The sequence below is a fragment of the Protopterus annectens genome, chromosome 7.part0 (assembly GCF_019279795.1).
Source record: "Protopterus annectens isolate FY-2018-M chromosome 7.part0, PAN1.0, whole genome shotgun sequence".
Lineage (NCBI taxonomy): Eukaryota > Metazoa > Chordata > Ceratodontiformes > Protopteridae > Protopterus > Protopterus annectens.
Window position 1 is genome coordinate 1928010446 of NC_056739.1, and position 144179 is coordinate 1928154624.

Here is a 144179-nt window from a genome sequence, read left to right on the forward strand (position 1 = left end):
TGTATGCCTTTTTCCCACAAACAAAATAACAGTTTTCTACTTTAGTACTGATGCGGGTTAATTCTGAATGAAACATTTTCTTGTCTATAATAGACAGTTGTTTATGTAAAACAGGATTTCTCTGCACATCACTTAATGTTGTTTTCATTAAACTCAAATATGAATCATAATTCGTATTACAAACAGTGCCTCTATCTTTAACTTTAATGTAGCATTTATAAGATATGGTTATATTACAGTTACTCCAACCCACTTGAAGTGTATCATTCTTATAAAACATACAATTCCTCTGTGTAATAGGCAAATACAATGCAATTTTGTCTTGTGATCTTACAGATCCTGTATCAAAAAGTAAATTCTCCCAAGTCTCATTTATCCCCAAGGGGACAGCGGACATTAACAGTCCTCCATATGCTGTTGGTATAGCAGTACAAACCCAGCAATTTGAAATGTTCATAGTCTCTACATATACACGCTTCATAGCTAGGTATGTGTTAAAGTTCGCATGCCAGTCTATAGACAGTTCATCACGTCTCTCCACTTTCACTTGTGTGGTTACATGTAGGAAAAACCACAACAAAAGGAAGGTCATCACAATCATAGTCAATAAATGCACAGTCAACAAAATGATTAAACAACATCTTTGGGGTTGATCTGTATTTTTACTCGTTTTGCTCTTGGCCATCCTGCCTTTGTTGTGTATCAGTCACAAAATGTTTATCAAGTTGAAAATTCTTTACCGGTTTACAGTGTGTCAGATGGACCCAGGACGTCCTCTCAGCAACTTTGACTGCAGTAGGCGTTGCCAACAGTACCTGGTACGGTCCTTCCCACTTTGGACTCGCCCAATTCTTCCTCTTCGTAACCTTCAGCCACACCCAGGTCCCTGGAGTCAGCACTGCTTCTAGCGGTCTGGTCTGTCTTTTATCTGAAAAAGAGTTCAACTGCAAAACAGTTTTATTTGTTAACAGTTTTCTCATGTAGCTAGCTAATGAGCTGTCAGCCTCTAGTTCTGCAGGCATGAGAGCTTTCCACTGTGGCACATAATATGCCCTTCCAAATATCATTTCAAAGGGAGTCAAACCCTTTACATTTGGAACTGTTCTCATGTTCAGCAGTGCCAAAGACAGACAGCAAATCCAGTTTTTATGTATCTCACTCACTAGCTTCCTTAATTTGTTTTTTAGAGTTCCATTGTACCTTTCCACCAGTCCTGCAGACTGTGGGTGGTAAGCACAATGATTCTTTAAGGAGATTCCAAAGAATCTCCCAAGCTGGTGAATCGTCTGATTAACAAAATGTGTCCCATTGTCACTATAAATCCTTTCCGGTATGCCAAATCTGGGAATTATTTCTTTTACTAGGGCTTTTGCCACGGTTGCTGCATCTGGATTTTTAGTTGGAAAAGCTTCTACCCATTTGGAAAACATATCTATAATTACTAAACAGTATTTTTTCCCTTCACATTTATTCAACTCTATGAAATCCATACAAATAGTGTGGAACGGATATGGTGGTGTATTAAAACTCCCTTGCTTGGGTTTGAATGCCCCTTGTGCATGATGTTTGTTACAAGTATGGCATGCTGCACAAAATTTTTTTGTATAATTTATGAATCCGTATGTTTGGAATACTCGATTTACTAACTGTACCATCCCCCCTGTTGAGACATGGCACTGCCCATGGCTCAACAAAGCTGCATATCTAAATAAATTAGATGGTAATATTGTTTTTCTTCTCTTTGGAGACATACAGTCCATTTTCGAGGATTGCACCTCGTCTCTCCCATTTTTGTTTTTCTGCTTTTGTAGTTAGTGTCTGCATTGTTTTTAGCATTTCTAGATCTAAAATCTCAGAGGGTTGTAATTCCTCGGTTAAAAGAAGAGTTTCTGAGTCTGAGGCTGCTTGCTTTGCAGCTGCATCAGCTTTTGCATTTCCTTTTGAAATTCTATCCTGTTGTTTTGTATGAGCTAAACATTTACAAATAGCTACTTTAGTAGGTAACTGAATAGAATCTAATAGGTTCAAAATAAGTTGTGCATGATTAATCGGTTTGCCATTAGATGTTATCATTCCCCTATTTTTCCATTGTTGCGCAAAAACATGCACTGTAGAGAAAGCATACTGACTGTCAGTATATATGTTCACACATTTATCTTTCGCTAGAGTGCAAGCCCGTGTTAAGGCTATCAATTCTGCTGCTTGAGCAGATAGGTTATGCTGTAAGGGTTGGGCTTCTAAGATCTCTGTATCTGTAACCACTGCATACCCCACTAGATTTTTCCCTGTAGGACCCCTTCTGCACGAGCCATCCACGTAAAATGTCACCTCGGCATCATCCAAGGGCATATCAGTGAGATCTTGTCTGGGCAAAGTTGTTTGCTCAATTTCCTGCAGGCAGCTGTGCGGCGTGCCATCCACAGGGGTTGGAAGTAACGTTGACGGGTTTAATGTTGTACAACGTTCAATTACCATATGAGGTTGGCTCAGCAGTATGGTCATACATGAAAGATGTCTAGCAGGAGATAGATATGCTATTTTTTCTTGCAGTAAAATTATCGCGACTGCATGAGGCACTCTCAATGTGAGAGGGTGGAATAACACCACTGAGGCCGAAGCCTGTACTGCCATTGCAGCTGCGACCACTGCTTGTACACAGTGAGGCAACGACCGTGCCACTGGGTCTAACTGTGATGAATAGTAAGCTATGGGGCGTTGCTTATCCCCATGCTGTTGCGTCAGAACTGACGTCATATATCCCTGTTTACAATCTACGATCTGAAAGAATCTTTTGTGGTAATTCGGAAGTCCTAAAACTAATGAAGAAGCTATCAATTGTTTTAGTCTGCAGAAAGCTGTTTCTGCTTCGGCTGTCCATTGTAATATATCTTGTGCTGCCATTGGTGTTTTATATATTAAATCAGCCAGTGGAGCAGATTCTAAAGCATAGTTTGATATCCAGCTTCGACAAAAATTAGTTGTTCCCAAGAAGGACATAATTTCCTTCTTGGTTGCTGGTTTAGGTGCTTGTAAAATTGCTGTTTTTCTGTCTTCGTCTAATATTCTACCTTCATTGGATATTACATATCCTAGGTATCTGACCTGTTTTTTCCAAAGTTGTAACTTACTTTTGTTTACTTTATGTCCCTGTGCTGCTAAAAATTTCAGTAACACTATCGTATCCTCCCTGCATTGATGCTGGGTGGGGGCTGCTAGCAAGATGTCATCTACATAGAATCTGACTACCTCCTGGTGGGGTAAACCCTGCCAGGTTGCTTGCCATTTCTTGTGCAAATATCGTTGGACTTTCACAATATCCCTGTGGTAGCCGAGTATAGGTATATCTTTTACCCTGAAATGTAAATGCAAACCAATACTGGCTATCAGGATGTATAGGTATTGAAAAGAAAGCATTGCTTATGTCTACTACAGTAAAATATTTTTGTTGCGGTTTTAAATCGTTCAACAAGGTGTGTGGGTCTGGCACCGTAGGTGCTCTAGGTGTTATTGCATTGTTTACAGCTTGTAAATCCTGTACCATCCGCCATTCCCCGTTTGCTTTTTTAACAGGAAATAGAGGGGTATTACATGGTGAATCAAGAGATTCTACCAGTACTCCTTCCTTGAGTAATGCCGCTATTATAGGCTTGATTCCTTGCTCTGCATCTTTCCTCAAGGGGTATTGTCTTTTTTGTGGTCTAAATGCTGATTTTGGTGTAATAGTAACTGGTCCTGCTGTTCGAATAAGTCCTACATCTGATTTGCCTGTTGACCAAAGAATCTCTGGTATATCACACAAGGCTTTTTCTTCTTCTAATAAGAACGCTAATCAGCTGTCTTCACTAGTTTGTAAGTGTACAGCTGGATGTGTCTGTGTTAGCCAATTCAATTTCTGTTTTTGTATTCCCTGTTCTGATAATTCAAAATCAGTTTGTTTTTCCCATCTTGTTACTTTTTCTCCTAAGTCTGCCCATTTTATATTCTTATTTTTCGTTAAGCTGACATGCGGTAGTCGATTAGATTTGTACAGTGTCATGAATTCCTGAGGTAATGAACAGCTTACCATACTGTTTCCCTCAGTATCCCAATACAAGGTTCGTAATACTAATCTGTTAGCAGGATTTTTGAATAATTCTTGCTCATATTCTTTATCAGGTCCTGGCATGCTACAGTAGTATAGAGTACAGTGTAACAAATGCTGTCGGTCAGTGTCAAGGGAGGGGGCCTTACTGATGGCTACGTTCATCAGTTCCTCGGTTACTGCCCCTGGACCAGTCGTAACTAGGTCCTGGCTGTACCAGTAAAAAGTCTCACCCTCTGGTCGCACCACGAAAGTATCCATTTGTCTTTGTGCCTCCATACCCTGCATAGTGGGAACTACTGCTATGCCAAATATCTGCATAAGATCTCTTCCCAGTAGGTTTACTGGACATTTTGCAGAAACTACAATTTTACTTTTCTGAGTCATACCTGAAACAGGGTCATTTATTGCTATATCATGGGAGAGTGGCTCCCTATATAGCTGTCCGTTTGCTGCTTTTACTAATATATAATCAGGTGATTCAGAATATTCTGGTAACTTGGAGGGGTGTATCAAAGTCCGTGATGCTCCTGAGTCACACAGGAATTTTACTTCCCTCCCCTCCACCAGAAGTGTGACTTCCGGTTTTGTGTCTGCCAGATAGAGCTCCAAGCTCAGTAATGCCAAATCTAAAATTTCACTTTCTTCATCCTCTATATCTACTTGCACTTCCTCTATTCCTTCTACTACGTTTACATTTGTTCTTTGTTTGTTAGCCTTTCCTGATGATTTCTGACTTTCATCACTATCATATAGTCAGTCCTCATCATCCTTGCTTTCTGTAGTTACCTTTTTATTTAGCCTGCAATCTCTCGCTAAATGTCCTTTCTTTCTGCACTTAAAGCATTCTCCTTTCTTTTTTCTTTCTTCAAAATCTTCTGACCGTTTGTCAGATTGTCTGTTTCCCTGGGCATTTTTCTTACCCTTTTTACCGGACTGTACTACAAAAACCTCAGCTCCGTCTTCAACAATGAAGACTTGTGTCTTCTTTTTCTTTTTACTATTAACGTGTCTTTCAGCATGTCTAGCATATTCAAGTAAGGCTTGTAGCCTACTTGTTCGATGATCTATCATATGCTTCGTAATGAAGCTACTGATAGGTGCAATGCAACCTTTCAAAAACGCATTTTTCAGTTGCTGTTCATACGAGGTATCATGTGTCTGATTTTCAGGAATAGCCATACCACTATGGTTATTGAAACATTCCAATAATCTACCATAATACCCATCTACAGTTTCATTCTCTTGTTGTATGCATTGGTTAATGCAAGTCCAATCTGCTCTAGGTTTCCATTTTTCGGAATTCGGTCTGTAAGACCTTTTACTCTGTTGTCTAGTTCTGCATCACTATGTGGGAGTGGTTTAAGCTCTGCATTACGAGGATTCCAGGTGCCACAAATCATGTGCCAGTCTGGACCCACAATTTGTCTAACTACCTTTTCTACTTCTTCCCCATTCAAGTGGTAACTTAGTCTCATACCTTGTAAATCTTGTAAAAACTTTGTGTAATTAACTTTTGGATGGGGAATTCCCTCTGTAGCTTTCCGAATATCTTCCGTCCATGGTCTGTACACTAGAAGAGTTGGGTCCTGCCCTTCCTGTCCTGCCTGAGGATTTGGTACCTCGATTAGTGGACAGATTTCTTCTTCATCTTCCTCTAGTGTGCTTTTCTCTACTTGATACAAGTCTGTGTCCCCAAGTGTTTTACGTGTCCGGGACCTAGTTTCAATAGGATCTCTAACAAATGGTTTTAGTGTTCTTGTGACATCAGGATAACGTGGAGGTGGACCAGCTTGTCCACCTGCTTCATATCCTGAAAAAGGCATCGGAGGGGGCGGGGGAGGAGGAGCCGTCGCTATTACTATATTATTATCCTCTTTATCTAAAAATAACGTCTTAGCATTTTTAGTTTTCTGTTCCCTTTGGTTTACTTCCTCAATCCACCTGTGTGCCTGAGGAATGCCTAATCGTTGTTGTTTTTTTGCCTGACCTTCTGCATCAGATTTAAGTTGTTTTAAGAGTTTAACTAATGAAATTTTATCCAATTTACCATCGAATCTGTATTTATTAACCCATTTTGTATAATACCTAACATTATCAGCCCATTGTAATTGCATATATTTTGCGTCTTCAGTTAGGGCCGGATCTCGCGATGTTTTAGTGCACTGATTTCCCATATTAAAAGAAAATGTTACGTAACCCTTTTCACCACGTGGTATTTCAGTTCCTTACACAGTTTATCTAGAATGACTGCCTACCTTATTCTGTTTCCCTGATCTCTGACAAAATATACAGTAATTTCCTTTTGTCCCTGATCTGTATAACAAATCTTCTGACAAAAATATTTACTGCAACCTAGTCCCTGATCTAAAACAGAAAAAAGTCAAATATCTTCCTACCTGAGCCTCCTGAGTCGACCAGTTTGAGACCGCTCTTCGGCCGCAGATCAGAAAGTGGCCAGCCTCTCAAAATGACAATTCATTCGGAGGTCTTTTATATTTCAAGAAGAACCGTTTGGTAGCTTCTCCTGCGCAGTGTTCACCACCGGTACACTCTGATCTGTAGCTGTCCGAGGGTTTCCGATTCAAGAAGGACCAAACTGTTAAATAAAAATAAAGATAACAACACAGGAGGCTCAGATGCAAAAGTTTACTAGTGTACACCAGGAGGCAAAAAACGTACAAGTACAGAATTTTGTCTGACATGATGCAGGAAGTACAGAATATTTTATAGTGTTTACATTCAGGTTATGCCCACCTTACTGACATGGTTAGTCACAGGGCATCTACATCACTTTTACTAACAGTATTCTATTCATAAAGATTGCTGATATTACATTTTTTAAAAAAGCTTTCCCTTGGGAATAATATAGCCTTGCAAAGCACCTGGTCAGTTATAATGTCTTTCTGTAAATGTTACTCCTTCAAGATTTCAAGCCTGCTCGAATACAATAGTTGGTTCAGTCTTGTAATACACTTCTTTGTTCTTCTTGCAACATTCTTCCAACAGCTGCATCTTATCTTGATAACATTTACAAGGCCAATTGTCCCAGAGGAAGGAGAAGAAGATTTTCAATGCTTTATACATTTAATTTCCTGACCCAGCAGATAATCATTAGTGAAAAACATAAGCTTGCTGAGCTGGCTACTGCCAGGGTCAGAGTTCAAATACACTGCAGTTCCAAAGCTTTAAGCAGTTACATGTAAAATCATTCTTATTGCCATATTAATAATAGAATAAAATGTATTATACACTATTTGCTTTTTAACTAGCACTTTATATATGCTCAAATACATATTTTTCTAACAAAATCTATCTCAGCATTAGATGTCCTTGTTTGAGAAAATCATGCATGTCCTATCAGCTTTGCTCCCTTACTTACAAAAACACACCAAAAGATCAGTAAATGGATTTAAGTGGATTAACAAACCCGATGGTAACTAAACACATGGAGTGTGACAATGTAGCTATAGCTACAGTATACACAGAAGCATAAAGTCACATTTGACCTTTTCAAAAAAATCCACCAGGCCGAGTATGCATGACCTGCCCTTAATAAATCCAAACTGAGTCACGTCTAATGTTTGAGGGTTCCCAATGTCCTGATTGATTAATTCCATGATAAGTTTTTCCATGTCTTTGCATATGAGCCTGGTCAGACTTATGGTTATGTAATTGCTTGGGTTTGTGGAAGGTCCACCCTTATGCAGGGGACTGACAGTAGCTGTTCTCCATTTGCTTGATACAAAACCTATATGAAGACTGAGACTGGGCAGTGCTGTTAGGGGTGTGGCTAAATCATATTTCAGGACCCATTGATGCGGTATTTTTAAATTTAGAGCTAACTATCAATCAGTAGGTTAGCTACATCTTCAGTCTCAGTGTAGGTAACATCATTCACAATCAGTTTAATTCACAAACATTGCTGTGTTGTGCTTTTGAGATTATGAAAATACGTAAGAAATGCTTTGTGACTGACTTTGGCTCAGCCTCAGACTTGGCTTTGGTGGATTTTATTAAACTCCTAAGTTGTTTGTTTATTTCAAGAAAACAGGGGCTCTCATATTCTGGGAGTTACTCTTCTTACTTTTGGTCAAAATTCTTTTCCTTTTATTATAACACTTGTTGATTTTATGGTTCCACCATGTGGGTTTGTTTCTTGGGTTTGCCCTTCACTTGTTACTATGAGGTACAGCTTCATCTATGCAGCTGTTTACATGCTGGTATAGTGTGGTGATGAACATTTCTGTGTATTCACCAGAGTTAACTGGGTTTGGTGGGGATCTGAAGCTTACCAATGTGTCACATGGGAGTAGGTAGTTTGTCTTAAACAAATTTCTAAAGGTATCTTCGGTGAAAAGGAACTCTGGTTTCAGTTTTATTTTGAAGGAGACTACTTTATGATCAGACCTAGCACCTGATGAAGATAGACAAGGGATGGTGCAAGATACTACCATATTAGCAAAGAGGACAAGATCCAAGATGCTATTCCTCCCTAGTTGGTACTCTGACTAGTTGTTCCAACACATTTGTATTGACAAAGTCCAGTAAGCAATGTGATTGTGCAAAAGCGGTGATGTAGATTTCCCAGTCTATTGATGGATAGTTTAGATCACCTAGGAAAATAGTATTAGGATTAATACGGAGTAATTCTAGTTCCTGTACATAGGCATAGTTCCTATAGGCGTTCTTTATAGTTACTGTAGATATACTGGAAGAACAGAATCCACACTGCTCCTCTTGAATCTTGACTGCTGGACGTCTAGCACCCTAACCTGGGCTTTCCCAAGGAGTCTGAAGTGCATGACCACTCTGTCACTGGAACATATGCTGTTGTCCTCGTTTTAGAAAAAGGGACCACTACTCCAGTTTGCAAATACAGAGGTCCTGTTCAAGTCTTTCATTTTACATTAAAAATGTACTAATCATGACACTGCATTCATTGATCAGCACAATTTCTGGCCACATCTTATCTACTCTTGCAGCCTTTTCACATGGTAGGCATTTTATTATTCCAGTGACCTCATCAATAGAACTGAACCTATCCCACCATCTCTGAGATTGACACTGCCTTCTCAAAGGAAGGCATGCTGCCTGGATTCAGACCTTCCTCAAAATGTTCTTTATACTTTTCATCAATATCCTCAGTGGTGATTACCTTTTCTCCACCCTTGCTGATAATGGTCTACTGATTCTTATATCCCTGGTGAATGGACAGTGCCCCCTGTCCAACTGAATGACACACCATCTGCGATCTCCTGCTCAGTATGCACGTGCCTAGTATATTCTCAACTGTAATTCTGTTGCAAAAGGCCGTATTGTACAGCTTGCAGCAGTGCAGAAGGATACCACAGTTCTCATATTATATTGTAAGACTCTACAGTAATTTACAACAATATAAATAACATCTGAGTTCAGTCTAGATACTCCTTTAGAAGGGCATACAGTCCAAATGTGAAGGCTGTTCGGATTCTTCTTTTTTGAATTGTGCTTCTGACATTCAGTGATTAACTGTGTATTTGAAATATTCTAACCTGACATTCTTTCATCTTGCTTGTAATGTTTTTTTTTTCTCTTTTGGGTGATTACTAGTTTAAGTACCTTCCCCACAGCATTTCACATTACAATTTTTTGCATCCAATTAGGGAACAATTCTTTTTATAGATGTCGTATGAGTCATATATTTTCAATCCACAGTATCCATTATATTCTTTCACTTTTAAAATGCTAAGCATTTATTTAATGTAAGCCTTTCCTTCCCTGCTCTCATTCAGTTTAACAGTGTCTCTTCAATTATGAATGATGTACCACTCAGTTTGTTTATACTGAATAATAAGTTAATAATGGTTAAAATGCATCTCTAATTTTAAAGTTATTTCATCGTGAACATATTTGGTACTGACGACTGTTCATTTCTCTGCCGGAGAAGCTGACATCTTTGGGGTCCCAAAGCTCAGTTTGTATCAAAGCTGAATGGAATGCCAACAACCTGTAGTGTAAGGGGAGCAGATGCTTTGGAGTAAAATCAAACAGGATATGCCTCTGTGATACACTTATGGTGACTCATCTTTAAGCTGAGTGACTGACTGTCAGACAAGCTAAAGAAAAAATGTGGAAATGAAAATCTAGGGACAGGAACTTTATTTGCACTGTATGACCATGTGGCCATAAAGACACAAATGAGGAAGTTTATGGACACAAATATTGTAAATGTCTGTATCTTTCAACTTCTAAGCACAAGAATCAGAGCAAAGTGAAAAATAATGAGGATACAAAGGCTGAAAATAGGGAGAGAATTTAAAAGTTGCTTTTATAAACTTAGAAAGTTGCTAGAATAGCAGGTTTTGCATTAGCATGCATTTTCTGATGACTGTGAAGTCTAGAATGTCAGTGACTGTAGTTCTCAATTATTTGCTAAAAAAACACAGCACAAGGAACAGGCTAAAAATATGAGGCAAAAATCTGAACACTCTATGAAATTCTGGACAGTTAAGCAGAAAATAATTTAGATATAAAATCAGACAAAGAGGGGAAAAGAAGGACTGCATCAACATACCTTTTGTTCCAAAACTCAAACTACTGAGCAGTCCTGTGATACAGAGGGATAAAGCCTTTATTGTAGTCCAGATGACCCTTGTTTGATTAGTGGCACAGGCACTGGGGGCACCAGGTGGGGGAAGATGGAAGTGAGCAAATGACGTCAGTTTACCTATCCCGATCAGGGAAGGTTGCAGCCTAGGCTCACTGCAAAAATGTAATGTTATGAATCTGGCAAGCTTTGTGCTTCTTAAATGATATGCTACTGAGTCAGAAGGATGCACATGCACAAAAGTACTCATGCACCTCCCGAAGGTAGCAATTGTGGGGCACAGAAAACTGCCATCGGGTGTTGGGACTTACAGCACACTTCCTGGCAATGGTATGACATGGCACCAGTGTGCTCACTCTCTTCACTGGCTCTAGATGTGGTTCGGGTTGAGACTAATGGAGTCTGGTAGACCTAGTGAATGAGGAGATGAGCCAGTGGCAGCTAATGCTAAGCTGTGGGGAGGAAAAATAAACTCAGATAAACTATAATATCAATTAGAAGCCTTTGGAAGCAGGCCACTAAAGAATTGTGTACCTCAGCTGTGACTCAATCCCAGACCCTTTAGATCACAGCACTGGTTGTTTCACCATTAACTTATCAAAGCTAAGAACAGAACATTGTTTTCAAACTTAGATTTATAGGGTAATAGATAAGTATTTATTTTATTTATTTATTTTATTTTACATTTCTTGACCAGGCTAGTCTAGCTGGATATATGTCCATTTTCAGTAGAGGCCCGGGGAGAAAAGCTCCACACATACATAATAATGACAGACAGACATATTGTTAATAAAGACATACAATAAAAATAGAAATATAAATCCGTTTTGTTAATAAAATAACATACATTAAGGAACTCAAACAGTTTAATATCATACATAATGTTTGGTCAGTATCAAAGCATTTTACCTAGTACATAAAGGTTATGCAATAAGGCATTTGCCATATGGATAACAGTTGAAGCTCAGAAGGGTAGAGTAGTAGAAGGAGAATGTAAGATGAATAAAAGGGAAGAGGCAGGGGTTAGGAAGAGAGAGAGGAAAAGAAGGAAGACAGTCAGGAGGAGGTGGGAGAGATGGGAGAAGTAGGTCAGAGCATAGTGGGACAGCAAGGGAAAAGAAACAGGGTAGTTGCTAATTAATAAGCCAAAGAAGGGTAAAAGGAAAAGAGAGGGTGGAGAGATGGAAGTTAGCCTGCAGTACTACAAGAACAAAGCCAGTGGTTTTGGAAGTACAAGTCAATTAGTCTGAAGATCGTTAAAAGCCTAGCCAAAAACCCATATTCACAGATTTCCACCAATCTGGCAGAGGGCAAAACAAGAAAAGACAGATTGGGAGACAATATGAGGCCTCACATCCAATTAACTAGGCTTGCCTTGAAGGTGGCAAGTGTGCTACTCTGCTTGATATGTACTGAAAGTTTGTTCCAAAGGTGAGAAATATGTTGCGATATGAATCTATCATGCAAAACTTTTATTCATCTGTTGCTGTATTTTTAAGGAATTGTTCAGTGAAGGAATAAAAGATCCAAGAGGGTCAGATCCTTCTTAATATGCGTATGAAGTAGTCAGTGTCCCTGCTGAATGGTGCTGCACCAAAAAAACAAGACAGTGAAGTAACGTAGTGAAGTACCAAACACGGAGGAGCAGGCAGTATTCCAAATAAGTTACGAGTGGCTGAATGAAGAACTCTGGCAACTCTGAAAAGTACAAAACTTTTAATGAAAATCAGGAGATGAGCGCTTTCGCGTGGTCCACCCACGCTTCATCAGATAGCTTTACAAAATCAGCTGTTAGGTTAATATACATCCGCTTAGCGCGGGAAAAACTTTTTAATTGATTAAAGTAGAGTGAAGACATCACTTTAAAGAAACATTCATTGGCAAACACACTTAATATGTAGATATATGAATATATGCAATTGTAAATCAAACGTAAAAATAAATCACTAAATCTCGTATGAGACAGTGCATAGAGTGTAAATGACAGAATATAAAATAAATAGACATTAAATTTTAAATTCATGCTTGCCTATTAATTGTATTGTTATATGTCAGAGCTATTAATTATATAACAAAATCATCTTTGTAGCCAATGTTATCCTTAAATAGACCTTAACGTATGCTGTTGTATATGATACAATATGAAAAAAAAAAAATTTTTTACATATAAAACATAAATATTAAATGCTGAATACATCATAAATATTATTATGAAACGTCAAGACAATGATGACTTAAACTCTAAATGTGATCACTAAGCTAGATAAATTCATGCAAAACTTCTATATTAAGAAGTCTTTCTTGTGTTAAAAAACTTACATACATAATAGAAATAATAATAATAACATAAATCAATTTTGATAAATAAAAAACTACTATTAAAATGTTATGTTATAGCGCTAATTCTAAACTATAAGAACAAATTCAAATAAATACTAATCATACAATATCTATATAAATATATGTATGTTAGAAATATGTGATGATAATCACTAATTTTATATCACATTATATATTCTAGTATGTGATATACATGGAAATTGTTTATTTATTTCTTGGATATTAATGCTGGCTTGATAGATAAATAGTTATTGATTCCTGGCTCTATATGTGCACCTAGTCTTAATATCCAGTTAAGTTCCATGAGTGCTAAATAGTTCTCCGAATCCCCACCTCTATGATTTTGTTTTACTTCTTGTAAGACTCTAAAACAGAATGAATGAGTAGGAAACTCCATAATATGCTTTGCTAGAGCATTAGTTTCAACAGCTTTACGTATATCATACAAATGATTATAAATACGTTCCTGCAACCTTCTCTTGGTTAATCCTACATAAAAAGCCTTGCATAAGCATATTATGGAGTTTCCTACTCATTCATTCTGTTTTAGAGTCTTACAAGAAGTAAAACAAAATCATAGAGGTGGGGATTCGGAGAACTATTTAGCACTCATAGAACTTAACTGGATATTAAGACTAGGTGCACATATAGAGCCAGGAATCAATAACTATTTATCTATCAAGCCAGCATTAATATCCAAGAAATAAATAAACAATTTCCATGTATATCACATACTAGAATATATAATGTGATATAAAATTAGTGATTATCATCACATATTTCTAACATACATATATTTATATAGATATTGTGTGATTAGTATTTATTTGAATTTGTTCTTATAGTTTAGAATTAGCGCTATAACATAACATTTTAATAATAGTTTTTTATTTATCAAAATTGATTTATGTTATTATTATTGTTTCTATTATGTATGTAAGTTTTTTAACATAAGAAAGACTTTTTAACATAGAGTAGTCTTGCATGTATTCATTTAGCTTAGTGATCACATTTAGAGTTCAAGTCATTACTGTCTTGATGCTTCATAATAGCATTTATGATGTATTCAGCATTTAACATTTATGTTTTATACGTAAAAAAATTTTCATATCGTATCATATATAACAGTATATGTTATGGTCTATTTAAGGATAACATTGGCTGCAAAGATGATTTTGTTACATAATTAATAGCTCTGACATATAACAATACAATTAATAGGCAAGCATGAATTTAAAATTTAATGTCTATTTATTTTATATTCTGTCATTTACACTCTATGCACTGTCTCATACGAGATTTAGTGATTTATTTTTACGTTTGATTTACAATTGCATATATTCATATATTTACATATTAAGTGAGTTTGCCAATGTATGTTTCTTTAAAGTGATGTCTTCACTCTACTTTAATTAATTAAAAAGTTTTTCCCGCGCTAAGCGGATGTATATTAACCTAACAGCTGATTTTGTAAAACTATCTGATGAAGCGTGGGTGAACCACGCGAAAGCGCTCATCTCCTGATTTTCATTAAAAGTTTTGTACTTTTCAGAGTTGCCAGAGTTCTTCATTCTACCACTCGTAACTTATTTGGAATACTGCCTGCTCCTCCGTGTTTGGTACTTCACTGCGTTACTTCACATCCTTCTTAATATGAAAGGCTAGACATAGATCCATGTGGAGTAAGTGATAAGAAACTGACTTTAGAGAGGAAGCTGCCAACCTCTCTTGTTAACTACAATTTTTGACTCCACTAAACTTTTTAGTTAAGAACCTCTGAGATCTCTCAAGTTGAGTGATATGCATAGACTAATATTGCTTTCCCTTTCCTTCAAGTTCGTGCAATGTTAGAAGTAGTATATTTAGTGACTGGGATTGTGGGACCGCAAGTTAGGGGTATAGGGAGTGCATATCCTTGTAAAATATTTTTGACAGGTTTTGTGTAATGCCTCTCTCAACCTTCCCACTGCCTCAACGGCCTTCTGAAGTTTTTCTCTAATATTTTAGCATTTAGCTAATCATTTCATCTCCCACTACATCTATTCTTTTTTCTCTTTGATCCTAGCAGACAGCTGTGAAACGTAGTACGTTTAGGAACATAAAATGGTTATTGCTAGGAATTAAACCATATAGTGTGTGTGTGTGTGTGTGTGTGTGTGTGTGTGTGTGTGTGTGTGTGTGTGTGTGTGTGTGTGTGTGTGTGAATATTGCAATAAATGTATTGATAGGTTCACAGATATTTACAAGGCTGTTGATCTGTAAGGATCATTAGAAGCCTAGCTTTACATTCCCATGTTATTTTTTTAGTCTTGATATTTTGTGTATGAATAACTCAGAGCAGGTAGAACAAGGATATATTGGGACATTACTTGCTGCCCTTTTCCATAAAGGACATGGTTACTAAGCCAGGGGTGAATTTATGGTTGTCCATCCAGTCATCCAAATTTCATTTAAATAGAGTAAGATAAGTGGAAGAATGTTCCACAGGAATAGTATTCTCTGTGTACATATCTATCCCTCCAGCATATCCTGTTTGTCTTTCAAAAGAGATTGAGATCCCTTATTTGGGTGTTTATACCATAGCAGGCCTTAGCCATAGGCCAACTAGGCGGCTGCCTAGGGTGCCGCTCTGGTAGGGGTGCATTTCCAGCATTTATTTGGTGTAGGTAGACCAAGATGGGGGCACCGGGTGGTGTAGGAGGGTGCCATGGAGCCCTTTTGCCTAGGACACCAGATGACCTAAGGCCACTCCTGGTTTATACCACCACTGGACTTGCAAATGTGTAATAGGTCTGGCAGGATCAGTTTATTTAGGCTGTATATATGAAGCAGATGTTAACTCTGAATAGCGTCTATGATACCAAGAAACGGAACAAGACTTCAAAACAGTCTGCATAGTTTTTATGATTTAGACCATTGATGTTTTTAATGCGAAAGCTTTGTGGTCGTTCCAGTTGTGCCAAGTATTTGAACAGGTACATACCAAAAGGAGCATTATATTCAGTGATAGGGGAATTATTACATTCCTGGACCTGGAATCAATACCTTTATATATAAGCTGTGCAGTGAGAAAGGACTTCTTTACAATAGTGGATATGTAATGATCAATAGGTTCATAGATTCATAGAGTCAAAGGACAGTTTATTGTCAACTAAGATTCATAGATTCCTTACTATGGGCTCAGCTTTCTAGGGTGTGTTGTCAGTGTGTTAGTAGCAATTGTGGTCCTTCTTACCAAAATAAACTATTATACATTTCCTGGAATCTAATGTATGGTTTTGTCACCAGCTATTTGTATAGGAAAGGCCCAGCTGGAGGATCTTGGTGTCTCCTGGAGTTTATGATGGCACCAAGTTTACAGTCATCTGCATACTTAGTCAGCCATAGACCCTTAACATGTGCCTTGACCTCTGAGAAGTAAATGCCAAAGAGGAGCGGCCCAAAAACTGAACCTTGGGGTACACCACTAGTTTCTACAGAAACATAAGCACCACGAAATTCAAAGGAAGACACAGAAGTAGCTGACATCCATCTTTCCATCCTGGTACCTCGGCTTCAATGGGTTTCTGAAGATGTCTGTTTCAGTGGAAGCACAGAGTGGTGAGAATTTTTCTTTTGCTGATATGCTGAAAGAAAGAGAGAGAAAATATGCTGCCTCAGATTTGTGGACTGGGGGCAGCAATGAACTTTGTTCTGAAGAATTTGTGCATCTTGAACGTATTATGGCAAAAGAAATGACTGTTTTCTATGATTCTAAACTACTTGAGAAATATGTGATGCTGAATGTAACACCTAGAGGTCTGCGTATAGACAAATTGCCTGCAGGAGGTTTTAAGGAAGATGAAAATGATTTGCTGATTGAATGGAGACAAGCTGCACAAGACTGTTGTTTAAACTGGCTGAAAATTTTGATCAAAAAGAATCAAAGAACTATGGACAGCTTACATTGTAAAATTATTGAGTTACAACAAGAGATAAAAAGTAAAGTCTCTACAGTTGTGTTTCAATCTAAGTTCAAAGATATAAATGAAAAATTAAAGAAGGTGGAAAATGAAGTGATGGCCAGGAAGAAGTCCAAATTAAACAGAGATTTTAAAGACTATGAAAGAAATGAAATCTACAATTGGCCCAGAAGAGGGCGCCGTTTCCAAAGGAACTTTAAAAAATACAGAGGAGGAAAAGAAGAGATTTCTTCTTGTTCTTATGTAGAGACTGGGGGTAGCCGTAAAAGTGTGTCCTTTGAGGATATTGTAGTTGAAGATGTGGAAATGAGTGAAGACAACAGAAGAGGACAGAATTCTCGAAATAGGACATACAATGTGCAGACCAGATCGACCAGAAAACAACAGGGTAAGACAAGTCATTTGCAAGCTAGCAATCAGCCAAAAAACTGACTTTAAACATCCTGCATGGTCAGCGTGCTTCGTTAGCAAGCGCGCCATTTAATGTTAAATTTCAGGATGAAAATTTGTTTTTCTCCGTTAAAACTGATAAAAAAATGTTACAAAATAGGCAGTGAATATATTTATGAGCATTTTGATGAGTTTCCAGCTGTTAGTTCATCTAGAGATATTGGCGCATTTGAATTTAATGCACAAATACGTAAAAATGCTAGTATGTTATCTGATATTGTTTTGGAACATACTGTAGGTATGGGAGATTGTTCTACGCTGACTGGTAGTGTGTGTGGGAGTGCAGAGCGGTTGGCTAAATGCTCAGACAGTCGCGTTGATTTACGTGGTGTTGATGTCATGTTTTCCATTGAGTGTGGGATTGTTGAGCAGCCAGTTGAACTGGAAAATGATCGTTTAGGTAGCATTGTTAATTCACGACGCATTGATGTTTCTCCTGCCTCTCATATGACTGATTATTTTGGTTCTTTGGATTCAGTGGTGAAATCATGTTTTGAAGGTGCATTATTTGAGTCAGTTAATGTTACTGTAGAACAGACGTTGAATGTGGAGGATGCTAACCATTCAGATAGTGGCTATACTAGTAGGAGCTTAGGACAAGCAGTAAGCATGGAGAATGATGATTTTAAAAAAATCATGCAGCTTGATGCAAATAATGGGGGGGGGTGCCATTGTACGTGATGATGCCGACCAATTTGGAACCATTTATAGTAATGGGAGTGTTGAGCAACTTGCTGTTCCGGTAATTAACCGTTTAGATAATTTTGTTGATTTGCAATGTATTAATGCTTCTGTTGCCCCTGTATGTGGGAGCATTGAGCAGTTAGCAGTTGCGGAAACTGAATGTTACAATGGTTTGGTTAATACACGGTACAATAATGTTTCCTCTGTCTTTCAAACTGCTGCTAGCTCTAGTTTTTTGGATTCAGTGTTGAAACCATGTGATGAAGGTGTACTGTCTGAATTGATTGGTATCTCTATGGAGGAGATGTTGAATGTGGAAGATATTAATGTGTTTGTTAGTAATGGTTTAAGGAGGGGCCCAGGACAAACAGTCAATTTGAGAAATGATGGCTGTAGTGATAATATGCAACCTGATGCAAATAATATGGATGCTATTGTATGTGATTTTATTGGCAAATTTAAAGATGTTCATAGTAACATAACACATACCCAGTCCCTACCTCTTTGTGAATGTTATGGGGATAGCAGTATGAATGGGAAAGTTATGAGTGATATCATTAAGGGTAACAGTGAACTAGCTATGTCTCAGGATGGACATCAGGATGATTTTAATATATCCTGTGAGCTTACCAGCATTACTGATATTTGTAATGTTGAAAATGAAATGGTACTTAATGTTGGTACCACTGCCAGTAATGGTTTAAATGTGATTAACCTTTCTGATCTTCCCTTGTCTGAAGAAATGCTAAGTGTTTTTTCTAAAGGTACAAAATTTGTACCTACTAGAATACCGTCCATTTCAGACATTCTTTTTGATGTAAAAGCCTTTATTCGTAAATTAAATCTGAGGGTTTATTTTTATGAAAAGGATAAAAGTATAAATAAGGCAGATGTTGGTCTTTTGGATGAAACCCTTTTAAACTTAAGTACATATGAGTATGAAGGTTTGGAATTGGATGTAAATGGGAATGAAAATGAGAATATTCATGAGCTTTCTATGGAATCTAACATGGAAGGGGTTTTTGGAGGTGGATATGGTCACTTAGAAGTTCCCCATTTCCCAGGTGACAGTAATTTTATGCCTCCTAAGAAATCTTTGGCAATAAATGCCTTTGAACATGTCATTATGGCCAAGTTGGAATCGGCACATAAAGCTTTTTGTATGTGTAAAAAGATCTTTAATTTAAGCAAAAGTGAATGGCTGGCCCTTAAAAGATTTAGGATGGAATTGGATAAAGTTGTTGTCAAACCGGCGGATAAGGGGGGCAATTGGGTGATTATGAATAGTGAAAACTATGAGAATATAATTAATAATTTACTATTGGATGACACCTACCAAAAGTTAGATAGTAACCCTCTTAATTCTTATTCTAGTGCACTTAGTGAGCTACTGGAGCGAGGTGAAAGATTGGGATTTTTCACTGGGAAAGATGTAAAAAGTTTGATTATGAGGGAACCACGACACCCTTACATGTATATAATTCCTAAGATTCATAAAAATGTTACCAATCCTCCAGGTAGACCTATTATTTCAGGGATTGGGTCTTTTGTTGAGAGGGTTAATATTTTCTTGGACCATCATTTAAAGAAATTTCTGCCTAAGGTTCAATCTCATGTTAAGAATACTCAGGATGTTTGTTTGGCTTTAAAGGGACTCAAATGGGAAGAGAATTATTATTGGGTCAGTGTTGATGTTGTATCACTTTATACCAACATTAAGACCAGATGGGGCTTGGAAGCAGTGTACAAAATGATGGGAGAAGGGCCATACACTAGATTTATATTAAGTTTGCTTGAGTTTAGTTTAACACATAATTACTTCACGTGGAAAAAAGAATATTTTTTGCAGACAAAAGGAACAGCCATGGGTGCTGCTTTTGCTCCCAGTTATGCAGTGATCTATATGGGAGAGTTTGAAAAGGAATTCATGTTTCAGAACACATTTTTTGTTAATAATGTTGTTTTTAAATGTTATATTGATGATTTGATTTTTGTATGCAAAGGAGATATGAGTCTCTTTGATGAATTTATGGTGAGTTTAAACAATAACCACCATGGTTTAAAATTTGTGGCACACGATCTGAATTTCAATTCCTTTTCTTGATGTAGAATTTTATGTGGGAGTAAATGGTTTAGTTGAGCATAAAACATATAGAAAACCCACTTCAGTAAATAATTTTCTACATGCCAGCAGCATGCACCCAGTACATTTGATTAAGGCTATACCGGAAGGAGAATTTAAAAGGAATTTAAGGAATACTTCAAACAAAAATCTATGGGAGGAGGTGTGTGATGAAATTGTGGATAGACTATATTCACGTGGATACGAGCATGACAAGCTTCAATCTATAAAATATAGATTGTGTAAAAATAAAACATTTGGGAGAAGAGGGCATAAGCATGCATCTGAGTTTGAAAATGTGTCAGAGTTAAACAAGTTGTTCTTTGTATCTAAGTATTTGAACTTTTCAAACATTATGGAAAAAATTATTAGAGATTTGTGGCCTGTGGTGAGTGAAGATCCTGTAATAGGTCACCTTTTTCCCAAACACATTACCTTTTCCTATAAAAGGTATCCTAATTTAAAAGAGATTTTGAATAGGAAAGTTGAAGTTAAAATAGATGGTAAGATAGGGATGTATAGCTGTGGGAGATGTTCTGTCTGCAATAAAACTAAAAATATGCATGGGGTGAAAATAAATGGAAAGAGATACACTGCTTTTGAAAGGTTTGATTGTAGGTCAACAGGTGTTGTATACATATTAGGTTGTGATTGTGTTCCAGCAAAATGGTATATTGGGCAAACTACTAGACAAATTAAGATTCGTATTTTGGAATACCTGGGTGACATAAGGAGGGGTAATCTAGAGAGCCCTGTAGCTGCACATTTTTGTAGTATACATAATGGTGAGAATGATAGTTTTAGGTTTAGTGTTCTAGCCAGGCCCCATTTTAGTAAAGGAAATTATAAAGCAGCATTAAGTAAGTTAGAACAGAGGATGATCATTGAGTATCATACTTTATTCCCTAATGGAATGAATTTGGAAATTTAAAATGAAATTTAACTTATATTTGTGATGTAATACATGTTTAAAATGAAGTTTTGTAATATTGATAAGTTAAAATGAGTAATAGGTTGTTGCATTCACATACAATGTTTAAATGTTAAGAATTAATTGTATTAAGGAAATTTATCTAAGTTTGGAGTGTTTAGTTTATTTATATTTATATATTGTGTAACTAATATTTAGAAATTTTTGTAAGTGGAGAAAAAAAGAAAAAAATGAATTTTAAATTGTCAAATAATGGAAATGTTTCTTTCCTTGGAATAGGTTTCAGTGGTGAAAGAGTTAAATGTTTGACATTAAGTTGTTTAATTAATTTAATTATGCCTAATTAACCAATTAATGCATACATAAAAGAACTCTGAAAATGTTAAAGTATGTCCCATTGAAGGCGAATAGCCGAGGTACCAGGATGGAAAGAATAAAGATGGATGTCAGCTACTTCTGTGTCTTCCTTTGAATTTCGTGGTGCTTATGTTTCTGTAGAAATTTGAGGTTTGCTTTTTGGAGGTGTATTGTTTCTGAGGAGGTACACCACTAGTGACAGGTCTTTTGGAGAAGATGAAGCCACCACCAAGATTTCTTGGTTCTATTTGTTATCCAATTTGCTATCAAATGAGTTCCATAAGAGTTTACATTGTAACTATTACAGCATTATCCTCCATTCTGCTATTATATTTTATACAATGGATAATTTCTCACCTCTTTTACCTATACCATATACTACTATTATCACTATACAATTCTATAACTTTTCTTTCTCCCTTTTGCTTCTTTCTTATCCATATCCCACACTTTACTAATAAACACGTAAGTTTCTATCACCTACTTCCCCTCTCCTGTAATTTCCCTCCTCTCTCAACACTGTACTATACGATATGTGTACTAAGTACATAATAACAAACAAAAATTATTTAACTATCAAACAGAATCATACTGATCTAAATCAAATGACAAATTCACCACCCTAACAGGTACAGGCAAGAAGAATCTGAGGGTATTGCTACTCAATGCTAGAAGTCTAAACCTCAAAATGCACTCACTCGAGGCACTCCTTAAAATGGAGAACATCAACATCTGTGCAGTGACAGAGACCTGGTTCAAGGCTCCAGAGGGTACCCCTGCATTACCAGGCTATAATTCATACCACACCTTTCGGCCACCTAACCTGGACTGAAACACTAAAGGCAGAGGCGTGTCCATATTCATTAAGGATATCCACACCTCCAGGCTAGTTGCTCAGCATAATGCATCCGAGATTATCCAAGTGCAACTAACTCTGGGCAAGACCGCAATCCAAATTGTAGCTTGCTACAGATCCCCCACCATGCCCCAGGATTCCCACTCCTCATTTTTTAATACACTGGAAAATATTAGGGTACAACACAACACCCTAATAATGGGCGATTTCAACTACCCTACCATTAACTGGGAAAACTTCTCATGTACCAACTCTTGGGTTCAACGTTTTCTGGAATTCATAAATTCCAATGCCATGGATCAACTTATCCACACCCCCACCAGGGGCAGCAATATCCTAGACCTGGTTGTTACCAACATTGGCAACCAGTGCTCCACACCAGAGGTCAATTCCTTGTTGGTCAGATCCGACCACAAGCTAATCACCCTAGACATCCACATCCCTCCCTTACCCCCCATTAGGGAAACCACAGTAAAAAATTTCTCCAAAGCCAACTTCATGCTTCTTAAGACAGAAGTGGCAAACTTCACGACACCCATGCTGATGGACAATAGAGGTATGACTGCTGAATCCTACACAAATGCACTTTATAAGCATTTACACGAGTGCATGGATCATGCTATCCCTAGCAGAACCAAGATGCTATCCTCCAAAAAAAGGAAGCCAATCTGGTGGTCCCCTGCCATAAACAAACTCTACAACAGAAGAAAGAAACTGTTGCAAAAAAAGAGTAAAATCCCATGATTGTAGAACTGGTCAGCCTCAGTAAGAAGCTGAGATCCCTCATAAAATCCTCCAAAGCTAGTTATGAAAACAAAATCACCACTGACTCTAAAGACAACCACAAAGCATTCTATAACTATGTCAGGAATCTCAATGGCAACACTCAGATCTGCTCTGAGTTACAGCACAATGGCACTAAATATACAGAACCAACTGATATTGCCAACATCCTGGCAGATAGGTTCAGTGCTAACTTTACCACTCTGTCATCCCCTAAAGGGCCCATCTCTATACCAGAAGAATGCAAAGTTCCTATAATCACAGCTGCAGAGGTAAAAAACACACTATCCAAAGCCAAGAACACAGCATCCATGGGACCTGACGACATCCCAGGCTGTGTTCTACATGAACTACAGAACAAACTGGCACCCCACCTAAGTACCATGTTCAATCATAGCCTCACCTCAGGCTATGTGCCCACTGAATGGTGCACAGTGACAGTTATCCCACTCCATAAAGGGGGAGCCACCACAGACCCTGGAAACTACTGGCCCATTAGCCTAACGAGCCTGGTCTGCAAGGCTATGGAACGTATCAGCATGGAACTTATAAACAATGACATTGGTTATCTCCAAACTCAGGACCCCACCCAGTTCGGGTTTGTAAAAGGCAGATCATGTCTCCTAAACCTGATAGACTTCTTTGAAGCAGTCACCAAAGCCGTAGATGAGGGTAAGGTGGTTCACACACCCTACCTAGATCTCAAAAACAGAAAAACTGCACCAAGTTAACACGCAAAAAACAACGTTTATTCAAATCAAAAACAAAACAAAAAAGAAAAGGTAAGCGCTTTCACAACTGCTGTTGCTTCATCAGACACTACTATAAAATAACAATTGTAAGGAAACTAATGCTTTAGCTAATCATGTAATGCATACTGATAGTTCCCATACCTTTAGGTTTTTTGTTATTCAAAATATACCTGGTAGTATATGAGGTGGGGACATTGAGAATACTACAGAGAGCTATGAACAAAAATGGATCCTTAGACTTAATGTAGAGAAATACCCTGGTCTTAATGGTACTACTTCCATGAAACCTTTTCTAAAAGCTAGACGGCTTAAACATCAACATTAAGTTTGCTTTTAGTTTGTATTTTTTAGATATACATATATATATATATATATATATATATATATATATATATATATATATATTTATGTATTTATTGCTATATATTTTTTATAATATTGTCTTTTAACGTGCTTGTGGTTTTTTTATTAGGATTTAGTGATTATTTAGTGTAATGTATTTCTTTTCCCCATTTGCAGTTCACTATACCTTTTATCTGTCTTTGCATAGCATCATGTGACTGGTTTTTATCAGCTAATTGAATGCACCTATTTAAGCTACTTGTTATATATTTTCTGCACCTTGTTTTTACCTCTAGCCGTTTTTATTCTTCACACTATCTAGATCTCACCAAGGCTTTCAACACCATCCCACACTCTGGAATTATAGATAAACTCACTAAACTAGGTATAAATCCCTATGTCACAACATGGGTTGCCAACTGGCTCACTGACAGAACCCTCACTGTGAAAGTAGCAGACTCCAAATCCAACTTCAGACCAGTGACAAGTGGAGTACCACAGGGTTCAGTCCTGGGTCCTCTCCTGTTTGGTATCTACTTCTCTGAAGTACAGGCCAACACAGAAGGTCTTTGGCTAACGAAGTTTGCAGATGACTGCAAACTAGGAGCCATAATAAAAACTCCAAAAGATGTGGACATCCTACAAAAGGGCCTCGCTGAGACAGATGCCTGGTGTCAAAGCCATGGCCTCAAGCTCAATGCCAAAATGTGCATTGTCATCCCTTTTGGTAAAAACTCAGTACCCATGAACTACCACATAGGCGGTAGTCTACTTAACACTGAAAGTGTGATAAGAGACCTTGGGACACAGGTGGACGGTAGTCTCTTCTTTGATAATCACATCGCCACAGTAGTCAGGAAATCCGTCTACATGGCACACCTCATCACAAAAGGTTTCTCATCCAGGAAAAAAGAGGTCATTGTTCCCCTCTACTCGTCACTCATTAGACCCATTATAGAGTACAATGCCCCTTTTGGTATGTACCTCACAAGACATCTACAACAACTGGAAAGGGCACAGAAATACCTCACAAAGAGGATTACCGGCCTCAAACAGATGCCCTATGCAGACCGTCTCAAAAAACTGCAGCTTTATTCCATTGCATATCACCTACTCAGAGGCAATCTCTGCCTATCACACAAAGCTATGTCAAACCCAGAGCTTTTAGACATGCTCCACTTAAAGAAATCCCAGTCCCTATGAGCTACATGGTCTAGAGACCTAAACCTTGTCACCACAATAAACAGAACATGCTGGAGGGATAGATTCCTGTCCCAGAGACTTCCCATACTCTAGAACACACTACCTATCTATATCAAACAAAGCTCCTCATTAGTGCTCTTCAAGAAAAATCTTCATGATTGGATGGGAGATAGGAAATTCACCACGGGGATCACCTCTGTGGCTCTGCTCAACAGTGGCACAGGAAAATAATTTTCTTGGGTGGCAAAAGCCAGGGTACCTTTGGCTAGGCTTATATAGGCTCTAGGGCCAATAGCCTAGTACCTACCTATGAACCTATGAACCTATGAATCATATAATTGTAAAGACCACTTGTATCATGTATATTGTCTCCTTAGTAATATCTAATGTCTGTAATTAATGTGCAAGTATGCTTCATTTAATATGTGTAAAAATTATGTGCAATCCATTACTGTATATTCTTTCTTGCATGTGAAAACGCTCATTGCTGCTTTGTAATAAGCTAATGTAATATGCTAATTGTCTCTGGAGTTTTTCTCCCCATGTCTTCTCTGAAAATGGGCACCCACCTAGTTGGACTTTCCCGTTAAACAAATGTCAAATAAAAATAAATAAAATAAATATTTACAATGCCTAAATGTAGGATGGTGTCAAATGTCCTTATGAGGTCCAGATATGTAGTGTTCTGACCTGACCTCATCTATTGCTACAGTAACCTTCACAAAGAAAGTGATCAAGTTAAATATGTAGGCTCTTTCTTTGTTGAATCTGCACTGGCTTGGGTCACGAGCTTGTGGGTTGCCTATGTCCTTATTTATTAACTCCATAATGATCTTCTCCACAGCTTTGCAGCTGAAACTGGTCAAGCTTATTTGTCTAGAATTACCCAGGTCAGCTGACATCTCAGTCTTGTACAAGGGGGGGGGTGACTATTGCTGTCCTCCATTCATTTGACATAAAGCCTATTTGGAGGCTGATATAGAATAGCCTTGGGAGGGTGTCTGACAAGTCCTGTTTCAGGCTGAGCAGTAGACAGCCTGGTACATTATCCAGCCAAGGAAGTGGTGTTTTTGCCTTAGATAGTGCCTTTGATGAGGATGTGTAGACACAGATATGTGATCTGAGAATATAGAAAGGGAGAGAGTGTCAATGTTTGAGATAAATTTGTCTGCTATTAGACTGGCTATACCCTCTAGATCCAAGAAAGTAATATAATTTACTATCATAGGTTCATAGGTTCATGGGTTGGTACTAGGCTATCAGCCCTAGGGCCTATACAAGCCTAGCCATAACAATTCCCTGGCTATTTCTTCCCACACTATCAGCTATGTTCAGTGCTGTGCAGTGCTTCTGAGGTTTCTAACATAGTTAAAGGTTTTGCAGTCATCCTTATCCTTTGTGGCTATTTTTTAATGGGTCTATATTGAATGTTCGAACATTCAAAATTCCAAATCTTGTATGGTCGACACCATATGATCAGATTTTTGAATGCTCAAATTTTGTAACAGAGATCTCCGTAAGGGAAGATTTCCCTTTTCTGCACTTTGGTGCGATCTCGGAGTTGGTATATTTAAAGAGCGGGTGTGGGGGTGCAGGGGGGGGCTTGTCCCTGTGCTTAAAAGCTTCAGGTAGGTGTTTTGTGTACTTTATTTATTTTTATTAGACATTCGGACTTTTGAAAATTTGATCATATGGTGTCGACCATATGAGAGTCGAACTTTCAAAAGTTCAATTATCTAATATAGACCCATTTTTAACTCATATCCTCCTTTGGTTGATTTGATTAAGGGTCTGGAGATTTCTGTTTAGCTTAGCAAGAGTGTTTTTAACATCTTGAGAGTTTGATTTATTCTTATGTACAATGAGTCTTATTGTTTTGTTTATAGACCCTATTTATATTTGGGTTTTACTCCAGAGGTTTCTCCTTAAGTAAACACAATGCCAAATATGGCACTTTATTTACTTAAGAAAGGTATGGATTTATCTGTGCAGCTGTTTGCACATGCATTGAATTTAATGGTAAAAGATTCTCTGTAAGCAGTGGGATCATCATGTTGGAAGGGGATTTTTAGTTTAGTTTAGCCAAGTCAACATTCAGTTTTACCAGATTAGCCTTTGCATAATCTCTGAATGCTAAGGTATTAGATAATGCTTGTGTCTCCAGTCTTATGGTGAATGTGACTTGTTTGTCTTCTGATTTGAAAAGAGAAGAAGTGACAACTGATGGGAAGCAAAGCTACCCCATACTGGTAAGCATGAAGTCCAGTATTTTATCGCCCCTTGTCGGGGTGCAGACTACCTCATCCAGAGAGTTTGTAATGATGAAGTACAGACATTTCTAGACATACATGTATGAGGTTGTACAGGTCTCTCCATTAAAGATGGAGTAATTGAAGTTTCCTAGAAAAATGGCATTTGGCTTAATGCATAGGGATGCCATATTAATTATACAGGAGGTATGGGCTGAGGGGGGCATAGATGGGGTCATATAGTTAGCTATGATATGTTAAGGAGGTTCGCTAATAGTAAGTTGAAAGTGTAGGAGTTGCAAACCATTATCTTGTGTAACAAGTTTGAAGGTAAAATCCTTTCTTTATATTATGGATACATCTCAGTATTTAGTGCCTTCATCTAGTGCAGTAGGCCTGAATGTGTAGGATTCACTTCTTTAGTGCTGTGCTGTTGATTTTTGACTAGGAGAAGTACTTCAAAAAATCTACTGGCTAATAACCTTACTGAATTTACTTTACAACTGGATTGCCTTACTAATGGCTATACTGTTTTGCCCTGTACTGAGTGTATCTTTAGAACCATTTTTCCCTTAGATCTGCTAGTTATCTCCTTTTCTGCACTTTTACTAGCTTATTAGTCTAGCACTTTACCAGACTTCCTGTAGCAATTATTGTAGCACACAAAAGTGCTACCAGCACTAAACGTTCTACAAGAAAACAGCTCTAGTACTTATTATTATTGCCCACCCCTCCAGGCATGTCTAAAGGTCAGTTCCCTGTGCTTTCGCCTATTAACCTGGTGAACTTGTAGCAACTGCATCATGTACACTGACAACCCTCTCCTCTTACCTCCCAGCACTCATACTTGTGAGAGATGCACTTATATATCCAAACTGGAAGCAGGACTCTCTCCAGGCAAGACTGGAATAGCTGGTCAAGAGGAGAAGGTCAACACTTGCACCACACCACATGGAGCACATAGCCCTCCAGAACACACACCAGCACTGCCTTCACATAAAAACACAAACCACACACCCACCTTCACAGAGGCTCCAATAAAAATCTACCCAAACAGTAGAGACCTCCAAGGCAGAAACGCACTCGACCACCACAACACAACACTAATCACAAGACATATAACTCTCCTAAACAGTGTGCCACTCAACCAAAACCCCAAAGTAAAACAGCATGCCTAACACATGACTCAATAGTGAGGCACACTGATTTCCCACTCACTAGGTGTATAAGGAGAAAGTAACAGTCAGCTGCCTGTCAGGTGCCAGAATCCGCCACATAACACATGCACTCAGGTCTCTCAACAACAGGTACAAATATGACTCTGTCATTGTACATGTGGGTGTGAATGACCTGAGACATACCTCCCTGGACTATATGAAAAGAGACATGGAGGAGCTCTCGGATTATGTAACCTAGGCGGGTATGACCCTATCCCTGAGCAGCATCCAACCATCACCCAGAATTATACCACAGTACAAATAGAAAAATAATTGATTTCAACAATTGGCTAAGTTTCTGGTGTCATTCTAAGGGGATCTAGTATCTGTCTATGTGGGATGACATAATTGACAGACCTCGATGCTTTGCCAGAGATGGCCAAGGTTCTTGCCATCTCTATAGTGCCTTTTTTAGGTGATGTTCCAAAGACCAAATTACCACTGTAACAGCTACAAACAAATGCAATCTGGGGGTCATGCTGCTCAACTCTAGAAGTTTAAAATGCACTCACTCAAAGCACTCCTTAAAATGAAGAACATCGACATTTGTGCCATAACAGAAACCTGGCTTAAGACAGCAGAAAGCACCCCCGCACTACCAGGCTATAATTCATTCCACACCTTTCGACCCCAGAACTTGGACTGAAGCTCCAAAGGTGGTGGTGTTTCCATATTCATAAAGGATGTGCACACCTCCAGACTGGTAGCTCAACATAATGCATCTGAGATACTTCAGGTGCAGCTAACATTGGGTAAGGCAGCAATTCAGGTCGTAACTTGCTATAGGTCCCAACTATGTACTAAGACTCACACTCCACGTTCCTAAGCACCCTGGAGAATATTATGGTCCAACCTAACATTGTCATACTGGGCGAGTTCAACTACCCCTCCATTAACTGGGAAAGCTACTCATGTACCTATACACTTGCCCAGTGTTTCCTGGAATTCATTAATTCCAATGCCCTGGGCCAGTTCATTCTTACCCCCACTAGAGGTAGCAACATCCTTGACCTGGTCATTACTAATATGGGCAACCATTGCTCTACACCAGTAGTCAACTCTTCCCTGGTTAGATCCGACCACAAACGAATCGCCTTGGAAATCCAACCCCCCCCCCCCCCCCGCAAAGGTAACCACCATGAAAAACTTTTCCAAAGTTAACTTTGGGCTTCTAAAAACAGATGGCTAACTTCACGGCACCCATGCCAATGGAGAATAGTTGCATGACTGCCAAATCATACACCAATGCACTGTGCGAACACATACACAAATGCATGGATCTTGCCCTACCCATTAGAACCAAGACACTCACCTCTAAAAAAAGGATGCCACTCTGGTGATCCCCTGCCATAAAAAAACTCTACAACAGAAGGAGGAAACTGATGTGGAATAAAGTGAAGTCTCAAGACTGGAAAAACTCCCTTATCAGCCTCAAGAAAAAGTTGAGATCCCTCATCAAATCCTCTAAAGCTAGCTATGAAAACAGAATTGCATCAGATAGTAAAGACAACCACAAGGCCTTCTATAGTTATATAATGAATCTCCACGGCAATACCCAGATTTGATCTGAACTACTGCACAATGGTACCTTCTATACCGAGCCAACAGATATTGTCAATGTACTGGCCGACAGATTCAGTGTCAACTTTACCCCCCTCCCAAAGGACCAGTCATGATACCAGTTGATTGCCAGGCACCCAGTATTACTGCTGCACATGTTAAAACAGAACTGTCCAAGGCCAAGAATACAGCTTCTATGGGATCTGACATTATCCTTGGCCGTGTTCTACATGAACTACAGAGTGAACTGGCACCTCACCTGTATGCCCTGTTTAATCATAGCCTCACCTCAGGTTTTGTCCCTACTGAATGGTGCACTGCTACATTCATCCCTCTCCACAAAGAAGTAGTGACTCCAGACCCTGGGAACTATCACCCCATTAGCCTGACAAGTCTGATATGCAAAGCTATGGAATGCATCATCATAGATCTAATAAACAAGGATATATGGAATCTCCAAACTCTGGATCCCACACTTTGGTTTTGTGAAGGGTAGATCATGCCCACTCAACTTGGTCAACTTCTTTGAGTCAGTCACCAGAGCTGTGGATGAAGGCAAGGTGGTTTATACAGCCTAACTTGATCTGGTCAAGGCCTTTGATACCATTCCCCACTCAGGAATCATAGAAAAACTCACTAAGCTATATATACTCATGCACCGAGAAACAGCCTTAGTGCATACACAATTAAAACATAAAAATTAAGCAAAAATCAATGTTTTTTTGCAGGAGGTAAGCCCATGTGGGAATCTGCATCCCCACACCCCTTGCTAACTTTATGTACTAACAATAGATTGCACAATGTCAGGAAAGGGCATATTCCCCTACCACAAATATTGTGCAGTCTTGCATACCCAATGACCATCTGTTTAGCCAACCAATTTTTGTCAGCTAAACAGATATTAACCAATTATAGAGTAGGCAATATTAAGTTTCTCTAGATATAAAATATTCCATTCTGGGGGGGGGGGTGATAGCCCTACACACACACACACAGAGATATATATATATATATATATATATATATATATATATATATATATATATAGATCTATAGATATATATACTTCCACAATGTTACCTCAAGCAAAACATGGAATAGAATCAAATCAAATGTATCTTCAGTTGATATTCTGAAAAAAAAAAAGAACTCACAGAATGACACATTCCTCACCCTAAACAAAGGCATAGGCAGCACTAAAACACTCCTGTGTATTCACTGGATGTAGCCTCCCAGAAGTAATTTTTCTAATCACTTTAGCATGGAAGCTTGAAGTTTTGCAGCTGCGATAACAGGAGCTCAGGCAAGGAAATTCTTCATAGCTAAATAATATAGTTTTTAATTTCTCATTAAGTGAAAGAGGAAAAAGAGGACCAGTAATGAGAAATGGCATCAACAAAGTGAAACACAAATCAAACTAGTTGATCATTAGCTGTGGTTTTACTTCTGTGTAAATTAACATTTGTCTTCCACAGTGCTCTCAGATGAGGCTCACACTAGGCTTGCGATATGCCAAAACAATGCAGTGTGTGGTTAATGTATTATTCTTGTGTCAGACACCTGTGCATTAGCACCTAACTTAGTACGTTTTTTAATTCTAGTATTATATGATGCTCATGTGTTGTGAATATGTGAGAGCAAAAGTAGGATTTACAGTTTTTAGGCAGTCACACCTAAGACTCAACAGTTGTTGTTAGGTGCATACATGCATATTTACCATGATAGTTATTTATGTTCACAGAAGTAACCTAATCAGCAGAAAATATCTGTCTACTAAACTGCAAGCAAGCTTGAACACTGTTTATAGAGAAGCTAACATGTATCTATTTAGATAGCTTATGATACTTCGTATCACTGCTGACATATAAGATGATCTCCCCACAAGAAAGTAAGAAAGCAACAAAAACCACATACTATGTTTACCACAGACACATATTTGCAAGATGATGTAATTATACAGCCTTTTAATTAAAAATGAACTTAATGAGTGACACAAACTGCCTGCCTTCTACATTACAATACTTAAAATGCAGGTAGAGAGCTTAGTAAAGCAATGTCTTGAAAGGAATTGTTCTTCAGTTAGCTCAAAGTTAAGGGATAAATCTCTAGCTGACATTTTTAGGAAACCTCTGTTAATTGCTATCTGCCTCTTTCCTATATGCCACTGATGAGCCCTACTAGGTTATAATTGGACATGTCTGCCATCTGAATATGGTTAACATGTTTTGGATTTCTATGTCATGGTAAAGTTCAGCAGACAATACTCATCTCTTTTTGCTGGTTGTTGGTAAATGTATATGTTGTCGATGTGAGTTTCAACAGTTCTATTTCCATTTAGCAGGTCATGATATAACCTTTGTTGCAAGTGATATGAGTTTTATGTGACAAACTCTGCAGATTAGAGATATGTCATTATTTCCTGAAGTCTCATAGTAACCTGATTCACTAATTTGTTTTCTGCATGCCTTTTTCAAGCGTACCACAATATAAAAAATGTATTCAGTAGTGTACAATAATTGTATGTCATTGTGCTAGTATGCTGTCCTAACACTAGGACAATTCATAAATGAAATTGCAATAATGTCATGTAGCGTACAAATAGATTCAGTATGTAAATAACAGGAGTGAGTTTGATGAAAGGACAGGTGAGGATGCAAGGCTGTAAATAAGTGGAAGTGCTGAAGGTATTACTGAAAATATGTACGTGCACTACTGTGAATTAACTTTTCTTACTTTTAGTTAACATTTTCCTGGATATATCAAAACGTTAATGGTATTAGCACACTATTGATTCTAGTATTATTGTCAGGCATCACATTTTATGGACTCCTCAGCTACATCAGAGCTGTCTGCCTTTCTGAGACCAGACGACTTGTGAAATTATCCATACTAGATGACTACCAGGCCTTTAAGCCATTGCATTGTTTTGCTGAAATGCTACTTGTGTTGCTTACATGAGAGGGGAGGACTCTGGTTGTGGCATAATTTCGTGACAGAAGGTGTAGACTGCCATTCCAGTGATGGGATTGGAGGAGTGGTTACTGTAACAAGACTCAGTTTTGAGCTTTTGGATTGGTTAATTTGTTTCCAACCATTACTTCTTGCTTGTTATAAAAGCCTCACATTTGTTTCCTCTTGATTGTTATAAAAGCCCCGCATTTATACAGGTTTGCTCTTGTTTTAACACAGCTCCAGTGAGTTTTGTGACCTGCCTCTGCTCCACTGATCTTCCAAAGCAACTGTGTGATCAACAAATGCTAAGTGCCTTACAAACTATTTTCTGCATTTGTACTGTGTTCTAATTGTATTTGGTGCATTTAAACCATATCTGATGCATTTTCAACTGTTTTTTACTGTTTTTGCTGTGTATATACTGTGTTCTGATTCTTGGTTGCACTTCTAGTTACTGTAGCATAGGCTAGATTCAGACCTGCTGAATCTAGTTCTGGTTGTACAGACTGAACACTAAATCAGGAAATCTTTTGTTTGAGTGGCTCTGCCCTGTGCCCTCATGGGAGGATGATACAGTTTGGTCTGATCTTATTGAAGGTTACTGTAACAAACTTCAGGTTATTGTAACAAACTTCAGTTTTTGAGCTTTAGGATTGATTAATTTGTTCCCAACCATTTCTTCTTGCTTGTTATAAAACCTCGCATTTGTGCAGCTTTGCTCTTGTTTTAACACAGCTCCAGTGAGTTTTGTTACCTGCCTTTGCTCCAGTGATCGTCCAAAGCTACTGTGTGATCAAACAACACTAAGTGCCTTATTTAAACTGTTTTCTGCACTTGTACTGTGTTTTAATTTTATTTGCTGCATCTAAAACATATCTGCTGAAATTTCAACTGTTTTTACTGTATTTATTGTGTATTTACTGTTTTTTGATTCTTGGTTGCACTTCTAGTTACTGTAGCACATGCTAGATTCACACCTGTTGAATCTAGTTCTGGCTGTACAGATTGAGCACTAAATCAGGAACTCTTTTATTAGAGAGGCCCACCTGTGCCCTTGTGGGAGGAAGTACAGTTAGGACTGATTCAATTGAAGGTTACTGTAACAGGGCTCAGTTTTGAGCTTTAGTGTTGGTTTGTTTGTTTCCAACTGTTTCCTCTTATTTGCACGCACTGCACCTTCGTGCACGCACTGCACCTTCGTGCACCATCACACACCACCGAGCAAAGGGTCAACCCTTGGAGGTTATAGATGCAAAAGTTAGTAGCGACAAATTTTCTCTTAGAAGCGGCACTCAGTAGGACCACCCCTTTTCCTCCTCTACTCAGTAACAGGTTTAAATCTAGCATTGTGGATGATCAGACTACCCTTGTTTCTCCTGCCAACCTGGTTGATATGGGTCTCCTGAGGCAGTGTAGCAACTGCCTCATGTACACAGACAACCCTTTACAACTAAATCACTCTAGTACTGAGTGCGAGAGATGTATCTACACCAAGAAGCTGAAATCCCTGCTCTCTCACACACCAAACAGTAAGACTGAAGAAGTTGTCAGCTCACACACACCACAACTCATACACAAAGCGCACTCACCACATCTCATACACAAAGCTTGAACTCAACACATAGGCCATAATATGTGGAACTACTCTCCAAAAATTTACATAAACATCAGAGACCTCATAAGCACAAGGTTGCTACACCAGACAAAACACCCCCAGTATTCAAAACATAAGAACACCAGTGTCTCAACAGCTAGGCCCTTAAGACACAATACACCCAAACCTAATTTTCTTGTTATTGGAGATTCTATACTGAGACACATTGATGTCCCGCTCATCAAATTGATTAAGGAGAAAGTCAGCTGTCTGTCTGATGCCAGGATTTGTCAGATCACACATGCACTCAAGTCACTCCACAACAAGTACTGTTAAGACTGGTTTAACAAAATAACTGTATGAACTACTCTAAGTTTAGATTACCATGTGTAAGACCATCCTTCAAGTATCGCCAGTTACAGGCCCTCCTCCATGAACCAAGATTTTCATATGGCTTATTTGGTTTTATTTGAGTCAATCAAAATACAACCTAACCCTCTTGTCATGAGGGATTTTTAACTATCCTATCATCAAATGGGAAACCTATATGAGCCTTAGCTTACTTGCACAAAAGTTCCTTGACTTTGTTAATTCAAATGCCCCAAAACAAATTGCACAAAATCCTACATGGGGGTCAAATATGCTTGACCTGGTTCTCACCAGCATGACAGACTTTCGCACTACTGTAAGTGCAAGACCCTCATTTGCAAAATCTGATCATAAGTCAGTCACTTTTGAAGTAGCAATAACTCCAGAACCCATCCGAGGTGAAGTCAGATTAAAAAACTTCACCAAAGCCAACTATACCCTCCTAGGGGTTGACATAAATGATTTCCAAGCCCCAGTCCTCACAGATGGTCTTGGCAACTATACCAAAGTATACTCTAATGCCCTGTATCAACACTTATACACATGTATAGACTTGACTATGCTGGATAGGACCAAAGTAAGAGTCTCAAGAAAAAACAAGCCACCCTGGTGGACAGCTCACATTAATAAATTGTACAACAACTATACAACAAGCATATGAATCTGTTGTTTAAGAATACCAAAGGGAGGTCCCAGCACTGAAAAAAAGCACCCTCCTAAGCCTAAATAAACAAATAAGGCAACTTATAAAATCCTCTAAGGGCAACTTTGAGAAAAAATTAGCAAACACAGTTAAGGATAACCATAAGGCTTTCTTCAGCTACATCCATTGCCTAAAAGGTAGGTGTTAGATATTATGAATTTAAATTAATTATGTTCTAAATATGCTGAAAGAAAAAGCTTGCTTAAATGCAGAAACAGAGTTTAGTAATATGTGATCAGCAACCATACTAAATGACTGTGGCTTAAAAAAATAAGGAACTTGCTTATGAGTGTATTACACACACATCAAGAAAGCTGAACTTCTTACAGACATGACAAGAATGTAATCTGCTTTCACTGGACAGCAGGACATGCTTTTCTAAGAAAGTTTAAAAATGTGCTTTTCTAATCCACAAGGCGTTTTCTTGAAGACAGTTTACTTATCAGCATTTGAACAAGAACAGATGTGTTAGCATTTGCGTCATCAAGCCAGTATCTTTCCAAAACCTAGAGGGTGTGAGTTTAACTAAAATATGTATAAAAAGTCTGTATTAAATCTAGTTGTTAGGGGTATGGTAGGGACACATTTGGTGTTCTGAGGTAAATGTTATATCTCTCACATCATCTGTACTATATGAGAAGTAAAGTTGGAACAGTACTTTAAACTGCAACATTTGTCCGGTTTGGTTTTATTATAAAAGTTATTGGTTACTGCTCTTAAAGTCAGATGCTGTATCAGTGTATATTCTGCAAGTTTCTGTATGCAACAGACTGTGAATGTAATTATAACCAGACTTTGATTCCAGCCAGCAAGACTGAGTGTCTTAAGAAGACTTCAAATCCCACAGCAAGAGCAAGCAGTAAGCAGCAGTAAGCAGAGACAGACCTCAATATATTTTTTCAATGGCGAGGCAGCTGAGTGACTAGCACCATATAATTTTTCAATGGCAAGCTAGCCTGCATCTGAACCTACACTCTGCATTCAACCACAGGGGGAGTGATGGTAAGCCCTGCAGAGGGTTACTTCAGTTAAATTGCAGTAACTAACATTTGTACGTATATGTCAATTCTGAACAGAAGTATTCCAGTTTATGCAGCTTGCAGTAGTAAAGTTTTTTAGACGTCTACATCCGGAGTGAGACAGAAGTTCCAGTCGCAGTGCCATAATTTCGCTAAAGAAAAGGGGGATATCCACTAGCCCAACAGCCCACTGCCTGTTGTGCTTTCCCAGCTTCTCAAGTGACTTTGAAAAATTTCCAGCCATCTGCAACAACAGCCTGATCACCTGTTTTCTTGCTCACTGGTAAGACTTTTTCTACATATTTTAGTATGGTTGCTATTCGATAGTTTGGATGTTTAATTAGACAGTATGGATAGTAAATTGCAATGTTGATATACACAGTATATTAGTAAATGTAAAACCTTAGTAGGGCAGGTTGATAGTAAGGCATTATGCAAATGTATTACAATATTTAACTGGTATCTCAAAAAAAACTATGTGGGGTATAACAAATGTTTATTGTGTGACTCAACAAAAACTGCATTTTGTGTATTATGTCATAAAAAAGTATTACATGATGTTGTTAAAACAATAGACTGTGAAGACAGATCTGTTCATGATAAATAGTTAACTAAGGCTAAAGTGTTTCCATTATATTCAGATGTTAAACAGTTATGTCCTGTCACCACATGTGAGTCAAATCAGTTATTGATAGAACCACTAGTACATTTTGTTACAAAAAAATGTAGTAAACTTCTAAAAAATAGACACAATGAGCTCAGGAAGTTTAGACAAGTTATACAAACATTTTTTCAAAAGTGCATAGGAGTTTCAGATTCAGCAGAACAGGTTCCTGAGACATATCAGGCAGACCATGAGGAGACTCTTAAACAACAGTTACAAGATGAAGAAAATAGATTAGCTGAACTGACAGAGACTGACTTCCTTCATACATTGGGAAAGAGTAGGAAACTACAGTTGATCTGTGCAAAAGAAATATATTTTATAATATGTTTGTGTTTTGAAAATGGTTACGCTTACATGGTAGGATGGTGAAATACAAATCATTCTCAAATGTTTAAAACTTCCATTCAATTAAAGCAATATATTTATCAGTACTACAGTAAAGTAGAGCATATGACTGCCATTCTTAGCATAGTCAAAAGGTAAAACAGTTCTAATGTATACAAATTAAATAAAAATAGTTAATAAGAGTAATGATTTAAAGTCACAAGACTGACATGCATGTATTTTCTTTTTATACAACACACAAGAATAACAGGCAGACAACCACAAATATAAATAATGTAAATATATAAATGTGTTTGTTAAGCTAATATCTATTTATTTTTTTTACATTTTTTTATAATTATATAGTAACACCAAACAGTTAAAGTTCTGAATTTTAAAAAGAAATAAAATCACGGATGGTATTAGTCAAAGAGTCTTTTTAAAATGAATGTCAGAACAGTTAAATAAATAAATAACAATACTGCAATCAAAAGTTAAAAAATATATATGATTGAAGGAAAAATGCTAAAAAGGGTTAACTGAAATGTGAGCTCAGACCTTCCTAGACTGGATGAATAGCTACAGGAAATGTTGAACAGATAAGATAAGAAACAAGACTGCCAGACAAGTGGCTTGAGTTTTTCTAAAAAATTGTTGTTATTAAAACATAATTGTTAAAATGTTCACATGCAAAACTATTTGGTAATTATAATAAAACATCACAATTGTGCATATATGTCACTGATAAAAAATAAAAAAAAAAACCTTAGCTACATCAAGTATAGCCAGATGGGTTATAGTATACATACAGTTCAAATAAAGTATACAGGAGGGTACAAATAACTACTACTAGTAGAAATAGACAGCAAAGGCAACAGAAAAGATGATCATATCAGACAAAGGTCTACAGTTTAATAACCTAATAAAGCAAATGTATAACCAAAGTGTTGGGCTGACATATATTATAAAAGATAAACAGTGCTGCAGTACTGCAGGGGAGGGGTACTTTATCAGTTTTACACACTGTGTGAGCAGTATGTGTTGCAAAAGGGTCTGAAATAAAGCTAAGAGCAGAAGGTCCTTCTTAACAACACTCTTTCAGGGGGAGGGAAAAACAAGTATTAGTGCATTAGAAATATTAAACACAGATTAAACCTGACAGGATAAGATATTTTACAAGTTGTTAATAGCTATCATAATGGTTATTATTGTATTGTTTAGTATTAAATTGTATTTGCAACCTGTTAAACTGTAAAGTTATACAAGAGATAGTTTACAAAAAATAAGAGATGGCTTAAAATTGATTACAGCTATACAAGACAGAGTAAAGATATGTAAAAAACTGAACAAGATTGGACACTATTTTTCAATATGTTTTTGGCAAGACAATGTTGGTATAAAAAAGCATGAATATTTTTAATTGCTGAGTATGTAGTTTAAATAACAGGACATATGCATTTGGTGTCAATTCCACTAGATATTTCTAAAGAGACAAACATTTTCCAAGATTTTGCTTAATATTAATGCTATTAAATTTGTAAGATTGGACTAAATTTACTTTATAGTCTTTGTATGTACAAATACAGAAGAATTCAGTACAAATTAAATTAATGTCTAGCAATGAATATGTGTGAAAAACCATGTTTTAAAAAATTGGGTTCAGGATAGCTGCTAGATTGAAATGCATGAATAGCAAACAGTCTGTGTAAATACATACTGTACAGAATACATTGTAATAAGTTTAAAAGTAATTTGTCAAGTTGTAATATCACTGGTTTTACCCCAGTAAAATAATTGCTTTCAAATATTTATTATCTAAGCCCAGTTCAGTATTTTACCAAGATGTTAATGAGCAGTTCAAAGACATGACCACAATGTTATGGTTAAAATGACATTGAAACTGTATATTTTCAGTAGTGTATAAATGCTTGCAGTAGCACATGGTTCTTGTCTCTTATAGTTAATTCAACAAGTTGCAAAGAGTTAATGAAACAGTTCTAAGTCATAAATTAAATTCTGTAATTGCAAAGGAATAAATTAATCAAGTTAAACTAAAGCAGACACAGCTCATAACTGATAAAATAATTTCACAGACTGATCTGCAAAAGAAAAAGTTGTTAAATACATTCAGTTTGGTAGTAATACTTAATATCATTGTATTAACTATGTAAAATTGCATTTTGATCAAAAGAAGACTAAAAGTCTGTTTCTTGTGTTTTCTATATAATGTGATAAAAAATACATATCAGTATAAAATGTTTTGAGTATGTTTAAAAACAGAGGGAATTGTTAGATATTATGAATTTAAATTAATTATGTTCTAAATATGCTGAAAGAAAAAGCTTGCTTAAATGCAGAAACAGAGTTTAGTAATATGTGATCAGCAACCATACTAAATGACTGTGGCTTAAAAAAATAAGGAACTTGCTTATGAGTGTATTACACACACATCAAGAAAGCTGAACTTCTTACAGACATGACAAGAATGTAATCTGCTTTCACTGGACAACAGGACATGCTTTTCTAAGAAAGTTTAAAAATGTGCTTTTCTAATCCACAAGGCGTTTTCTTGAAGACAATTTACTTATCAGCATTTGAACAAGAACAGATGTGTTAGCATTTCATCAAGCCAGTATCTTTCCAAAACCTAGAGGGTGTGAGTTTAACTAAAATATGTATAAAAAGTCTGTATTAAATCTAGTTGTTAGGGTATGGTAGGGACACATTTGGTGTTCTGAGGTAAATGTTATATCTCTCACATCATCTGTACTATATGAGAAGTAAAGTTGGAACAGTACTTTAAACTGCAACATTTGTCCGGTTTGGTTTATTATAAAAGTTATTGGTTACTGCTCTTAAAGTCAGATGCTGTATCAGTGTATATTCTGCAAGTTTCTGTATGCAACAGACTGTGAATGTAATTATAACCAGACTTTGATTCTAGCCAGCAAGACTGAGTGTCTTAAGAAGACTTCAAATCCCACAGCAAGAGCAAGCAGTAAGCAGCAGTAAGCAGAGACAGCTCAATATATATTTTTTTCAGTAGGACCCAGACATGTGCTGACTTAGTAACAAATGATATCATACACACTGATTCTGTGGAAATTGCTAACCCATACCTCTCAAGTGTACCTCATTATGAGGAACGTACCTCATTTGGGGTGTTAAAAAGTTCATGTTCCTCGTAGTTCTTCAAAGTTCCACATTGAAATAGCCTGTCACACATTCAGTGTTATGAATTTTTTAAGTGAAATCCACGGTAAATAGAAATTAATCATATTAATTAATTAAAGGATCTTCTTTTTAAGCAAAGCCAGCATATTTTAGCCATCCTATGACCTTCCTAGTTGAAGTTGCTAGTAAGCCATTAGTATGTGTTCCACATTTTGCCCATTTGTTCCACATTATGAAGGCGAATGTTCCTCATTTTGGAGATGGAAGGTTGAGAGCTATGTGCTAACCCACTAGTGGATGGGTTTGGCAAAAATGTTGTCCCTTAATCCCCTGAAGACATATCATAAACCATACCTTCAACAGCTCCCTTGCCCTATGTATTTAATGAACATGTCATCAAAGATCTGTCTAAGCCAAAAACCACAGGGTCTATGGATCCTGATGGCATCTTAGGCTGCATTCTAAACAAACTAAAACAGGAATTAGCAAACTGGTTAGGCACCCTATTTAACCAGAATCTGAATACAGGATTTATCCCAGCTGAATGGAAAACCGAGATCATTATCCCCCTTCACAAGGGTGGCTTAGCAACAAATCTGGAGAATTATAGACCCGTAAACCTGACCAGCCTTATCTGCAAGGCCATGGAATGTATCATCATGGACCTCATAAATAAAGATATAGGTGACCTCTAAACCCTTGATCCAATCCAGTTCGACTTTGTAAATGGTTGATCATGCCTGTTAACTCTAGTAGACATCTTCAAAAATGTGGACCAGGGCCACAGATAAAGGCAAATCTGTGCACGCAGCATATCTGGACTTGGCAAAGTCCTTTGGCACAATCCCCCATTCAGGCATTATTGAAAAACTCACACACTTAAATGTCAACCCCTTTGTTGTTAGGTGGGTTGCAAATTGGTTTACTAACCATACCATGCTATCAAAGTGGGTGACTCCACCTCAGCCAGCAGACCTGTCACCAGTGGCGTTCCACAAGGGTCAGTATTGGTCCCTCTTCTGTTTAGTATTTACTTCTTGGAAGTTTGGGCCAAAACAAAGGGTCTGTGGCTGACTAAGTCTGTTGACGACTGCAAACTTGGTGTGATCATTGACTCCCCAAATGATATCAGTGTACTCCAAGAGGGGCTTACACAGACCAATGATTGGTGCCAAAGCTATGGACTCAAACTAAATGCAAAATATGCATCATCATCCCCTTTGGTAAAAGCAATGTTCCTACTAACTATCAAATAAACAACAATACCCTAAGTACAAATGCTGTAGTGAGGGATTTGTGCACACAAGTAGACTGTGACTAAACTTTGACCACCATATGTCCACTGTAATAAGAAAGGAATTATTTATTTATTTTTAAATCAGATATATTTTTATTGAAAACTTGTCTGGTATAAAAACAAAACAAAAAAATAACAAGACAATTACATGTTGTACAGTTGATGTTGCATTGTACATTCATAAACATGTAATGATAGTTATTGCCCATTATGCTAATAACATTCATATTTTGTAGAAAACCATAGTGTTATCACACTGATATAATTAAATTATAAGTTTGTCTAAAAGTTTTTCCATATGGCATATTTATTACACCAACTTTACTACTGTGAGTTATAATATATATATAACATCAACCTATAATATGATATTCTATTCTACTAAAAACTTATATACATATACAAATATATGTCATCCTACTTATTTTGGTTGCTAATCTCAACAGAGTGGTGTGCTTACATTTTTTAATGTACATAATATTTACATACTATTCATGACAAGATATCAATTAATGTATTACAGTACCATTAGTAGCAGGTTTGATTCCAGCAGTAATGTTTACTATCCTTAAAATACATAGACTATACCAGACTATTACGAGAGTATTTCAATTAATGTTTTACATTACTCTTGATAATATATTTGATTTCTCTGACTTTTTGTATATAGCTTTTTAGCTAATATATGTTTTTTTGCTACACTTTTGTATTCTAACCAGGTTAATGTTGATCTATCAATCCAGTTTTTTGCTATATAAGCTTTCATCAGAGTGCAAGGTGTTATTGTGATATTTAGATAACTTGTTAATATTACCCTTAAATAAATAGAGTATAGCTGTTTGCCATGAGACAGTAAATTTTGAATATCCTGATTTCTCCAATAGAATTCTAAGTGAACACCACAGCTTATATACTATTATACAGCTCCAGAATATATGAAGGATGTCTGCTTCTTTATTTGGGCAAAAAGGAGAATATGGTGACTTGGATGGGTTAAATTTGTTAAGATGTACAGGCGTGAAGTACGCATTGTTAAAAATCATGAGTTGTGTATATATTAACTTTTTATATGGTGTCAGTTTTATAGTGTTTTTGACAGCTAATTCCTTTTGGTTATCTGTTATGGTGCTGTCCTTCCTTTCCCAAAATTTTGAAAAGATGATAGTGTTTTGGTATTTAATAGTTGTTATCAATTTATAAGTGTTTGATATAATTTTCTTTTTACTTAATAACATTTTTAAAATTTGTTGTGCTAACTTGACTTCTTGCTTGACTACTTTGATATCTTTGGTTAGAATATTTACTAGATATATGATTTGTTTACTTATCAGGTTATATTTTTTACTGACTTTGACTAAGTTTGTGATATCTTTCAATGAAAGATTTCTTATTTGATAAAAATCCCAAACTGTATAATTTTTTATTAAAGGAAAGTTATCCAGATTTATCATATTGTTTGCTAGTTTTATATCTGTATTATTGTGAACTGGTTGCAGGAGAGTAATTGTATCTTTTAAGTTTACTGGAATCAGTAGTTTTTTTTAAATTTCAGAGTTGTTAATTAATATTGGATGAATTTTTATTGTTTTAAGAGTTTCCTGTTTTATAAAGGGGATCAATTTTGGATTGATTTTATATTGTGTTATGTCCCTATATAGTAATATGATCCATAACAGATACCATGTATTCCCTACTGGGTGTCATAATTCGCTATCTGTATGATATGGCTTGCATTAATAATTTCATAGTATAACTGAAAGTCAGGAAGGCCTAGGCCACCTTTTTCTTTTGTGGGTATTAGCTTATCATAGCTAATTCACGTACACTTTGGGTACCATATGAATTTTGCCAGTCTAACTTTCATTTTATTAAAGAAAGTAACTGGTATTTTTATAAAAATGGCATTGAGATGATATAAAATTTTAGGCAGAATGTTCATTTTTATAATTGAGGCTTTTGATAAGGTAGATAGTTTAAGCTTTTCCCATTTATTCATACTCTCAACTATATTATAACGTGTTTTACCAATATTGTTAGTGAACAATTCTGCTTGTACATGACTAAAGTTTATACCCAAATATTTCAGTGTGTATTGCACTTTGACCGTAGTCTCCAGAAAGTAAAAATCTTTATGTCCTATTGGATTAATTGGATATATGATTGATTTCCTGGGATTAATCTCATAGTTGGATACCATGGAAAAAGTATCTATAGACAATAGTATTTTAGTTAAATCAATATTTGGATATTGAAAGTAGATATTAAGATCATCTGCAAATGCTGTGTATTTAATTTGGGTGTTGGAGACAGAGATAAGATGATGGTATGTTCTCCGAGTAATTTGCAGTAGTAGTGTTTCTATATACAGATTAAACAAATATGGTGAAAGTGGGCAAACTTGTCTTGTTCTGTTAACTATTTGTATTGTTTTAGAAGTTTTCTTATTAATACAAAGGGTAGTAGTTGCTTTAGTATATAATGTTTTGATCATTTTTATATATTCCTTAGGGAATCCAAATTTATACAGTATAAAAAGTAAAAAAAATCTGATTTACTCTGTCAAAGGCTTTTGTTGTATCGACAGATAATGCATATTTTGGGGAGTTGTCCTTAGCACATAAATGGGTTAGAGCATCTGTAGTTAATGTGTTATCCTTAACTTGTCTATGACTCATAAAACCTAGTTGCTCCGGTGATATTATGACTGGAGCTACCTTTTGTATTCTTTGAGCTCTAATTGTTGAGAAAATCTTAATGTCCACATTAATCAAAACTATAGGTCTATAATTATTTGGGTTTGTGGGATTTGGTTTTGGAATAAGCACAGTTCTGGAGTTGTTTATATATAGGTCCGATATTCCAACTTGTATAATATAGTTGTATAGTTTTAAAAGTATTGGTGTGACTTGAGACTTAAAGTGTTTATAGAATTCTGCTACATATCCATCAGGGCCAGGAGCATTTCCAGGTTTTATTTTATCAATAGCCCTACTAATTTCCAATTCTGTTATTAAGCTTTTAAGGTTATTGGCTTGGGATTCATTAACCTTAGGAAATTCTAAGTTATTTGCAAAGGATTGAAATAGATTCTCATTAATATACTCTTGTGGGCCATATATGTTTTGAAATATTTCTTCAAAAACCTCAATTATTTCAATATCAGAGTTATATCTCTTGTCTTTATATTTTATTTCTTATATTTCACAATGGGGGTTCTTTATGTTGACAATTCTTGCTAATATTTTTGAAGGTGTTTGCACCCATTCTGCATATTTATGTAGCATTCTGAGTTCTGTAAACAAGAATTGTTGTGTTATAATCTCATTTAATTGTTTCTGTAAGCTTGCTATTTGCTTCTCAATAGTAGGATTACCATTTATTTGTAGCTCAGTTTCAAGCAGTCTTAGCTTGTTTTCTAATTGTTCCATATTTTCTCTTCTTTGTTTTTTAAAATATGATGCCTTTTGGATGAAAGTACCCCTAGCCGTAACTTTAAAGGCTGCCCACTAAATATCCAGAGGAATCTCGCCACTTAAAAAATCATTTAATTACATTACAGATTTAATAATCTCTTGTTCTACCTCTTTATTTTTCAGCAAATTTGTATTTAATGTCCACTTTGCTGTATTGTGTCATTTATACCCCACCTTGTTATGTGTTACTATTAGATTTATTTTAAAGTGATCTGATAAAGATCTAGGTTCTGTGTTATAGCTCACTTCAAGATGTGTCAAGCCTTGAGAAATCAAAAACATGTCAATCCTAGACCAGGTTTTATGATATTGGGAAAAATATGTGTATCTGGTACCTTGAGTGTTTCTGTTTTGTTTAGTTCAAATGGATCTATTAAGTTGACGTTCTCAATTAGTTCTGATAGGAATGTTGTGGCTTGGAGAGATTGAGTATGATTTTTATTTGACCTATCTTTTAGTGGATTAATAGTTATATTCCAGTCCCCTCCAATTATAATCGAGTAATTTGGATGTTTATTTAGCAAATTATATAATTCAATCAAGAAATTGAGTTGGTAGCTACATGGCCCATAAACATTACACAGTAACACAGGATTCTTGTGAGTTGGCAGTAAGGTTGTAAAATAGCATCATCTTCCTTTAACATCGTAGTTATAATTAATGATATTACCTTCAAATGATTTCTTGATTATTATAGCTGTACCTCTCGCTGAAGTACTGTCTCCAGCTGCTATTATTTTCTTAATCCATTTAGAATTTTTTTCAGTACCCTTGTCCCATTGTTCCATAGTCATGTGTGTTTCCTGCAGAAAGGTTATATTAGTTCTTGAATTATAAATGAGATGCATGACTAGCTTTTTCTTTTTAGTGTCCTGTAAGCCATTTACATTCCATGAGACTATATTAACCATTCTATGAGAATACTATTTTGTTCTTATTATATCTGAGGCATTTATGTATTTTATTTTGAATCTTGTCAGAGCACTTTGCGCACATTTTACTATGGAATGAGAAATAGTTAGATATAAGATTAAGGTGACATATTCCTCTTTCAAACTTTCCTTGGTGCCTAACCACTTACTCCTAATCTCTGAAAGAGAAAAGATTATCCAATAAACAAGTAGTGTAAACAGCATTCTGAAATTAAAAAAAACAATCCCTATCTACAGATTTAACTATAATACAGTAGTTATTTTGCATTCTAAAAAAACATCACAGATTTCCAGATTATACACTCTCCAGACAGCAACCTAACTAAAATAACTTGTTGTGTGTTCTTAACCCAAGTAGGCAGTAGGGTAGTTAATGTTTACGCTTTTATATTCCAAGTTTCCTTGCTATTTCAGACATTAATAGCTTATTTTTATTTATTAGTTGACTTTGCTAGTACATATACTGTTAAGTAAATATAGTACAATTGTAATTTGTGCTTTCAAAATTTCTTTTGTTTCCTCGATAATACTATGTATGTGAAATCTCACAAATGAATGCATCTTCACAATATGCTTTACTTAGCATGCATCATGTATAAACACTATACTTTTCCTCTAGAAACTGATAATTAGTTCACAAAAATAAAGAAAGAGATATATCATGAAAGAGCATATATACATTTTGTTAACCTTTTCATATTATTTAACCTCTTCTTCGTAAGCTATTTTTTATATATATTTTCTTTTTTTTTCTTCCCCTTCCCTTTTCTTCCCTGCAAGGATCTTTTAAATCATAGCTTCTTACACAGTTTTTACTTAATGCTGCTTCCATCCTTTGTATCTGCTAGAATGCTAGTGCTTCGGAATTATTTTGCAATCAAGACTGTCTTTAAGAGCTTACATGTATTGAGATACAAAGATTGCAGTACCTCTGTGGAATTTAAGCCATGTATGGTTCTTATTCTTGAAGAAAAAAGCAGTCTCACGATTTACAGCCTTGCAGCTTTGATTTTACTTCCTGTTTTTCGATATATACGAGCTGTGGAAGATATAGCTTTGCTTTTATCTTGTATCTGCTTCTTTTTGTGATTTCTATGCTACCATAGCCTGGATTTTGGCTCTGACATCACTGATGACTTATTTACGTTTTTGGCGTGTGGTCAAAGGTCACGAGATGCTTGCTGTGACTAAGCTTCCAGGAAAAATGGCTTTTAGAATGTTGAAATGGAAAATAAAGCTTTTAAAGTGTTGTTCTTGTATTTTAAGGTAAGGTTACATCAGAAACGACTAAAATAATGTTTAAAACAATAGCGACATCATTATTTTGTCGGAATTAAGCGTTTTATACCATAGATGCATTAGAAATGTTTACAGTAACAGAACAAATATACTTACTTTTTTCCTTGTTATTTTGGAGATTTTTTTAAATTTTTCAAGAAGGTTGAGATTGCTTCATCTTTGTTATTTATTTGGTATGCAGAACCCTTAAATTGGAAATGCAGTAAAGCAGGATACTTCATTTGGAACATTATTTTGTTCTTTATCAAATATGCACAAAATGGTGAAAGAATTTGTCTCTGTTGTTTGATTATTAATGGTGGTAGATCTTGTGCAACTGTTATTATATTTCCTTTCCACATGATTTTTTTTTTTACTTTGCCTGCTTGTAAAACCAGTTGGCATGCACTGCATTCAGTAATCTCACATATACTTGTCTTGGAGCATTAATTGTTTGGGATTTTCTTAGTGCTCTATGGAACCTCTCTATTACAAAGTTTTGTACTGCCACATTTTTATCCAGGAATAGTTCACATATTTCTGTTATAGCAGCATGCCCGGAGGTTTGCTCATATGATTCAGGGATGCCTCTGATAAGCCCATTGTTTCTTCTGGACCTTGCTTCTAAGTCTATTATTTTTTGTTGCAGTTCAGATATTGTTTTCCCTGTGGCAATGTTACTTTTTTATTTCCTCTATCTTGTAGTCATTTTCTAGAGCTAGCTCCTCATTTTTCTGTAGTCTGGATGATATTTGGTCTAAGATATTACCAAAGGCATTTAGTGTTGTAGAAAAAGATTTTATTTCTTCCTGCCAAGGTATTAGAGCTAATTTAAGGTCTTCCAGACAAATTTTTCAGTTGCCATTTTGGGAGTCTGCTTCTATGTTTGCAGCTTTGCAGTTCTTTGTTTTTTTTTTTTGTACTTACTTCTTTCTCAGGAGTGCTTAATTGTGAAAGTTTTGTTTTTGTTGTTTGTGCTTCCATTGAATCCATATTACTACAATTGATATTTTTTATTTTCTTTGCAGAAACTGCAGATTTTCAGTGAAGTCTATACTGTTATATATGTTCCCCTGTCAGCACATGCGGTCTCGCAGATAAGTATAAAAATACTGTGATTTTCTTTTTCTTTTTGTGAAATCTTCTGAAAATATGGTTTAGTATCCAGTATATTGTAAGATTTCTTGATTTCTGCTTTGTTTTGAGATGTGTTTAAGCCAAGATTGGTTTAGATTTTAATTTCCAGTCAGGAGCTGTCTGTGAAGTGTGCCTCCTAGCTAGCGGCCATCTTGGAATCCAGTAAGAAAGGAATTCTACATCACACATTTGATTAGCAAATGCATAGCCTCAAGAGCAAAAGAGGTTATAACTGCCCTGTACTCATCCCCTAGCAGGCCCATTATTGAGCATAATGGCCCCTTTGGTTTGTATCGTACCAGGCACCTGCAGCAAATAGGGAGACCACAGAGATTTTTAACTAGGAAGATCCAGGATCTTCAGCACATGCCTTACACGAACAGACTGAAGTCTTTGTCACTGTACCCAGTAGCATATAGACTACTTACAGGAAACTAGTGCCTAGCTTACAGACCAATCTATGACCCCAACCTGATGAAGTTGTGGCACATCTGTAGGTTAAATTTGACTAGAATTACCCACTCTTGTGATCTAAATTTGGCCTGTGATTTAAATATGACATGCTGAAGAGAAAAATTCATCTCACAGAGATTGCCACTTCTCTGGAATAGGCTATCAATTCATGTTAAGCAGTGCACTTCTATGACTCTGTTCAAAGGAAGCCTGGATGACTGGTTGGGAAACCACAAATTTTTCCTAGGATTAGCTCCCGCATCTCTCTTGGACATGGGCAGTCATTACTAATTAATAATCTTGGGCATTGACTAGACTTTTTCTCTTGAAATATAATGGGTGTAATAGGCTAGGCTTGGAACGACCTAGCTTAGTAACCTCCAATGAACCTATAATATGGGATAGGAGGCTGTAGTTGGGGAGGTCTGTCTGTAGGATTTTAGCTACCTGTGAGGTGTGTGCAATAGCAACATTGTCCCTGTTTATGAAGTGCAGTCTTAAATGGGAACAAACCTGTTTGAATTTGTGAGGACTCATTGACTAACGCAGAATCCATAAGATCTGGACCACTATAAACAAAGGTATGGCATCTTGGTCCAAAATAATTAATTGCTCCACATACATTGCTCATCAGACCTATCAAGTACAATGCCCCATTTGTACATAACCAAGCATATCCAACAAATAGAATATCTGTAGAGGTTTCTCACTAAAAGAATACAGGGCATAACTAATATGTCCTATGCAGACTGCCTCAAGGCTCTATCCCTGTATTCTGTCTCCTATAGACTGTTGAAGGGAGATCTATGCCTAGTATACAAGGCATTGTCAGACCCCACTCTGATGGATCTCCTGCAGATTTGCAAAACAAACAGCAACAGAATTACCCATTCTAAATACTTGAACCTTGCCTGTGATATAAATAGGACCTGCTGGACAGACTGGTATGTATCCCAAAGACTAACCATTCTCTGGAACAGGCTCCCCATCAATGTGAAGCAGAATTCCTCATTAATCCATTTCAAGTGTAACTCGGACAACTGGATGGAGAACAGGAAATTCATCCCTGGTTTAGCACCTATGTCTCTAATGCACACAGGCAGCCTGTCAATGGTTCATCTCCCAGGCCCCTGTTTGTAAATGTTTCACCTCCCAGGCCTCTACTTACTCTTATCAAAGGTACCAGAAGTTGTTGGAGATTTGAGATGCATGGTTAGGCTTAAAAAGGCCCTTGTGGTTGTTAGTGTAGTACACACCTATGAACCTATGAAGTTGCCAGCATAAGAGGGCATTGCTGTGGCATGTGCCCTGCACTAAACTTTTGAGACAAAGGGGGGACAAAGGACCAATGGGAGGTTTCCCTACTCTATATACATGGCAATACATGATTCATGAAAGATTCCACCTCATTTTCCATGTATTCACAGCAGGGGTAATTCACATAATATGCTAATAAAGCGTTCAGGTGTACCACTCCATCGCATGTGTGTGAACTCTGATATGTTAGTAACCACAGGGTATTGTTGCATCTCTATGGTACTGTGAAACTAGTTTTTTTTCAAACATATCTGTGTTATTGTACACACCAATGCACTGTTATTGGTTGTTGTCATTGCTCAGTGATAATTTACGTATCCCTTTGTTGTTTATGTTGCCTTGGGATCGCATTTCTTTTTTTCCTTCTGTACATCCTCAACTGCACAACTGCTAGAACTGTGATGTACTGGGATAAAGCCCTGACTAACACCAAGATGACCTGTGTATGAATTGAAGCTCTTGTCCTGGAAGAGCCAGGCAGAGAAGGATGAGAAAGAGTGGCTTATGTTGTTCATCAAAACTGAGGGGGCAGTGGTTGTTCCATCTGGCCATCTGTCACTGAGCAATTGGAGCCTTGCATGGCACTGGCTTGGCTAGGACTGAAGACATTGGTTTGGTGACCCCAAATCAGTGACGGCAACCCTGAAAATATTTGAGTGGAAATATTCTTATAGACATGGGCAGGGCACAGGTTGCCACAATGTTTTTTTGTTGCTCATATCAGCCACCACACATGTGGTTAGACCCTCATTAAAACCTCCCTCATTTATTTATTTATTGTGCCAGTGATGGCACAAATAACCTCTATGGCCCATTTGTTTGGCTCTTGCCCTCATGCTGATGACACCCAGTGTGGAGGAACAAACAGGATGAAGGTCAGTATGGGAAGGACTGATGGTCTGCAATCATGGAGAGGAAAATGTATATAAACAGACTGTGTTATTCTCAGAACTTTAATAAAATATAAAGTAGCATTGTGAACCAACATTGGGTTAGATATTTTTTCTTTTACTAAAGCATACTTGCTCCAGTCAGGGTTTACTCTGATAAAACAAAGATGTAAATGAAATATTGTAGTCTGAACCTGAAAGTCCTGAAATATTATAGTTTGAAACTAAAGTCCTGAAAGTTACAAGAAACCGAAACTGAAGATAGTAAAATTCAAAATCCTGAAATAATGTTGGATGTGTACATGAAAGCAAAGATAGAGTAAGAATGTTACATACCAAACAGATGTAATTTTATAGTGTTTTTACAGGGAGGAGGCAAGATCCTTGATCCTCACATAAGAGCTGCGCTCTGCCCACATGCCCTAAATATATATTCTTCATCATAGCTTACACAGCCTTGTTATTTTACTCAGAGATATTACTATAGATGAATGGCTGAATTCCCTAAACCCAATTGTTCTGACACCTTAGATTTTTAATATATTTTTAGGGTGTATGGGCACAACAAATACCAATAGGTTTGTAAAAATTCAGACTAATAACAAGCTACAAAGGCACAGCACCAACATAGGCGCAGGGTTTCCAAAATGTAAGCATATAGTCCAGGGTTCAAAAAACTGTGTAGGAATAGTGTTATTCCTACACCGAGTGAATTGTGTCCGCTTCCACATAGCCTTAACAGCAACTTGCCTTACATATTAATGAAGGTGCGCTACTGATAATGGCATTGCACACATGAACACTATTGAATGCAGGGGGCATGTTTCAGTAGTGCTCGCAAATGCAACATACATACCCCCTGCACTCTGAAAGTGCTGTGTGGTACTTTCTAACTGCTTTCAGTGTCCGCAGACAATGAAAACAGGACTTTAATAGGAAGCAATGGAGGGGGGTGTGACAGCTACTGCCACACACCCCCTGCATTGCAAAAGTGCTGTACAGCACTTTGACCATACATCTGAACCTCTTAGAGGCAACAATCTGGACAAAGCCTAAAATGATGGGGCATACCTCTGAACCTCTTAGAGGCAAAAATCTGGACAAAGCCTAAAAGGATGGGGGGCATACCTCTGAATCTCATAGAGCAAAAAACTGGACAAAGCCTAAAATGATGGGGGGACAAATAGGGACAGATTATAAATATCGGCATTTTTTTTTTTTTTTTCCTTTTTTTAAAAAACCACCCCCGGAAAAGGTTTTTTTTAAAATTAAATTTTTTAAAAAAAAATTATTTACCTTCAAAATGGTTTTTTTCTTTAAAAATTTTTTTTAAATTTTTTTTTGAAAACCTTTCTTTTCGGCGGGGAAGTACTGTCTCCAGCTGCTATTATTTTCTTAATCCATTTAGAATTTTTTTCAGTACCCTTGTCCCATTGTTCCATAGTCATGTGTGTTTCCTGCAGAAAGGTTATATTAGTTCTTGAATTATAAATGAGATGCATGACTAGCTTTTTCTTTTTAGCGTCCTGTAAGCCATTTACATTCCATGAGACTATATTAACCATTCTATGAGAATACTATTTTGTTCTTATTATATCTGAGGCATCTATGTATTTTATTTTGAATCTTGTCAGAGCACTTTGCGCACATTTTACTATGGAATGAGAAATAGTTAGATATAAGATTAAGGTGACATATTCCTCTTTCAAACTTTCCTTGGTGCCTAACCACTTACTCCTAATCTCTGAAAGAGAAAAGATTATCCAATAAACAAGTAGTGTAAACAGCATTCTGAAATTAAAAAAAACAATCCCTATCTACAGATTTAACTATAATACAGTAGTTATTTTGCATTCTAAAAAAACATCACAGATTTCCAGATTATACACTCTCCAGACAGCAACCTAACTAAAATAACTTGTTGTGTGTTCTTAACCCAAGTAGGCAGTAGGGTAGTTAATGTTTACACTTTTATATTCCAAGTTTCCTTGCTATTTCAGACATTAATAGCTTATTTTTATTTATTAGCTGACTTTGCTAGTACATATACTGTTAAGTAAATATAGTACAATTGTAATTTGTGCTTTCAAAATTTCTTTTGTTTCCTCAATAATACTATGTATGTGAAATCTCACAAATGAATGCATCTTCACAATATGCTTTACTTAGCATGCATCATGTATAAACACTATACTTTTCCTCTAGAAACTGATAATTAGTTCACAAAAAAAGAGAGAGATATATCATGTAAGAGCATATATACATTTTGTTAACCTTTTCATATTATTTAACCTCTTCTTCGTAAGCTATTTTTTTATATATATTTTCTTTTTTTTCTTCTTCCCCTTCCCTTTTCTTCCCTGCAAGGATCTTTTAAATCATAGCTTCTTACACAGTTCTTACTTAATACTGCTTCCATCCTTTGTATCTGCTAGAATGCTAGTGCTTCAGAATTATTTTGCAATCAAGACTGTCTTTAAGAGCTTACATGTATTGAGATACAAAGATTGCAGTACCTCTGTGGAATTTAAGCCATGCATGGTTCTTATTCTTGAAGAAAAAAGCAGTCTCTCGATTTACAGCCTTACAGCTTTGATTTTACTTCCTGTTTTTCGATATATACGAGCTGTGGAAGATATAGCTTTGCTTTTATCTTGTATTTGCTTCTTTTTGTGATTTCTATGCTACCATAGCCTGGATTTTGGCTCTGACATCACTGATGACGTATTTACGTTTTTGGCGTGTGGTCAAAGGTCACGAGATGCTTGATGTGACTAAGCTTCCTGGAAAAACGGCTTTTAGAATGTTGAAATGGAAAATAAAGCATTTAAAGTGTTGTTCTTGTATTTTAAGGTAAGGTTACATCAGAAACGACTAAAATAATGTTTAAAACGATAGCGACATCATTATTTTGTCGGAATTAAGCGTTTTTATACCATAAATGCATTAGAAATGTTTACAGTAACAGAACAAATATACTTACTTTTTCCTTGTTATTTTGGAGAGATTTCATTAAATTCTTTCAAGAAGGTTGAGATTGCTTCATCTTTGTTTTTTATTTGGTACGCAGAACCCTTAAATTGGAAATGCAGTAAAGCAGGATACTTCATTTGGAACATTATTTTGTTCTTTATCAAATATGCACAAAATGGTGAAAGAATTTGTCTCTGTTGTTTGATTATTAATGGTGGTAGATCTTGTGCAACTGTTATTATATTTCCTTTCCACATGATTTTTTTTTTACTTTGCCTGCTTGTAAAACCAGTTGGCATGAGCTGCATTCAGTAATCTCACATATACTTGTCTTGGAGCATTAATTGTTTGGGATTTTCTTAGTGCTCTATGGAACCTCTCTATTACAAAGTTTTGTACTGCCACATTTTTATCCAGGAATAGTTCACATATTTCTGTTATAGCAGCATGCCGGGAGGTTTGCTCATATGATTCAGGGATGTCTCTGATAAGCCCACTGTTTCTTCTGGACCTTGCTTCTAAGTCTATTATTTTTTGTTGCAGTTCAGATATTGTTTTCCCTGTGGCAATGTTACTTTTTTATTTCCTCTATCTTGTAGTCATTTTCTAGAGCTAGCTCCTCATTTTTCTGTAGTCTGGATGATATTTGGTCTAAGATATTACCAAAGGCATTTAGTGTTGTAGAAAAAGATTTTATTTCTTCCTGCCAAGGTATTAGAGCTAATTTAAGGTCTTCCAGTAAGAGAAATTTTTCAGTTGCCATTTTGGGAGTCTGCTTCTATGTTTGCAGCTTTGCAGTTCTTTGGTTTTTTTTTTTTTGTACTTACTTCCTTCTCAGGAGTGCTGAATTGTGAAAGTTTTGTTTTTGTTGTTTGTGCTTCCATTGAATCCATATTACTACAATTGATATTTTTTATTTTCTGTGTAGAAACTGCAGATTTTCAGTGAAGTCTATACTGTTATATATGTTCCCCTGTCAGCACATGTGGTCTCGCAGATAAGTATAAAAATACTGTGATTTTCTTTTTCTTTTTGCGAAATCTTCTGAAAATATGGTTTAGTATCCAGTATATTGTAAGATGTCTTGATTTCTGCTGGGTTTTGAGATGTGTTTAAGCCAAGATTGGTTTAGATTTTAATTTCCAGTCAGGAGCTGTCTGTGAAGTGTGCCTCCTAGCTAGTGGCCATCTTGGAATCCAGTAAGAAAGGAATTCTACATCACACATTTGATTAGCAAATGCATAGCCTCAAGAGCAAAAGAGGTTATAACTGCCCTGTACTCATCCCCTAGCAGGCCCATAATTGAGCATAATGGCCCCTTTGGTTTGTATCGTACCAGGCACCTGCAGCAAATATCGAGACCACAGAGATTTTTAACTAGGAAGATCCAGGATCTTCAGCACATGCCTTACACGAACAGACTGAAGTCTTTGTCACTGTACCCAGTAGCATATAGACTACTTACAGGAAACTAGTGCCTAGCTTACAGACCAATCTATGACCCCAACCTGATGAAGTTGTGGCACATCTGTAGGTTAAATGGGACTAGAATTACCAACTCTTGTGATATAAATTTGGCCTGTGATTTAAATATGATATGCTGAAAAGAAAAATTCATCTCACAGGGATTGCCACTTCTCTGGAATAGGCTATCAATTCATGTTAAGCAGTGCACTTCTATGACTCTGTTCAAAGGAAGCCTGGATGACTGGTTGGGAAACCACAAATTCTTGCCAGGAATAGCTCCCGCATCTCTCTTGGACATGGGCAGTCATTACTAATTAATAATCTTGGGCATTGACTAGACTTTTTCTCTTGAAATATAATGGGTGTAATAGGCTAGGCTTGGAACGACCTAGCTTAGTAACCTCCAATGAACCTATAATATGGGATAGGAGACTGTAGTTGGGGAGGTCTGTCTGTAGGATTTTAGCTACCTGTGAGGTGTGTGCAATAGCAACATTGTCCCTGTCTATGAAGTGCAGCCTTAAATGGGAACAAACCTGTTTGAATTTGTGAGGACTCATTGACTAACGCAGAATCCATAAGATCTGGACCACTATAAACAAAGGTATGGCATCTAGGTCCAAAATAATTCATTGATCCACTGTATTCAGAATTCATCAGACCTATCAAGTACAATGCCCCATTTGTACATAACCAAGCATATCCAACAAATGGAATGTCTGTAGAGGTTCCTCACTAAAAGAATACAGGGCATAACTAATATGTCATATGCAGACTGCCTCAAGGCTGTATCCCTGTATTCTGTCTCCTATAGACTGTTGAAGGGAGATCTATGCCTAGTGTACAAGACATTGTCAGACCCCACTCTGATGGATCTCCTGCATATTTGCAAAACAAACAGCAACAGAATTACCCATTCTAAATACTTGAACCTTACCTGTGATATAAATAGGACCTGCTGGACAGACTGGTATGTATCCCAAAGACTAACCATTCTCTGGAACAGGCTCCCCATCAATGTGAAGCAGAATTCCTCATTAATCTATTTCAAGTGTAACTCGGACAACTGGATGGAGAACAGAAAATTCATCCCTGGTTTAGCACCTATGTCTCTAATGCACACAGGCAGCCTGTCAATGGTTCATCTCCCAGGCCCCTGTTTGTAAATGTTTCACCTCCCAGGCCTCTACTTACTCTTATCAAAGGTACCAGAAGTTGTCGGAGATTTGAGATGCATGGTTAGGCTTAAAAAGGCCCTTGTGGTTGGAAGTGTACTACACACCTATGAACCTATGAAGTTGCCAGCATAAGAGGGCATTGCTGTGGCATGTGCCCTGCACTAAACTTTTGAGACAAAGGGGGGGGCAAAGGACCAATGGGAGGTTTCCCTACTCTATATACATGGCAATACATGATTCATGAAAGATTCCACCTCATTTTCCATGTATTCACAGCAGGGGTAATTTACATAATATGCTAATAAAGCATTCAGGTGTACCACTGCATCGCATGTGTGTGAAGTCTGATATGTTAGTAACCACAGGGTATTGTTGCATCTCTATGGTACTGTGAAACTAGTTTTTTTTTTCAAACATATCTGTGCTATTGCACACACCAATGCACTGTTATTGGTTGTTGTCATTGCTCAGTGATAATTTACGTATCCCTTTGTTGTTTATGTTGCCTTGGGATCGCATTTCTTTTTTTCCTTCTGTACATCCTCAACTGCACAACTGCTAGCACTGTGATGTACTGGGATAAAGCCCTGACTAACACAAAGATGACCTGTGTATGAATTGAAGCTCTTGTCCTGGAAGAGCCAGGCAGAGAAGGATGAGAAAGAGTGGCTTATGTTGTTCATCAAAACTGAGGGGGCAGCGGTGGTTCCATCTGACCATCTGTCACTGAGCAATTGGAGCCTTGCATGGCACTGGCTTGGCTAGGACTGAAGACATTGGTTTGGTAACCCCAAATCAGTGACGGTAACCCTGAAAATATTTGAGTGGAAACATTCTTATACACATGGGCAGGGCACAGGTTGCCACAATGTGTTTTTGTTGCTCATATCAGCCACCACACATGTGGTTAGACCCTCATTAAAACCTCCCTCATTTATTTATTTATTGTGCCAGTGATGGCACAAATAACCTCTATGGCCCATTTGTTTGGCTCTTGCCCTCATGCTGATGACACCCAGTGTGGAGGAACAAACAGGATGAAGGTCAGTATGGGAAGGACTGATGGTCTGCAATCATGGAGAGGAAAATGTATATAAACAGACTGTGTTATTCTCAGAACTTTAATAAAATATAAAGTAGCATTGTGAACCAACATTGGGTTAGATGTTTTTTCTTTTACTAAAGCATACTTGCTCCAGTCAGGGTTTACTCTGATAAAACAAAGATGTAAATGAAATATTGTAGTCTGAACCTGAAAGTCCTGAAATATTATAATTTGAAACTAAAGTCCTGAAGGTTACAAGAAACCGAAACTGAAGATAGTAAAATTCAAAATCCTGAAATAATGTTGGATGTGTACATGAAAGCAAAGATAGAGTAAGAATGTTACATACCAAACAGATGTAATTTTATAGTGTTTTTACAGGGAGGAGGCAAGATCCTTGAGCCTCACATAAGAGCTGCGCTCTGCCCACATGCTCTAAATATATATTCTTCATCATAGCTTACACAGCCTTGTTATTTTACTCAGAGATATTACTATAGATGAATGGCTGAATTCCTTAAACCCAATTGTTCTGACACCTTAGATTTTTAATATATTTTTAGGGTGTATGGGCACAACAAATACCAATAAGTTTGTAAAAATTCAGACTAATAACAAACTACAAAGGCACAACACCAACATAGGTGCAGGGTTTCTAAAATGTAAGCACATAGTCCAGGGTTCAAAAAACTGTGTAGGAATAGTGTTATTCCTACACCGAGTGAATTGTGTCCGCTTCCACATAGCCTTAACAGCAACTTGCCTTACATATTAATGAAGGTGCGCTACTGATAATGGCTTTGCACACATGAACACTATTGAGTGCAGGGGGCATGTTTCAGTAGTGCTCGCAAATGCAACATACATACCCCCTGCACTCTGAAAGTGCCGTGCGGTACTTTCTAACTGCTTTCAGTGTCCGCAGACACTGAAAACAGGACTTTAATAGGAAGCAATGGAGGGGGGTGTGACAGCTACTGACACACACCCCCTGCATTGCAAAAGTGCTGTACAGCACTTTGACCATACATCTGAACCTCTTAGAGGCAACAATCTGGACAAAGCCTAAAATGATGGGGCATACCTCTGAACCTCTTAGAGGCAAAAATCTGGACAAAGTCTAAAAGGATGGGGGGCATACCTCTGAACCTCATAGAGCAAAAAACTGGACAAAGCCTAAAATGATGGGGGACAGATTATAAATATCGGCCTTACAAACTTAGAAAGTTGATAGAGGAACAAGGTTTGTATCAACATAAAATGTAGGGGAAGGATTGGAAGTCTGAAACTCAAATGTATGCCATTATGTAGTGATTCAATCCTGACATTGCCCATACAGACTTAGACAGTTGATAGAATGACAGGTAGTGCATTACCAAATATGACTTACAAGTAGTATTGATGCATGTAATTAAAGTGCTTTTATTATTTTTTTTTCCATTCAAAGTAAAGTTTAAGCATAGCTGATCGGGTTTGCACTTCATGGCCATCTGCTCAGTATTAAACATCTCATAGGAGCTAAATACAAACCTATAGCTAAAATCCTTACTGGTGAGATAGTGTAGTGATTAGAGTCCCAGCTTTGCACACAGCAGTTCACAGTTTGGGTACCAAAACAGGCCCTTTAGTTTTACATGGGAAAACATTGTTAAAATTATTTTCTTACTTTAAATTATGTAGTAATTGATATTTGTTAACCAGGGTAGTGTAGCTGGTTCAAAATGGAAGTGTGCATATAACATTTGAAATCACCCATGTATACACAAGTGTCCCATACAGTATAGTCACACCCCAAGTTAATGTAATGACAGCACATAGAGGAACGTCATATAAAGTAAATCATATACACTTAATAATATGTCAGTAATGATTAATTCATTTATGATTCTGATATTTTTATAAAATGAAAACTGAGCACTGCTTAGCAGTGTTCAGCTCTATTTAGCCAGTTTAAGCATTGCTCAGATGTAAATTCTAAGCAGCAGTCAGCTCAGCTAAGTGGATTTGCACTCTTTCAAGCAGTGCTCAGCCTTTATCCCTTTAAGCACTGTTCAACTCAGCTTAGTGGATTTCTGCACCACTTAGCTGAGCTTAGCATTTTTTAAATGATCCAATGATGGCAAAGGGTAGGAATATGGCCTTATTTAAACCACACAGGCAGGAATACAGCCATAACCTGTTGTAGTTTGATCTCTGCAGGAACCCTGTCTGGCATTGGAGAGGGAGCGCATGTTTGGGCACAGTGCTGGGGCATTCTGGAGTCCAGGGTTATGGCTGGACTCCTCGTAGAACACCATGATGAGAGACTGCTGCAGGGCCAGTACCAGGCCTCTCAGTACAAAGCGGAGGCCTGAGACCATCTGGCACATGACCTCACCAATTCCACTGGAATCCCCTGAACTAGTGAGCAGGTACTGCATCATTATGCTGACCTAAAGCATAGAAAGGGGGCACTCTTGGTCCAGTGGATCCAACATGCTTGGGCACGGAATTCTCCATTAGTTTGTTAGGTATCTCATCCATAGGTGTACCAAATTCTAGCCTGAGTATGTGATAGACAGATATGCATAATGTTTGTTTTCCCCCCTACAGCTGCAGCAGAGAGGGCTGGCAATTTGAGGCTCATTCCGATAGACTGACAAGGCTGTGCTGACAGGCTGGTAAGTACAGATCTAACTTGCAGTATATAGTGAAATAAATAAGAAGGAGTAAATTGTTTACTGCCAGTAGGTGTAGTGTGTTCTGTGTCTAATGAATAAATAAAAGTTTGCCAGTCTAATTTTGATCTACGGGATATGCAGTAGTAAAACACTGTGTCATATAAGTAAAATAAAAACATATACCACAAACTGTTGTGTTCACTCTAGTATGTTGTAGAAATATAATGTGTACAGATTCTTCACAGAAGATATGGCTTTGACAGCATGAATTAACTGAGGTTGTCCTGAGAATCAGCTAGTATTCAAAACAGTAGTTAGTTGAGCTGTAAAACAAGATATAAATGAAATATGAAATATGTTATGCACTAAGATCTGAACCCTGAATACTAATGTCTAATGTATTATAGTTTGTCCCCTGCAGCATTGCCTTGTGTTAACCTTTGCTTTCCAGATTGTATTATTTCAAAGGATTAATACAAAGTACACTATCTGTTGTGCATGAATATTAGGATTACAATGTCAGACTGTCTAACCTACACAGTATTAGACAGAAATCAGTCAAGCAAGTGACAGCAGATCTGCAGTAGCTCAGTGTGATGAGAAATAGTCTTGTTGTTCATTTTAGCACACCCAGACACAGTTCAAATCCAGGGAGTGGTACTGATATGTCTGCATATATACACTCAGGAAATCTTGAATATTAGTGGAAACAGTCAGATAGTGGTAAAAGATATTTTCTCCACAGGTCTTACAGGTAAAAAAATGTTTGTAGTAGCTGTATGAAGGGTATACCAATACATTGTGTAGAACTATTCCACTGTCCAACCCCATGTCTGCAAATGACAGCAAGATAGGTACATACACCATGCACTCTTCCCGATACATGTCTCTCAAGTGTCACGCTGTCACGGCTAGTGGTCACTGCTGCCAATCACCTTGGACACATATAGGAATACAGATGAAGTATACCAGTAGCAGACTCACACAACATCAGTGCAGGGTAGCCCTTCTCTGTCAAGTGTGTAACCCTGACATATACAAGCTGCTCTAGTAATGAAGCCATAGTTGTCCCAGTCTGCCCCATACTATTACAGGTTGACAGTTTAACAGACATGTATGTGCTACAGAAGCTATGGGCCATAGGTAGATGTAAAGTGAGGGCAGACTTGTAGAGTATTGAGCAGTACTGGTGTGAAAAATAGAAGCCTATACAGTTGTTAATAGACTTTTTTCCTCCCCCCACACCTCATCTGCATAACTAGTTATTATTCATATACTACGGGTATGTTTTTCTCAAAACCTAATGTTGGGACTTGTGTTCTATTATTGTTCATATATGTAGTTGGTTGCATATTAACATACCTTGTTCAAATACCATTGTTGGCAGCCTGTTGCCGTCAATGTAACAGGCATGCTATTACAATGCTTACTGTTGTTCCATTTATGCATGTGTTTTGTTTGCTATGCAACTGTTTCAAATCTGTTGGGTTGGGTTAATTGGAACACCCATGCATGTTGTTATAACTAATTTTGAAATGTTTTGTTCATGACTAACAATCTTGGAAAATCTCAACACCATAATATGTTTGAGAAGGCAGAACCCGGTGGATCCACCTGTCCTGCCTCATCTGGCTGTAGCACCAGGCCTCAGCACATCTGGGACCTAACCTGAACTTCCTCCTCCACCAGTCCTGCACCATCTTTGGGTGGAACCACCTCAGGGGATGGACCCATTCCCCCGTGGGCACGGTCATGGGGAGGAGCCCATCACCCCATATGTTCCAGGGTATGGTGCACAGTATCATCCACTCCATGTTGGATGGATGGCTGCACCAGATGGAGGACTGCCTGGGGCACCTGGATTGGCAGGTTGCCCCTGTTGTCCACCCCCCAGCACAGCCTCCTTCAGGGTCATGAAGGTGCAGTGGTGACTGCCCATGGATGGAGACCTCAGTCCCACTGTATCCAATTGGGGACTCATGGGCCTCTGATTCCCAACCACCCTCCCCGTCCAAGGTGTTTACCCCCCTCATGTGTCATATACTGCCCTGTTTGCTGTCTTGTGTGTCATATCTGTCTGAAAATGCAACCTATCCTACCCAACCTACCTCCCCAAATATACCTACAGCCCTTCCCAAACATCCTACTCTCACATTAAAAAAGGGCATCTGTCCTGCAAAAAATCATTGCCCCATACATAGCTCTACATTTTGCCACCATGTCCAGTGATGTAAATCAATCTAAACCCAAATTACTCTGCAAATGTATGTTGCCAACACTCCTCCCTATGGGGTGGGATGCTGTAAATGCCAAATTTTCCACATCAGTCACGGCTGTTGCTGCAGTAGAAATGTAGAGCTATGGTCCTTTCCTACACCCATCCTGCACATCCCTAGCTGCCTTTCCTAATGTTTTACCCCCTGCTTGCCCCCATTTCACCACTTTCCTATCTCCCTTTTTATTTTCTTTATTTAAAATTAGCGGGTTTAAGCGGTAATAAGTGCCTCTAAGAGAAGCTAAGAGGACTTAACTGTTGCATCTCTTAGTTCCTGCAAAATCATGCAAACTCACTTACAAATGCTTAAAAGTGCTTTAATCACTCTGTCACCATCAGCCCATGTTCTGCCCAGCAACAAAAGAATAGCACTGCCAAGTCTCAAACCTAGGACCCTGTGGACTATAACCACAGCAATGTACCACTACATCATCTAAATTATGGGAATTTGTAATGCTTTTACAAACATATCATGCATTATGTTCATTTAACATTAATGGATATAAGTCATCACTACCAAGTCTTGAACACAGGACCATGTGCACTGCAATCACAGCAATGTACCTCTACACCATCTGAGCTGGGGCAATGTGGAATGCTTTTACAAACATATCATGCACTATGGTCATTTAACATAAGAGGAAAATGCACATCCCTTGTAATCCTTAAACCCAGGGTTCTGTGCACTACAGTCACAGAACCTACCCCTACTCCACACAAGCTATACAAATTAAAAATGCTTCAGTAAATATATCATGCAGAATGGTCATCTAACATTAGGGTAAAACCTGCGGAATTAGTACTGTTATAAACATATATATATATATGTATATATATATGTGTGTGTGTGTGTGTGTGTGTGTGTGTGTGTGTATGTATATATATATATATATATATATATATATATATATATATATATATATATACACACACACATATATACTCAACCTCTTACTGCAAGACAACTGCAAAAAGCCTGTCAAAGTGGGGAGAGAAAGGCCAAACAATAGTGACATATTTGAAATATGGCTGTTATAAACTTCAAAGTTTGCTAGAGTATCACGGTTTGTTTTGACATATATCTTCTGATAGATTTCAGGTCTGAAACACAAATGATTGTCATCATTTAGTGATGTTAATGCTCACATCATCCAGTGATTTGTCAGAAACTCACAACTGTTATGGGGAACAGACCAAAAATATGGGCCACATGTCTGGACAATGTATAGAAATCTGGACAGTGTAGAGGTATGATTGCAGTCATGTAACCAAAGGGAAAAAAAACACTGAGAGCTGCCAACCATTTCATTCAGCACCTTCTGAACTACAGTCAGACCAACACAACACTACCTCAAATCAGCTCTGGAGAATTACTCATGCATTTGCAAATATATCATGAGCTACAGGGATGTAACTGTAGGGAATAGCAGACATTGATGAGAAATTGTCCACCCACAACCATTTGCACCACAGCCACAGCAACATACCAGTACCCCAACTGAACTCTAGAGTATAACGACTGTTTGAACAAACAAATCCTGATTGCCAGTCACACACTACACCTACATATACTGCCCCAAGACACATTGTACTGGGAATCCTGAGGTGTTACAGGACATCTCCCAGTCTGCCCCTGCAAACATATATAGCTGATACTGTAGCAGCATGCACAGTCAGATAGAAAAGGATCTATGATGCTCACATCTTCCCCTTTCCCTATTCAGCCCAACAAACATTTATGCACTACACTGCTACACAGTCTTGACAGTCTGTTAATGGCCAGACCTACATAACTCTCAACTGTACAGATTTCCACAGACTGTCCAGGGTGTGACCATATTTATGGCCTCTGCCTCATAACATTTCTGGGAGTCTGATAAATCACTGGGATGATATCAGGAGTGAAGTCACTAAATAATGATATAACATACCTCTGAACCTCGTACTGCAAGACATCTGGACAAAGCCTGACAAGTTGGGGGACAGGGGCCACAAACAGGGACATATCTTAAATAATGGTGTTACAAACTGAAAAAGTTGCTGGTGTTACAGGGTCCTCACATTATCCTATTGATTTGTCAAAAACAGAAATTGTCTGAGGAAGAGACCAAACATAAGAGGCAAACCTCTGGAAAATCTGTGGAAATTTAGACAGTTGAGAGGTATGTCTTATACATGTCACTGACATATGTCAAATCATGCAGAAATGCATTTCCAGACAAACCTTGTTAATCTAGCAATCTTCTAAGTGTTTGACAGCAATACTTACAATCTGTACCTAATTCTGGAACTTATCCACCATTTTGTTGGACTTTCTCCACATTTTTTGTTCTAAGAGGTATTTCCACCTACCTTCTGTGAAGCTGTAGCCCCACACCTCCATAATGTCCTCCTCACATTCAAGGAAAAAGGGCAAGGCCCACATGATGGACTTTATTATAGCACTGTGTTGCTATGGCATTGGCTAATGGAAAGACAACACAGCTGTTCTGGATGCAATTAGCAAGTGGGAGACACCAATTGGTACACAGGCCATCACTTGCTCATGAGCATTATCTACAAAAGGCAAGCTGCTGCTTATGAAAATCATGTCTGAACCTTTCTACACAAAGACATGCTGTGACTACACAAACCTAAACTCTTCAGCCCTATAACAGGTATATCAATCAATTAAGCATGTAAGGGAATGTAGAATGGGGATGCAATAATGTGAAACAGGAAGGTAAACAATAAGTCTCAACAAAATTTGCTGGACGCACATGTTGCTGTCCAGCACCTATGGCCATTCCTGCTGGCTGTGTCTACAGTGACATACATCATAGCTCTGGCTCCTAAGTCACCCCAGCAAAGGTCAGCTCACATATGACTACTACTGGAGTGTATGTTGTCCAATACTGACTGTCACACTGTCAGGCCAGCTACCTGGGATGTTGCAAATATTCATATGGCACCTGTGAAGACTACTATGATACATATGCTTGTCAAACAAATATAAGAGACCTATATAGGGTATGTGCATAGTAAACAACTGGTGCAGAAGTGTGTGTTGAACTGTATGTCATATACCAAACTCATACCTTTCAACTTTCCAGAATTTTGTTAACTGACCATATGTTTGCCTCATAGTTGTAATCAATGCCTCATACAGTTGTGTTTTATTTGGCAAATCACTGGCAAATCAGTTAAGACTAAAGTCATAACAAGTCATTACACGAAGTAGGTTTGTGGCCTTTACTGTTGTGGGAGGGGAGGCTACATTATGCCCTTCTGAGCTACAACTTGCTGTTAAAGGCTCATTGTGACAACTCATTTGAACTGTATTTGTCTGATATTGCTGTAGCATTCACTACATCCTGACCTGCTGAATATAACTTTGTTTCTATAACCTGAACTGTAATCCAGGCCATCACTTTTGGAGAGGGTTCCCCTGCACCCTAGTGGCAGGAATGTGCAGTTAGAAGTTGTGTGACTGAAATGTGCTGGAACAGGGCTCTGTTCTGAGCTTTACTGTTGGTTAAATGGTTAATCTGTTGAAATCCATTTGCTCTTTTTTGCTGTTGTCATATTTGTATGCATCTGTTCACCTGTGTTACACTGACCTAAAAAGATTTTAAATATCTTTAGCATAGTCTGGTTACAGGCTTTGTTGCAGTCACATCTGTTTGTGTGATTCTTGTGTTTCCTGCTATGCCAGCTAGTGTGTCCAGGGCCTGCCTGCACTTACTAGGAGTAGATGAAATGGTTGGCACTGGTCTGCTATAAGATGTTGAGATAAGAGTTCAGGGACAAGGGTTGATCAGTCACTCCCAGTGTTCTTAATTTACCATCATATTTGTGGTATTTAAACCCAGCATGTGCATGGCTTTGTGCCTTTGTGCAATTTTAACCTTTTGAGAGGTATCTCAGTTGCATGTCTTTCCCTTACCTATACTCCTGTGTGAGTGAGGCCCTCACCTGCAGGTACTGTCTTGATGTTATCCAGCTATACTCACACCTATAGGTGCTATCCTCATATAGTATCCACTCTACTATCCCTGACCTCTCTTCCCCAGATGGTGATAACCATGGACAGACAATGTTGTGTGCTTTCCTGTGCTTTTTCATGCTAATCCATTTGATATGGGCATCCTGACACAGTGTAGCCGCTGCCTTATGTACACAAACAACTGTGTGCTACTACCACCTAGGAACACAGTATGTGAGAAATTCAATCACATTAAGAGCCTGGAATCCTTGCTGTCTCACTCACATGACAGGACATGACTGACATACCACAATGCTTTGCCAGAAATGGCCTTCATCTGTCTCCCCTGGGCTTTAGGTTTCCGGCAAGGGCACATGCATTCCCCATAGTGCCTTTTGTAGGCAAAGTCATGAGCAAAACATTACCAGTATGAAAGCTTATTATAAACAAAATGTAAAGGTAATGCTGCAAACTTCTAGGAGTCTTAGCATGAAACTAATGTCATTGCAAGTGTACCTTGGCCTGTAGGATGCTAACATTTGTGCAGTCACTGAAACCTGGTTTGAGGCTGTGGACAGCGCACTAACTTTGCTAGGTTGCTCATCCTACCATACTATCAGACCCCAAATGGGGAGGCTGCAAAGCCAAAGGAGGTGTAGTTTTAAATGTTATCATACACATACACACCTCCAGGCTGGTCAATCTATATGATGCACAGGAGACATCTCAAGTGTAGTTAACTGTTGACAAAACACCTATTCAAATCATAGCTAGTTACAGACCTTCAGCCTTAACCCAGGATACCCACTACAGCTATCTGGACTTGCTTGACTCTGTCAGGATTCAACCCTCTACCCTGCTGTTGGTTGACTTTAACTACCCAACCATAGTGTGCATGACCTATTCTACCTGAACATGAACGCACAGAGATTCCTCGGCTTTGTCACTGCCAATGTATTGGATCAGCTGGTCAACACTCCTACGGCAGGTGGAAATATCCTGTACCTGGTTCTAACCAACATGAGTAGCCATTGTAGCAGTCCTACAGTGTCATCCACCTTGGTAAGATCTGACCATATAGCCATCACTTTTGAGGTCACCACCCCCCCGTCAAGGTCAAACAAAAAAGAATTTATCAAAACTGACTATAAATCACTTCAGAGCAGTTATAAGTAGCTTTACATCCACCATCTCATCAGTTGGAACTAGCAGTAGTGTCCAAGCCTGCACCAAAATACTAAAGGAGCACCTACCTAGCTGTATTGACTCAGCAGTACCTGACATGATAAAATAATCTCCCTCAAGGTAGAGTAAACCTCTGTGGTGAACAGCGGCAATACACAATTTCCATAATAGGGGGAAATATTTGCTTGACATGGCCAAGAAGGAGCAGGTGACAAATTGGAAGCAATGTCAGTTTTGTCTGAACAAGCAAATAAGGTCACAGGTGAATTACTCTAAGGCTAACTTTGAGTGCAAATTGGACACATCTACCAAGGCCAGTCACAAGGCATTCCTCCCATATGTCTGCAGTCTCAGAGGCAACACCCAAATCTGCTCTGTAGTGGTGGTCAATAACACCACATACACATACGGCATAGATATAGCCAACCGGCTACAGGCAGGTTAATTGAAAAAATCACCCCCTATCCCCCCATCAGTACACATGGACATGCACAGCACCTGCAACCCATCCCTTATCATCTGGGGAAAGGTCAGTAATGCCCTCTCAAAGGCAACAAACTGAAATCTCCATGGGGCCTGATACCATCCCTGTCTGCATCCTACATGGACACAGGCAAAAAGCTCTCAGTTCCTTTATACACTATAGTCAACCAAAGCCTGAGTACCAGTGTCATCCCATCTGCATGGAGGACAGCCACTGTCATCCCTCTACACAAAGGTGGAGCAATCCACTGTCCCAGCCAATCATATGCACATCAGCCTAACTAGCCTGATCTACAAGGGCATGGAAGGCATTATCAAGGACCTTATAAACAGGACATCACCAACCTCAAAATGCTTGAGCCCACACAGTGTGGTATTGTCAAAGGGAGATCAGGCCTGTTAGACCTGGCCAACTTATTTGAAGCAGTCAACAAACACAAGGACGAGGGGAAAATGGTGCACACTGCTTACCTTCACCCAGCCAAAACCTCTGACAATAATCCCCAGTCAGCCATGACACATAAGCCTACACAGCTAGGCATCAACCTGTATGTTACCAGATGGGTAGCTAACTGGCTCAATGATAGTACCCACTCAGTCAAAGTAGTGGAAGCCACCTCTAGTAGTGGACCCTTAAAGAGTGGTGTACCCCAAGGATTGGTCTGGGGGCCTCTACTGTTTGAAATATATATTTCTGAGATTCAAGACAAAACCAATGGTCTGTAGCTGACCAGGTTTACAGATGACTGCAAGCTGGCCACCGTCTTACATTCCCCTAGTGATGTGAGCATCCTCCAAGTGGCCCTTACCCAAATTGATGACTGGTGCTAGAAGCATTACTTCAGACTGAATGCCAGGAGATGCATCATTTTCCCTGATAGTAATAACAATGTATTGAGCATGCAGTCAGGTGTGAGGCAACTTATGTACCAAGGCTGATAGCACCCTGACAGTTTCCCATCACAGTGGCACCATTGTACGGAGGGCTGTCTACGTGGGCCACCTCACAATTAAGGGTATGTCATCCGGGAACCACAAGGCTACAACATCCCTGTACTTTGCCCTTATCAAACCCATTACCGAGTACAATGGCTCCAGTTGGCAGCAGTTGGAGAGACCACAGAGGTTCCTATCCAGGAAAATCCAAGGTCTGCAACACGTATCTGATACAGATAGGCTGAAAGCCCTGTCCCTCTTCTCAGTCTCATACAGACTGATCATAAGCGACCTGTTTCTGGCATACAAGGCCATTTCCAAACCAGCCTTGATGGCATTTCTGCATATCCATAAGACAAACCCCACTCATGCAACCTGCATGCAAGGCCCTCACCTGGTCTGTGACATGAATAGTACTTGTTGGCGAGATAGATTTGTGTCCCAAACAATACACTGTCTGTAAAATACACTCTCTCCCCATGCCTAGCAGAGCACCTCTATAGCCCTCTTGAAGAAGAAGCTGGACAACTGCATTGGAAACAGAAAAGACTCCCCTGGGATCCCACGTGTGTCCCAGCTGGATAGGGGAAACAGGTACTAACATTGAAGAGACATGGGTAAAAGTCTGGGCTATGCTTATGAGAGAATATGGGCCAGTAGCCTAGTATCATCCTATGAACCTATGCACCTAGTACTGTACATGTTTCCTGTATGTATTGCAGACTGTCCTGGATCCTGGAATGTTGTCTGAAATGAATCCCTGTGAGTCTGAACTGTGTAGGTACTGCATTGATAAGAGTATTCTCTTGTTCCTTCATTAGTTATTATCACATATCATTAAATCTTGTCATTGTGTCTGGTCTGTATAGCAGTAAGTCAGCTCTTACAGTACTTGCATATGCACTTGGTGACACTGTATAGCTCACTCCAATAGCCTTTGTCTTGGTTGCACTTACCATTTTGCTAATAGGCCCATCACACAGTAGGATTTGTTACCCTTTGTTGAGGGCCTTATAGTAGCTGTTAAAGAGATGGATTGTGGCAGTCAGAACTAACTTAAAGTCTGGGCCAAAGGCCCATAGGTAGCAAAACTATGCCAGACTTTACCAGGTGTGTGTAATGTGTGTGTGTGTGTGTGTGTGTGTGTGTGTGTGTGTGTGTGTGTGTGTGTGAGCAAACATTATACTGCAGGGTATTAATTTACATATGTTGTCTTCCCTTCACAGGTGAACATGGAGGTTGGTGTGTCTCCCCCTCACAACCTGATGTCGGTGTCTTAGCGGACTCTGATGATGATGGTGGTCATAGTAAGGCACAGGTGAGGTTGTCGGTGGCTGAATCTGTGCCATTGGTTGGTATCCCACTTTCACCCACAATGTCCCCACACACAGTCAGTATGTCCACACATACCCAGTCCCCAGAAGCCACAGATAATGGACAGTTGGAGGGTGGTGGCATGGAACAGGCTAGTGTGATGACTATGGAAAGTGTGAGTGTAGACACTAGCCATAGTCAGAGAGAAAACAAGGTCACACACAGGCAGATGGACATTGCTGCTTGAAGGAGGACTGTTGCCCATCAAGCCCATTGCAAGTGTCACAGCAGGTGTCACCAGACGCATGTTTCGGTCCAACATGGAGGCACAGGAATGTACTGACTGCAACATCAGACAGATGCTCAGAGTCATGAATGCAGTGCTTCCTGCCATGCATGATGACCTCCATGGCATTTGTGATGCCATACATCATTTTGCTGATGTCATGGATAGACGTTGAGGTGAGACATTGTCACTGCTCAACCGTGCTATGTCTGTGCTTGAGCATGTGGTGGGACTAGTGCATCAGTTACATAGATGTAGGTCACCAACAAGATCAGCTGAGAGCCCACACAGCAGTGTACATTAACACTCCCATAGTGGCTGTACCACCAGCACTACCGAAGGGAGGGTGCTGTCCACACCACACTGGAGCAGGCCATGGGCACGTGGTCCTGGCCAATCCTGTCAGAGATGTGGATCCAGCAGACAGCAGTCACCACTGGGGAGTAGTACTGGATCTGCCCTTGGGCCTGGTGATGCCAGTGAGACTCCTGGCATAAACAGTTCCCATGTCCCTGGTGGGAGACAGTGAACTATACATCCTGCCATGTACAGTCCACAGCTGTCCAACATAGCCCTGTGTAGAGCAACCACATGGCTTGATTGTGTGCATACAAACACTCACACATCTCTATCGCAGGCAAGTCATCACCAGACATGCACAGCTCCTCTGCACAGCCCAGTTGAACACCACCCCACCAGACACACACACACACACACACACACACACACACACACACACACACACACACACACACACACACACACACACACAAATACACATGATGTCAACCATTTGGCCCAGCCTAGACCTCTGGCAAACCCACACCACACCCTGTGCATGTGATGATACCTGTGCCACATCCCTGTTATCCATGCCATCGACACAGGCACATGCTAATATGGGTCTGATGCACAGGGTGAATATAGCACAGTGTAGTAATGTAATGCTGTGTAAGGTGCTATCTGCTGGCAATAGTTATGGATACACATCAAAGTGTATGTACCTTTTTAGCCATGATGCATTATTGCTGTTAGTACTGCTGACTGCCTGTAGTCTCATGTACTGTATTCTGTTTCTGTTTCAGGTGTCTGTGTGTTTGTAGGCTGTGGGCCTGCTGACAGTAACAATGATGAGTATGGCAGAGTGGAAACACAATGACCTTTTCATAGCCAAGGTACAGCTGTATATGCACATGTTTACCAGGAATGTGTGCATGCTAAAGTGTGTAGGGACAATTGGGGTGGACCGTGTGACCCTGCATTCATACCCCTTGACACAGCCAGCTAGCCTTCATATGTCACCTGGGTGTTCTGTAGTACCACAGGCTCATATGTACAGAGGAGGTTACTTGAGTACTGGCACTAGGTCCCTCACAAGCTTAGCCATTACTTTAACTGCACCAGATTCCTCTATCAGCACCTGTTTCCCCTGCTATTTCTGTCCATCCACTCAACCTTGATGCAGTTGATGAGTGTATACATGGTATTGTATATGACAGGCTTGGGGTATGTATTCCTGACACAGGTCAGCTTGTGTTAGTTTAACCTGACAATCATCAGCATGTGTGTCTGCTATCTCATTTGCAAGTTTGGCCTCTAGTGCTGGTAGTGCACATAGAGTCATAGTCCTGTACATGTAGCTGTTGAAGGGCTGAGCACAGTCCATACCTGCCCAGTCTTACAAACGATAGTGCTAGATACATAACACAAATGCCACAGATGTAATGTAGTGTTGCAGTGTCTTCCACTACTATTCAAATGGGTGACAATTGCAGGGGCTGTTAGGATTGCCAATGGTGGGTTCACAGGCCATTAACATGGTAGAGCCATCTCACACACACACACACACACACACACACACACACACACACACACACACACACACACACACACTGCTGCATGGGGACATGCATTGAAACACGCATGCACATAGAGTTGACATTTCTCAGGTTAGATGACCTACCCATCTATTTATGTACAATACACAGTGATACGACCATTGCATGCACCACAGTAGCTTTGTGATAGACATTATGTAACTGTGCTTGTAAGGTGGATGACATCTGTATGGGCTGAAACTAGGTTGGCAATGGGGGAGTTCACAGGGTGGAAGAGGCACACAAAATGGTATAGCCCTCGTATACACACAGTAAAGACAGCCACAGGGGATGTGCATACAGAAACACAAACACAGTTGCCAATAGACAGATTAGTAACCCTATATATCCACTTGTATGTACTATAGTGCTATGTACACATGACATGCTCCACAGAGATTATATGCCTGGGACATAACTCACAACCTCTTACAACACATAATCTTGGGAATGCCTTTATGGATGGTGGGATAAACCAACACACACACACACACACACACACACACACACACACACACACACACACACACACACACACACACACACACACACACAGTATCACAGTTGCCAGTATTGAGTTTGTTACACAGTTATCATACACACCACAGAGCTTATAGGATTTAACAGTGTCCCAAGGTACTTCTAAGGTGAATTACATCAACAATCATTGTAAAGTATGACAATGGGAAATGTAGTGGGTGGGAAGGCCATCAAAATACATTACCCTACAAACAAACACACACTTGCCAGAACTGAGAAGAGAACCCCTGTCTATCTACTTATTTATACTATACTGTTACATAATTATTGCACACACTACTGAGCTTATAAGGCTAAGGGCTGTCCAAAGGTACTTCTAAGGGGAATTACATCAACAGGCCTACTACAGTAGGGCACTGGGAAAGTCCTCAAAATACTTTATCCTACAAATATACACACACTTGCCAGAACTGTGAATAGAACCCCTGGCTATTTACTTATTTGTACAATACTGTTACAGAGTTATTGCATGAGCCACGAAGCTTATAGGGCTGAGGGCTGTCCAATGGTACTTCTAAGGGGAATGACATCAGCAGGACTGCTAAAGAAGGGCACTGACAAGTGTACTGGGTGGGAATGGCCTAAAACTGTTTCACATGCAAACAAACACACACACACACACACACACACACACACACACACACACACACACACACACATGCACACACGTGCAGGTGATGTGATATTACAACCCCCACCTCAGTACTATTACCAATGGAGCTCACCTTAATGCAAGCACATGTGACTGGTTACAACCACTGTCCACTGCAGGACATCACTCTATGCCATTCATGGTATCCCTGGGTATGACTCACTCTCTCTCTGTGTCTCCCTGTGTCTCTCTCTCTCTATTACTGTCTGTCTCTCTCTTTCCCTTATCTATGTGTGTGTATGCTTGACATGTTATCTGTTGCCCATACATATGTCTGTGTATCACATGCAACAGATGCAGATATATTACATATGGGCCACCTACAGTTAGCTGAGGGTAATCCTGTTGGGTGTGTAGAGACAGTTAAGATGTGCATAGCTGTCTGTATGCAAAGACATATATGCACAATACAGTTATATAGTCCAATGTGGGTTCTGACATGGGCTGTAATTTTCTGTGTAGGATCTTACCTTTTATAGTAAGAGTGGGACTCCATTCCAGAGATAGTTGTACTCCGGTCCGGGGTTTTGTGTGCTACAGCCATACCGCTCAAAAGTAAATAGGAAGCTGCTGGAATTACAGGGTTTGTTTTATCAGACATTTTCTGACATATCTGATGTCTGACATTGAAATGTATTGTGTCATTACCTAGTGACAGAAATCCTCTGATCATCACAGTGATTTACCAGAGAAATACAAGATGCATGATGCACAGACCAATATTATGAGCCAAACTATGGACAGTCTACTCTTAAATTTTTCCCTTGGAACTAGACAAACTTTCAACTTAAGCAATCAAACCATTCACTTCTCATCCCGGCACATGCTTAAAACTCATAGCAAGCACTAATAAACCTTAGCACTAGACCCCCCCCTATACTGTAGAGAAGGACAAGGCTCTCTATTCGACCTTATCAGCCAATCAGTAAAACAGTTCACTGTACCTATCCAGGCATGTCCAAAGGGCAATTTCAGGTGTACTCTCTGGTCCAACTGGTGAATCTGGGCATTTTGAGGCAATGTTGCAATTGCCTCATGTACACAGACAATCCTCTCCTCCCTCCACCAAACACTAATACATGTGAGAGATGCAATTATACAGCCAAACTGGAGGCTAAGCTCTCTCAACCCAAGACTGAACCAGGCAGTCAAGAGGAGAAGGGAATTACTTGCATCACACCACCAGTCTCACATAGACCTATGAAACCAGCACCGGCAAAAAACACACATAAATACATGAAAACATACTCGGAGGCTCTAAATAAAAATCTGCAAAAGCAACAGAGACCTCCAAAGCAGACATCCAAGCAACCTCCACCCCCCCAACACAAACCATGAAACACATACTTGAAAACCAGTGTGCCATGCAATCACAGCCTTTAAGGCAAAATAACATACCCAACACACCAGTAATAGGTGACTCTATAGTCAGGCACACTATAGTCAGACACACTGATGTCCCACTCACTAGGCTGAACAAGGAGAAGGTTACTGTTAGCTGACTGTCAGGTGTCAGGATCCGCCACATAACACAAGCACTCAGGTCACTCTAGAACAAGTGCAAATATGACTCTGTCATTGTCCATGTTGGTGTGAATGACCTGAGCCGTACCTCCTTGGACTACATGAACAGAGACATGGAGGAGCTCTCTGATCATGTAGCCCAGGCCGGTATGACCCTGACCTTGAGTAACATCCTGCCCTCACCAAGAATGATACCATGGTATAGAGAAATAATGTTCAATTTCAACAGTTGGCTAAGCTTCTGGTGTCATTCAAAGGGGATCCAGTGTCTGTCAGCCTGGAATGACATGCTCAACAAGCCAGGCTGCTTCGCTAGAGATGGCTTGCATCTGTCACCCTTAGGCTTTCAAATACTGGCCAAGGCTCTTGCCACCCCCCATAGTGCTTTTTTTAGGCAAGGCTTAAAAGACAAACCCACCGCTGTAAATAGCACAAGTAAAAAAACTGAGGGTAATGCTACTCAATGCCAGAAGTCTAAACCTCAAAATGCACACACTCGAGACATTCCTCGGTATGGAGAAAATCGATATATGTGCAGTAACAGAAACCTGGTTTAAGGCTGCATAGAGCACCCCAGCACTACCAGGCTCCAACTCATACCATGCATTTCAGCTACAAAACCCAGACCGAAATACAAAAGGCAGGGCAGTATCTATATTCATCAGGGATACCCACACCTCCAGGTTAGTGGCACAGCACGATGCTTCAGAGATCATCCACGTGCAACTAACAAAGGGCAAAACTGCTATTCAGATTATAGCTTGCTACAGATCACCCACCATGTCCCAGGACAACCACTCTGCATTCCTGGAAACACTGGGAAACATAAAGGTCCTACCAAACACCCTGATATTGGGTGATTTCAATTACACAAATATGAACTGGGAGAACTACTCAAGTACAAACTCCCTTGCTCAACATTTCCTAGAATTTATAAACTCAAATACCCTGGATCAACTGGTCAACACCCCCACCAGAGGTGACAACATATTGGACCTGGTCATCACCAACATGGGCGACCGGTGTTCCACGCCGGACATCAACCCCTCATTGGTTACATCTGACCATAAACTAATCACTCTGGATATCCACATTCTGCCACCACCCCTGGTCAAAGAAACCACCATGAAAAACTTTTCAAAAGCAAACTTCATGTTACCTAAGACCGAGGTGGGAAGTTTCAAAGCCCCCATGCTAAAGGATAACGCTGTCCAAGCTGCAAACTCCTTTACTAATGCACTCTACGGGCACCTACAAGAATGCATGGATCATGCTATCCCAAACAAAACCAAGACTCACTCCTCCAAGAAAAGGAAACCAGTTTGGTGGACCCCTGCCATAAACAGGCTCTACAATAGAAGGAGGAAACTAGTACAGAAAAGAGTAAAATCCCAAGAAGGGAAGACATCCTTGATCAGTATCAGCCAGAAACTACCTTCCCTCATAAAATCATCCAAGGCTAGCTTCAAAAGAAAAATTGCCATGAACTCCAAGGATAACCACAAGGTATTCTTTAGCTATGTCAAGAGTCTAAGTGGCAATTCTCAGATCTTCTTGGAGTTAGTGCAGAATGGCACAAAATATACTGAACCGACCGATATAGCCAACATCCTGGCAGACAGGTTCAGTGCAAACATCACCCGCCTCTCACCCCCAAAAAGGCCCGTAACTATACCAGAAGAATGTAGTGCCCCTGAAATCACAGGCACTCAGGTTAAAACAGCCCTCTCCAAAGCCAAAAACACAACATCAATGGGACCGGAAGGTGGCCCAGGCTGTGTCCTACATGAGCTCAAAGATGAACTTACCCCTCACCTAAACACACTGTTCAAACTCAGCCTCTCCACAGGATATGTGCCCACAGAGTGGTGCACAGCAATGGTTATTCCACTCTACAAAGGTGGAGCCACAACAGACCCTGGGAACTATCGACCTATAAGCCTGACTAATTGGTCTGCAAAGCTATGGAGCGCATCATCATGGATCTCATTAACAGAGACATTGGGAACCTCCAAACACTGGACCCTACCCAGTTCAGCTTTGTTAAGGGCAGATCATGCCTCCTAAACCTGGTGGGCATCTTTTAGACAGTTACCAAGGCTATAGATGAGGGAAAGGTGGTCCACACAGCCTACCTAGACCTCGCAAAGGCCTTCAACACCATTCCCCACTCAGGTATTATAGACAAGCTCACCAGCCTGAACATAAACCCCTACATCATGAGATGGGTTGCCAACTGGCTCACGGACAGAACCCACAAAGCAAGAGTTGTGGGAGCTAGGTCTGACTCTAAACCATTTACAAGTGGCGTTCCCCATGGCTCAGTCCTAGAACCCCTCCCGTTCGGCATATACTTCCCAGAGGTACAAGCAAGCACAGGAGGACTATGGCTGACCAATTTCACAGACGACTGCAAACTAGGGGCTATAATTGACTGTCTGGCTGACACAGACATCCTCGAAAAGGGTCTCACTGAGACAGATACCTGGTGTCAAAACCATGGCCTCAAGCTAAATGCCAAAAAGTGCATAGTCATTCCCTTTGGAAAAAACAAAGTACCCACAAACTATCACATAGGTGGTAGCCCCCTAAATATGGAAGACGTAATAAGGGATCTGGGGACCCAAGTAGATAGTAACCTCTCCTTTGATAATCACATTGCCAAAGTGGTTAGAAAATCCTTCTATGTGGCCCACCTAATCGCAAAGGGGTTTGCATCCAGATTGAAAGAGGTCATTGGGGCCCTCTACACATCACTCATCAGACCCATCATAGAGTATAATGCCCCATTTGGGATGTGCCTTACAACACACCTGCAACAACTGGAAAGACCAAAGAAGTACTTCACCAAGAGAATCACTGGCCTCAAGCAGATGCCCTATGCAGCTCGACTGAAGAAACTCCAGCTGTACTCGGTTGCATACCGCCTACTCAGAGGTGATCTCTGCCACAAGGCCATGCACAACCTAGAATTGATGGACATGCTCCACCTAAAAAAAAACATACCCCTCGAGCCACATGCTCCAAGGATCGAAACCTCACCACAACAATAAATAGGACGTGCTGGAGGGATAGATTCCTGTCCCAGAGACGTCCCATGCTCTGGAACAAGATTCCAAGCTACATTAGGCAGAGCTCTTCGCTAACCCTCTTCAAGAGAAACCTTGACGAGTGGATGGGAAACAGAAAGTTTACCCCAGGGATCACTTCAATGGCTCTGCTGGACAGAGGCACAAGGAACTAATTTAAGGGGGCGGCAAAAGCCAACACATTCCAGCTCGGCTTATAAATGCCTTCAGGCAGATAGCCTAGTACCTACCTATGAACCTATGAACCTAAACCTATTCTTGCCCAATCCAGCCAATTGAGAGGTGTGGGTACAGCCAATTGACTGATGAAGCTGCGTAAACAGTCCAGCACCTTGGTAATATACTGGCTGGGGAATCTCCTGCTTGTGTGGTATTCGTCTTACCTGAAAAGTCATATGCCTCTCAATTGTACAGTTTTCTGCAGATTGTCCAGATGTTTGTCTATGTTTTGTCCATTTTACATAAACTTGTGTTTTCTGGCAAGTTAGTGGCAAATAATTAAAGACTGAAGTTAGAAAATAATGACAGACATTTGAGTCTCAGATGTCATACCCTTCAGACAATTCCTGCTACTGCAAAACCCGTTGTGTTACCAACTTTCTTAGTTTGTAAGAGTAATATTTAAAACACTTGCCTATCATTGGACCTTTGTCCCACTTTTATTTATAACCTTGTCCAGATGTCTTGCTGTAAGAGGTTGAGAGGTATGGGTGTGGATAAAGAATGCATTCTACTGAGCAAAACTGTCCATTATATGTGTGGTATATTCCGCATCGCACTGTGATTTTCAGGTATGTCAGTGGCAGAGCAGTACAGGGTAATTTGGTGAACCACTGACAGACAGTTGTGTATAGGTTGACAGGTTGATATGACATTAGTAGGCTATTGGCCCTGAGGCCCTTATAACCCTCACAGACGAGAGTGTAGCCCATGTTAAGACACGTCAGCAACCAGAGGCCCTGTCCAGTAGGGACACAGGTGGAATCACCGGACTGTATTTTCTGTTCTCCATGCACTTATACAGGGATCACTTCACTAGGGTTACTGAGGCACTTGGCTTGATGTGGACAGGGAGTGTATTCCACAGATGGAGGAGTGTATGGGACATGTATCTGTCACACCAACAGGTCATACTGATATCACAGATCAGGTTGATGCTGCGCCTACAGGTTGATCGAGTGGACCTTGACCTCCAGATGTGCAACAGTCCCACCAAGGCAGGGTCTGGATTGCTTTGTATGCCAGACAGGGGTGACCTCTGCAGAGTCTGTATGGAACAGAGTAGAGGGACAGTGCTGTTAGCCTATCTGTGTAGGGTAGGTGTTTGTGGTCCTGCATTCTCCCAATGGGGAACCTCTGTGGTCTCTCCAGCTGCTGCATGAGCTTTGTGAGGGACATGCCGAAGGGGGCGTTGAGAAAAATAATTGGCCTCATAAGGTTAGCATGCATGGATCTTATGACCTCTTTGTCCCTGGATGGGATATGCTTACATTTGAGTTGCCTCATCTATGACACTTTCTGTACAGTGGGAGCAACATGGTGCTCAGACATCAGGTTGTTATTGACCCTGGTGGCCAACTGCTTCACTACTGATTGTGTATGTAGGACATTGTTGTTGATGTGATACTATGTGGGGATGTCAGTCTCCATGAAGAAGATGATGATGCATCTGCAGGCATTCAGCTTAAGGCCATGTTTCTGGCATCAGGAATTTGTTTTGGTGAGACCCTCTTGTAGGACATCCACATCACTTTGGGTATTCATGACTGTTCCCAGCTTGCAGTCATCTGCCAACTTCATCAGCCATGGGCCAGTGTTTTTGGTCTGCACCTCAGGGAAGTATATCCCATATTCCAGCGGCCCCCAGACCAATCCCTGGGGTATGCCACTCATTACAGATGTACTACTTGAGTTGGCTACCCCTATTATGATTATGTGGGTTCTATTAATGAACCAGTTTGATACCCATCTGGTAATATATGTATTGCTGCCTAGTTGACAGAGTTCATGTACTACCGGCAAGTGGGGAATAGTGTGTAAGGCTTTGGCCAGGTCAAGGTGGCCAGAGTGCACCATCTTTCCCTCATCCATGCCTTTGTTGGCTGCCTCAAGGAGGTCATCCAGAGTTCACTGACATACCTCCCCTGAGGATGGCAGACTGTGTAGGGTAATGTATTTGGATTTTCCCAATGTCCATGTCAATGTGATCCACAATAATCCATTGCATGGCCTTGTGGATAAAGGCTGGTTAGGCTGATGGGTATTTCATTTCCTGGATCAGTGAACACTCCATCTTGGTGTAAAGGGATGACAGTGGCTGTCCGCCACTCGGCTGTGACATGGACAGTACTCAGGCTTTGGGTGTATAGGGTGCATAATGATGCTGCCAGTTCATGTCTGGCTTCATGTAGGTTGCAGCCTAGGATGTATTCAGGTCCCATGGAGACTGTCTTCTTGACTTTGAGAGGGCAGTGATGCCCTGTTCCTTAGAGATAAGGGTTGGGTGTTCCGGTACTGGGGGTGTCCTGCTTTCCTGATAGGAGGCAGAGGTGAGACATTTCCACTGAATCTGTCAGCCAGTGGATCAGCTATATCTACAGCATTTGTATATGTGGTGTCCCTGACCACCAGTTCTGCACAGATCTGGGAGCTTCCTTTGGGAATTCAGACATATGTGAGGAAGGCCTTATTATTGTCTGTCTCAGATGTGGGCAATTTGGCCATGGAGTTGCCTTTAGTGGATTTCATTGGTGCTCTTATTTGTTTGTTCAGGATAAAGGGTGATTACTTCCAACTGTGCACCCGCACCTTCTTGAACTTGGACAGCAATGTTATCATTTTGTTATATAGTTCCTTTAATGCAGATGTTTGCAGACAGGTTTACTCTCCCTTGCAGATGGTGATGTTGTCCTGTCAGGTATTCCTGATTTCATGCATCTCTATCTATATCCTGGCATACTAGTTTTATGTACATTTGGAAGTTGGTGCCTCTTCCTCTAGTGGGGTAGGTGGCTGTTCAGCTTTTTATATCATCCCTCTGGTGGTTGTGATCAGCTTGTGGGACATTTTCCTTTTACCAAGGATAGAGAAGGGTCTGGAGAGATGGTGATATCATATGTGACTGCTTTTCTTTCGGATCTTGCCAGGGAGGATGACACCATAGGGGTGCTGCAGTGGTTAATCATGTTGGTTACTGCCAAGTCCGACATAGGTATTACATTTTGTGGGGGTATCAACTGGCTGCCCTAAGGATGCAGCATTGATAAGATGGGGGCATCTCTGTGCATTTCTGTTCTGGCATAGTTGGACTTCCAATCAAAGTTTGGGTAATATAAGTCAGCCAGGATCAGGGTGACAGGTGGAATCTTGATAGATTTGTAGAGGGCCAGATATGTGGGGTGGGTGTCCTGAGTCAGATATGTTAGCCTGTAGCTACGTATAATTTGCATAGGGGCCTTGTCAACAGTTAACTGCACTTGGAGTGTCTCATGTGTGTTAGTTTGTCTGACCAGCCTGAAGGTGTGTGTCTGTCTAATATATATTTATACTCCACCTCCTTTGGCTTTGCTGCCCCCATTTTGGGGTCTGGCTGTGAAATAGGATGAGTGATCAAGTAAGGATGGGTTTCTCTCCTCAGCTGTGGATCAGGTTTCTGTGAGTGTACAAATATCAGCATCCTCCAGGGTTACTACTTGCAATGAGTTCATTTTCCTGTTTAAACTCCCAGTATTTAGAGGCATAGCCTTTAATTTGCATTTTGTTGAGTGTTTTATGTTGGTAGTATGGACCCCATGACTTTCCCTGCAAAGGCATTATAGGGGAGGCAAGGCACTTTGCCAGAGGCCAGGCCAAGCGAAACAGATGCAGGCCAGCTCTAGCAAGGCAGCATGGTCTTTCGATCATATGTTCCCAGGCTGCCAGGCAGTGGATCCCCCTGGGATGACACCAGTAAGTGAACCAAGTGTTACTGACAATTCTTTTCTGTTTGCATTAAGCCATTATTCTGGGTGATGGCAGAATGCTGCTTAAGGTTAGGGACATGCCTACATGGGACACATATTCAGTAAACTAACTCATGTCTGTCTTCCTATAGTCCAGGGGGGGTACATCTGACATTCTTCATACTGCCATGGACCAGGATGGAGTGATACCTGTACCTATTGTGGGGTGACATGAGTACATGTTTTATATGGCAGGTTATGGAACCTGACAAACAAGTGACTGTGACTTTCTCCTTATCCTGCTTGGTGTGAGGTACATCTGTGTGTCTCTCAGTGGAGTCTTCTATGAGTAATATGTTGGGTGTATGGTAAGGCCTTAGTGTTTGTAAGACCTTGGTGTGTGGACTATGCATGGTCTGTGGTATGTAGGTCTGTGGAGTTCTCATGTGTTGGAGTTCTCATGTGTATTAGACTCTGTGGTGTCCTTTGTTTTTTTGGTTTTGTTGCAGACCTCCACTTACATGAGTGTGTGTTGTGCATTTGCAGGTGATGTTTACTGACTCCATATACTGCATGGCACCTATGTTACTGTACAATTTGTTCTGGTGTGCACATTCTCCATTTGTCTGGCCAGTGGTTCCACTTCCCCTTATGTGTGTCTCTTTGTCCTTCTGTAGTCTAGTCACAGGCATTGCCCGCAGTCTGGAACTAAAGTCTGTCATTATTTTCTGACTTTAATTTGCCAATGATTTGCCAGAAAACCACAATTTCATCATAAACAGACCAAAAATATGATGCAAACCTATGGACATTCTGTAGAGTTGAGAGATATGCTAGGCACTGTGTAGGTTACTTTGAGCTGTGTACTGTCCATATATATGGCCCCCTGTCCCTGACCTGTCCAGCTTTCCTGCAGTAACAGATATTGACAGTGTGTACAACTCCTACCGTAGGTGTAGTTGACATGCAAAATAGTTGACACTGCAGTTCTTGGAACATTGACCCTGTCAACCACAGTACTGTACCTAGGCCACTAAGAAATGACAGCCAGGAATAAGTGCAGGCCACATCCTGACAGTATTAACCACGCATATACATAGCTCTTTGACCCCTGCATATTGTGGACATGCAACAAGTTATTGAGTTGATTAGGACAGCCCTGGGAATGTGTGCTCTGCTGATAATACCCTACAAATATTAATGTTACTGCATTTCTATGGGAACATGGGTGTGTGTGGGGGGTGCACACCTGCCAACTGTACACATTTGCACAGACTGTGCTGATGTTGGCTTTACATTTTGATTCCATTTAGCATAGACCTGTGTCTGTCTTGGAGAATAAAGTCATATCACTAAAGAGCACAGGTTAGATTGTAATAGTAGACATTTGGGTTTCAGATTTCTTACCCTTCAGAGCCTTAAATTAACTGCAAGAGCTGCTGTGCTATCACTGTGTAAGTCTGTAGGGGAATATTTCATCATTGTCCCCATTTGTGGGACTTTGCCAGACATTTCTTTATGGTTTTCTATGGCTGACTTGTTGGGTGAGGCTGAGGGGTGAGTATGGGACCCCCACACTGACATCCATGCATGTGACCTATGACCCCTCCCAGTTAGTTAGCCCCCTACATATACTGCAGTGAGATTTGTCACCTAGAGGACTACTGCATACTCTGGGGAAGCCAGTATTGGGCAGACATTTCCTGTTGTCCCACATAGCTGTCAGTTTTCTACTGCTATCCCGGTAGGTCACCCCATTCCCTTGCATGCATGCAGCAATACCATAGCTGTGATGCCACAATGTACTACTGCATTCATTCATTGTTAAGAAGACTTACTTACCTTGTGTCTGCAGTGGTTGTGAGGACAGTACTTGAGGGCTGACTCTGTCAGATGCGTGTGGTACATAGTCTATACATGGTAAGGTATGGGTAGTATGATGTGTGTGGCATCCATTTTACTGTGCGTGCAAGTCAGAGAGAGGTGCCAGTTCCTGGGTCCCTACAGTGTCAGTGTGTGTGCTATGCATTGCCTCTTTGCCAAGGCCTGGGCATACTGGGCATGCCTCAGGGGGGGTCCTCCTCCAAGTCCTCCTGTGCCTGTGGGGACATTGGCAATCATGGGGGAGGGGGCTGTGTCGCCCTTCCATGTGATGTTCCTGCTTTAGCTGTTTCCGCAGGATCATACTGTGTAGCATGGCACATACTATGAACATGTGTGCACATGTGGCTGGAGAGTACTGCAGGGCTCCACCAGATATGTCAAGGCAGCAGAACCGTGGCATTAGCATCCCAAACCCATGCTCTACAATATTCCTGGTTTGTGCATGTGCCTTATTATGGCATTCATCAGTGGGTGTGTGTGCATTTCTGATGGGTGTCATCATCCATGGCTCCAGTGCATAGTCAGCATCCCCCACCAGATGGCCATATGGGATGTCCTCCCTGGCAAATGACTGGTACAGCTGTGAGGCATGCCAGATGTGGGAATCATGATAACTACCAGGGCTGCCAGCACACACATTCATGATAATGCCCTGGGCATTGCACCCAACCTGGCAGTTGATGGAGTGATAGCCCTTGTGGTTGACATAGGCTCTACCCCGTTCACCGGGTGGTGCCTTGATGTGGATGTGCGTGCAGTCTAGGGCACCCAGTACCTCTGGGTAGTCTGCTACAAGGTGGAAGAGATGCATATTGCTGGTCCTCTCCTCAGGGATGCTGGGGAAATATATGTGCTCACCAGCATGTGTTCGTATGACATCCAGGAACTGGTGGAGTACCTGGATGCAGAAGCCTGTGAGACCCCCATGATGTCCCCAGTAGGTCTTTGGAAGGTACCTGTAGCTAGTATTCTTAAGGCTGCACATACCTTGGTTTCAACTGGGATGGGTTCCCCTCTGTTGGCTCTCTGTCTGAGATGAGGTCGGCACAGCTCGATGAGTTGCTAAAGTATATCCCTGCCCACTTTGTAGCGCTCTAGTATCTCCAGATCATGTAGCCCCTGGTAGGTTACCCTGGGTCTGAACACTCTTCTCATCCTCCTTGGTCTGGGACAGTTGTCAGCATTATTCTCCTTACCGCCCTCAGTCTCTAGCATATACTGATGTATCAGAGCAATAGCAGCCCCTAACATTTTGTCAGTTAAAAATTCCCAACTATGTACACCAGTGGTGCAGGGTTTGTGGGAAAAAACAGACTGAAAGGTGTCTGCATGCTTTATACTGTTGTGCTGCAAATGCTGCCAGTGTGATTGGTTGACTATGATACATTCCACCTACCAGCTGTGTTATTGAGGGGCTTGAATGGGCCACTGTGAATGGGAGAGGCCATTTTAGTGATTTATACTAGGCTATCTGCCCTAAGGCATTATAAAGCCTAGCCCTTTTTTTGTGGCTTCATACACCTTATATAAAAAAAATTTTGCATTAGTTTGTCTTTTTACATTTTTTTTATTTTGTAAGTCATTTCCTTTATACTGCTATTTCCCTTTTATTTCGCTCTAAGCCCTGTGGTGTGCTGCACAAACTGTTTTAGCTAATGTAAACATTGCTGGGCAAAAAAGGTCCTCCCCTAGACATGAACATGCTCCTCAGTTCTTGAAAGAGCTAAGCACAGCTAAGCAGGCACAGACACACCCCCTTGCTTAGCTGTGCACGGAGCCACGGAGCTCCAATGTGCTTACACTAAGCATGATACACCACCTTTTCATGTCAGCTGCTTCTCCTGCTAACACCACTGCATTATAGATCCTACACAGTTAAGTGCATGTGGACATGGTCTCCCATTTTGGTATTCAATAAATTTAGCTCATTTGCATATCCCACTGCCTTAGACCCTGGTAACAACACTACTCCCGAGACTATGTCCTTAGCTACCACTGTTACCTGTTATTGTTATGAGCCTAACTGTTGTCCCTTATAATGGAAAAATTCGTCTTTCACATAAAACAGTCTTTTTACATTTTTTTTATTTTGTGCACAATCTCATTTGCAAGCTGCTGCACTCCGCTTAAACGGTCAAAATCGGCCAAAAAAAAAACCTTTGATTTTTTTATTATTTTGAAAACGGTTTTGCATGCCAATGGCCATATTTTTGACCATTGGTTTGCCTAATACTCACAATACATGCTTTACTTTGAGCTGTCATGCCCCCGTTTTGATTTTTAAAGAAATGTATACAGTTAGTAACCAAATACATTTCTGTAGCGGACATGGCTCTAACACTGATGCCTGTCTGCTTGCTGAATCACTAATTCACCTCATTTGCATGTTTTTCACCAGCAAATGAGGTGATTAGCGTTATTCCGTGGTGTCCATGTCAGAATAGTGCTGGGAAGCTCGTGCACACCCCCAGCCTTGTTTACTGGATCACTCGGCAGCCATATTCCATGCCAGGGCTGCTACACAATTCGTAGATGGAGAATCACTTAGTGTAAGATTTATTGAATCCTAGGGATAGTTTATTTTCATTTGCTATGTTATGTTCATAATTTGTATTTTGTTTCATACAGCGGTTTTGAATTTCAGTCTTTTCTAACTTTCAGAATTTTGTTTTTTAATTTTATGATCTTCAGTCCTTTAGGATTCATTCTTATAATAAGGAGCTAGCTGGGACACAAATATTGTGATTTGAAAATTGTGTTTTTTTCTCTGTTTGTCAAAATAAAATAAAGGGCATCAAATATTTCATTTCTGGAAGAAGTTAAGTTTGTGCCATGTCTCTGAATTAGGGTGATCTTCAAAGTAATTATATTAAGCATCAGGGGATTCTGCGGTGGGAAGTTTGTTCTATATATATATATATATATATATATATATATATATATATATATATATATATATATACATATACACACACACACACACACACACACTGTGTGTGTGTGTGTGTGTGTGTGTGTGTGTTTGTGTGCGTTTTTTAAGATACAACATTAATTTCAGACAATGCACTATAATCTCTCACAAGCAGTACCAACCCTCCATGCTCCACAAATAAATGTATACTGTGCAGATGATTAATTCTCTCTATTATCACTCCAAATCAATGGAAACCCATAACAGCAGCCTGACTGAGAAATCTTCCTTCTCTCCTTCAGAGCACAACTGAAAAAATACTTCCATAATAAAGCTGATTGTAGATATTTTTCCATTAGCTACATTACCTAATCTCTCTCTCTCTACCTCAGATTTCACTTCCTTGATATATTTCCTTTGTTTACAACCTCTTTGTCTGAATTTTATCTTGTGGCAAGTTAATATTTAATTCTTTTGTTCCAGAGAAAGGTTTATATAAACTGAAAGTTAGTACTTTTTTTTCTTTTTGACTTTCTGTTTCATGGTGTTGGTAAATGAAAAAGTATTGTATTATTTAATGACTTAACTAAGGTTTAAAGTTTTCTTGTAGACTTCAGCAATAATAACCAATGACTCTAAAATTACAGAATAAGATTGATATGCAAATAATGCTTATAGTGAGTGATGTAATTATTGCTGCAGAAGAATAATGCTGAGGGATTGTATCAGGTAATTATGCAAAATTAATGAAATAGAGATCTCAAGGCACAGTTTAAACCAGAATGGTTAAGATCTCATAGAATTTCTAAAGATAAATGCATCATCCAATAAAATACGAGATGATTTCTGCCATGCAGAAGAGAAACAAAATAAAAGACAACACTGCTACAAGTCTGGACATACAGTACATGATTAAAATTAAAACAGCAGGTCTCTGTTGACAGCAATGAGATAAGTGCTGTCACACCTGAGAGAAATACAACATGGCTTGCAGCGGCTATTTTTGCCTCATTCACTGGAAATAAGTGCATTCAGCATACCTGAAGCCTGATGTTGGCTACTATACATCAGAAAGCTGTCTAACACAACAAACATTGCCAAACATTTATCTCTATTTCCACATTAGTAAGAATTATAAAAATGTACCTATTAATTTGTAATGCCTCATCTTGTATTTATTTAAGCTAGGCATTTGTAACTCTTGTTAAAGTGAAATTATATTTGGAGGTACTTAGTTCTTATTACAAATATAAAAGGCAATTGTTTATTCTCATGCCTTTGCTGATTTTTAATTTAATTTTCTCCACTAGTACCTGTATAACAAAAACGCATATGGATGGATTTAGAAACAGCTACACAAAGCTATCATGTTGGCATAGAGCAGTACTGCCAACACAATAGTGCACTATTTGATATTCATTAAGCAGCTCTACATGATGTTGATCAGCCAAGCAATGGAAAATGGCAGAATACACTAATGAAAACATAAAGATCTGAAGTACATGCCAAGTAACCAATCCAATATGGTGGACCTGTTCAGGAAGCTATAAAGCAATCGTGTACACTTAGTGTAGGCTTTTGCCATGCACACCAAAACTTTTTGGAATACAGGCATAATTACACTTAGAAAAAAACATGTTAGTGGGTGCATCCTATGTATGTGCAAATCACAGTGCTGCTGCAGCCAGACCTTGGACAAGAAGAAGAAGGGTGTTTTTAGACCCCATTCAACATATCATGAACTGCACAAAACACTTAAGGAAATATGCAACCTCTGCCACCCCCACCTCAGGCAACAGGGAAATCATGCAAAACCCTTCCCTGTCAAAACAAACATATGTTTAGTATACTAGCTACTAGTACTTTCCAGAAACTCACAGTGGATATATTAGGGTTGTCACAAGCATCAGCTTATTGGATATTACATCAGTTTTTAAATACAGTGCTACTACATGCAAAGAAACATGTCTGTTTCCCAAGAACACTACCAGAGAGAGCAAGAATCATAATAGCACACTTCCCCTGACACGGGGGCAGTAAATTGCACATACGTAGAAATAAAAGCCACATCTAGGGAATAGGGATGGAGGTACATCAACAGAAAAAGTTTCCACTCTTTAAACTGTCAGATTGTCTATAATGCCAATAGGATCATCTACAATGTCTGTGCAGGTAGCCCAGTGAGTTTCCAAGACTCACACGTATGGCACATTTGTGAGTTGTACACTAGGTTTGCTAAGGGTGACATTACTCAAGAGCATCTAATGGGAGATGTAGGTTATGCACTGGAGCCCCTGCTCATGACATCCATAAGAAACTCACACAACCCCAATGAGCAAAGATAAAAGGAGGCCCGTGCTAAAACTAGGAAGATCATAGAACGTGTTTGGTTTGTTTAAATCAAGGTTCCTGTGTCTAGACACATCAGGAGGTGGATTACAACACGACCTGGGCACCTGTGCTGAAATATGTAGAGTCTGTGCCATGTTACACAATATCATTCTCAGAAAAGAACTTCAAAACGGACAGCAAGGGGGAGGCCACAATTTTAAGGACCACAGGCAGGCCAGCAATAGTAGCAGCAACAGGTATAGATGAGGGTCTGAGGCAGAACCACCAGTTACAGATGGTACTTCCAGATGGAAGCATGAACAGTATGCCCTGGTTCTGTCTAAGAGGCAAAGACAGTACACACAATCACTACTTAGCTCAAGGCATAAGATCCCCCCCCCCACATACACATAAGAAAACTGATGCCTGTCAGACACCATAGCCTTTGCTTAACCATGTAATGGCTGTGTTCTGATAGCATCAGACTGGGACAACCCCGAAGACACGATTACTACCTGCAATAATGATAAAGTAAGTGTGGAGCTCGTGAAAAAAAGTTACATAACTGATTAATCACATAAGAAAATATGTAAATGCCTCTAAGCAGAAACTTTTGTCTGACGTGTACAGTCATGTCACTAATATCGCTTCTGTAAGATGTTTGCAACATAACTGGTATGTGTTAGACATAATAGTTTGCATCAAACATTTCAATTTATTTACCACTGTCTGTAAAACATGGAACAGATCAATAATACCATTGTTTTGCATGACTATACCAAGAAGCAAGACCTACTATTAATTAATTAATAAATAAATGAATGAATGAATTAATTAATTATTAATTAAGTACCTAATATTTCCAATGCTGTAATGACAATATTAACTGAAAAATGATGCAATACAACGGTATAGCAGTAAGCTATACACAAATTAGTAGGAACAAAAAAAAAATCAACAACTTTAGGCTTGCAATACATATTGATAAAACCAGTCTTGTGAATAAGCAAGCATCAGCTATTCACTGTGTGCAACAGACCTATATACAACCCCTAGTCACAAACACGTGTGCAAAGGGAGATCACAATCATGATGATGATGACCTATTAAGGGCTCAAATCCAGCTACAAGATACTTTTTTAAAAAGGGTGTTAAGTAGCACATTTCACAGAAATGTTTGAATAGGTGTGTAACAGTAAGAAAATTGATAATGTTAAACACGTTCCTTGTAAGCAATGTATCAATAAGCCTTGCATAATGAAAATATGCTGTTTAGCATATATGATTAATGTCTTTGATATATATATATATATATATATATATATATATATATATATATATATATATATATACACAATCTAATGTATGTCCACCTTAATAAACATGACAATGGATGTATTTCATATAAAAAATCATTTGCATACGTACAATGGGCACAGTACTTTTCTTGCAATCATCCTGATTCATCACATATCCCAACTATGTGTTCCAGACCCTTATGTCTTCTGAAGTATGCATGGAACAGAAACTGACCTGTATTAATCATCACATTCAGCTGTATCCATGTGAATCATATTTACTTGCAGTAATAACAACTGTTACATAGGAATGCATTCCACATAATTACAACCCACACTCATATAGGCCTCTATGAAGTGTATCCCCTATTCATTATAAAATTAGTTCTCCTGTGCTAATGTCAGTTAATACATTAAATTGCAATTTTTGCCTACTTCATTCCATGGTTTGATTTCTAGCTGTTACAATAATATTTTAACCTTGAGTAAGCTGAACTTGATAATATGTCAACATTCAGCATCTTTCACCTTCCAAAGTGCAACCCTCAAATGCCATGCCAGTAAACATTCCATTGTTGAACACTGGAACTTGTGATATGGGTGTAGCATCACACATGACATAGCTCAATGCCATGTTTCACACCTTTACTGCTATCTGCTGTAAGTAGTGCCAATATGTCTGCCAAGAGGTCCATCTGCTTTCAATCATGCAAATTCAATTGGCAAGGCTGTGCATGTTTGTGCACTACCAGGAACACACAAAATCAGAATTAGGCACCAATTCAGACATATTTTGTACACTTGATTTTTACAGACATGGCTATTATTGGAGAAAAACGGTGCTAAATTTAGAGCACAAAGGTGGGGTGTTGAAGAGTTCAGAATATCCTCATGAAGTGCTAAAGTCACAGACTGCTACAGGGGATTATACTGGGTCTCAGTATAAGGCTGAGGCTTGGATTAGCTTAGACAAGACTTCCTCCAATGCAACTGGCATTGCATGCAATGGAGAACAATGTTGTCACCACTATAGTGACCCGAAAAAGCACAAGCAGGATTTCCTAAGCCAATGGGAGGCTAAATTTAGGACTTGGAATACCCCAGTTATGTAAATATACTTACTCATAACCTATCTATGAAATGGTAATAAGTATCTAGCCAGCCAATGTAGTTACTCATTATGCTTTCATGTGTGTATGTGTATATATATATATATATATATATATATAGAGAGAGAGAGAGAGAGAGAAAGAGAGAGAGAGAGAGAGAGATAGTTTTTTTTTCAGGATATATCTGCAAACCATGAGACACACCAAGTGAAATTAGCTCACCTCAGAGAGGCACAGGGCAAGTATTACTTAAGTAAAAATTAAAACCATAATATTATTTTCAATCCCTCAAGTACTAACATCTCGAGCAGACATATCTCATCAATATCTCAAGCATGCATGCATGCATTCCTACCCCAATATGTGCTGCTGCTTGCATTAGGTAATTAGAATACCAGTTTTACAGTGTGTGGGTTTAGTACCCAGAACCGGCCTTTTTTAATTCATAATTGTTTATAAAATATTAGCATCAGTCTGTCATTAAGAATTACATTATGGTAATTGTGATTATTAAGTTAGAATGCATAATTCCAATCCGTCATAGTGAAATAAAAGCAGCTGCTTCTTATATCATAGCAGTGATATTTGTTTATTTAATAGCACAAAAATACCTTTCCATCATATATAGATTTTGCAAAGGGATGCAATAGTAAATTATCATAATTGTTTAGTACTGCCAAAAAAGCATGTTTAAAGTATACAGTACTGTGATATGCTATGTATCTAATTATCTCTTATTTTTTGTCTTTCCCCACCCTTGTCTCTCTTTTTTGGGAGAGTTATAATTTATTAACCATCTGCTGTTTGCATAACTTGCTGATGAAAATTAATCATCAGCAGAGAGAGGTACATTGACCACTGCAGCTCAGCCTGTCATACCTACACAGATGGCAGCACAGATACTCAACACTTCAGTGTCACAACCTGTCAGTGTTGCCTCCAAAACTCTTGCCCTACCTGCTCCAAGTATGTCAGCTAGTTCTGCCATGGCTGCTGGTGCAGTGGTACCTTCTGGGAGCAGTAGTAGTAGTGGAGGTGGCACGTTTGTCACCAAGCAGCAGCTGACAGGGCTGGTGGAGGAAATAATGGGGAGGGAACTCAGTGCACAAATCAGCTGGGTTGAAAGATGATGTCATGTCCAGCAAGAACCAGGGAGCTGCTGTAGGAGGCAATGATGACAGTTGTGAGATTGAGGACTAAATTCTCACTGTTTTCATGCTGTAAGTGGGTATGCCTCAGTTGTTCTCTACCTATCCCCTGTCATGGTGTCTCCCAAACTTTTGTCTTCATCAGTATCCCTGTCTGTCTTGAATATTCTGCACACCTGCAGATGCTTCCTAACCTACCCTACCTACCTGACCCTCTCATTCCTAAGCACCTTTCCTAACATTCCTCTCTCTTCCTTCAAAAAAAAAAAAAAAAAACAGGGTGCCTGTCCCACAAAAAAATATACCCCATACATAGCACTTCACTTTGCCTATGTGTTATCCTTACACATTTGGTTAGGACCAATTGGCCATACAATATTAGTCCATTCTTGTCACCCATCACTAGTGTGGTGACTCTGCAAAGTCATGTATCTGTGTGTACAATTGTACATTGACATTGTGAAGAAGTGGATAGCAATGGTGCTCTCCCATGACCCTCCCCAAATTCCTGTATTCTTTTTCCTTTGTGCTACTCTCTGAAAACTCCATTTTCGCCACTGTTCTATCCGTCCCTTTTTGACATGTTTAACCTGGTCATAAAATAGATTCACACACATTGCCAGAAATGACACATGAAAAAGCCTTCACTTTATGTCCTTGACATTTGTGCAGAGTTTGGCATATTGCAGCAATGCTGAATGACAGAGGATGCTGTTTAACTTTTTATTGCAAAAGCTGAAGATTTCAATGTAATCTGTAGTCATCCAGTTACTGTCACACAAATGTGCTTAAATCCATTGCTCTATGGAAATACAGAGTAAACACATACTTAAGGCAGTACTGTAGAATAATTAATGTAACATTTATTAGGCTGCTGGAAGTACTAAACTAGGAGTTCCTATTAGGACTCTGTCATAGTCCCTATTCAACTGAATGACTTGAGATGTACCTCTCTGGACTATATGAAGAGAGACATGACAGAACTCTCTGCTTATATGTCCCAGACAAGTATGTTCCTAGCCCTAAGTTGTATACTGCCCTCACCCAGGAAGATGCCACAATATAAACAAAAATGATTGACTTCAACAACTGGCTTAGCTTCTGGTGTCAGTACAGAGGGATCCAGTATCTGTCAACCTGGGAGGATATGGTAGACAGATCTTACTGCTTTAATTGAGATGGTCTCCACCTGCTCCCTAGGCTTTTGGATACTGGCTAAGGCCCTGGCATACCTCATAGTGCCTTTTTTAGGCAATGTCAAAGCAACAAATTTTCCAACATAACAAAATCTAATCAAGATAAACTCAAGGTCATTCTGCTCAATGCTAGGAGTTTAGACATAAAACTGCACTCCCTGGAAGCACTCCTCACCTTGGATAATGCTGATGTCTGTGCAGTTAATTCAGACATAGTTCAAGGCCACTGAGAGCACTTCAGCCATGCAAAACTACAATGCCTACCACACATTCAGACCTCAAAATTAACATGAAGAAACAGAAGGTGGTGGTGTATCTATCTTCATTAAAACCAAATACACTTAAAGAATTGTCAAACAGCATGACTCTCTCAAACTACTCCATGCCCAATTAACTATTGGGAAAGTAAAACACCACATCATTGCTAGCTGTAGATCTCACACCTTGAGCCAGGATAAGCACACCACCTACCTCAATTTACTCCCTCGCCATACATCCCAACACCTTAGTCATGGGAGATTTCAACTATCCTTCCATAGACTGGGGAGACATACATGAGGAAAAACACTCTCGTCCGGAGGTTCCCTGACCTTGTTAACACAAATACTCTGGAACAGATAGTCTGCACCCCCACTTCGGGCTCTAATATTCTGGACATAGTAGTCACCAACTTGGGGGGGGGGTCACTGTACTTCCCCAAGTATGATGCCCTCCCTGGTTAGATCAGACCAAAAATCAGTCTCGTTTGAAGTAACTGCTCTAACTGACACACTCACAGGAATAAAAATTATAAAAAACTTCACCAAAGCTAACTACAGCCTACTAAGCAATGGTATAAAAACCTTCATGCCACCTCCAATCTCAGACATCAGTGATTACTATGCAGAAGTGTATGCAAATTCCCTGTACAAACACTTAAGTGCCTGCATAAACTCTGCTGTACCTGACTGGATCAAAACCAGATTTTCTTGTAAAAACAATCCATAGTGGTGGACTTCAAGTATAAGCAGATTATATAACAAGAGGAAGAAACTGTTGTCCAAAATCAAGTGGATACACTCTGCAGAGGAAGAGTTCCCTCCTAAGCCTAAAGCCTAGGTTATGCAACTAGATAGGTAGAAGGTTTAATATCCAACATGGTTGAATTATAAGTGTGTGTGTGTGTGTGTGTGTGTGTGTGTGTGTGTGTGTGTGTGTGTGTGTGTGTGTGTGTGTGTGTGTGTGATATTGTTTACAGTTTAAGTGAGCATGTACTTATTCAACCTATACTTATTCGGCCTATACTCTGGATATATTTTTTTAAATTAAAGATGACTACACCATCCTTTAAGGCACCATTTCATTTCCACAACTTCATTACTATACAAGGGTGTAGCTATGTGTACTGCTTGTAATGCAATGATTATAATTTTCAATGTATTATACAAAGAAATCTTTGCTCTTTAAGCAATGCAGTGTCCAGAAATTTGTATATTAATGCTTAAAATAACAGTGTCGTGGGTTGAACAATAGCCCTTCAATGTTTTTAAATGGGAAGTGATGCAAAAGTTAAGCGTGGAGGGGGGAGAACATTTCTATTCTTCAAATGGCAGGTTTTCTGTGTGGTATCACAATTACAACATTATATCATCTGCCTACACACCTGGTTTACACACTAATGGTGTCATTGCTTTGTTAGTGAACTGAAGCTATTTGAATGGCAGACATCTTCTGTGGTGCCCACATGTCTGACACTATGCACTGCAATGTGTAAATAGATAAATAGGATGTCTGACTACAGCAGTGCTTAACTTCTGCAAGTATGACTGCCAGTAGAGTTTTATACAGGTACATCTCCTTGCCAGTACACTGTTGATGTCATCCCTTCATTGATCCTGTATACCTCAATTGCATTCATTATTCTCACGTTGCAGTGGTTGCTGATAATATGCTATATAGAAGCTGAAAAGGATAAATAAATGGTTTGATTGCTATATAGAAGGTGAAATGGATAAATAGATGGTTTGAGTCCATCATTGCTTCAATAGTGTAACAGTTATTACTGTCATATACCATTGGTCACCTCACAACCAACTTTATGCATACTTCTCATTATGGGATTGATTTTTAGGGTCACTCGGTGACACTAGCAAATTCTAGCATCACCAAGGGAAATAACTCACACAGTGACTACATAATGCTAACATACCTGCAGTGTGTCACATTTAAAGTAAGCATTCTCCTCTGTTCTGTGACTTTGATGGTGTGCTTTGCACGTTCTGTAACTACATATGTGGGATGTTGAAATCTAGCTGTGTGCATGTCTTTCACCCTCACACTATGTATACTATTCTGTAAAGATATATATGATGTGTACAGTTTTATTGTGTACTTTAACCACTTTTTAGCATAAACATCCAGCTAATAAACAGTGGTGATGTCATCCACTTAACTGTGCACTGTCCCAGTTTTACCTCAATATGGTCATGTGGCACTTGCAATTCAGGAAATAATGTTTAGCTTATGATCTTGGGTAGTTATCTGAAAGTCCTTTATTACTGCTCAGACAATGATGTTTCAGCATATTACTGCTCAGACTATGACGTGTCAGCATTACTGTGACTGTACATGTTGCTAAAACTGTTGTCAAGCACACTGGCTTTGTATACATATAGATGTTGATCCTTCTTCCTAAAAGCTAGAACAATTTGTCCATAGCAATGCTTTTATTCAGAGAAATGGTGACATTTGCTTTTATGTTACTTGCATAACATATGTAGGAAGTGTTATCCTCTGGTATGGGAGAATGAGACAACATGCTGTCTGCTGTTGACGTACTACAGCAATCACAGGCACACATATCTCTTGCAGGAAGAACATGATATGATGCCTTCACATAACCACATATGTCACACTTGTAGTGACATTTGTACCATGGTGCATTCATCCTGTAAAATATCATGTATTGTCTGCTGTCAGATGTTCATGTGTTCATCATCCACATTCATTGCTTGCAAGCTCTGTTGGGCTTTATACTGTAATACATGATCGATGTGCCACTGTGATAATGTGTCCATTTACATTGTGGCAGACGTGCAGACCTCCATGAGGTGGATCATCATACTACTTGTAAGACTTCCACTGTGGCACTTGTGGTTCATCCGGATGTCATTAGTCAGTAGAGTCACATCACTTGCTGTTCACTTCCCGATAGGGCTAACATTCTATGAATGTAATGATGTTACATAAACACTATTGCATTAGTTATTGTTATCCATTTTTATGTTGGACAATGATATATCATCACAGGTTGTGATTGCATGGCAGTGAAATGTTTATTTAGGAAATGTCATGGTGTGAGTGAGTCTGTGACCCTTGCATTGAGTATTGGCACTTATAGCATACCTACACAGGTAGACTGGTGTTCACTTCTGGGACAGTGTGTGTGTCTCCTGCATGACAGAAACAGCTTTCTTGTCAAAGAATAGGTCATATTGTAATGCTCAGTACTGTGTGGACAGTAACATGTTTAACTCCTAAATCTGCTTACTCATATTATATCCATAACTCCTGCCTGTGTTGGCAAACACATTCAGTTTAGTTATTTTTGACAGCTAACGTGGCTATCTGATGTGGCGGATGCAGTCAATACAGGGCTCTGGAGAGTACCTTGTATAATAGGCAGTGGTTTGAATCTGGTAACATCTGTTTTGTTAGACAAATGTGTCAGACTACAGTTATCTTACTCACAGGGCCAGCTTTTTCATGCATTTTCATACCGGTAGGTTGTCAGTATACCTTACCTTATATGGTATGACATATGATGGTACTAGGGGTATTCTTCCTTACATGACAGATGTGCGTATGTCTGTGGCACTCATGATTGCTGTGCATCTCTCTGATATCTGTTCAGGTATATGTTCTAAAAGGACATGATTCAAATGTTTCTAAGTCATTCCTTGCTCACATGTATTACCTAGTCACAAGATAATTAAGCTCTGTATATCATGTAAGCCTCCAGACATGTGTTGAATACTGGAATTGTTTCCATCATAATATATGGCTTAATGGCATATGTGTGATTCCATAAACATGTTAATGTATGGACTGCAGGGGGAACAACAGGGAATGTGATTGGCCCTCAGTTACAGCACTGTCTATTGTGTTGCTGCTGTTTAACTGCTGTTCTGTTACTGTTCTCTGTAACTGCATGCAAGCATGCCCAGTATTAGTATGTCATTCATGTCAACAGTGATAAAACTAGACTGCGGATATGTCATCTACTCAATCTTGATATTTGTCACTTAAGTATGTTGTTTGTTATTGGATTGCCATTTATCATTTATGTAACCATGCAACACTTGCCTGTTTATTACATGTTCATAGGTGATGAAACCCTTTCCTTTTGTGCCACTCTCATTTCTTTGCAACAACATGTCCATTTCTGAGTTACCTGACATTGCAGCTGTAAGGTCCTTTTGTTCTTGTGTATACATGGTGATATGGATAATACATCAGTGCAGTCAGCTTTCATACATCAATTCCCTATGTACACATCCTTATAGGTTCATAGGTAAGCACTAGGCTATCTGCCCAAGGTCATTTATAAGCCTAGCCAGAGTGTGTTGGCTTTGGCCACCCCCTTAGATTAGTTCCCTGTGCCTCTGACCAGCAGAGCCATTAGTTCCCTGCACCTATGTCCAGCAGAGCCACTGCAGTGATCCCCGGGGTAAATTTTCTGTTTCCCATCCACCCTTCAAGGTTTCTCTTGAAGAGTGCTAGTGAGGGGCTCTGCCTGATGTATATTGGAATCTTGTTCCAAAGCATGGGGAGTCTCTGGGTCAGGAATCTATCCCTCCAGCACGTCCTATTTATCGTTGTGGTAAGGTTTATATTCCTAGAGCATGTGGCTCTCAGGAATTAGTTTTTTTTTAGGTGGAGCATATCCATCAATTCTGGGTTGGACATGGCTTTGTATGTCAAGCAGAGATCACCTCTGAGTAATCGGTATGCAACTGAGTACAGCTGGAGTTTCTTTAGTCAGGCTGCATTGGTCATCTGTTTGAGGCCAGTAATCCTCTTGGTGAGGTACTTTTGTGGTCTTTCCAGCTGTTACAGGTGTCTTGTAAGGTACATCCCAAATGGGGCATTATATTCTATAATGGGTCTAATAAGTGATGAGTAGAGAGGCACAATAACCTCCTTTGTTCTGGATGCGAACCCTTTTGAGATAAGGTAGACCACGTAGAAGGATTTTCTGACCACCTTGGCAATATGATTATAAAAGGAGAGATTGCTATCTACTTGAGTCCCCAGATCCCTTATTACTTTTTGTGTTTTTAGGGACTACCACCTATGTGGTAGTCTGCGGGTACTTTGTTTTTTTCAAAGGGGATGACTATGCACTTTTTGGCATTCAGCTTAAGGCCATGATTTTGACACCAGGTATCTGTCTCAGTGAGACCCTTCTGGAGGGTGTCTGTATCAGCTGGAGAATCAATTATGGCCCCTAGTTTGCAGTCATCTGCAAACTTGGTCAGTCAAAGTCCTCCTGTGCTTGCCTGTACCTCTGAGAAGTATATACCGAACAGGAGGGGTCCTAGGACTGAGCCCTGGGGGATGCCACTTATAACCGGTTTAGAGTCGGACCTAGAGTCTGCAATTCTCACCGTGTGGGTTCTTTCCATGAGCCAATTTGCAACCCATCTTGTGACACAAGGGTTAATGTTCAGGTTGGTGAGTTTGTCTAAAATACAAGACTGGGGAATGGTGTCAAAAGCCTTTCCGAGGTCTAGGTAGGCTGTGTGGACCTCCTTACCCTCATCTAATGCCTTGGTAACTGTCTCAAAGAAGTCCACCAGGTTTAGGAGGCATGATCTGTCCTTAACAAAGACAAACTGGGTGGGGTCCAAAGTTTGGAGGCTCCCAATGTCTCTGTTAATGAGTTCCATGATGATGTGCTCCATAGCCTTGCAGACCAGGCTAGTCAAACTTATAGGACGATAGTTCCCCGAGTCCATTGTGGCGCCACCTTTGTGGAGTGAGATAACTGTTGCTGTGCACCTCTCTATGGGTACGTAGCCTGTAGAGAGGCTGAGTTTGAATAGTGTGTTTAGGTGAGGGGTTAGTTCATTTTGGAGCTCCTGTAAGACACAGCCTGGGACAATGTCCGGTCTCATTGAGGCTGTGTTTTTGGCTTTGGATAGGGCTGTTTTAACCTGTGTGTGTGATTGCCGGGACCTTACATTCTTCTGGTATAGTTATGGGCTCTTTAGGGGATGAGAGGGGTGTGAAGTTTGCACTGAACCTGTCTGCCAAAATGTTGGCAATATCAGTCGGTTAAGTATATTTTGTGCCATTCTGCACCAACACAGAGCAGATCTGAGAGTTTCCACTTAGGTTCTTGACATAGCTAAAGAACGCTTTGTGGTTATCTTTGGAGTCCTTGGCAATTTTTCTTTCGAAGCTAGCCTTGGATGATTTAATGAGGGATCGTAGTTTCTTGCTGATACTGATCAGGGATGTCTTTCCTTCTAGGTATTTTGCTCTTATCTGTACTAGTTTCCTCCTTCTATTGTAGAGCCAGTTTATGGCAGGGGTCCACCAGACTGGTTTCCTTTTCTTGGAGGAGTGAGTCTTGGTTTTACTTAGGATAGCACAATCCATGCATTCCTGCAGATAATCATAGAGTGCCTTTGTATAGGTTTCAGCAGCTTGGACAGCATTGTCCATTTTTAGCGTGGGAGTTGTGAAACTTTCCACCTCAGTCTTAAGCAACTTGAAGTTTGCTTTTGAAAAGTTTTTCATGGTGGTTTCCTTGATTGGGGTTGGAGATGGAATGTGGATATCCAGAGTGATTAGTCTATGGTATGATCTAACCAGCAAGGGGTTGATGTCAGGGGTGGAACACCGGTCGCCCATGTTGGTGATGACCAGGTCCAATATGTTGTTCCCTCTGGTGGGGGTGTTGACCAGTTGATCCAGGGCATTCGAGTTTATAAATTCTAGGAAGCGTTGGGCAAGGGAGTTAGTACTAGAGTAGTTCTCCCAGTCAATGTTTGTGCAGTTGAAATCACCCATGTATTAGGCTGTTTGGTAGGACCTTCATATTTCCAGTGTCTCCAGAAATATGGAATGGCGGTCCTGGGTCATGGTGGTTGATCTGTAGCAAGCTACAATTTGGATTGCGGTTTTGCCCATTGTTAGTTGCACTTGGATGATCTTTGATGCATCGTGCTGCACCACTAACCTGGAGGTGTGAGTATCCTTGATGAATATGGATACACCCCTGCCTTTTGTGTTTCGGTCTGGGTTCTGTGGCCAAAAGGTATAGTATGAGTTATAGCCTGGTAGTGCTGGGGTGTTCTCTAGAGCCTTAAACCAGGTTTCTGTTACTGCAGAGATATCGATGTTCTCCATACTGAGGAGTGCCTCGAGTGCGTGCATTTTGAGGTTTAGACTTCTGGCGTTTAGTAGCATTACCCTCAGTTTTTGGTTACTTCTGCTATTTACGGTGGTGGGTTTGTCTTTTGAGCCTTGCCTATAAAAGGCACTATGGGGGAGGCAAGAGCCTTTGCCAGTATTTGAAAGCCTAAGGGTGACAGGTGCAAGCCATCTCTTGTGAAGCAATGTGGCTTGTCAAGCATGTCATCCCAGGCAGACAGATACAGGATCCCCTTTGAATGACACCAGAAACTTAGCCAATTGTTGAAGTTTATCATTTTTTTCTTTATACTGTGGCATAATTCTTGGTGAGGGCAGGATGCTACTCAGGGTCAGGGTCATACCTGTCTGGGCTACATGGTCAGAGAGCTCTTCCATGTCTCTTTTCATGTAGTCCAGGGAGGTACGTCTCAGGTCATTCACACCAAGTCATATTTGTACTTGTTCTGGAGTGACCTGAGTGTTTGTGTTATGTGGCGGATCCTGGCACCCAAAAAAAGAAAAAAGAGCCAGCATACAGTGTTCCAGGATTTATTGTAATGAAATTAAATCATTACAAAAACAAAAAAACACAGACCGGTTTCGGCAGGAAAAACACAGCCTTCCTCAGTGTTAATAACATTCATTTTGGTGAGCAAATATATACATACACCCATCATTAATCTAATTGGTTCAATCAAAGATTTTCATTTAAACCAGGTGGGAATAATCCCCCCAGTTTGATGATCCACTTCTTTTCTTTGGTGTTTAAAATAGAATGCAGCCCAGTTTTGTTATGCTTTTTACCAGAAATTCTATCAATAATAATAAAGGTGAATTTGGCAGAAGAATGTACTAAATGATGTTTGTACAGTGCATTATTCAGTCTCTTATTTTTGATGTTACTAATATGTTCAGAAATTCTTATTCTTAACGGTCTGGACGTTTGTCCAACATAAAATAAACCACAATGGCAGGTAGCCAAGTAAATAACCCAGTCAGTACTGCAGTTTGCAAAAAACTTATGATCATAAACTACTGGGCAATTTCTGCTGGAAAACTGTTTTGACTTGCTGATCTTGTCACAATTTGTACAGTGTCCACATGGGTAGCAACCTATCAGTGGATCTCCTGTCAGGGTTGTTTAAATTAGACTGAAATCATCATTCCTGTTCCCATGTTTAAAATGATTAAAGAAGGAACCCAAGTTTTTTCCTTTACGAAAGGAGAAAAGACACCTATCTGGTATGAAACTCGATATATCTGAATCATATTTGAGAATGTTCCAGTGTCTGTGCACACTATCAATTAGATGATTAGAGTTTCTGGCATAAGTAGTAGTGAATCTCAAGGTGGAACCTCTATTTGGTTTATGCTCCTTATACTTCATTAGATTTTGTCTATCAAAAGAATCAACCATGTTGCTTGCAGCTAAAACATAACCCATGCCATATCCCCTAGATTTAAATCTATTAGTAAGATCTCTCCTGTGAGTCTGAAAAGTGGACTCATTAGAACAAATGCGTTTAATTCTGATGAATTGAGATTTTGGAATGTTGCGTATGACATGTGGGGGATGAAAACTGGAGGCATGAAGAAACTGGAGGCATGAAGAATAGTATTATACTCAGGGTGTTTTCTGAATACCTCAGTTGATAATGTATTGTCAGCCAATTTGGTAACAGAAACATCCAAAAAAGTAATGTTCCTAAGGTCATAATGGACAGTAAATTCCAAACCCCAGATGTTGGTGTTCAAATATGTTAAAAAGTCATGTAGCACTTGTAGTTCTCCTGTCCATACCAGCCAGCAGTCGTCAAGGTAACGCCTCCAGATATCAATGTATGGTAAAAATATATTGTTGTCACAATCATATATAATATGATGTTCAACAAAGGCCATAAAAAGATCCGCATAAATAGGGGCAAATGATGCCCCCATTGCTGTCCCCTTGACCTGCCAGTAACATTTGTCTTGATAAAAAAAGACATTGCTGGTAAGAACTAGTTTAACTAACTCAATCAAAAAAGAATTAAAAGTGGATGGATATAAATCTGCCTTTTCCAACCAAAAAGACAAGGCCTCAAGGCCAGATTGGTGTGGAATATTGGTATATAAAGAACAGACATCTAGGGTACATAATAGCCAATTATCTTCAAGCTGGCTATCTGAAATGATCTGGAGAAAGCTAGTAGTGTCATGTAATCTTGAGCGTATCATACCCAATAAGGGTTTGAGATGTTTGGTAAGAAACAATGAAAGGGGTTCTTTAATGTATCCCCTTCCTGAAACAATGGGTCTGCCCGGAGGGTTCAAAGGATCCTTGTGGATCTTGGGCAGGAAATAAATATATTGAGAAGCCGGGTCCTTAATAATAAGTTGTTGTGCGATTTCATTGGTTATGATAAATTCATCTCTAGCCCAGTGTATGAAATCCTCAATCTGTTTTTGAAACCTGGATGTGGGGTTGATACTCATCAAGGAATAATATCTGGGATCTGACAATTGTCTATTCGCCTCCTTGTCATAATCACTCCAATTCAAGATAACAACAGCATCCCCCTTGTCAGCAGAAATAATAACAATATTTTCATTGTTCTGTAACTCAAAAATGGCTTCCCGTTCGGCCAGAGAAATATTGTTGGATTTAAAACAAATATCAGAACCTGAAAAATGGAGATCTTTGAGAATATTCCTCTGAAACTGTTGTACAACTGGATGCATGGGTGGATTGAATGTAGATTTATGATATGTGAATCTTTCACTGCCATCATGGCCAGAGTCACCAAAAAACAATTTGAGGTTCAATGTTCTACAAAAAGAAACAACATCTTGAGCTAACATATCCTCAGAAACCATAAAACCTGGTACAAAAGACAACCCTTTATTTAGGACCAACAGATGTGTGGGAGACAATGCAAAATCAGATAAATTTAACACATTGTTGCTTGATGGAATATCTACTTCTCCATGACCATTTTCAGTAAGCCTTGTATGTTGGTAATTCCTTCTATGTTTTCTCCCCCCTCTTTTGTATTTAAACCTAAAGGGATAGTGTTTGGATTCCGTTTGGGGGACGGTGACCTGGATATAAACAGAAACTCACTATCAGTGCCAGAGGATATCTCCTCAGTAGAAGAAACAGGATTTGTACCTGTCTTTTTGAGAATGGAACGGGGTCTTTTTCTCTTGGGAGTTCTCTGAACCCTGGGTGTAAATCTAACCTGTTTAGTATTATTAGCAAAAGGGTTGTTGCTTTGATAGTCACCCTGATCCCTCTGAAATGTTTTCAACTTTCTGATCCGTAACTGTTCCTCCAATGTTTTGAGGTCATTGGCTACTTTGTTTAGTTGTGTTTTAAAAAATGTTTCACCTTCAAAAGGTTTAAGATCACCCACTAGCTTTGAGACTATTTGAATCTCAGAATCAATGACTCTATCATAAAATTTAGATAAAGTTTCCACAAAGGATGTGGAAGCCTGCTGCTGAATAGAGGACCACTGCTCTGTAAGTTCCTCATCAGGGTTAGAAACCAGAGGCTGAATTTGTATTCTCAACCCTCTGGGGGTGATGCCTTTGGCCAAATAGGCCTTAAATAATTTAGAATGCCAGATGTTTGATCTAAGTGTTTTTGAATAGCCAAATAGATTTTCAAAAGCTACTACACATTTAGTTTCAGAATCAGACTGATCCATAATCTGAGTTTTATCAGCTGAAAGAGGGCCAAGACCAAATACTCTGAGATCCTCTCTGTCTGCCGAGAGGCCAGTTACAAAGGTGGTTAAATCCATGATTGATACTAGCCACTGACAATATCAGTCAAAAACACTGAGTCAGCTGGAAAATAGGGACAATTACAGCCCAAAATTTTTAAATGGGTGAATAATAATGGCTGTGCCCCTAAAAAATTATTTTGTTTTAATAATATTAGCATACAAACCAAGTGTTCACTAGACAGCAGACAGACAATTATCGAATATGCAGAACTAATGATCATGAAATTCACAAGCTAGTGGGATGAACATAAGGTAAAAAAAACATATACCCTTTTGAAAAAGAAAACATATTTATATATAACTGTTTGTAACCAAAATAGAGCCAACTTCAAAATACATTGACTGTATATGTTATAGAAGGAAAGTCGTTCAAAACTGATATCTGATGTGTATTTGAATAGTGAAAAACTATTCCAGCAATGGCTGTATAATTCTACTATATAAAATATTGAAAACACAATCAGATACTAATGAACCATGTAAAGGATCTAGTGGTGCATAAAAAGCAAAGAACAATGTTGCCTGGCCCTTACCTAGCTACATAAGTGTTATGTCTATAAATAATGAATCTGTCTACAACCCAAACCATCACCACTTATGAAAGTGATCCGTATATATGGAAATGGCAAACAAGAATAATAGTAAACCACACAAAAATATTATTTTGTCCTTACTGTTCAAGTTTAGATGAAAACCATTAAAGTCCACTATAAAGGCAACCATGCCTCATTGTACAAACTAGTTTACAAGAACAGAGAACATGTGTCTAATATAGAGTCCCGATACTGCCCTGGATGGAAAAAGATCCAAAAGTCCAATACGTTGATTCCCTCGACGTGTTAAGTTACCTCACAATAATGAGGAAAAGTATAAACAGAACCTGTGTATTGAGGTTCCCTTGGTGAGAATCATTGTCCATTGGTCGAAAAAAAGAAAAAAATGTAATATATATGAAAATACCCAATGTCTAGCGTACAGTTGAACCAGACAGGAGTGGAAAAGATACACAGTTCCAATGTTAGACGTCCAACCAGGCAAAGTTTCCACAAGAAAAGCGCGTTATAGAGACTTGCCCTGTTGACTCAAGAGAAAGAAATGATATCCCTCACCCACAAAAAGACCGTCAATAAACAGGTTCTGACCAAATCCAATGTTCTGACCAAATCCAATGTTCCTTGAAACCAACACTGTGGCACACCACTGTGTTGTACTAAATCATTTCGAAACAAGCATACCCCCACAGTGCGTATCAGCAAAATGAAGTTCCGTAGGTAGTGAGGAACAGGAAACATGGCGTTGTATCTTGCAATAACGCCAATATAAATAAACACCACAAATAAACACCACAATAAGCGGGCCAAAAGCAATGTGCTTAATTTTACGAAAAAACCTTGAATGTATAACCACGAAGATGTAGAAATTTGTTCACCATAAGGTATAAAAAAATACAACAGGTTGGAGACTGTAGTGAACTAACAGTCTCTACAGGAACACCGGCCCCCAGCAGACAAGGAAAAGGACGCAACCAAAGGAAAGTTCATCTGCACGTAGGGCAAATGCACGGCTCAGCAAAAGTCAAAATCCAAAAAAAGAAAAAAGAGCCAGCATACAGTGTTCCAGGATTTATTGTAATGAAATTAAATCATTACAAAAACAAAAAAACACAGACCGGTTTCGGCAGGAAAAACACAGCCTTCCTCAGTGTTAATAACATTCGTTGTGGTGAGCAAATATATACATACACCCATCATTAATCTAATTGGTTCAATCAAAGATTTTCATTTAAACCAGGTGGGAATAATCCCCCCAGTTTGATGATCCACTTCTTTTCTTTGGTGTTTAAAATAGAATGCAGCCCAGTTTTGTTATGGTTTTTACCAGAAATTCTATCAATAATAATAAAGGTGAATTTGGCAGAAGAATGTACTAAATGATGTTTGTACAGTGCATTATTCAGTCTCAGTCTCCAGAAATATGGAATGGCGGTCCTGGGTCATGGTGGTTGATCTGTAGCAAGCTACAATTTGGATTGTGGTTTTGCCCATTGTTAGTTGCACTTGGATGATCTTTGATGCATCGTGCTGCACCACTAACCTGGAGGTGTGAGTATCCTTGATGAATATGGATACACCCCTGCCTTTTGTGTTTCGGTCCGGGTTCTGTGGCCAAAAGGTATAGTATGAGTTATAGCCTGGTAGTCCTGGGGTGTTCTCTGGAGCCTTAAACCAGGTTTCTGTTACTGCAGAGATATCGATGTTCTCCATACTGAGGAGTGCCTCGAGTGCGTGCATTTTGAGGTTTAGACTTCTGGCGTTTAGTAGCATTACCCTCAGTTTTTGGTTACTTCTGCTATTTACGGTGGTGGGTTTGTCTTTTGAGCCTTGCCTATAAAAGGCACTATGGGGGAGGCAAGAGCCTTTGCCAGTATTCGAAAGCCTAAGGGTGACAGGTGCAAGCCATCTCTTGTGAAGCAATGTGGCTTGTCAAGCATGTCATCCCAGGCAGACAGATACAGGATCCCCTTTGAATGACACCAGAAACTTAGCCAATTGTTGAAGTTTATCATTTTTTCTTTATACTGTGGCATAATTCTTGGTGAGGGCAGGATGATACTCAGGGTCAGGGTCATACCTGTCTGGGCTACATGGTCAGAGAGCTCTTCCATGTCTCTTTTCATGTAGTCCAGGGAGGTACGTCTCAGGTCATTCACACCAAGTCATATTTGTACTTGTTCTGGAGTGACCTGAGTGTTTGTGTTATGTGGCGGATCCTGGCACCCGACAGGCAGCTAACTGTAACCTTCTCCTTGTCCAGCCTAGTTAGTGGGACTATAGAGTCGCCTATCACTAGTGTGTTGGGTATGTTATGTTATTTTGCCTTAAGGGCTGTGATTGCGTGGTACACTGATTATGTGAAGTATGTGTTTCATGGTTGGTGATGGGTTGTGGAGGTTGCTTGGATGTCTGCTTTGGAGGTCTCTGTTGCTCTTGCAGATTTTTATTTAGAGCCTCCGAGTATGTTTTTGTGTATTTATGTGTGTTATTTGCCTGTGTTGGATTGTTAGGTCTATGTGAGACTGGTGATGTGTTGCAAGTATTACCCTTCTCCTCTTGACAGTCAGTTACAGTCTGGGGTTGAGAGAGCTTTGCCTCTAGTCTGGCTGTATAATTGCATCTCTCGCATATATTAGTGTTTGGTGGTAGGAGGAGAGGGTGTCTGTGTACATGAAGCAGTTGTAACATTGCCTCAGAATGCCCAGATTCACCAGTTGGACTGGAGAGTACACCAGAAACTGCCCTTTGGACATGCCTGAATAGGTAGAGTGAGCTGTTTTTCTGATTGACTGGTGGGGACGAATAGAGAACCTTGTCCTTCTGGACAGTATAAGGGGGGCTAGTGCTAGGAGTATTTAGTGCTTGTTATGAGTTTTAAGCAAGTGCTGGGCTGTAAAATGAATGCTTTGAGTGCTAAAGTTTAAGGCTTGTCTAGTTCCAAGGGAAAAACTGAAGAGTAGACTTTGTGGAGTCGGGAATAGTTTAACCCTAGCTAACTGGCGCTGCCCGGCACGCAAACCTGTGCAAATGCGGTTTTTATATCAGAAAAGATTAAAGAGATAGAAATTAGCCCAAAATGGTCAATAAAACTACAGTTTCTGGGCAGAAACCACTCTTCCAAGGGCAGGTAGTCTGTTCAGAGCTCCTCACTCTCACTGGTGAACAAAGAAACTTCTTTTTTGCCCAAGTAAAGTATGGCCAAATACAGAAGCTTAAACACAGTCCAGGTATCAGCAGGTATCTGAAACTGGACTTTTCTAGCTTAGTAAGGCGGGAAAATAGCAAGATTTTTTTTTTCAAGAAAACCTGTGTATTGAGGTTCCCTTGGTGAGAATCATTGTCCATTGGTCGAAAAAAAGAAAAAAATGTAATATATATGAAAATACCCAATGTCCAGCGTACAGTTGAACCAGACAGGAGTGGAAAAGATACACAGTTCCAATGTTAGACGTCCAACCAGGCAAAGTTTCCACAAGAAAAGCGCGTTATAGAGACTTGTCCCTGTCGACTCAAGAGAAAGAAATGATATCCCTCACCCACAAAAAGACCGTCAATAAACAGGTTCTGACCAAATCCAATGTTCTGACCAAATCCAATGTTCCTTGAAACCAACACTGTGGTACACCACTGTGTTGTACTAAATCAGTTCGAAACAAGCATACCCCCACAGTGCGTATCAGCAAAATGAAGTTCCGTAGGTAGTGAGGAACAGGAAACACGGCGTTGTATCTTGCAATAACGCCAATATAAATAAACACCACAAATAAACACCACAATAAGCGGGCCAAAAGCAATGTGCTTAATTTTACGAAAAAACCTTGAATGTATAACCACGAAGATGTAGAAATTTGTTCACCACAAGGTATAAAAAATACAACAGGTTGGAGACTGTAGTGAACTAACAGTCTCTACAGGAACACCGGCCCCCAGCAGACAAGAAAAAGGATGCAACCAAAGGAAAGTTCATCTGCACGTAGGGCAAATGCACGGCTCAGCAAAAGTCAAAATCCAAAAAAAGAAAAAAGAGCCAGCATACAGTGTTCCGGGATTTATTGTAATGAAATTAAATCATTACAAAAACAAAAAAACACAGACCGGTTTCGGCAGGAAAAACACAGCCTTCCTCAGTGTTAATAACATTCGTTGTGGTGAGCAAATATATACATACACCCATCATTAATCTAACTGGTTCAATCAAAGATTTTCATTTAAACCAGGTGGGAATAATCCCCCCCAGTTTGATGATCCACTTCTTGTCTTTGGTGTTTAAAATAGAATGCAGCCCAGTTTTGTTATGCTTTTTACCAGAAATTCTATCAATAATAATAAAGGTGAATTTGGCAGAAGAATGTACTAAATGATGTTTGTACAGTGCATTATTCAGTCTCAGTCTCCAGAAATATGGAATGGCGGTCCTGGGTCATGGTGGTTGATCTGTAGCAAGCTACAATTTGGATTGCGGTTTTGCCCATTGTTAGTTGCACTTGGATGATCTTTGATGCATCGTGCTGCACCACTAACCTGGAGGTGTGAGTATCCTTGATGAATATGGATACACCCCTGTCTTTTGTTTCATGGTTGGTGATGGGTTGTGGAGGTTGCTTGGATGTCTGCTTTGGAGGTCTCTGTTGCTCTTGCAGATTTTTATTTAGAGCCTCCGAGTATGTTTTTGTGTATTTATTTGTGTTATTTGCCTGTGTTGGATTGTTAGGTCTATGTGAGACTGGTGATGTGTTGCAAATATTACCCTTCTCCTCTTGACAGTCAGTTACAGTCTGGGGTTGAGAAAGCTTTGCCTCTAGTCTGGCTGTATAATTGCATCGCTCACATATATTAGAGTTTGGTGGTAGGAGGAGAGGGTGTCTGTGTACATGAAGCAGTTGTAACATTGCCTCAGAATGCCCAGATTCACCAGTTGGACTGGAGAGTACACCATAAACTGCCCTTTGGACATGCCTGAATAGGTAGAGTGAGCTGTTTTTCTGATTGACTGGTGGGGACGAATAGAGAACTTTGTCCTTCTGGACAGTATAAGGGGGGCTAGTGCTAGGAGTATTTAGTGCTTGTTATGAGTTTTAAGCAAGTGCTGGGCTGTAAAATGAATGCTTTGAGTGCTAAAGTTTAAGGCTTGTCTAGTTCCAAGGGAAAAACTGAAGAGTAGACTTCGTGGAGTCGGGAATAGTTTAACCCTAGCTAACTGGCGCTGCCCGGCACGCAAACCTGTGCAAATGCGGTTTTTATATCAGAAAAGATTAAAGAGATAGAAATTAGCCCAAAATGGTCAATAAAACTACAGTTTCTGGGCAGAAACCACTCTTCCAAGGGCAGGTAGTCTGTTCAGAGCTCCTCACTCTCACTGGTGAACAAAGAAACTTCTTTTTTGCCCAAGTAAAGTATGGCCAAATACAGAAGCTTAAACACAGTCCAGGTATCAGCAGGTATCTGAAACTGGACTTTTCTAGCTTAGTAAGGCGGGAAAATAGCAAGATTTTTTTTTTCAAGAAAACAATAGAAACAAATGCAAAAACACTTTTACAGTGCAGTAATGGCTGTCACACTTGAGTGGAAAGCCAGTAGCAATTAAAAATACAATTTACAACAAAAAACGAATTTTAAGGTGCAGTCAAAAATACATGCAATTTCAGTGTAAAATGAGCATTCTGAGAAGCAATAAATGCCAGAAAATGAGTGTTTAGGTGGAAATAGCAGTGAGCAACAAGAAAAAAACAAAAAAAAATGGTACATAACACTGCAAAGTCTCTCCTTATATGCTATGACTGACTATGTGTCCATTCCATAATGTATCTTCCATCTTTGCAAATGGTTATCTCAAGTCAACCATTTAATTAACATGTACATTACATTTTCCCTCCACTTTGTTTCACTGCAGCTTTATGTTCCTATCCACATTCTTTATCAGTATGTCTGCTATTATTTACATGCATACCTGCAGGAGTGCAATTCGCACTAATTATCATTGCATCAATCCTGCAGGTTTTATGTCAGAAATGTTTCTTATATACTTTTATCACAATTGCCTGGAAGATATGAGTACACTAAACATTTCCCCTCTTCAACAGTCACACATGGTTATAACACATTATTGTGTACCAATACACACATTTCACTTCCTCTTATTCTGCATTGTTTCCCTGTACTTGTTAAATATATCTGGGCTACATAGCATGCTCATATCTGAGCAGTGTCTATATGTGATCCACATCATTATAACACATTGTTGTGCACCATTTCCCCCTTTCACTTCCCCTCATTCTGTATTGTTTCCCTGTACTTGCTGTTGAGTATGTCTGGGCTACAGTGTGTGCTCATGTCTGAGTATTGTCTATATGTGATGCATTTTGTCAGCATCATGTGCTGCTGCTTGCAAGCACCTTTGCAAGGCTGAGAACACTATTGCTGGCCATGGAAAAGTGCTAGCATCTGTGTAGGCCCTATGAGCAGCACAGATGTTCAATTAGCAATGCTGCTCATCGTGCTAACATGCTTAAAGCCTCTCCTACCACTTTCTGGTACATCTTCTTTGTGATATAAGCCTTCTTTGCCACAAAGATAAGAACAGTATCATTTTCCCTGAGCAGTTGGCAAGAATAATCTGAAAATCTTAACTCCACCTCCCACTACTAGCTACAAAATGAAGAGTATGCTGTAAGACCTATATTGCCCAGATTTATCTCCCCAGCAAGGTCTGTCCTCTAGCTGTTGTACTTTAGAAAATGTGTATATGTGTGTGTGTGTGTGTGTGTGTGTGTGTGTGTGTGTGTGTGTGTGTGTGTGTGTGTGTGTATGCAGAAGTGCCATTAAATACTTACATAATGTAAATTTTGGATGTAAAATATTTCCACCAATAACATTTATGTATCCTAGACCAACTTTGAAATATAAGGTAGAGGATCGATTTCACACCAAAAATATAATACATACAATATATATATATATATATATATATATATATATATATATATATATATATATATATATATATATATATATATATATATATATATATATATATGGATCTATGGATCTAGGACTATTGAATGAAGTTCAATAGTCCGAATCCACAATACCCAAATGTACTTTAACGAAAGCGCTTTCACCAAAAAAGCTCTTTCGTTAAAGTGCGTTTGGAAAAAAAAAACAATACATTTTCTTTTATTCAGGGGAGCAAGCCCCCCTGCACCTCCCATGTGGGGGGCTGTGCCCCCACCCCCCACTATTATATTCTCACTCCATGGTTGCACTACAGTGGGGAAAAGGGAATTTTCCCTTAACCATACCGTAGTAAGACTGGCACAATGATCATACTTATCCTAAAGTGCTGCTTCAGTGAATGGCACCTTCAGTTAAGTATGTTCGTTGATGTCTGCTTATAGATATATATATATATATATATATATATATATATATATATATAAATAGATATATATATATATATATATAAATATATAAATATATATATGTATGTATATATATATATATATATATATATATATATATATATATATATATATATATATATATATATATATATATATACGGCTCCTTATCACATTGTTGAAAGTTCAAATCTCCAAAGACGATATGGCCAAGACCATATCGCTGAAGATTTGAATTGCCGAAAAGTGTGTATTGGGATCACTGTACAGTGCAGAACCCAAGATTTGCCATTTTCCTCACTATAGTGTGATTGAGGAGTTGGTAGATTTAAGTTGTTAGGACTGTGGAGGGAGCAGCCCCCCCATGTGGGGGGTGCAGGGGGGCCCCCCTGCAAAATCCGTATAGGTAAGTTGTTCTGTGTTTTTACATTTGGCAATTCAAATATTTGGCGATATGGTCTCGACCATATCATTTTCAGAGATTTCAACTGTCGGAGAAGTGATAGTATATATATATATATATATATATATATATATATATATATATATATATATATATATTAAAACAAAGAGTTAGAAGGTCACACTGAAAAACCAATGCGAAAAAACTAAATGAAAACTTTAGCCAAGCTAGAACTTCCAAAGAGTGACCTCCCAAGCCTCCTGTAACAGAGGCCCATGGGATATATGCAAATGACCCTTATGAACATCTGGTGTTTCAGCTATATGGTGATTCTGATTGCCCATGACTTTTATATTTGAAGTCATTTTAATGCACAATTTCAGGGCAATAAACCCAAACCCCACTAGCTATGGATATGCATATTTCAGCCTTGTTATGACCTCTTCAACATAGCATAAGCAGAGTGTTTGACTAAGCTTAAGAAACACGGGGTTGTTATACCCGGCTGATGTCCGTTTTCATTAGAGTGATTGCAAAATATCCCAAATAACAAATTAAAACAAAGAGTTAGAAGGTCACACTGAAAAACCAATGAGAAAAAACTAAATGAAAACTCCAGCCAAGCTAGAACTTCCAAAGAGTGACCTCCCAAACCTCCTGTAACAGAGGCCCATGGGATATATGCAAATGACCCTTATGAACATCAGGTGTTTCAGCTATATGGTGATTCTGATTGCATAGCATAATCACCCTAATGAAAATTATGAATCTAATGAAAAAGATTATGATGTTAGGCACTGCATACCATTCTAAGCATTTAAGAGCATGGCAGCAATCCTATTTCTATGTACTTATAAAAATGCTTAGATGGCAAATGAGAAAACTAATATAAAATACCAGAATACAAGCTGAAATGTAAAAATGTTCAACAGTAACATTTTTCTTATTTCATAAATGTAGTGGCATGTAAATTACTGTAAACTCATATAAGTTCATCTCATAGCAGATTACTGAACAGAGTTGCTAATTGTGCCACTTTGTTTCACTTTTGGTTTTACTTTAGGTTCATAACAGCAGACACAAATGTAGAGTGAATGTACTTAAAACAACTCCATTGGTAAACAGAGGAAGACTTAGGGATACGCCCTTTAGACATTCATTTTTATTTAAATATATTTAAGTGTAATGTCACCAATGAGAGCAGCTTAAACAGATTACATATTTACCTAAAGAAAATGGGTGAGCATTTATTTATTTATTTGACATTTGTTGACCAGGATAGTCTGACTGAGTAAAAGCCCCTTTTCAGCGGCGGCCTGGTGAGAAAAGTTCCACGGTGTAATAATCAAGAAAAATCACAAAAGTTAGGATGAGATAAAGTAAAAAATATATAAACACTGAACAGCAGAAAATATTAGGAGAATATTGGTGAAACTCCACAGTACAATAAATTAAGCTCAACAGTAATAAATCAAGAACAGCGCTAGAAGGAGGTAATAACACATTAGACAAGAATGTTCAAGCAATCAGAGATAAAATTAGAGTAAAGATAATCAACAACAGAACCATATTAATGTATGAGGTTTGGATTTTGTAAAAAAGTGAAAGAAATATTGAATTATGGTATCTCAAATGTTACCAAAGGAATTGCAGATTACTGTCTGGCCTATGGAGTTAATTTCAAACTATTCATCCCCATGGTGCAGAGAGATAAAGCCCTTACAGCACCCCAGATGACCTGTGTTTGAGTAGCAGAAGTGCTGGAGGAGTGAGGCGGGGGAAGAATGGGAGTAAGTGACTAAAATTATCTCACCCATCTTTAAGAGAGGGAGGCAGTCTAGGCTCACTGCAATATCATTAAGAGCCTGATGAGCTCCATGCTGCAAGTGGTGTACTACTTGGTCAGGAAGCTGCACATGTTTGGATGAACTCCTGTACCTCTCAAAGACAATGATGGTGGAACTCACAAGCCTGCTACAGGGTGATGGCTGTTAAGCTACACTTCCTTGCTGCAGAATAACATTGCATCTGCAACCTCAATCTCTTCACAAAACGCTAATGTGGATCAGCAGAGCCAGTGGGCAAGGAGAGGAGCTGGTGACAGCTGATAGCTCTGGGGAGCAAAAACAGGCTAATTTCAAACTCTGTCCATTCAAACTCCATCTTCCTTTTTTGCAGGGGAGTTTTGTCTGCACACCATTACATTTTAAATGATCATCTCCAGGGCTGAATTGAAGTCCACATTTAAAAACCACCCCCTCACATGCAAAATTCAAGTCCAGGAATTCACCTCCCAAACATAATGTGGTATCATCCGGTCTCCTCCTTAATGCATGTATGCATGTATGTTTGTGAGACACTAATACTTCTCTTGTTTCCATCAGACAGCAGCATGGTGTTTAAAAAACCTACATCTCCCCACCAAAGTAGGCAACCTGGATGATGACCATGCAATCATACTTCCAGACCAGGCTTCCAACTTCCGAGGTCAATAATCATTCTCACGGTACCAGTGTAAAAGGCATATGCCCTGCTCTTGTGCAACGAGATCTGCTCTGTACAGGACAGATTTTCACATGTCTTATCATGTACTGCATATTTGCTATGAATTTCTGATAATAGCCCACATTCTATGTCAGGGATCAATCAGTAAAATGAGCCATACACAGAAGTGAGGAGTTGGCCAAATTGCCACGTGCAGTTTTTGGCCAGACTGTTTTAACTTAACATGCCATCACTGTTATTTTTGAAACTACAACTTTAATGAGTTTGTTTATGCCTGCAATATGTTGTGAAATTATAAATCTTTACTTTTTTGTAGACAATCGAATTACAGTATTTAGTGCCTGCTGTTGTTATGGGATTGTAACATGTGTAATAAATGAAATCTTCATGATTCCTAATTAGAAACTGTTAGGCGTGCTTTTCTTTACAGACAGACTAGAATTCTTTGGGATGTTCATAGCCCTTTAGGAATAGTAGGCATAAACAGTGGATACTTTCAAGCACTAGAGTACATTATAGCAATAATCCATGTCAGAGTATGGTTATACCATGACTGACATGCATGGTGTGGTTTAATCTCAAGGACACAGTCCACTGGGCCAAATCCACGTTTGGTATGAGTAAATCCAGACATTACCTATACCTGTACATAGGTTAATGCTATTATAGACTTATCTTTAGTCTTTTTTTAAATTGTGCATGTATAAGTTCATAGGCTTAGAGGTGTTTACTAGGCTAATGACCACTAGGGCCATTTTAGCATAGCCATGCATCTGAAATCTCTGACAAGTTCTGGTACCCTTGATAAAAGCAGGTGTCTGGGAGTCTGGGAGATGAACAGTTTACAGGCTGCATCCATTAGAGGCATAAGTACCAAACCAATAATGAATTTCCTGTTCCCCATCCAGTTGTCCAAATTGCACTTGAATTGGGTTAGGAATGAACTGTGTTTCTCATGGATGGGGATCTTGTTCCAGAGAAGGGGTAATCTTTGGGATACATGCCTGTCTCTTCAGCAGGTCATATTTGTGTCACAGGTCAGGTTTAAATCTTTAGAATGGGTAATTCTGCTGCTGTTCCTTTTGCAGATATGCAGGAGGTCAATCAGGGTAGGGTCTGACAATGCCTTGTATGTCAGGCATAGACCTTTGAGGCAGTCTGCATAGGACATGTTACTTATGCCCTGTATTCTTTTAGCGAGAAACCTCTGTGGACTTTCCAAGTGTTGGATGTGCTTAGTGAGGTACATACCAAAGGGGGCATTAAACTTAGTGATAGGTGTGATGAATGCTGAATACAGTGGAACAAAGACTTCCTTAGACCTAGATGTCATACCTTTGTTTATAAGTCGTGCAACATTAAACGATTTCTGCACTACTGTAGACATGTGATGGTCAAAGACAAGATTATTGTCTATGAGTGTCACCAAGCCCCTGACTACTGGGTCTAGTCTCAGGGGTGTGTTGTCCATATGATAGTTACCATAGGTGGATAACTTCCTGAAGAATACTATTATGCATTTCTTGGCATTTAGTTTTAGTCCATGTCTCTGGCACAAGCTATTTGTCTGTTTCAGCCCTTCCTGGAGAACATTAATGTTAGGGGAAAATTCTATGAATGCTCAAAATTTGCAATCATCTTCAAATTTGGTCAACAAGAGACCCTTGACATTGTCCTTGAGTTCAGAAAAGTAAATGTCAAAAAGGAGCAGTCCCAAGACTGATCCCTGATGGACTCCACTTGTGGCCGGCCACTTTGTATAGGTGGACTTCCCACTTCTTATTTCCTGGGTCCTGTCTGTGAGCCAGCTGGCAATCCACCGGGTGACATAAGAATTTATACCTAATCTCTTCAGTTTATCAACAATGCCTGAGTGGGATATTGTGTCAAATTCCTTGGTCAGATCAGGGTGGGCAATGTGAACTATTTTGCCCACATCCATTGCTTTGGTGATCCTCTCAAAGAAGTTCATTGGGCTGAGTAGTCATGACCTACACTTGACGAAACCAAACTGAGTTGGGTCCACTGTTTGGAGATTTCCTATGTCATTGTTTATAATTTCCATGATAATTTTTTTCATGGCTTTGCATATGAGACTAGTGAGACTTATGGGTCTGTAGTTTTCAGGGTTTGTAGGTGGCCCAACTTTGTGTAGAGGGACAACTGTTTCTGTTCTCCATTTGTGAGGCATGAAGCCTGTTTGGAAGCTATGGTAAAATAGCAATTCCAGAGAACCTGATAGGTCATGTTTCATGCTATTTAGAAGGCATCTTGGGATATTGTCTAGGCCTACTGATGCAGTGTTCTTAGCATTTGAGAGAGCACTGAGGACCTGTTCTCTAGTGATAGTGAAGTTATGTTTGATGGTATTTCCTGAGTGGAGGTTGAGTGGTAGAGAGGGGTAAAGGGGGTAAAGTATCTTTTCATTCTCTAATTTTGATTTTTTAAATTTTTATGTATTTGGATGCTTGTGCTTATAAACTAAAAAGCAGGTCTAGTAATAGTAGCTGTCCCAATTGTGAGTACTAGAAATAAAGAACTATGATCGTAGTTCTCAGTGTTTTGATAAAAGTAGCTAACATAGAGTGTGTCATATCCACAGGATAATACTTATAAAGATTCTTTTATACCATGTTTGAATATCAAGTATCCCTTGAAAAAATTGTCATCTATGCAAGCAATAATTACTTTCCTGTGCAGAGTTGCTTAGCTTCACCTGAAAAGATAAACTGGTATGGAATACAACAGCTGAATAATAAGTCAGACTGCAGAGTAATATCCTATAGTATTATTTAAGGCAGTCAGACTGCAGAGTAGTATCCTGTAGTATTATTTAAGGCAATCAGACTGCAGAGTATTATCCTGTAGTATTATTTAAGGCAGTCAGACTGCCGAGTTGTATCCTGTAGTATTATTTAAGGCAGTCAGACTGCAGAGTAATATCCTGTAGTATTATTTAAGGCAGTCATACTGTAGAGTAGTATCCTGTAGTATTATTTAAGGCAGTCAGACTGCAGAATAGTATCCTGTAGTATTATTTAAGGCAGTCAGACTGCAGAGTAGTATCCTGTAGTATTATTTAAGGCAGTTTGACTGTAGAGTAGTCTCCTGTAATATTATTTAAGGCAGTCAGACTGCAGAGTAGTATCCCGCAGTATTATTTAAGGTAGTCAGACTGCAGAGTAGTATCCCATAGTATTATTTAAGGCAGTCCAACTGCAGAGTAGTATCCCGTAGTATTAGTTAAGGCAGTCAGCCTGCAGAGTAGTATCCTATAATATTATTTTAGTGTTTATGGTACAGGTAATTGCATGTCACGCTACAAAGTAGCAGTTTAAATGCATGTTATTTGAGTCTAAAGCTGACAACTACATAATGTATAGAATCTGAAACAGCCACAAATCTGATGTTATTAAACACTATTCTCAGCTAAAGGCATGGTATCTAAGCAAAGCTTTAGATTTTGAAAGATTTGTTTTAGCAGAATTGAACTAGTGTGATCTTTGCAGGTACAGAGTAATCAACATTTCTTGCAGCCATTTAGATGAAATGATTATTTTCAATAAGCAGAAGAAAATTATAAAGTTGTTGAATCTAAGAGATTCATTTTATGATGACTGAGTAAAGTGTCAAAGAGTCTGGATTGCTAGTATTGTGTGATAACATTATTTTAAGCATTTCCCAAGAAAGCAAATTACAGGCCATTTATTTCCTCTTTTATTTGTGATGACACATTTCTATGAAATGCAGCTACTAATTCTTTTTCTTCATAAGTAATGCTGTAATTTACTCACTGAAAAAATGTTTCTAACCCAGACAGGTCTTTGTTATTTTATTCTCCATTATATAAATAAATCTAACTTACACAGTATGTAACTGCATACACTTTGCAATTTTGTGCAAAGCATTGACCATCCATGATTGTTTGTGAGCAGCATGGAATCTGTAGGTTGGGCATGCCGAGGAGGGCAACAATGAGAGATGAATGCTTCAAGTATAGACTGGTATCTTCATTTGATACTGATAAATGATATGCATCATGTGCTCTTAAATGGCAGCAAGAGGAAGGTCTACATATTGTCCATTGATGTTCAGGTTAGAATAAATCAAATAAAATAGGTGACATTAATTATGTTATATAAGTTAAACAAATATGCTTCAAAAAATGTTTTTTCTGAAATTGTGAACTAATAGCATCAAATAAACAAATTGATTTATGCAAGGCTTTCAAAATATGACTGGAATGAGCAGAAAAACTGTTGATAAAGATATATGCACTGCATTTTTGACTACTTAGTTCTATGCTTGGAGTATGGGTAGTCAGAGTCAGCCACTGTTGAATTCAGATCCTCCACACATCGTATTGTTCCATTCTCCTTGGGGCCACTTCAGCTGGGGGCATTCTTGTGTGATGTCTTCTCTCCAGGTAAGTTGACCTTTGCAGTCACTAGGCTAAATACCCACCAAGACTGGAGAGAGAAGCAAATGTGCAGAGGATGCCATTCTGTGGGCAGCTGTGTTCTTTCTCAAATTTGCCCTAGCCCTTGAGGTGCAAAGTTACACTGGCATTCATGAGGACATGAAGTGCGGTGTTGCTTGGAAGAGCATCTCATCCGCACAGTGATGCACACGTTCCAGGTTGCAGCTAACACAATAACAGATTTTGTGCCTCTTGCCACTCTTGAACCTACTGAGAGGCAATGGGCATGTCTCATCAGCCCTTCTCCCTCTTCACTGGGTCCTCAAATGTCTGTAGTCTTAATTAAAGCCAGGCCTTCTGTGTCGTTGTCAAGACTTCATTCCACTAGGCCACAGAGCTAAGAGCTGATAGGAATAAGCATTCAGTTTCAGCAATGTATTAGAACTCACACAAAACTAGGATATAAATGGAACCCACTGAGATTGTTTTACCAGTCTCACAGCAATGTCCATAGCAATAAATTTCAATGGCACCTCCAAAATGGAAATTTCAATCAAAGGATTTGAAAAGCATGGGTGAGGGAGTGTTTACTGGCACCCAGTTCTCATCTTCTTTCATTATCCCTGGCCAGTAAACCTTGTTAAAGTCCATGATAGTCTTGTCCATTTCTAAGTGTTCTTTTATTACATAATAATGTGCTAACCTCATCACTAGGTTTCTGAAAGATTTGAGCACTAATAGTTGATATGCAATTTCCTGTTTGTTCTTACTTATGTTGTACAATAAGCCATTATGCAACTCAAAATATGAGTAGGAAGTAGGAACATTTTGTTCAGCTTACTTCTTGCTGTGTTTCCATTACACAACTCAAAGTGTCATATTCCCACAGTGGCTTTCCAAAGCTTAACTAGTTTACCTGGAGGTCAGCCAAGTCTACAGTTTTTTTCAGGTTTAGTCTGTCATGTGGTAGAAAGCGCTGCCTCCTTTCCTGCCAGCATAGGCACTTGGGTCTCACTCTGTATCACTTCTCTGGTATTCTTTAGAGTCAATTGCTATCCATACCATAGATACTTTTTTTTCTCACTTATAATCCCATATCACAGAACTCTCTTTTTTCTGTTTAGGGTTCCCATTTTTCTGATCAATAATAATATCATTAGGGCTTTGTTGAAGGTTGCCTTGTCTCTCATTATATACCATCCCCACCTTTTTCTATTCTTCTCTATGTTGGTGTTCCTCTGTCTCAGAGTGAGTGAGCACAACCATCTCACTTTCTTTTTACTCTCTAGACTGCTTTCCTTTGAAAGAGGATATCTCAGAACAAAGTTTATCTTCAGTTTTATTTTTTTACGTATAGACTCTAATTGTCTAGACTCTTCCTTTACTTGAGTTTTCTGTTTTATACTAACAGAAATGTGTTTAAAGCTCTCACTATGTCATGTTTCCTCCTCCTTAACTACAATAGTGAAATCTTTCTTATTGATAACATCGTTCACCTGCTGCTTAGAATTTTGCATTCATATAGGTTTCTGTTTTAGTTTGGCAAAAGCTTAGAATTCTGACCAGGTTGTGCATTTTCCATTCTTTCTAACTTCATTCCTTTGGATTCCTTTTCCTCAATTATAGTAAACACTTCAGATATGTACAATGCAACACTATCAGGCTGCTATATTCCATTTAATAACTCCATTCCTTCTACTGCGTCTGTTCCTGCAAGCTGCACTTATATAGGGATGTGCTGACATATGTTTTTTAATGTCTTCTGGAAATGTACATGTTTTCTTCTGTCTGTAACCTTAGCCAAATGTTAGTACCCATGAGGTCTTTGTAGGGTTTGCATAAACTTATGAATATGTTTGGTAGATACCCCTCATTTCTAGTGTAAGTATTCCTTTCCTGGCTTCTCTCTTTACTCTAATAAGGTGGTCTATCAAAATAAATACTTTCTTCCCACTGACTTCATAAGACAATAAAGTAGGGCAGCTTTCTGTATTTTCATACTGTGTGTTAAACAAGGAAATACAGAATGAACTGTCTTCATTAACATGGCTGTACTTCTATTTTGTAATGGGATACTGTTTTTTTTATCTCCATGATTACAGACTACTCCAATGCTTTTTAGTAAGTGTCTTCTTTTTCATACATACTGTGACTTTATCAGTGTGACCATACTGTCTGACTCTAATAGTTCTTGCATCTCCCTAAAGTCATATAAGATATGGCATAATAGAAAATTGTTGGCTGTACTATTATTGCAGACAGTTTATAACAGTCTATAGATATCATATCACTAGTAATATGCTTTTCACTGATTATAGTTTATACAGGCATCACAGTGATAGCTTTACTAATAAATCTAGCTATGTGTTTTTTTCCATATTTAAAGCAGAGTCTGTACAAAGTTAAAATGCTCTAATCATTACAGAATTTGATATATATTTTACCAAAAGTCCGGATTTCTTAGTTTTAAACATAGTTTATTTACCTTAATTTTATTATATCTCTTAACTGGTATAGAGTGTTGATCCTTATGGACCATTTTCAAACCCAGGTCAGTGGCAGAAAATTGAAAATGTGTATATAGTACAATTATACCTTGGAAGAATGAGATTAATAAGAGAACAATATACAAATGTATTATTTACTGAGAAATTTCCAAGTAGAATATTTACACCTTAAGTCACATTAAACAGAAAACATCATACATACAAGTCTGTGAATAAGCACTTTGTAATGTGGGAAAAAATAAACACCACATTACGTGAACCATTTAAAAAAATAAGAGGTGATAGGAGAGATCCTGTAACATGTCAGCCTAAGTAAAATATGGTATAATGTAAAATTTATATGACAAATTGGAAAAATCAGTAGGACATGTTTGAGAAAAGAAGTCTGTCTAAGGTAGCTAATCTCTTCTTGTCAAAGGAGGATACATGAGAGTACAGGATGGTGTAGTGCTATGATATTTAGGTTAATGATGCAGAGGTTCTGCCTGCACTCTTTTGTTATGAAGAAACTGTTAAAATGGTTGAAATTTTCATTGTTTAAAAATCTCATCAGTGCAACAAGATTTTCAAAATTCTTAGGTCCTTTGTGTCACTTTGAAACACTTGTTTTGCTAAGTAGCCAGTAAACCCCCTTTAAATATTCCACTGGCTAATAATTCTATCATTATATTTTGAGTGTGCTAATTCTCAGGAGCTAAACATAGTTTTGCTATATATCTTAAATCACATAACTGAAATGTTACCATTTTGTTAGTAGGAAATGTCCAGCTATGAATCTGTTAAGCTTATGCCTCAATCTTTGCTTTTTCATAGCTCTGTTCATCGGTCCCTTATATGTCTGTGTAAGCTTTTCAAGGCTCCCCAATGAGCTGAGCTGAAATGTCTTATCCTAGTCAGTCCAGTCACATCCGTGCGTTGGTGCACTACTAGGCTTTCTTTGAGGCTTTCTCTCTGGTCAATTTGTTTATTATACAATGCCTCCTCTAAAACGTGCACGCTGATTGGCCAGCCCAACCAGCGTAAATCCTCAATATAAAGGTCCTTTCCATTAGTATAAACACTGTCTCACTATGTTAAAGTTTAACATAGCGACACAGGTTTAAAAAAAATCTCCGTTGCTTTAAATGAGTTTAAGCTTATTTTAAACATGTTAAACCCATTTAACATACAACGGATCCATTGCTTTTTGCCCACAACTCTGATGACACCAGACAGAAGGGCAGCAAAGAGGCATCCATATAATAACAATTAATAGTGGACTGTCTTTAGTGTTGAATTTGCTCTGACAACAGACACCATACCCTCACCAGCAGTGGCCAAGGTTTGTAAGAGTTGTACAACTGTGGCCATGTTAACCTTTAGGCAGGTATGATATAGATGCCACAGGACTGACCTATTAGCAGCAACACAGGAATGCTTCTCTTCAAGTGAGATAAATGTCACATTCTGAGGAAGTTGTTTTAACAATGAAAACGTTGCTACAGTGGATATACGTTAATAATAATAAACTTTTATTGCTTGAACGTGCCTTGCCTTTTGGAGGATTACTGTTCTTATTGTGTGTTGGCGGTTTTGCTGGTCTCCCTGCCTGTCTAGCTGCTTGTTCTTGGTTGAGTATAAATGTCACAAAATGATATGACATTGTGCTGGCACTGAAGGGAAATTTGTCTTTTTTTAATTAATGATGGAATCAAAAACACCTGCATTTTCTACAAATGTAACATATGAATGTGCCAAAGACTGCACATTTACAAAATAAACCTGCTTTTATTGTTAAGTTAGATAAAAGTCAATGGTGGAGACTCGTCTCTTTTAAATAAGTGCACAAAAGGAAATAGCTTTCTGTACTGGCAACTAAAGGGAAAAACATTCAACATATCTTCTTTCTTTCAAAGTCTCAGAGTCACACAAAGAAAGGGATATAGTCTTACACACAAATTATTGCAATTCCTTTTCTGGTATAAATTGTCTATAGCACATATATGCTTCCAAGTAGTTCTCTTCTCTCTGGATTCTATTTTAGGAAGATGTCTAACTTTCTTCAACTATAAGCCATAGCCATTTTTGTAATTTCCACAACTACTCAAAACCAATGTTCTAGATCTGCCATTCCACTCCACAAGAGGCTGACTTCACTTTGAATTAGCAGAGCTATAACCCTCTTCTTATATATCATTTAATTGCATAATTCTTTCTGTTAAATGACCCATGCAGAAAACTTTCTGCATAATATACAATAGCATATGACTACTTAAAGTAACAGTTCTATTTATAGTCTTTATACACAACATTTGCATATTTCACCATTTTCTGACACTATTCTGGTGAGAACCAATGCACTTTTTTACATGTGATATATATATATGGGTCTACTTCACATGACTGAAAACTCATTTGACAGAATTTCATTTGACCGAGACCAAATTACCTAATTTTCAAAATACGGAAAACTTATTTGACTGAATCTCATTTCACTGAATTTTAAGCCATAGACATGATATGGGTTTCCCTTCACCTGTGACTTGCTTGTGATAAAAAGAATTACTGTAACTTAAAGTGCTGTCAGAACACCGATAGTCATGTAGAAAGTAGTGTTCTAGTGTTTCTAAATGTGGGTATATCTCTTTAGATTTTTATGGGAAGTATCTGAAGTAATATGGTGGTTATTTTGTGCGTTCCCAGCAGCAGTGGCAGTATGTAGAGTACTGTAAGTCAAGTAAAGGTATATGCCCTTTTCTCCACTGTAGTGTGATTCTGGAGTTAGTATATATAGGTGTGGGTGTGTGGTGGGGGGCACCACCCCCACATTGGGTGGTGTGGAGGCATAGCTTTCCACCTAGTTTGGTTTTATATCACCCAGTTTCTGTTAAGAGGGTAAGTAAGTAGTTTTTAAGTTCTGGAAAGAGTTAGTCATTGGTGTTGTAAGTGTGCATGTCTATGGTTTAAAATTTAGTATTTTGCAATTCAATATTGTAAGCTTTCAGTGAAATGAGATTCAGTCAAATGAGTTTTCAGTATTTTGAAAATTAGGTAATTTATTTGGTGTCGGTCAAATGAAATTCTGTCAAATGAGTTTTCAGTCATGTGATGTAGAGCCATACATATATATATATATATATATATATATATATATATATATATATATATATATTAGGACTTAGATGTCATGACTTTATTGGTTTCAAATTTGTGATCATTTTTTTGGTGACTTTGACACTTTTCTGCAGCTAAAAGAACTCCATTGGCAGTTGTTTTTAAATGCTGAGGTGATTCTGGGGCTGAATGAGAACTTGAATCTCAAATGTGCATTGCACTGATTGGTATAAGCTAATTTGGACATGTCCCTCTCTTTTTGATTAGCTACTGTGTTTACAGCTGGTTGTTTCTAGGCAGCTAATGGGCTCATTTCTGTTTTGATTTGTTTCTATTTTTAAACAGTTTGCATTTGTTATATTACTTATTACACAGTTTTACTTTACAGTATTAGTTCTGATGAAGTTCTGATAATGTTACAGAATGTAAGCACTAAACAACAGTTTTGCCTCAGTGTCATTTCTCTTTTTTATTTTTTGAAAGTTATGAAGTCATTTTCGCATGAAAGGTCTTTTCTTTGTATTTAATAGTTTGATTTATATATATATATATATATATATATATATATATATATATATATATATATATATATATATATATCAGGTGGGTTAATTTGAAGAAATGTTATTCTAAAGTAGGATAAATGTTGAATTCAAGAACATAGACTACTTGATTAAAATGGTGTACCAGCACTTTCGCTAAAACATTATGATTCTTCCGACATAAAATTGTACTTTAATAATTGATCAACATATAGATATACTTCCAAATGTCACTCTTTCTTATATGAGCAGGGATACATGTAAGGTATCCGCCTACTGAGTAGACCACATCACCATTGGCATTCCCACAACAGATACCCTCCCACCAACACACCCACTGTCTTACACATAAAAGTAAGCCAACTAGCCACTGTTGATCACTAATCACACAGCGCTCATCTGACTTGCTTACGAAGAAAGATAAAGACCTTTTTACCTACTTAAGGTCTTATTGTGATTCTTTTAACATCCTACTAGATTCAACTGCATTAATCATTTACTGTACTGAGAAGGACAAAAAAATCCACTGCTTAAATACCTCGAGAACCACACATGAGATCCTGCTACATCACAGCTGTTAAGTGAATTATCCAGCCTGATTAAACTGTGTTAAATTAATTGTGGTCCTAAACTTTGAATCATATTTCTTGAATTATATCCTACCCTTTGAAATGGTACTTTAAACACATGAAGGCATTTTTAACATTTTTTAATTCAATGTGGATATAAGGTTGGACAGGTGATAGTTATTACCACTGACCTCAGGTCAAAGGCCTTTACCCTCTATCGTGTTACTCGAGCTTTACTTGTACCCACAATTGCTACTGTAAGCCCATTGATAACTGTCACAAAAAAAGTGCTCATCTGACGTGAGTCATTCTACTTTGAAGGTTGTTGTGTGTGCACTATATATATAAATGTATGAGCTATGGTTCAGTATATGAAGGCTTCAGTGTGTTTGATATATATAAATTTATGAGCTACTGTTCAATATGCTAAGTTTCCTGTGTGTGCATGATATATTCAAATATATGAGCTAAAGTTCAATATGGTAAGGTTCCATTGTGTGTCCAATATATGCAAATGTATGAGCTATTGGTCAGTATGTGAATGTGTCAGGGTGTGTAAAACACATGCAAAGATATGAGGATGGTTCAGTACACAAAGGTTCCAGTGTGTATATGATATATACAAATGTATGAGCTTTAGTTCAGTATGTGAAGGTTCCAGTGCATGTACAATATATTAAAATGTATGAGCTCTGGTTCAATAACTAAAAACCAGAGCAGCTACATTATGCAAAAGTTCTTGCATGTGTACGATGTATGCAAATGTATAAACTATGGTTCAGTGTGCAAAAGTTCCAGTACATGTACGATAGATGCAAATGTGTGAGCTATGGTCCGGTATGAGAAGGCTCCAGAGTGTGCCAAATATTTGCAAAGGTATGAGCTATGGTTTAGTATGTGAAGGTTCCTGTGTGTGTTCAATACATTGAAATATATGAGCTATAGTTCAATACAAGAAGGTTTGAGTGTGTGTACAATTTATGCAAACTTAATTAAATATGGTTCAGTATTCTAAGGCTCCAGTGTTTCTACAATACATAAACAAATGTATGACAATGGTTCAATATGTGAACATTCCAGTGTGTGTACAATATATAAATTGAGCCATGCAGGGTTTAGTATGAGAAGGTTCTAGTGCATGTACAATGTATACCAGTGTATGAGCTATTGTTCAGCATGCAAATGTTCCAGTGTGTGTATGATTATGTGCCAATGTATGTGGTACGGTTCAGTATATGAAGGTTCCTTTTGTATGTATGATATATGCAAATATATGAGCTGCAATTCAGTATGTGAAGGTTCCATTGTGTGTACAGTATATACAAATGTTTGAGCTGCAGTTCACTATGCAAAGGTTGCAGTGTGTGAAGGAAATATGCAAATTTATGAGCTCCATGCAGTTCAGTATGCAAAAGTTCCAGTATGTGTATGATATATGCACAGGTATGTGCTACGGTCCAGTATGTGATGATTCCAGTGTATGTATGATATATACAAATGTATGCATTAAGGTTCAGTATAAGAAGGTTATGAGTTTGCCAGATATATGCAAAGGTATAAGCAATGGTTCAGTATGTAAAGGTGCCTGTGTGAGCATGAAGATACACAGGTATGAGCTATAGTTCAGTATGCAAAGTTTCCAGTTTGTGTACAATATATATACAAATGTATCGGGAATGGTTCCGAATGAGAACATTCCAGTGTATGTGTGTATATGATATATGCAAATGTATGAGCTATGGTTCAGTATGCATATGTTCCAGGGTGTGAACAATATATGCTAATGTATGAGCTTTGGTTCAGTATGCAAATATTCAAGTGTATGTACAATATATATAAATGTGTGAGCTATAGTTCAGTATGCGAAGGTGCCCATGTGTGTGCGATACATACAAATGTGTGAGTTATGGTTCAGTATATGAAGGTGCCCATTTTTGTATGATATATCCAAATGTATGAGCTATATTTCAGTATGCAATGGTGCCAATGTATGTACGAGATATATGCAAATGTGTGAACTCTGGTTCAATATGCTAAGGTTCCAGAGTGTGTAAGATATATACAAATGTATGAGCTATGGTTCAGCATGTGCAGGTTCCAGTATGAAAAGCTTCCAGTGTGTATATAACATATGCAATAATATGAGCTATGGTTCAGTATGGGAAGGTTCCAGTGTGTGTACAATACATACAAATGTATAAGCAATGGTTCAGTATGCAAAGGTGCCCATGTGTGTACAATATATACAGATTCATGAACTATGGTTTTGTATTTGAAGGTGTCCATGTGCATATGATATAAAACAAATGTATGAGCTATATTTCAGTATGTGAAGGTTCCACTATGTGAATAATATGCACAAATGTATGAGCTATAGTTCAGTATGCAAAGGTTCCAGTGTATATGTGTGTATGCGTGTGATATATACAAATTTATGAGCTATGGTTCAGAATGCAAAGGTTCCAGTGGGTGTATGATATATACAAATGTATTAGCTATGGTTCAGTTTTCAAAGGTTCCACTTTGTGTCTGATATCTGCAAATGTATGAGCTATGGTTCAGTATATGAATGTGCTAGTATATGCATGATATAGTCAATGGTATAAGCTATAGTTCAGTACATGACGTTACCAGTGTTTGTACAATAATGCATGCTAAGGTATGAGCTATTGCTCAGTACATAAAGCTTCCAGTGTGTGTATATCTGCCAATGTATGAACTATGGTTTAGTATGCAAAATGTTTCAGTGTGTGTATGATATCTGCAAATGTATGAGCTGTAGTTCAGTATGCAAAGGTTTCAATGTGTATACAATATAGTAAATCAGTCAAGACGGCAGAAGAAGCTTAAACAGGAAACAACTTTAGCGTATAATAAATTTAATATCCGCTTTCGTTAGAACAAACTTCATCAGAAAACAAAAAACATGAACAAACAAGTCATTTAAATATACTAGTCAATCAAAACGTCATCTAATTAATTAAGCAAATGATTGAAGTTTAAAAGGGAATAACCATAAGTCAAAAATAGAATAAAAACATTTAAAAACACAATTATAACAATAACTCTAGTAAACTACTTCTGTCTATATGTTTAGAGATGGTTAGTTTACGATGTTTTAAAAAACATTTCAAACTAACTGATTCATTTAGCCCTGGTGGGTTATCCGAATGCAATCTGATCTGCCATAAAGTTTCTCGTTGCTCTACAAAATTCCTAAAGTCCCCAGCTCTTCCATCATGTTTACAAATTTCCAAAACAGTGAACAGAAATTTTTTTAAATTTACACAAGATGTTGAATGTTTGTATAAGGCATTATTGTGATTTTTTGTTTTGATAGCATATAAATGCTCCTTGCCCAAGCTTCTGGTGGTCGAAAGCTGGGCACATAATGCAATGTATACAAGCCACTGCTGGTACAGTTTACATAGCCTGGCACCTCTAAAATTCTTTCAGAGGACATTGATACAGGGACCTTCAAAGATGACGGCATACTGTACAATTGTCATCTAAACATACCTTTTACTACTAATAGTGGACACCGTGTGAGTACTAGCTCTCTAAAATCATTTTTTCGAAACACAAAGTTGGGTTTAGAACCAACAACTTTAATAATATCTTGGTTTCCTTGGATTACTTCCCAGTTCTCTTCTAAAATCTTTCTGATCCGAAAACAATCTGAACTCATTTCAAAAGAACAGTAATGTTCAACCTTAGCTAAATTACTAGACTGAATATTCACTTCATTGTCTTTTTTATAATTTTTAATGAAACCTTTTGACAAAAAATTGGAAAAACTGTAACCGCTTATCAAAATCTCAGTACCAATGTTCATTAAAATTTTTCTTCATATCCTGTGACTAAATAGATACACAATATAGTGAAATTCTTGTATGACATCAATCTCCCTGGTGGTCATTGGCTCTTATAAATTGTCCCCTAGGGATATTTTTGATGATATATTTCGGATGACCACTAGTAAAGTGTAAGTATCCGTTTGTAAAAGTTCTTTTCCTGTGTATTTTGCTGTGAAAACAGTTATCAATAAAATCCCACCAAATGTGTACATCCAAATAGTCAACAGCTAATCCTACATCACCCAATGTAAATTTAAGAAAGCCCGACAAAAAATTAATTTCTTGTACCATGTTATTCACAGTCTCATTGTTTCCCTCAATAACAAAAATTAAATCATCAATATATCTACCAAAAAAAAATAATATTAAAATTAATTTGTAAAATGGGTAGAAACTCTTCCTCCCACCAAGCCATAACTGTATTGGCATAAGCCGGAGCCACTGGGGACCCCATAGCAACTCCTTGTTTCTGCCTGTAGTATGTGTTCTTAAATAAGAAAAAATTATTTTCCAAAATAATATCCAAAACCTACAAATTAAAGAAATCTGAGAATTGCTTTTCACCAAAAACTCCGTGCAGCTTCTACCCCTCAGTGTGGGGACAGGTGTACAAAGAGTTAACATCTAAGGTGAAAACAATATGTTGTGAAGGATCAAAATCCTTTTTTCCTGAAAAGTTCTTACTTTGTCCAAGTGCCAATCTTTGATGTAAAGGCGACTGATTTTCAATAAAGGACCTAACAGGGCATCAATAATTAAAGAAATACCCTCAGTGACAGAGTGGGGATGAAACAATTGGACGTAATGGTGGATTTGTCTTTGTGGGTTTTAGGAATCCCAAAAATAACACCAATTTTTGGATTATCAACCACACAAAAATTATACAAACTAAAACTGATTTCACCACACATTAAGGCGTCATATACATAGAAATGCAAAGCGTTTCAGTATGTCAAAAAGCAATAATTTCATACTCACAAGTGTTCCCTAAAATTTCTAACATTTTCTGATGATAATTGTCATGCTTCATAACTACAATATTCGAACCTTTGTCACTTTTCATAAATCTAAATGTTGCAGTTAACTCTTTTAAATGTTTTAATGCTTTTCTTTCTAAATAATCTAAATTATCGTGATAAAAGTTTTTTCTTTTAAACAACAAGTTCACATCTTTAACACAATTCTTCATATGATTTGATGGTATAATGTAAATTGGGAACATAATAAGACGGTTTATTAACCACCTTAGTATTTTTTAAAAGACAAATTTAGTTGCCTAGTAAATTTCTTAATGTCAATAATGGTCCTACCATAGTCAGCTTTCTGGCTGGGAATAAAATTAAAACCATATTTTAACAAAGTCGTTTCCACAGTAGTAAAAGTAAAATCAGTCAAGTTAATGATACCAAAATCATCTGTATTTATGCCTCGTCCCCCGACGAACTTGATCCCAAAAAAGTCCTACTTCTAGTAAGTATAGTACTTCTACCAAAGTTGTTGGAACAGTTCTTCTTAAAAGAACCTCTGTCGTTGTTACTTACACTAGTAGCCCCAAGTTCAGTCGGATTGCTAGCACTGTTGTCAGGCTGTTTGCTAGCGGTGACAGTAATATTACTGTCTGGTACTTTGTCCGACCTGGTGCCAGACCTAGAAGTGACAGTACCTGGTGCCAAAGGTGTAAAAGACACATCATAATTAGGACTACTGTTGGTAAATGTTAAAATATTGTCAGCGTTATCTTGAAAACGTTTAGATGATGAAAAAGTAGTGCTTTTAGGCTGGTTAACAAAATTCAACCTTTGTTGTTGGGCCGTAGAGTTACGGAAGCTAGGTACAAAATGGTTGTAAGCTGTCTTATTGTCGTAAACAGTGATGTCCCGGTCCAATTTGGACCTTTTCCTGGTGGTCACCTCATTAACATGTAGTTCAAGTTCATTAGTTAAATGAGAAAAAACTGTTTTGAATTGGTTATCAGATAGCCGGTTTTTGATAAAATCTTCGGCTTCCTTGATGTCTTTTGTGAGCAAAGACATCTTGTTAACGTTGTTATCTATTAATAGTTTTAAAAAACGAATACCTGCCTCATTAAAAAAACTGACTAAAGAACTGAAAATCGGGTGTCCGACACTGATACACTTAAAGAAACGGAGACCCTTCGGGACAACACCAAGTTCAATACATCTTAGAAAGTAATAGTTCTCAATCTCTAAAGACTTGTACCTCTTTAACAACTTCAGTAGCAGGTCCCGCTGCTGTTACTGTCAAATGACCCTCGATTAAAGTTGAAAAAAGGATTACTTTCCCAGTTTAGTAACTGAAAACAACAAACGTTGTCGCTGGTGTTAACGTTAGACGGCTTACTCAATTTCCTGCTTCCGTTTTTCAGAGTCGTCCGGGGAGACCAACCCAAGTCGATAACAGTGTCCAGTTCATCAATCGTTCCGGTGGGACTAGAGGCATGCAAAACGTTGTCAGAACCTTTTGCTTTGGTCACCAAGTATTTTAACGATAACTGTATATCCATGAGAGTAGCAATAAGTAAATCTCCAGCTTTGTCAGCCCCAGTAGTCGGCATGGAATGCACCGACATGTTTAGAAGAGTATCGTCAGCTACTTCTGCCATGAACAGGCTAAACCAAACCACGCAAAAAAATAGCCACACAAGAAAACTAGTAAATCAGTCAAGACGGCAGAAGAAGCTTAAACAGGAAACAACTTTAGCGTATAATAAATTTAATATCCGCTTTCGTTAGAACAAACTTCATCAGAAAACAAAAAACATGAACAAACAAGTCATTTAAATATACTAGTCAATCAAAACGTCATCTAATTAATTAAGCAAATGATTGAAGTTTAAAAGGGAATAACCATAAGTCAAAAATAGAATAAAAACATTTAAAAACACAATTATAACAATAACTCTAGTAAACTACTTCTGTCTATATGTTTAGAGATGGTTAGTTTACGATGTTTTAAAAACATTTCAAACTAACTGATTCATTTAGCCCTGGTGGGTTATCCGAATGCAATCTGATCTGCCCTAAAGTTTCTCGTTGCTCTACAAAATTCCTAAAGTCCCCAGCTCTTCCATCATGTTTACAAATTTCCAAAACAGTGAACAGAAATTTTTAAATTTTAGATGTTGAATGTTTGTAAGTTTTTGTTTTGATAGCATATAAATGCTCATACGTTTGCCCAAGCTTCTGGTGGTCATACGTAGAAAGCTGGGCATGAGCATAATGCAATGTATACAAGCCCACTGCTGGTACAGTTTACATAGCCTGGCACCTCTAAAATTCTTTCAGAGGTGTAACATTGATACAGGGACCTTCAAAGATGAAGCGGCATACTGTACAATTGTCATCTAAACATACCTTTTTTACTACTAATAGTGGACACCGTATTGTGAGTACTAGCTCTCTCTAAAATCATTTTCAATGTGTTGTTTTTTCGAAACACAAAGTTGGGTTTAGAACCAACAACTTTAATAATGTCTTGATTTCCTTGAATTACTTTCCAGTTCTCTTCTAAAATCTTTCTAATCCGAAAACAATCTGAACTCATCTCAAAAGAACAGTAATGTTCAACCTTAGCTAAATTACTAGACTGAATATTCACTTCATTGTCTTTTTTGTTATTTTTAATAAAACCTTTTGACAAAATTGGTGGAAAAAACTGTAACCGCTTATCAAAAATCTCAGTACCAATGTTCATTAACATTCAACATCTTGTGTAAATTTTAAAAAATTTCTGTTCACTGTTTTGGAAATTTGTAAATAATTGTGTTTTTAAATGTTTTTATTCTACATTTGCTTAATTAATTAGATGACGTTTTGATTGACTAGTATATTTAAATGACTTGTTTGTTCATGTTTTTTGTTTTCTGATGAAGTTTGTTCTAACGAAAGCGGATATTAAATTTATTATACGCTAAAGTTGTTTCCTGTTTAAGCTTCTTCTGCCGTCTTGACTGATTTACTAGTTTTCTTGTGTGGCTATTTTTTTGCGTGTATACAATATATGCAAATGCATGAGCTACAGTTCGGTGTGCAAAGGTTCCAGTGTGAAAGATTTATCCAGATGAATAAGCTATGTTTCAGTATGTGATGGCTCCAGTGTGTGTACGATATATATGCAAATGTATGAGCTATGTTCAGTATACAAAGGCTCCAGTGTGCATACAATATATGCAAATATATGCACTATGGTTCAGTATGCTAAGGTTCTAGTCTGTGTACAATATATGCACATTTATGAGCTGTGGTTCAGTATGCAAAGGTGTCTGTGTGGGTACAATATATACAAATGTATGAACTATGGTTCTGTATTTTAAGGTGACCATGTGTCTATGATATATACACATGCATGAACTATATTTCAGTATGAGAAGGTTCCAGTGTATATATTATATATACACATGTATGGGTTATGGTTCAGTACCTAAAGGTTCCAGTGTGTGTACAATATATACAAATGTATGAGCTAAAGTTCAGAATGCAAAGGTGCTAGTATGTGCATAATATATGCAAAGGTATGAGCTATGGCTCAAAACAGGAAGATTCCAGTGTGTGTATGATATGTTCAGATGTATAACCTATGGTTTAGTATGTGAAAGTGCCAATGTGTGTACAATATATGCAAAGGCTTGAGTTTTGGTTCCATATCCAAAGGTTCTAGTGGGTGTATGAAATATGCAAATGTATAAGCTATGGTTCAGTACATGAATGTTTCAGTATGTGTACTATAATATATACACATTTATGAGCTGTGGTTCAGTATGCAAAGCTGTCTGTATGGTTACAATATATAGAAATGTATGAACTATGGTTCTGTATTTTAAGGTGACCATGTGTCTATGATATGTACAAATGCATGAGCTATATTTCAGTATGAGAAGGTTCCAATGTGTATATTATATATACGCAGGCATGGGTTATGGTTCAGTAACTAAATGTTCCAGTGTGTGTACAATATATACAAATGTATGAGCTATAGTTCAGTATGCAAAGGTGCTAGTATGTGCATGATATATGCAAAGGTATGAGCTATGGCTCAAAATATGAAGATTCTAGTGTGTGTACAATACATACAAATGTATAACCTATGGTTCAGTATGTGAAAGTGCCAGTGTGTGTACAATATATGCAAAGGTTTGAGCTTTGGTTCCATATGCTAAGGTTCCAGTTTGTGTACAATATGTGCAAATGTATGAGCTATGATTCAGTATGCAAATGTTCCTGTGTGTGAACAATCTATCCAAATGTATGAGTCATGGCTCAGTATATGAAAGTTGCAGTTTTTTGTATGATATTTATGTATCTATCATCTCTCTCTCCTCTCTCTCTCTCTATATATATATATATATATATATATATATATATATATATACACATATCTATATGGGTCTACTTCACTTGCGCAAAATCCCATTATATCGACTTTCAAAATACTGAGACCAGAACAATGAAATTCCATTTGTACAAATGTTTATAACACTGACAGTTGAAACACCAGCTTTCATAACACCGTCAAACATTAAGTATCAAGTATGGTATCTTGTATCGTTATTTTTACCAATGAAGTGCAAATCATGCCACCTCACGTTTCAAAATAGTCCACGTCCATTGTGATTTGTGCTTCAAAATAATCATATAATTAAATTAAATGTAACCGTGATGCAAAATAATCCAACTTTCTGGAAATGTATGCATCTTCAAAATGAAATCTTAAACCTTCGGAACTGCGTAGACTAGATTTTACATCCTACCTTTGCAATGTGCAGTCCGTTACTAGGCTAACATTTACAAAGATGGAAACATTTCACACTTCCAACAAATCAGCAAACTTTGAAATGCTCCTCTGCAGACGAACACTGATCTCGTCCTTAGCTGTTAACATCATCATACTGATATTGTCAAACAAACGTAGCTACATGTCATACATATTACTTCCTGAGTTTGGATTGAGTAGCTGCATGTAAGGCTAACATTTACAGAGATGGTACCATGTTATAATATCAGCATATCAGATAGTCTCTTACCCTTTTCCGCTCACAAGTATTGGTCCCATCTTCAGATAATAACAGCATAATACATCGCATAGAAGAACATAACTATCAATGTAAATACACACGAAAAGAAACATCCCAGTACTCAGTGGATCACCCATCTGAAGTCCACACAAAAACAAACGTCCCATTGTTAAGTGCATCACTAATTTGCCAAACTACTATAATAATACATATTAGTTTGAATGCCCTGAGTGAAATAGTATGCTACATCTTTAGCAATTTTCCAATAGCTTTCACGAATTCTAACAGGGTGTAACAGTCTTTAATTGCCAATACTCTCTCAAATTGCTGATGTCTCATAATCAGTTCTCTCTTCTTAGGAGAAAGAGGACATCCAGTAGCCATTGCTCATCCACACGATCTTGTTCTCTGACTAAAGCTGCTATCAACACTGATAAATCAGTACCTCTAGTACCCAGCAAACACTTAAGTCTCCTATGCCAAGTCTCAACAGAATTTTGTGTATGTGGAAGGAAAACCTCATTTAAATCATACACATTCCAAAATGAGATGGGAAATAATGGTGGGAAACGGACAGATGACGAGATACATGTATTGAACTTTCGCAGTTTACCATGCATATACCTGTCTGCAAAGTATTTTAAAACATCTCTGCCTTATGGTGGAAATGTGTATTTTATTAACTGAAAAGTGGATTGTACCTCACATTCCTTCACAAATGCAAGGGCAGCTAAACATTTCACAGACAGGTGAAACACTGGATCTTTGTTCTACAGTGATGCTATTCCCAGTGCTTGTACTCCACAAATTCTGCACAAAGTGAAAGAGGCAACCCTTGGATTGTGCGCTGGTAACATTAAGTCTAACACTCTTCAAAGCTGCAATCTCAAAATCACAGAGCACGTAATGTACTACAACCTTGAATCCATGCTCAGACAATAGATGAAAAATACAATGCCACATTGTTATATGATTTTAAGGATTTTTTTGACATAAGGCAGAATAATAAAGGAACTGCTTAGCTTAAGTGTTGTATTTAACTAAGCCATGCACACTATATAACTGGCGACAGGTTACCCCTTTACTAAAGAATGTCTCATCCATCAACCATATCGTGGTTTGACTCAAATCATAAAAATTATTCACAGTAGTGAACACTACTACAGTATTATCTGTGACAGCATCACTCATAGTTTTACTAATGAAATAGCCCGATTTTAGTGGATACTTGTCAAAGTCTATACTTGTTAAGGACAAGGTTTCATCACCCTCTGTACTGAACATTTTCTGTCTTACATATCCTATCTGCTGTAGCAGTGCTTTTCTGCTAGGTAAGCTATGTATTGTATCAAGAGAAGTGGATGCTAACTCATCTTGTACAAGTAAACATGGCGTCTCGGCTAAACTCAGTCCTTACTTTTAACTTATGATACACACTGTATTTCTCTACTTCACCTGGATCGCCTTCATGATGGTGAGCAATAGACTTTTCTAACCTATCCCTATTAGGCAGTAGGGTTGTAATGTCTCTACCTTTTACACTTCTGTGTACATTTGTACTTACGATCCCAATATTTCCATGAATTTCTGTATCATTCCAAATGATATAGATAACCATCAATCACTAGGATCTCCTTACTTTTCTGAGATGTAACAGTCTTATACACATTTCCGATTACTCTGGCCACTTCCAGATTCATGTCAGCCATGTTAGCATCGGTACATGGTACAACGTCTTAAAGGTAGAGACCTGTATTTATGTTGCTGGTGGCAGACATGCAGGATACATTTCTATTCTGTCTAATTGTCGATTATATGGATTACGACAAAATGAAAAGTCATACAAAGTATTTTGAAAGTCTATGTAATGGGATTTCGCACAAGTGAAGTAGACCCATATATATATATATATATATATATATATATATATGGATTCACTTTAGAAACTCGAAATACTGAAATATCGAAATTCAGTATGTCGAGTCCATAAAGTGGAATCCTGAAAAGAACGACACAAACACAAGCTCTGTCCTACATAAAAGCAGGAGGGAAAGCCCCCCTGCAACCCCCATGTGGGGGGCTGCGCCCCAACCCCCCTACTTAAATATTCAAACTCTGAGGTCACACTACATACAAAACCACACAAAACACCACCACACAAGCTACATTCTCCTTGCACACACACACATCACAGCAACAAAACACACTAGCACACACACCACAGCCCCTACCGAAGACTCTTAACACATGAACACTTAACCTGAATCCATAACCACAGCAAAACACCAGAAGCGCTAATTCAAAATCTCCAGTATGCGAGATTTAGAATTTCGCACTTCTGAGATTTCGTTCTTTTCAGGATTCCACGTTATGGGAGTGAAATACTGAATTTCGATATTTCCGTATTTCGAGCTTTTAAAGTGAATCCATATATATATATATATATATATATATATATATATATATATATATATATAGGTTCATAGGTTCAAATATATATATATATATATATATATATATATATATATATATATATATATATACAATATACACAAGTATATGAGCTGCAGCTTGGTATTCAAAGGTTCTAGCATGTGTACAATATGTAGAAATGTATGCATGAAGGTTCCAGTGTGTGTACAGTATATACAAATGTATGAGCTATAGTAAAGTATGCAAAAGGTCCAGTGTGTATACAATACGTATAAATGTTTAAGCTGTGGATCAGTATGCGAAGGTTGCACTGTTTGCATGATATATACAAATTTATGAGCCATGGTTCACTGTGAAAAGGTTTCAGTTGTGTATGATATATACAGATGCATGTGCCATGGTTTGGTAAGCTAAGGTTACAGTGTGCATATGATATATGCAAATATATAAGCTATGGTTCAGATTGCAAAGGTTCCAGTGTGTGTACGATATATACAAATGTAGGAGCTATGGTTCAGTAAGTAACAGTTTAAATGTGTGTACGATATATGCAAACGTATGAGCTATGATTCAGTATGTGTAGGTTGCAGTATGTGTAGACTATATGCAAATGTGTGAGCTATGATTCATTACATGAAAGTTCCAGCATGTGTACAATATATGTAAAGGTATGAGAAATGGTTCTTTATGTGAATGTGCCATATGTACCACATATGCAAAGTTATAGGCTATGGCTCAGTTTGCAAATGTTCCAGTGTATGTATGAGATATGCAAATGTATGAGCTATGGTTCAGTACATGAAAGTTTCAGTGTGTGCATGGAATAAGCAAAGGTATGAGCTATGGTTCAGCACATGAAGGTTTCAATGTTTTTATGATATATGCAAATGTACGCATATGGTTTAGTACATGAAGGTTCCAGTGTTGTGTATGATATATAAAAATGTATGTGCCATGGTTCAGTATGTGAAAGTTGCAGTGTGTGCATAATATTCATAAATGTATGTGCTACAATTCAGTGTACAAAGATTCCAGTAATTACATATACAGATGTATGAGCTATGGTCAGTGTGCAAAGATTTCAGTGTGAGCACAATATACATACATGTATGAGGAATGGTTCAGTATGTAAAGATTCTAGTGTGTGTGTGCAACATATACAAAGGTATGAGCTATGGATCAGTATGCAAAGTTCCCAGCGTGTGTAAAATATATGTAAATATGTATGTAAATGTATCCTCCTGTTGTTTTATAACTTCTATTAATCATCTGTAGGAACCAACATATTTGTAAATATTTTTTTTTTCAAAACAGGTTTATTGTTTTAACATATAAGAGAAATATCATAACAATTTTATACAAGTAATTAAAAATAGGTATTATTATAATATTCAACAAAACAACTAAAGTATTTACAAAGACATCCACTACAATCAGATCAATTAATTAAACTAAAATACCATGCTATTGAAATTAAAATTTTTTTAACAAATTTTGTAAATTATCCCATACAATAAAATAAGATGTTTTTCTATTTGTTCTAGTCCTAATTGTGTTTATTTCCATATGGCACACTATATTCATAACATTTTTAAATTCATTGAACGAAGGAGGTGTATCTGAAATCCAATTTCTAGTTATTATTTTCCTAGCCACTGCTAGAATAGACCATAACAAGGGAAGCTTAACCTTTTAACACTTTGAGGAACAGGTGTGTTGAATAATATAAGAGATTTAGAAATAATGAAATTATCTGTAAAAAGAGCCTGCAAAAATTCATTAATTGACTTCCAGTATTCTTTCAATTTTATACAGTCATAAAACATATGAGCCCAGTCAGCATTAATTTCTACATTACATCTCTTACATAGATTATCTTTATTATTTATTTTATTCATCATCAAATGTGTATAAAAAGATCTATGTAAAAATTTCCATGTATAAAGTCTCCAGACAATGGAAGATGTAGTTCTATAAGCAGATTCCAATATATATTGTTTATCTTGTTGATTTGGTGGGTCCCCATTAATAGAAGTGAAATAATTCCAGTATGAATCTACACTGTAAAAAGTTTCTTGTCTGATAACTTTATGTATGTATGAAAGTTTACCTTTATCAGAAACTTTATGTTGTAAATTTAATATCAAGTAATCAATCAGTGTTGGAATAGATTCTTTAACAGTTATAGACATTAAATCTAATTTATTAATGAGATGTTATCTAAAGGTCTGAACCTCTAACCAGCAAGTTTCTCTTAGATCAAATTCTTGTTTTAAGAAATCTAGATTTTTAACTTTATTATCAGATATCAACTGATACCAGTACTTTAGATCATTATCTATAGCTAAATGAGTTCCTTCAGAAGTAGATGACAAAAGCATTCCCTGAGTATACATTATAGGAAATACAATAAAATTCCATTCCCTATACTTAGGGTGCATGAATATAAAGTTACGATAACTAATAATAATATTTAATGGGTAGCAAACCATATGTTTAGGTGTAATAGGTGAAGTACAAAATTCCTTTAGTAACCATAACATGGAGTTATTTACAATCATATTTTTATGTGTTAAGGAGATTTTCATGGAGTGTATACTAATTAGCTCCCAATAATCTTTCCATTTTGTGACATATGACTGATCTATTAATAAAGTAATAACTTTTACAATAGAAGAGATAGTATATAAATTAAAGTCTGGAAAAGAAATACCCCTTGAGACCAGCTATTAGTATGTTTCTTTAATGCAATCCTAGGTCTATTAGGTGCCCATAAGAAATTTAACATTAGTGTGTTCAGTTTCTTGATAATTATTTTTGTAGGTGGAAGTATTATTGATTGTATTAAGTATAAAATCTTGGGAATATTATCATTTTAATAATTGTAAGTCTCTCCTCCATAGTAAAAACATATTATTCCAGGTATTAAAAAGATTTTGTATATTAAGAAAACAGATATTATAATTATTATATATAATAGATTTAATATCTTTAGATAGTATTATACCTAAATAAGTTATCTGACCTGAATTGGGTACATATTTAGTAAAATCACTAATGAGAATATTTTTCGTGTATATATAGGTAGTATTTTAGATTTTTGTTCATTGAATATTAAACCAGAAATACTTTTAAAATTCATCATGTTATCAAATAGAGACTGTATAGAAGAATTAGATCCTGCTGATGTAATTAGAACATCATCTGCAAAAAGTTGAATTTTGGATGTTGTATTTTCATCTATTTCAAAACCCTCTATGCCAGTACTGTTTCTGATCAAATTAGCCCAAGGCTCCATTACTAAAGTGAATAATAGTGGAGAAAGTGGACATCCTTGTTTTGTACCTTTAAGAATGGGTATTTTTGTG